At 38.2% G+C, this 144,179-nt stretch overlaps 10 protein-coding genes and 1 long non-coding RNA gene across 33 annotated transcripts; 5 read left to right on the top strand and 6 right to left on the bottom strand.

The window, feature by feature from the left end:
* Positions 1 to 57,078: 57,078 nt before the first annotated feature.
* LOC147485856 (uncharacterized) lies at positions 57,079 to 58,899 on the bottom strand. Of its 2 annotated transcripts, none has more exons than XR_015201821.1 (6): positions 58,712 to 58,899; positions 58,567 to 58,637; positions 58,079 to 58,451; positions 57,791 to 58,001; positions 57,503 to 57,691; positions 57,079 to 57,428 (listed from the first exon to the last, which is right to left on the bottom strand). It is a non-coding gene; the product is annotated as an uncharacterized LOC147485856 (long non-coding RNA). The 2 variants fall into 2 exon arrangements; XR_015201822.1 differs by having other exon boundaries at positions 58,854 to 58,893.
* An 8,094-nt stretch (positions 58,900 to 66,993) lies between these two features.
* LOC147485855 (uncharacterized) lies at positions 66,994 to 67,656 on the bottom strand. Its single transcript, XM_086573598.1, has one exon. The coding sequence runs from the start codon at positions 67,654 to 67,656 to the stop codon at positions 66,994 to 66,996; it is 663 nt and encodes a 220-aa protein (XP_086429724.1).
* A 10,650-nt stretch (positions 67,657 to 78,306) lies between these two features.
* LOC147485854 (uncharacterized) lies at positions 78,307 to 83,967 on the top strand. Its single transcript, XM_086570822.1, has 3 exons — positions 78,307 to 78,502; positions 82,601 to 82,754; positions 82,848 to 83,967. The coding sequence occupies exons 1-3, from the start codon at positions 78,383 to 78,385 to the stop codon at positions 83,636 to 83,638; spliced, it is 1,065 nt and encodes a 354-aa protein (XP_086426948.1). The 5' UTR covers positions 78,307 to 78,382; the 3' UTR covers positions 83,639 to 83,967.
* Positions 83,968 to 84,686: 719 nt separating this feature from the next.
* On the bottom strand, positions 84,687 to 86,563 carry LOC147485853 (uncharacterized). The gene has a single exon (XM_086570821.1). The coding sequence runs from the start codon at positions 86,072 to 86,074 to the stop codon at positions 84,917 to 84,919; it is 1,158 nt and encodes a 385-aa protein (XP_086426947.1). The 5' UTR covers positions 86,075 to 86,563; the 3' UTR covers positions 84,687 to 84,916.
* Positions 86,564 to 87,778: 1,215 nt separating this feature from the next.
* Positions 87,779 to 96,821, bottom strand: LOC147485852 (F-box/LRR-repeat protein At5g02910-like). 22 transcript variants are annotated; one of them, XM_086570920.1, is made up of 12 exons: positions 96,453 to 96,696; positions 95,880 to 96,066; positions 95,685 to 95,741; positions 94,291 to 94,422; positions 93,676 to 94,032; positions 92,672 to 92,902; positions 92,402 to 92,548; positions 91,889 to 92,299; positions 91,390 to 91,501; positions 89,638 to 90,648; positions 89,374 to 89,553; positions 87,779 to 88,915 (listed from the first exon to the last, which is right to left on the bottom strand). In XM_086570920.1, exons 10-12 carry the CDS (start codon positions 90,244 to 90,246, stop codon positions 88,697 to 88,699), a joined length of 1,008 nt encoding a protein of 335 aa, XP_086427046.1. In that variant the 5' UTR covers positions 90,247 to 90,648; positions 91,390 to 91,501; positions 91,889 to 92,299; positions 92,402 to 92,548; positions 92,672 to 92,902; positions 93,676 to 94,032; positions 94,291 to 94,422; positions 95,685 to 95,741; positions 95,880 to 96,066; positions 96,453 to 96,696; the 3' UTR covers positions 87,779 to 88,696. The 22 variants fall into 22 exon arrangements, 12 of the variants coding, with proteins under 12 accessions (XP_086427046.1, XP_086427047.1, XP_086427049.1 ...); XM_086570921.1 differs by lacking the exons at positions 95,685 to 95,741; positions 95,880 to 96,066; positions 96,453 to 96,696 and having other exon boundaries at positions 91,390 to 91,460; positions 94,291 to 94,437; XM_086570923.1 differs by lacking the exons at positions 93,676 to 94,032; positions 94,291 to 94,422; positions 95,685 to 95,741; positions 95,880 to 96,066; positions 96,453 to 96,696 and adding an exon at positions 93,329 to 93,643 and having other exon boundaries at positions 91,390 to 91,460.
* Positions 96,822 to 114,618: 17,797 nt separating this feature from the next.
* LOC147485851 (uncharacterized) lies at positions 114,619 to 115,077 on the top strand. The gene has a single exon (XM_086573597.1). The coding sequence runs from the start codon at positions 114,619 to 114,621 to the stop codon at positions 115,075 to 115,077; it is 459 nt and encodes a 152-aa protein (XP_086429723.1).
* A 179-nt stretch (positions 115,078 to 115,256) lies between these two features.
* On the top strand, positions 115,257 to 116,072 carry LOC147485850 (uncharacterized). Its single transcript, XM_086573596.1, has 2 exons — positions 115,257 to 115,607; positions 115,785 to 116,072. Exons 1-2 carry the CDS (start codon positions 115,257 to 115,259, stop codon positions 116,070 to 116,072), a joined length of 639 nt encoding a protein of 212 aa, XP_086429722.1.
* A 5,765-nt stretch (positions 116,073 to 121,837) lies between these two features.
* LOC147485849 (uncharacterized) lies at positions 121,838 to 124,497 on the bottom strand. Its single transcript, XM_086569910.1, has 4 exons — positions 124,018 to 124,497; positions 123,836 to 123,937; positions 123,606 to 123,766; positions 121,838 to 122,197 (listed from the first exon to the last, which is right to left on the bottom strand). The coding sequence occupies exons 1-4, from the start codon at positions 124,106 to 124,108 to the stop codon at positions 122,081 to 122,083; spliced, it is 471 nt and encodes a 156-aa protein (XP_086426036.1). The 5' UTR covers positions 124,109 to 124,497; the 3' UTR covers positions 121,838 to 122,080.
* A 262-nt stretch (positions 124,498 to 124,759) lies between these two features.
* LOC147485848 (cold-responsive protein kinase 1-like) lies at positions 124,760 to 126,492 on the top strand. Its single transcript, XM_086569909.1, has one exon. It carries the CDS (start codon positions 124,760 to 124,762, stop codon positions 126,191 to 126,193), a length of 1,434 nt encoding a protein of 477 aa, XP_086426035.1. The 3' UTR covers positions 126,194 to 126,492.
* A 2,023-nt stretch (positions 126,493 to 128,515) lies between these two features.
* LOC147485847 (uncharacterized) lies at positions 128,516 to 129,217 on the bottom strand. The gene has a single exon (XM_086573595.1). It carries the CDS (start codon positions 129,215 to 129,217, stop codon positions 128,516 to 128,518), a length of 702 nt encoding a protein of 233 aa, XP_086429721.1.
* A 3,531-nt stretch (positions 129,218 to 132,748) lies between these two features.
* On the top strand, positions 132,749 to 134,653 carry LOC147485846 (PR5-like receptor kinase). The gene has a single exon (XM_086571038.1). The coding sequence runs from the start codon at positions 132,951 to 132,953 to the stop codon at positions 134,406 to 134,408; it is 1,458 nt and encodes a 485-aa protein (XP_086427164.1). The 5' UTR covers positions 132,749 to 132,950; the 3' UTR covers positions 134,409 to 134,653.
* The last annotated feature ends 9,526 nt before the right edge of the window (positions 134,654 to 144,179 follow it).

Raw genomic sequence — 144,179 nt, 5'->3', positions numbered from 1 at the left:
ATACTTTTGCAGGTATTTGCAGTAAACATGGAAATATTGGTTAAACCTGCAATAAAGCACGAGGAACGGCGTATATATGAATTCTCCCAAATCCATGTAGAAGCATCAAACTTCCAAAGCTCCTACCTCTCGAACCGGGACTCGAATCGCGACAAGAGAGCTGCGCTCAGACAATCGTATGCGATGAACTCTACGATAGGCGGGAAGTTGTAAACCGCCAAAATACCGGATCGCCATCGGGCTGCACATGGACCCACTATGTGGGGCCACAAGATTGGATGAGTCATCAATCATGGAGCATTTCAAGACAAAGATAACAAATTATTGGTGCAAAGTTGACACCTTGCATGTAATAAATTAGATTAGGTGTTAATAGTGAAAAAAGGCAAGGTGTCACTTTGTTTTAATGTGGTAGATAAAAATGAATCAATGTGGTTTGATAATTCACGTGGGAGGAAATGAGATTTCTCTCAAATGGAGAAGAAATTAGACAAATGTGGGGACACTCCATTTACTCCCTTGATTTATTTTCCTCACATGACATTATTTTAGTTCCTTAGTGAAAATGAGAAGTTAGTTTTGGTTTTTATTAAAAAAAAGCTTGTAATAGTTTTAATGGAGGAACACTTGTTCTTCTAGAAAATATAGAAGTGAGTTTGGTTGTGGATATTTCTTCTCTCTCTCTCTTTTTCTCTTTGGTGTTTTTATTAGTTCATAAGTCTTTGTCCCAAGGATCATGAGCTAACTTCCCTTTTGGGGAGTTAGTCTAACTCATGTGAGGGTAAAACAATTGTTGGTTTGGTAGGTTTAGGAAGAACAACTAACTCTACATCCTACCCCAAAATGGTAGTTGGTATAGAGTTTAGTTAGAAATCAAGCAATGAGCTTAGAGATAAGTCATTGTTTGGTTTCACTTGCTAGCATGTATGAGCTCTTTAGTGAGCCATGCATGCTAGGGATCAAATCTATTTTTCCGTTAGGGACTTGTCTATGAGTCTAGGAAGAATCAAAACCTATTTCAAATCAACACTAATGATAGTTTCACATGAGGAGGATTAACTCTCCAATTTCTCTTTCAAATTTCCATTTAGTATTATTAAGTGCATGTTTTCATTGTTAATATTTTTATTAATGTTTGTATAGGAAGGAAAAATCTAACATTTATATTATATCCTTACTCCTTAATTTCCCTTTATTGTAACATCTAATTTTTAGTTGTTCTAAGCTTTAGGTTAGTTCGAATCCTTATTCAAACTCTACGAAACGAAGATCGTGAGTAAGGAATCTTGATTGCTTTTACATTAATTTAGAGAGTTCAAAACTCTAAGTAGTGTTCTCCAAGCATATATCATTAAGCTATACTACTGGGATGAGCCCTACCTTTTTAAGTATTGTGCGGATCAGATTATTCGTCGTTGTATTTCCTAGTGGGAAAATAATGAGGTTTTATCCTTCTGTCATGACAAAGAGTGTGGTGGCCATTTTAGTGGTATGAAAACGGCTGCTAAAGTTCTTCAATGTTGTTTTTATTGGCATACCATTTTTAAAGATGCTCAAGTTCAGTGCAAGACGTGTGTTCGTTGCCAACAACTTGGGCGTATTACTAAACGTAATATGATGCCTTTAAATTCCATTTTGGTGGTAGAAATTTTTGATGTCTGGGGCATTGATTTCATGGGTCCTTTTCTTGTTTCCCACGGTTTTGTTTATATTCTTGTTGTCGTGGACTGCGTTTTCAAATGGATAGAGGCCATGGCTTGCCGTTGCAATGACCATAAGACAGTTGTGTATTTTGTTAAGGAATACATTTTCTGTCGTTTTGGCATTCTTAAAGCCATCATCAGTGATGGGGGAACACATTTTTACAACAGAGTTGTTGCTTCTTTAGTTAAAAAGTATAGAGTTACCCATAAGGTGGCAACTCCTTATCATCTACAAACTAGTGGCTAGGTAGAAGTCTTTAATAGGGAAATAAAAAAATATTAGAAACATCAGTAAATCCTGATAGGAAAGATTGGTATAAGCGTCTTACTGATGCCTTATGGGCATATCGGACTGCTTTTAAAACTCCTATAGGTATGTCTCCCTTTAGGCTTGTGTTTGGAAAGCCATGTCACTTGCCCAAAGAATTAGAGCACCGTGCTATGTGGGATATAAAAAGCCTTTAACTTCAAATATAATGAGGTAGGTGTCAGGCGCAAATTGCAATTAAATGAGCTTGAAGAAATCCGTAGCGATTCTTATGATCTCGCGAAAGATTATAAAGCTAACATGAAACGTGTTCATGATAAACAAATTTTGCGTAAGGAGTTTGTGGTTGGTCAAAAGGTCTTGCTTTATAACTCCTGTTTGCACATTTTCCTTGGAAAATTAAAAACCCGTTGGTCTGGTCCTTTTATGGTTACTGAAGTCATCCCTTACGGGTCAATCACCTTGTTAAATCCCAAGGACAACAGTACCTTTCAAGTTAATGGCCAACGACTAAAACATTTTCCCGAGTTAATGTCCCCAGATGTGGAGGATGTCCTTTTACAGGACCCTGTATATGAGGACTGACCTTTGTTGTTGGTGTACTTCCTTTCATTTCCATATATTGGTGAGTGCACCATTCAGGTAATCGGTCCCTCCCTTTAGAGTGTGTGGCTGTAAGTACCGGATCCTAAGTCCACGGTTAACATAATTCACGTTTTCCACTCTTGCATGTTTTCTCGGTTTTTTAGTCATGTTTCTCTATGGTGTGAATTCTGTCTTTGTTGCTTTATTGTTTTCCTTTATATTAAAATTTATTCATAAAAAAATAGAAAATATTAAAACCATAAAAATTCTAATCTAGCAAGTCTAGGGAATCTGACTTTAAAAGACCCACGTGTTTAAACAAATTTTCTAAACCCTGTTTTCAAAATTTGTTTGGGGGTGGGATGTTGGTCTTTCCATTCTTGTTCGCTCAACTTCCTATTCTTGTTGTTTATGCCGTTTAGTCATATTTTGATTCAGGTTGACACTATCTATGAATTTAGATTCTTTTTGCTCACATAACTTATGTCATGCATGTACTACGAGGTGTTTTCCATTTTCTTACATGTCAACCATGGTTAGATTCGAGTTTTTTTTATATAGATTATTGGATTGTACTCTCTTTGATGATTCTTTTCATAGCTCATTCGCAAAAATTGGACCGTTAGCAAATCAAGAATTTTAGTTTTAATTTCACGCGGCATAGGACAGAATGGGTATTTTGAAATTTGTTTTGGGCTTGGGCCCAATAGGTTAAACCCCACGTTCTTCATCTTCTCCCCACCTCCAAGAACAGCATTAAACCAAAAAAAAAAAAATCTAAAAAACCACCGCGACCCACTCCAATTTTTTTCAATAGAGTTTCAATTAGAACTTTTCCCCACCTTGCATTCCACTCATATTCGAATTCCAAACCCTAATGACTACTCAAAACCGAAAAATTCTTCCAGAACAACCTTTTGCTTCTAAACAATTTTCACCCTTTTATGATACTGAGATGATTAGTAGGAGGTGGAAAGGGTTGTGGTATTTGGCGAATGATTTTTATCACACCGATTTGATGTTGAGTTTTTATAAGAAGAGGGAGATTGAGGGTTGGAAGATTTTTGTGAAAGTGAATGGTAAGAGAAGGGAATTGTGTATAGATGTGTTATCTAATATTCTTGGCATTGAGGTAGGACGCCTCACACTGACATTGCAAGAATCTCAGTTCGGAGGAATCGAGGCTTTGATCGCGAGATCAGATTGAAAGTGGGCGCATACAATCTTAAATTGTATTGTGTTTGACAATCGTCTCTGAGAACCAACCAGCTGGCTGTAGCTCAGTGGATTGGACGGAATGTCATTTGCACTACGAAAGTCAGTGACATTAATGCGAACAGTCTGCACGTTCTCTGGGTTTTGCAGGAGAAAATGTATGATTTTTGCATCCTCGACTTTTTGTTAGCTGAGATTCGATGCGTTGGTAGTAATAATGCACTCTTCCCTACTTTGATTACAAAGATTATGATGCAATAGGGTTGTGTTTCGAAGACTAATAGGATTATATTGAAGTTGCATGCAAATCCACAGATTTATAAAGAATGTATTCAGAGAAAGTGGATGTTGCCTGAGGATAGGGGTGTTGAGACGAAATCGAGTGAGGAGGATGAGGATGAGACGTCGTGTTTTGATGCCGGAGTTTGGGAAAAGGCTACTACGGATGAAGCCCGTGCCTCCTTACTACATCGTGGCATGCGTTCTCTGAATACCATCTGTGAGGATCTTCGAACTAGGCAGGTTACAATTCATGAGAATTTTGAGAAGATCAGCAATAGTCAACGGGATATTTGGGCTAACATGGAGACTCTCGTCCAGCGTGAGGATGAGCGTTGGGGAACCATGAATGCATTTATGGAACAACAATGCCGATTATAAGTAGAAGTTCTATGTCGCTTGCCACCTCCTTCTTCTGATGAATCTGTGAGGCATGAGCGTCGTCAACGCAAGACAGATGACTCTGGCCTATCATCATCGCGTGGCTAGTTTATTTTGTATTCTTGTTGTGTTAAGACTTGTTTTCTTGTTTTTCGTAGATTTTGTTTCCGAATTGTTAGTTAAATAGTTAATATTTGGATTCTGTAATTTTTTTTTTTTTTTTTTTTTTTTTTTTTAATTTAATTTGAAGTTATTTTAGTTTCCGGCATATGCTATGTTTTGTATCGTAAATCCCACCCTTTCAACGTGTTTGGGGGTGGAATTATTTATTTAGAAATGCCTCTAATTATATCAACGTATTTTTGTCGAATTATTATTGTCTGCTTAATAATGATTGAATTATGTGAGAATGTTGCTAAATTGGTGTCGCTAGAATTAGCAAGTGTTGTTTGGTGTAACCTCAAGGAGTCATAATTAAATGATTGCTATTTTAATTCAAGCCAAAAAGCTATTGGTTTGGTTTTGGAGAATGCCTCTTGTCTAGTTCTATTTTGGTTTTAGAAATGTCTTTTTCCATCATGTTGCCTTAACTAGTTGGGAAGTTTATGGAACTTAGAAACTAGTTCTCTATAAATCCTAGGTGCACTCTCAACTTCACATCCCATCTCTCACTTTGAATCTCTCACTTTGCCTTTGAATTTCACTTCATAGCACTCATCATACATGGAGCACGCCCACCCTCAAATCACTGGACATCGAGTCAGGCAAGAGCGCGCCCGCGCCCTCCCACAGGCAAAGTTGAGCGCGCCCGCGCCCTTCACCTCCACAGCCACTTCTAGTTCTAATTTTTTTGTAGGTTCTTTCGTGGTTATTTCCAACAGTTCTAGAGTATGTTGTGTGATATGAAGTCTCCTCAGGTCATACCGAGTAGTCCTTCGAAGATTTGCTTGGGGAGCGAGACCTATGGAGGATGGTTCCGCGAAAGGATTGTGCAGTCAAGATGGCATAATCTACTGGTAAGCCCTGATGACTCGTATTCACCTAAACTTACTGAATATTTCTATAATATTTCTAAGTTATTTTATCAACCAGATGGAGAACAAGTATTCTCTGTCATAGTTAGTGATACGACAATGGATTTCAGCAAGTTTTTGGCTGCCTTTGCTGTGAGAATGCCTATGCCTATTCTTAAAAATTCATGGGGCTATCTGACTAATAATGTATACCTTTATAACTATGAGTATTTTCACGAGACTTATGGGGCAGGAATTTTTCGTGTAGAAGACCAAGGGTAATATAACATAGCCCTTGGTAGCCTGTCCCTGAACGTAGGCACTACCATGTTCTTTATCATGATGAATATCTTACGGGAGTGGCGGTTTTCTTCTGTGAATAATGCCGCTGGTGACATTTTCCTTGCTTAGTTGAGGGACGTTTCTTATATGACATTCCCCAGGTTTTAGTGGCTAGTTTAGCAAGAGCTCATAGTATGAGGCATAAGTACCTTCTTATGCCTATTTTAGTTTGATGCATCATGCGTTTCTTTTTCCCTGATTTTTGTGCCCGTTTCACGGATTGGGTTGGGGTTGAAATGATGAGACCCACCAATTGTGTTGTTCGTTCGTTTCGTATTATGACTTGGCCGGGATGGAGGGTACACCCTCATTGGGTAGCTCCTTACACCCCATCAAACCGAGTAACGCTTTACAGATTAGCACGGGTTGATGATACAAGGAGAAAGGCTTGGCAAGTTATCATGGCGTGGCAGGACGCAAAAAAACCTCGCTTCTATATAGAAAAGGAGGATAACAAGCAAATGCGGGATATGAGGTAATAATTTTTAATTTTTTTTGTTATGTCCCAAGCAATTTAGTTCTTGTTATCCCTATAACGGGTGGAACTCATATAGAGTTGCGTCTGTTTTTATTTATCTATATTAGTATGTTTTAAATTTGTTTTGCAGGTGTTCTTCAATTTTCACGTGTTTCTATGGTATTTTCTACTCTTATTATTTTAATACTTTGAGGACAAAGCATGTTCTTGTTTGGGGGTGACATAGAAACATGCGTAATTTAAGGCACCTATTTGGATAATACATGTATAATATGCACTTGTTTTATAGTAAAAAATTTTAAAAAAAAAATCATAAATATAAATAAATAGTTTATGCTATACACTTAGGAATATTGATATTGTTTCTTTCTCTATCATGATAATAGTCTTAATATTTCACATTAGCTTTTTTTTTTTAAATTAGAATAGTTTTTAGAAATTTAGGTTAATATGTAGGTAATAATCATTGCATCTTTCTATAAATATATTGCATGAGTATCTATGATTGTTTGGCAGTAAGTTTCTGAAATCTAAGCTAGAGTACTTATTCTACAAATCTTGTGAGAATATAGCCTAAAGCCTTATATGAGTTAAATATTTGAGAAATGGCACAAGGGAGAAGTAAATTCTGAATAGAGCAAGAAATTACACGCCCACTTGCTTGATCACTATACCATATCCTAAGCAAGAATTTAGTCCCTATTTGGATCGATATAGCTAGAAATTCAAATATATATGAAATTATTTCCACTAGTCGCCCCTCTGAGCCTTTCTTTAGCCTTTCATAAACCGCAAATCCTTTACCCTTTTACAAAACAAAATAAAAATAAAAATCAGCCTACCCATTTTTGAATGAGTCTGAGAATAGAAATGAAATGAAGAATAAATAGAAACACCTGTGAAACCAAGAATTTGTTAGTTGCTTCAAATAAGAAAATAAAATTTAAATCCAAAGAAAAGAAAAGAAAATAATAAATAAAATAAAAAGTTAGAACTCCAAAAACAGAATCAAAGGAGTCAAAAGCCAAAAAAAAAAAAATGGCTAAGGATGGAAACAAAGTGTAGAAGCAAAATAAAGAACAAGGTTTTCTCTAGTTACATAATATGAAGACTCTATTATCTCAGACTGGTTCTTTTTGAATATCCATTTCCTTCATTCTTAAACCATCACCTAATCCCCACAACACCTAATAAAGACATCTAGCTCAATTAGGAATAGGTTAGTGTGATAGTAAGCGGCAGATGTGTTTGATCGACTTCAGCTTCCTTGTGTGTCATTGAGATTGTAAGGTAAAGTGTGCCCATTGCACACTGGAGTGAGCGAAACTTGAGTGGAAAAATAAGCACCCAAAAGTGTATTATGAAACCCCATTGAGACATATAAATTTGGTTAATTATGTGTTTAATAATCATGAAATAAATATGTTTTCATACTTTGCGTGTATTTGCAATAAACATGGAAATATTGGTTAAACTGAAATAAAGCACGAGGAACGGCAGATATCTAATTCTCCCAAATCCACATAAGAAGCATCAAACTTCCAAAGCTCCTACCTCTCGAACCGGGACTCGAATGCGACCACGAGAGATGCTCGGACAATCGTATGTGATGAACTCTACGCGATAGGCGGAAATTGTAACACTCGCCCAAAAATACGGACCGCCATCGACTGCACATGGACCCACTATCACGGGCCACAAGATTGGATGAGTCATAAATCATGGAGCATGTCAAGACAAAGATAACAAATTATTGGTGCAAAGTTGACACCTTGCATGTAATAAATTAGATTAGGTGTTAATAGTGAAAAAAAGGCAAGGTGTCACTTTGTTTTAATGTGGTGGATAAAAATTCATTAATGTGGTTTGATAATTCATGTGGGAGGAAATGAGATTTTCTCAAATGGAGAAAAATTAGACAAGGGTGGGGACACTCCATTTACTCCCTTGACTTATTTTCCTCACATGACATTATTTTAGTTCCTTAGTGAAAGAAATGTAAAGTTAGTTTTAGTTTTTATTAAAAAGCTTGTAATAGTTTTAATGGAGGAACACTTGTTTCTTCTAGAAAAGAAATAGAAGTAAGTTTGATTGTTTCTCTCTCTCTCTCTTTGTCTTTTTTCTTAGTTTATAAATCCTTGTCCCAAGGATCATGAGCTAAATTCCCCTTTGGGGAGTTAATCCAACTCATGTGAGGGTAAACCAATTGTTGTTGGTTTGGTAGGTTTAGGAAGAACAACTAACTCTACATCCTATCCCAAAATGGTAGTTGATGTAGAGTTTAGTTAGGAATCAAGCAATGAGCTTAGAGATAAGTCATTGTTTGGTTTTCACTTGCTAGCATGTATGAGCTCTTTAGTGAGCCATGCATGCTAGGGATCAAATATATTTTTCCGTTAGGGACTTGTCTATGAGTCTAGGAAGAATCAAAACCTTTTTCAAATCAACACTAATGATAATTTCACATGAGGAGGATTAACTCTCCACCTTCTCTTTCAAATCTCTATTTCGGTATTAAGTGAATGTTTTCAACGTTAATGTTTTCTTAATGTTTATGTAGGAAGGAAAAATCTAGCATTTATATTATGACCTTACTCCTTAGTTTCCCTTAATTGTAAATTCCAATTTATAGTTGTTCTAAGCTTTAGTTTAGTTGAATCTTTATTCCAACTCTACTAAACGAAGATCGTGAGTAAGGAACCTTGAGTGCTTTTTGCATCAATTCTTAGAGATCAAAACTCTAAGTAGTAGTAAAGAGCAAATATCAAAATGCCGCTCTTTGTTCTAAAGCAATAGAACTTGTGCTAAAGATCGGAAGTTGCATCAAGGGGAACCCCATTCTCTTCCTTCCTTTCCTTTTTCGTTCGCTTACGTTTTTTGTTGTTTTTCAGTATTTTTGCCTCGCGCGATAGACACTGTAATAATAAAAAAAATTTCGTTCCACTTTTCAGGTACCAAAAGTTAGGATTGGGAAAGATAAATATAGGCGATTATAAGACGGAGAAAATTTGAAAGTATTCTCAATTATGGACACGCGTCTTGTGTATGGTGTGTAGTCGGCCCAGTGAGTGTGACCAGCGTCCTGAATGATTTTTCTTTTTGCTGCCCTGCTCAACCACCAAAGATCTCCGGATCTACCTTGATCCATTTCCGTGCCTAAATATCTGGTCCCAGACTGAAAAATTCGATAATCCTTTGGGATTAATTAATCGTCGACATTTAATTGAAACGCTTTGTTTCAAGGGCTTAAAAAACGAGGAAGCTTCTGAGTGTTCCAATTTTCAGATTATTGTAATTTTTTTTTATTATGTTTTTTTGCATGTATGCCATGTATATAGTATTAGGAAATATTTATGGATTATTATTTAAGTTTTAGCCTCGAATTATGTATGAATCAAGTTAGATATACGGTAAATATTTATATACGATTACACGGACATGAATTGCATATGAATGTATATTTACATATTAATGGTAATCTTGTATTGCATGGGTATATGTCTTTCACGATAAATGTTTCTTGTTACATGTTTGATATTTTCACGATATCGCATTAACGGTCTTGTCTAATAAGTCGATTTTGTCAAGAAAGAGGAGAACATTCCAACGAGGGTTAAAATCTGAGTTGGGTAAGTTGTTTCTAAACCCCTACGGGGTAAAGTCGCTCTCTATGGGACATTCGCAATCTCAATGAGTATTGTCGAAATCGATTTATTATGCAATACAAGAAGTCGATTTTAGTTTTAGGTATAATACTTTGCATGTTTAGTTTTGTCGTCTATTCTGCGTATGTATACTGTATTCGTATGCTAATGTATGTAGATACGTATGAGTGATTCAAATTCGCCTGTTACTGTTGATATACGTTTACGTAATATCAATTTACAAATTAGCGTACATATATGTATTACTGATGTATATTTGCCTGTACGTATGGAAATATTTATCGATGACACAAGCTTGCCTATTCGTATAGTTATACGTATGAGTAGAGTATCTTCACATGCTACTGCACTTAGTATTGTATGAGTAGATCGTATTTGCATGTTTGTATTTTAACCCTTGCATAAATCTTTAAAAAAAAATAAATAAATAAATAAATTAATTAAATTAAATTAAATTAAATTAAATTAAAATTAATACCACCTTTGCATAAATTTTAATTCCATAAATCTTAAATCATATTCCAATGGTGTCTAGGAAACTTGAAAGATTGAGGTTACTTAATTAGAACCGTGCTTGCACGGAAAGCCTCCCTCATATCTCTCTTGTGACCTGGCTGTTGGTTTATGCACACATATTCCTAGCTTCCCTGCTACGTTAGCAGCAGCTTAGGCATATGTTGTTCAACCCTAATGCTTAAGATAATAATAAAATTCGAGTCCTCATAATTCCTTCTGTAAGTAAGATCTACTTTTATGTTTGCATGAGATATAGGTCTGGTTCCACTAAAGAAATTGAACATACCTATCGTCGAAAAAAATACGATAAGCAATTGCGTAAGTTCTCACATAAAAATTGTTCTTCTTCGCTAATTACCTTCATCACAATCCTTCGTCGCCATCAACTTCTGTCATTATGGCCGACGATCCTCCACCAGCAGAGAAGCCCCTCTCGGACTTCTATACTGCATTACAGGAAGGACCTTCTTCCTGCATCAAACTTGAGGACATTGTCGGTGATTTTCGTATCCCACCAAACGTTTTCAGTTTGTTACCAATATATCATGGTTTGGAGCACGAAAAACCGTACAATCATCTTCGTAGGCTTCAACAAGTGGCAACAACATTTCATCATCCAGCAGTCTCTAAGGAACAACTCTTGCTTCGACTGTTTCCATTCACTTTAGCGGAAAAAGCGTCAATCTGGCTAGCAGGACAACAATCACAATCCATAGACACATGGAATAAACTAGTTCAGGCTTTCATGCTTCAGTTTTACACTCAGAAAAAAACAACTGAAATGCTTCAGAAAATTCAATTCTTTCGTCAAAATCCTCATGAATCCTTTACAGAAGCATGGAGTCGTTTTACTGATCTTCTGTTAGAATGTCCTCATCACCAACTGGAAAAAGCTGTCCTTGTTCGTTCATTCTTTAATGGTCTTTCTGATCATCAAAAAGAAACTCTTGATATAATGAACGGCGGTTGCTTCATGGACAAAGGAGCTACTGAAGCTTATACTTTTCTTTGAAAACAAGCGAAAAAAGGGTACACACCGGGGTAACACCGAGTCATCTAGGTCATCAAAGGACAATGTTACAAAGGCCACATCTATTTTTGAGGTAAAACCCGATCCCGAAATAAAAATTTGATAGAATCCCTAACTAAAAAGTAGATGCCCTTGCAGTTCAAGTAAACGATCAACTACCAAAACCAGTCATGAACGTTGACACTGCCCTTGTGTCCTTTGTCTTAGTCCTGACCATCCTGATGCATATTGTCCCTTGTTATATGCTTCCCCTACTCAACAATCGGAGGAGGCATGTGCATTCAACATTCCCTAATGCACCGTGGAGACAACATCCGAATTTCGCTTGGCGCCAAAATAACCAACAAATGGGGGCTCCTCCAGGTTTCGCTAATCCACCTATTCGCCCTACCAACAATTTTATTCCATACCGCCAAGGAAATAATCAACAATACCAACAAGGTCAATTTCCAAATAATTCCAATGCTAATTATCAAACCAACCGCAGCCTTGTTCCAACTAATCCAGATCCCAACTATAATCAACAACTTCTAAGCAATAATCGAGAACTACTACTGTTGGCACAACCTGCGCCAACCATTACGGATAGGACAAATGAGACTTTCTTGGCTTACATGAACCAACAGCCTCTCAAATTTTAACGCCTATCCAACAATCACTTCAAAGAATTGGCTAGCAAGAAAAGAGTCGAAGGCGTGTTTTCGACAAGCAGTTCCAAACCCTAAACCAGCAAACACTGACCTTTGAACCGATTAATGCCCTCGGTACAAGCACCCCAACCAAGGTGAGGTGCATGCAATCACTACTCTACGATCCGAAAAGCGTAGACAATCGACACGATGCCGGATGATCAACCAAAAGAAAAGAGGGTTCCAAGGAATCTATTTCTAATAATGAACCTACGGAAGATTCCCCAGATTCAACAGAGTCAACACCTCCGAATGTAGGAAACAAGCAAGTAGACCCTTTTGCCAAATTCGCCCTAAGGCACCATTTCCTACACGCTTTGGCGTAAAGAATAAACCCCGATGAGAATTTTTTTGAAATTCGAGAGACTTTTCAAAATTTAACAATCAACTTACCTTTTCTCGATGCCTTAAAATTATTACCAAAACATGCAAAATTTCGAAAGATATGTGCACCACAAAAGGAGAACTAATGTTCCTCAACAAGCGTTCTTTCAATAGTTTCCTCCATCACTTAGAACACAATGGTATAGTAAAATACAAGGACCTCGATAGACCAACGGTTCCATGCACCTTAGGTGACAAATACACTCTTATCGCGACTACTAGACCTAGGAGCTAGTGTGAACTTACTTCCATATTATTTATTTAAACAACTAGGTCTTCATGAGCTCAAACCTACCACCATGACTCTACAGTTAGCCGATCGTTCCATAAAGTATCCAAAATGAATTGTGGAAAACGTCCTTGTAAAAGTCCAAGATTTCTTCTATCCCGTAGACTTTGTTATTTTGGATCTGAAGTTGCATGTGATTCCATTTCGATCATCTTAGGGCGTCCGTTCCTCGCCACTCGCTAATGCTCTTATTAACCGGTCGAGATGGTTCCATGACCATGTCCTTCGGAAATCTTTCGGTCGAGGTGAATGTGTTCAAGTTGATGAAACAACTTCGAGCGACATTGATGGTGAGGCCAACAGATTGATTGACAAAGATTCCGCAAGAGTATTTCACAAACTCTTTTCCGAAGATGAAATGTACCAATTTCTTTCCTTTAGCTTAATCTGAATTTGAGGGACGATGATTACACACAAGAAGTAAATGAGTTATTAGAGTCGGCATTACCATTATTTGACCCTACAACAGCGGTGATGTCAAGTAACTTGGATGATCATCAATCTGTTTACTACATGGATGATGACCTTCCTCAAGAATCTTTAATACCCACTCCACCCCCTGAATTAAAACCACTTCCTTCGAATTAAAATACGTCTTGACTTGATCGCGATGGTCGTCATCCAGTTATTATTTCTTCACAATTAACTGACGATCAGGAAGCTCGTTTAATTAATGTCATTCAACAACATCGTTCTGCTATTGGATGGTCCCTCGATGACATTAAAGGCATTGAACCTAATGTGTGCACCCATCGCATACACCTGGAAGAATATGCTAAGACATCGCGTGAACCACAGCGTCGCCTAAACCCTACCATGAAAGGTGTGGTCAGGGAGGAATTGTTAAAATTACTAGATGCGGGTATTATTTACCCTATCTCGATAGTGTTTGGGTGAGTCCTCGCATTACGCGGTTCCAAAGAAATCGGCATTACTGGCCAGCGAAAATGATAAAGATGAATGCATTTCCGCCGTATCCCAAGAAATGGTGAATATGCATTGACTATCGCGAACTTAATGCCGCCACCGTAAGGATCACTTTCCACTTCCATTCATCGATCGGATGCTTTCGAACGCGTTTAGCCGGTCATGCCTATTATCGCTTTCTTGATGGTTATTCAGGTTATTTTCAGATAGTCATCGACCCCGGCCGATCAAGAAAAGACAACGCTTCACTGTCCATTTGGTACATTTTTGAGAATGCCTTTTGGCCTTTGCAATGCACCCGGTACTTTTCAACGCCGCATGCTTCATATTTTCAAAGTGATATGGTTGAACGGTTTATGGAAGTATTCATGGACGACTTCTCAATTTATGGAGATTCTTTTCGATAGTGTCTATCAAATCTTGAAAAGGTCTTTACACGTTGTGAAAAGAAAAACCTTGTTCTTAATTGGGAAAAATGTCATTTCATGGTTACTGAAGGAATAGTTTTAGGATATATCGTTTCAAAGGACGGAATCGAAGTCGACAAAGCTAAGATAGAAAAAATTGCTTCACTTCCTATACCAAAAACAGTTCGAGACATTCGCGCATTCTTAGGACATGCAAGTTTCTATAGGAGATTTATTCAAGATTTCTCAAAGGTTGCTAGACCTTTAACCAATCTCCTGCTTAAAGATGTCGCTTTTGATTTCAGTTTCAGTTGCAAACAAGCCTTTGAGGTATTAAAAACCGCATTAACTACCGCTCCTATAATTCAACCACCTGATTGGTCTAAACCTTTTGAATTAATGTGTGACGTGAGCGACTATGCTATTGAGTCGCATACTAGGCAACGCCGAGAAGATAAGCCGGTTGTCATTTACTATGCGAAGTAAAACCCTTAATGAAGCTCAACGTAACTATACAACCACCGAGAAAGAGTTTTCGCCGTTGTATATCGTTAGATAAGTTTCGTCCGTACCTAGTGGGTTCTCCAACTATTGTCTACACACGACCGCGCACTTCGCCGTTATCCGTTAGCGAAAAAAAGATGCAAAACAAAGGTTGATCCGATGGATTCTCCTTTTGCAAAGAGTTTACTCGAAATTAGAGATAAAAAGGTAGCGAAAATGTGGTTGCAAACCATTTATCAAGACTTGTCGATGATGTTGATATCGATAACGAACCTATCCGTGATTCCTTTCCGGATGAACACTTGTACTCTATTTTTTGTCCCCTTGGTACGCAGACATAGTAAATTACTTAGTTACCGAGGAAGTTCCTTTATCTTGGTCTCAGAATGACGGGAAAAGTTTTTATCCATCGTGAAATTCTATTTCGGGATGATCCCTACCTTTTCAAGTATTATTCGGACCAACTAATCCGTTGCATTCATTCCCGACCGGGAACACAACGATGTGTTATCCTTCCGCCATGAACAATCTTGTGGTGGTCATTTTAGTGGTAAGAAAACTGCGCCAAGGTTCTACAATGTGGTTTTATTGGCCAACACTATTTAGAGATGCACATGAGCATTGCAAAGCATGCAATCGCCGCCGCCAGTTAGGTCGCGATTACTCAACGCAATATGATGCCCTTAAATCCCATTCTAATTGTGGAAATCTTTGATGTATGGGGCATCGACTTCATGGGTCCATTTCCAAATTCTCATGGCTTCCTATACATACTTGTAGCAGTTGACTATGTGTCAAAATGGATTGAGGCATTGGCATGTCGTGGTTAACGATCATAAAACGGTCGCTTTGTTTGTAAAAGAAAATATTTTTCTCGATTTGGTGTTCTAAAAGCTATAATTAGTGACGGGGAAAACATTTCGCAATAAAATTTTTGAACCATTAGTAAGAAATATGGAGTCACGCACAAAGTGGCAACTCCGTATCATCCTCAAACCGGTGGTCAAGTAGAAGTCTCTAATCGAGAAATAAAATCCATTTTGGAAAAACTGTCAATCCATCTAGGAAAGATCGGTCTCTACGATTATCGATGCCTTGTGGGCATACGAGCGACTTTTAAGACACCTATAGGGATGTCTCCGTATCCCTCGCTTTTGGAAAACCTTGTCATCTGCCGGTTGAACTTGAGCACCGTGCTCTATGGGCCATCAAAAGCCTCAATTATAACACTAACGCGTGGCGCTTAAAAGAGAAAATTATAGTTAAATGAGCTTGAGGAAATTCGGAGTGATGCCTATGATCTCTCGAAATCTTATAAAGCCAACATGAAAAGAGTGCATGACAAGCACATATTGCGAAAAGAGTTCAAGGTCGGTCAAAAAGTTTTGATGTACAACTCAAGATTACACATTTTTCCGGGAAAATTAAAACTTCGATGGTCCGGTCGGTCCTTTCATTTGTCTCTGCTTTCGTCACCCCTTATGGGGCTATCTCGCGGAAAACGTAAATGATGGTAGCGAATTTCAAGTAAATGGCCTTTTAAACATTATCATGAGTTCGCTCTCCGGATGTCGAAGAGACTCTTCTAAATGATCCAGTCTACCTGAGGACTAATAGATTCGGCCGATGTACTTCTTTCCATGTATTTAAACAGGAAAAGTATGCCATTAAGGCCCTCTTCTATTTTCTTTTCTAAAAAATCCCTAGAGTGTGTGGTTGCAAGCCTTGAAACCCTAGGTTTTCATAGAATTTTTTTTCTAAAAAATTTTCCCTTGGCATCATCGGCATTTTCTACCAAGAGCATTGCCAACTGGCATTTTCGTTTTTTAAGTGGTGAAAAATAAATTAATATTTTTTTGAATTAATAAATATATAAAAAGAATAAATTAATAATAAAATAATAATAATAAAATAATTATATAAAAATAAAGAAATATATAAATAATATATTATATTATTTATTATATATTTGAAAATTATCAAAAACTATAAATAATAATAATAAAAATATATTATTTTATTTATTATATAATTTGAAAATTATAAAAAACTATAAATAATAAAAAAAAATATAATAATAAAAAAAATATATATATATATATACATAATAAAAAATATATTATTTATATATTTCTTTATTTATATATATTTTTTATATTATAATTTTTTTTTATAATTTATTTTTTTTATAATTTTTAAATATATATAATAAATAAAATAATATATTTTATATATTTTCTTTATTTATATATTTTTATATTAAATGTATTTATAGTTTTTGATAATCAAATATATATAATAAATAAAAATAATATTTTATTTATAAATTAATAAAACGCGTTTTTTAGTTGAAAACAATGGGTACCAAAAATTTCAAATAATTCTTTTTCTTTCCTTTTTTTTAATTATTTTATTTTATATAATTATTAATTTATTCTATTTTATATATTTATTAACTCATCATTTTGGTCCATTTCTCACCCATAAAAATGAAAAATTGGTAATCACTTAAGTACTTTTGCTCGATAATGCCAAGTGGAAAATACAAATAAAACAAAATGGGGTGGTGTATGAGAATAACAATCGCTATTCCTTTCTCGTCGGTGTCTTGATCTTCTATTAGAGATGAGCGTGCATATTTTCGTATTTATACCAAACTCTATTTAAGGTATAAATTCGATAATCGACAAACGTGCCTCCGGAAAACAATGGGTACCAAAAATAACTCCTTCTTTCTCCTCCCTTTTCCGTGAACTCCAACTCATCATTTGGTCCAAATCTCACCCATCTCGAATTGGTAATGGGAATCTTTTGCTCCTCGGCGAAAAGGATGGGGTGGTGTATGAACCGTCAAACTCCAATCGGTCTTGATCTTCTAGGATGAGCGGTATAAGGTATATTATTGTCGACACCCATTTCGGCGGGATAAACTTCGTCGTCGTCGCGGGTTGGGAAGGAGGATCGGACGTTAAAAGACTCACAATCGTCTTGAGGGATCGGACGTTAAAAGACTCACAATCGTCTTGAGGATCTGACGTTAAAAGACTCACATTCGTCTTGAGGATCTGACGTTAAAAGACTCACATTCGTCTTGAGGATCTGACGTAAAAAGACTCAACATGTATATACTGCTTTTTTTTTAGCACCCGAATGGTGCCCAAAGAGAGTGATATGCACCATCGAATTTCCTAGTTCAGATATGGCAATGGATTCCACCGTGCCAACCCCGATCGGTTTTCTATGCGGATATTTTTGGGCGGGTTTGAGGCTATACCATATGTACTAAGGGTAATATTATTATTAGACCATTGCACATTGGTCAAGGATGGTACCCGATCCCGAACCCTAGGCCCCCAAAACATAAAGGATAAGCCACGGATCCGGGCTGGATTGGGTTAAGCCTGAGCCGACATGAAAGTTGCCCGAAGTTAAGTTTGTTATGATGTGTTGTTTTATTTGGATTTCCGGTGTTGTTGACACGTTCTTCTCGATTTGTACATTTGTATATAAAAGTGTAAATAAATAAAAACCAAAGATTGTTAAAATAAAAAAAAAAAAAAAAAAAAAAAAAACAAACAACAACAACAACAACAACAAAAAAAAAAAAAAAAAATGTTTGAATGTGAATTTTTTTCATATTCTAGTGGATGACATTTTTAATGCTGATCGTTTTGATATCTCATCCGTTCAATTTGGAGTTGAAACGAATCAAATTTCCACGTTTGAAATTTCGAAACATTTCGGGACATAAGGGGAATTTCTGAAATTCATTTGTACTTGGGCCAAAATTTTGACCCGACCCAAAAATAAAAAACCCGGGTACAAAGCCCACGCGCGGGGAACCCACGCGTCCACCCCTCTCATTTCTTCTTCCACAAAAATCGGATCTTGGTCCCCCATAATCCACTCGCTGGCTACTACCACTGTGAATTGACCCACAAGACGCGGCCAAACTCCACCAACCTCAACCCCCTTCCTCCAAAGACCACCACCTCCTCCACCTCCTCTTGCTATTTGCACCATCAAAAGTTAATCTACAACGCTATGGCAAGACGAAGGAGAATCACGGTTGAGAGAAATTTCACAAATCTCTACAATTAGGGATGTTTCACCCATTTTTCGATGAGGAAATTGCTAGTAGAGTGGGAATATCTATTGCATCGAATTCCAGCTCAATATTCAAGAATTGGTGTTGAAATTTTACAACAATGGAGGTTTCCGGGTGACTAATTTTGGATTACGGCGGATGGGTTGAACGCGTGAACTCACGGTTGGAGTTGATTTCGAATACCGCGCAGATTCGATTAACTCGATAGCCCGACCGCGTTATTGTCGAGTATCCGACCACGAGGGATTTGATGTTTGACACGCTTCGGAGGGGAGTACAACATCGCTCGAATCTGCGTGTACCAAAGCATTCGCTCGGACGTAACCAATTAGCCGCCACTCAATGGTCGGGCGTGCATAACGCCATTGGAACTTCAAAGACGCCCCGACGTGAACAAGACTTTCTTGCACCTGCTGTGTGGATCCTACGGGGAGAGGAAGCACACTTTCTGTATGGTCCATTTCTTGGGCCATATTCTTACGACAGCGTCAAGCGGTCAGCTCCTCTTCTTTGTACTTGTTACTTCGGCTTATGCTTAACTTAGGGTTCGGTCGCTACTCCTTTCATTGAAACAAGGTCTTTCGAGAATTTTGGAATTTTTGAGACTTGTGTTTTAGACCATTGGGACCCGGTAGCTAGAGATGACATTGAGCATGATAACGCACCTCCTCCTCCTCCTCCTTCACCACCGCATCGCTTTTTAATGAAGATACCATCGCCCGAATCAATACTCCTATGGATGCCTTGAGGAACATGAATTCTAGTATGCGCAGGATGTTTCTTCGCCAGAAGAGATGATTACTTCCCGCAATGACTTCCAAAGAAGAAATGAGAAATCGCCAAGGCCAATTCCAGAGAATGATGATGGCAAATCAGACAATTCAAGATTAGTTGCTACGATCTATAGGCCACATTCCGCACCGGTCATTCATTTCGGCTGAAGTTCGTCATGGGTCAAGACGTAGAAACCGGGTTCATCTTACGCTAACCCGGAGGATTCACGAGAGGCTGTTTATTTCCTTTGGTTTAGAAATGACTATGTCATTTATTTCCCTTATGCATTGCATTTTTATTTTTAGTGATAAATTATTATATATCGGTTGATTTCTCATAATTTTGTATCTCCAGACGGTTTGAATGAGAAATTATTTATGTTATATGAATATAGTACTTTCAAAAATATGAGTTTGCTCCTTGATTCATTGGGCCTACTCTCAAAGCCCAACGGTCGAAACCAACGGATCGATCCAAACGGTCGATGCCCAACGGTCAGAAATCAAGTTATAAATACAACTCTCCTTTCCACTTTCACTCATTCCCTTCTCTCACTCTTCACACGTTCTTCTTCACAAATTTTCAATTTTTGAACATAATGAATAAAATAGAGCGATGGGAAAAGGTGCAACGCGAATGGGCTATCACATTAATTGTGATAATAGTGTTTATCATTATTCTCTTGTCACTCATGCACAACATGATCCAGAACATCTAGATCTATGTAACCGTTTTTTTTTTTTTTTTTCTGATTTTCATTTTGTATATTAGTATGGTGTGTTAAATAATTCTCACACATTTGTACGGGTTACGTATTAAATGGAGAAGTTCCGTATTAAATATTTGTGTATATTAGTTGTCTTTTCCTCTCTAAATATATATATATATATAATAAATAATAATAATAATAATAAGTAAATAAATAAACAAACCATAACAAAGAAAGGCCATCCAAAACTCACCAAAATAATTAATGGATACACATAGTGTTCAGAGAAAATCGCGCACGCTACAAGGTACACATAACACTTGTCACACATGCAACTCGATTATTCTATCCATATTCTATTACTGAGTTATGATCATCATTTCTGAAATTACGTGTAAGTTTAACTACCCTGTGAAACTTTCCTCCGTATTTTCTAAACATTAAACCATCTCATTAGTTGTATTTGGATATCGACATGACAAAGACTTTTGTGTGGATCCCCTATGATGTTGTTCATAATCACATGGGTCATTAAATACACTTGGACTCAGATTGGTATAGCCTCATAGATTGCCTATAAATCTCTTCTTTTTAAGCCATTCTTATTCATACAATTTTCACTATCCTTCCCTCAAGAATGGCTCAACCAAGAAAAATAACGGAAGAGAAAGACTACCTAAAAACTTTTTCAAGAGGGCGGGTTTTCTCCTTATTTTGACACCGAAATCATCGTCGTGGATGGACCTCTTTATATCATTCAGCAGCCTAGTTATTCCCGAGAATTGGTTTTGATGTTCTACCAATTTAGCGGATATGAAGATGGAAAATTCTACTTCAATGCCTATGGACAACGATTGGAATTGAATAAGGAAATGATCTCCGACATACTTCAAATCCCAATAAAACCCAGAGTCCCTTGTTCAAGAGTCATCATTCGATTCGCGAAAAACTTTATCATGAGCTACCAGATCTCATGGCGACGCCGAAAAACATACACATCACATGGTTCTTCAACGCTCTTTTAAAACAGAATCAACGTGTTGTGCTCCACCGGGTTGGGACATAATGTGGTAGGTACATCACACCAATCTGAAGTCACAAAGCCTCAACTTCACCTACTTTGGATTTTGCAAACTCAAAGAGATGACTTTTGTCTGATCCAACACCTCTCGAACGTAATCACCAAGAAAACAAGAAGGTCAGCAGCTCTACCCACTTTGGTTACGCAGATTATGATGCATTGGGGTTATCCAATAATTTCTCCAGAGACACCCCTTCAAAGAGCATATATAAAGGTACTTCAAACAGACTACTCCGTTGGTTTTTGGACCCCGATACTCGATAGATGAGCGTAACACCCCAAGCTCAAATTCGACCATTTATTTGATGAAAATGTCATGTCAATATTATTAATCCCATGGAAGGCATTAAACTTCTTCATAAGGGTTTGAGGGAACTACATTTCGTCGAATATCATCATCACAACTCTTCAGATTTCCAAGATCGTCAAGCAACGATGATGTTGAACAGGAGGAGATCTTGGAAAATCATTCTCAATTCTTGCAAAATCACGCTAAAATCAAAATCAAACTCACTCTGCGACCCAAGGGGACATTCAGATGCAGCTCGCCAACAAATAGAAGACCTAAACAGGTTTGGTACAAAATATGCATCTCCAAGAGCAATATAAGAATCCATGATATTACTAAGTCAATAAGTATATAATCATCTATGTTATTACGTTTTTTTTCGTCTTACTATGTATTTTGTCTTATCTTTTTGTCTTCTTTTGTATGCAATGCTTAATAGGATTGTCATCATTTCCATTATGACTAATATAATTTTAACATGTGTCTTCTGAGGGTCTATTTTCTTACATACTCATTTTTCCATCCGGTTTGCTCCAGATCGTTACCCATTTCTTTACTTCATCCACCATGGCATCTTCATCAAACATTGCATCTTCATCATCCATGGGACCTCCCAAACTCATTCCCGAAAGCAATCCTTTCAGCCTATGATGGATTCCAATGCCTATGGCCATCTCTTCCATGATTACATCACAAACATGGGTGGTCTTCCCTAATTCTTCAACCCGACCAAACTTATTCTCCGAAGTTTGGCTGCATACTTTTATGCTAATATGGATGACACACCAAAGATTCAACCATGCGCATGGTTTCTACTTAGACGGGTTCACAATCCGAAGTTGGTGACACACCTCATATCTTTTTCGAACAACAACTTGCCCTATCTTTGGACCTTCCATACCATGAACCCGCCATTTGATCTTGGCAAGACATCTATCATAATTCTTACCATTCCTTTCATTGGCAAGCGTTTCAGCGACTCTTATGGTGATGGTCTTGAGATCAAACGAAGGAGATGGCCATGTGCCATGGCTAACATCACCATTCCATTAGCAAGCATGACCATGAACATGGGGACTGCAATGTTATTTGTACTCCTAAACATTATGGGAGATTGGCATTTTTCTACCGCCAATGAGGTCGCGTTGTATTGATGCACTAGCTTCGAGGGTCATGCATTATTTTACATTTTAGGTTGTGTTATCTCCAACCTGAAACGAGCTCGCGACTTTTCAGATCGGTATATACTTTTACCAACCACCACCGCCATCGGATCATGAAGACACATTTCCCACAGTTTGTACCACTTTTCATGATCGGGTCAAGGTAGATTCCATGTGCCCGAAAAAACAGAATCATTCGCTCATTGAGGTTTCGTCAATGGAAGCGTCCTGCTCGATACCTGAGGCATGTTCGATGTTACCCAAAGGACGAAAAGATGAAGACCAATTTGAGGGAATCGGAGACAAAGAATGGGTAGAAATTTGGCGGACTATTATCTATCAAGGCGATGCTAAGGAAATACATTTCCTTAAAGAGGACACCAGACCTTCACGTCCTGCTGGATGGTAAACTTGAGTTTGCCATTGTACATATATCTAGCTAAACCTTCTGTTTGGTGTGCTATTGTTTTTCATGTTTCGTATGCTATGGTTCATTATTTCGTGTGCTATGTATCGTGTGCTATGTTTAGTGTGCTATTGAACATTTACTTGTTCTTTCTGAATAATATATTATGATCTCCAACCTCTCTGTTCCAGTAATCTAGCCCTAATTTTGCTCACGGTTCTCAGGTACTTTCTCTCTTTAATTATTGATCCTTCGAGGACTAAGCATCATTATGTTTGGGGTGCTTTAAACCTCAGAGCAAAAATTAGGCATCTTGTAGCCTATATATAGTTTTTATTTTCATATTAATAATTGTACTTAGTGACAAAGTCTTGTTTCCTTTTCAATGATGAAAATTGTCTAGAAATCTCACATTAGTATCCGAATTAGGATTTGTTTTTAAGAAACTTTAGATAATACATATGCAATAGTTTATACATCTTTTCATGAATATTCATGTACTGAGTATCATTGATTGTACATAGCAGTAAGTTTTTGGAACCAACGGTTAGTTACTTAAACTATAAATCCTGTGAGAATATAACCAAAAGCCTTGATATGAGTGATTTGTGTGTGATGACACAGAGGAGTAGTTTTTCCAATTAGAGGAAATTACGCATCTACTTACTTGATCACCACCAACCCCTAAAGCGAATTTAGGCCTTCTTTGGATCGACATAGCTAAAAATTCTTACCTGTTACAAATTTTACCGCTAGTCACTCCACTGAACCGTTCATCAAACCTTTCACTTTCACCAAAAATTCCTTACCCATTTATTAAACCAAATAAAAGAACCTACCTAAGGATGAGTATGAGAAATAGGATGAAATGTGGAAAGAATAAGAGAAAGACTTGTCCCAAATAAAAGAAAAATAGAATCATGTTTTTAATTTCTTCGGGGAAATAAAAATAGAATCATATATTTTAAGCCATCTATAAAAAAAAAAAAAAAATAATAATAATAAATCCATTAGAGGCTTAAGAACAAGGTTATAAAGCTCAGTTAGAAGAAGGAAAGAAAACAAGGATTTCTCTAGTGTAAATATATGAAGACCCTATTCTCTCATACTCGTAAATTTTGATTGTCCATTTCCATTTTCTTGTACACTATCACCTAAGCCCCACAATACCTAATAAAGACCTCTAGCTCAATTAGGAGTAGGGTGGTGTGATAATAAGTAGTAGACGTGATTGATCGACATCGGCTCCTCCTCGATTGTCATGATAAGGAAACGTGTGCCCACCGCGACACCGGAGTTAACAAAAACCTGAGTGGTAAAATTTTGAGTGGAATTGTGTTTCGACACATACCTGTGAGAACCCATTTAGGTACGCTCTCCAAGGGATCCAGAAACAACCCTGCTAGTATATTTCAATGAAAAGTTCACTGCATGAATAATCATATGTAGATGTTTTAATTATTGAATACATATTAACTCGAGTTTCAAAGAAATCAATCCTCGTTCCCTAATAAGGAGATGTATGGATATCCGAGATTAATTTAGGAAATGAGTTTACGTCACCGAGTAGTTATAATATAAATGAAGTTTGTGAGTATCTTTTTCGAAAACTCTCACGAGGCTATAACTCGTCCACTAGGGAATTCCTAGTGGTTTAAGGCCTTGTTGCATATGGTCAATGCAACCGCACTGCTAAAACGAGAATTAGTTTAGACTACACATTTTTGGCCACTTATCTATTTTAGTGTCTCTTCTTTTGCTTGAGGACAAGCAAAAAGTCTTTGTTTGGGGGTAATGTGATAAGCACCCAAAAGTGTATTATGAAACCCCATTGAGACATATAAATTTGGTTAATTATGTGTTTAATAATTATGAAATAAATATGTTTTCATACTTTTGCGTGTATTTCGCGGTAAACATGGAAATATTGGTTAAACTGAAATAAAGCACGAGGAACGGCGATATATCTAATTCTCCCAAATCCATTTGAAGCATCAAACTTCCAAAGCTCCTACCTCTCGAACGGGGACTCGAATGCGACACGAGAGATCTTTCTCGGACAATCGTATGATGAACTCTACGCGATAGGCGGAAATTGTAACACCGCCCAAATTACCGGACCGCCATCGATCGCACATGGACCCTACTATGGGGCCACAAGATTGGATGAGTCATCAATCATGGAGCATGTCAAGACAAAGATAACAAATTATTGGTGCAAAGTTGACACCTTGCATGTAATAAATTAGATTAGGTATTAATAGTGAAAAAAGGCAAGGTGTCACTTTGTTTTAATGTGGTGGATAAAAATTCATTAATGTGGTTTGATAATTCGTGGGAGGAAATGAGATTTCTCTCAAATGGAGAAGAAATTAGACAAGGGTGGGGACACTCCATTTACTCCCTTGACTTATTTTCCTCACATGGCATTATTTTAGTTCCTTAGTGAAAGAAATGTAAAATTAGTTTTAGTTTTTATTAAAAAGCTTGTAATAGTTTTAATGGAGGAACACTTGTTTGTTTCTTCGAAAAGAAATAGAAGTGAGTTTGATTGTTCATCTTTCTCCTCTCTCTCTCTTTCTCTCTTTTTGTATTTTTCTTAGTTTATAAATCCTTGTCCCAAGGATCATGAGCTAACTTCCCTTTTGGGGAGTTAATCCAACTCATGTGAGGGTAAAACCAATTGTTGTTGGTTTGGTAGGTTTAGGAAGAACAACTAACTCTACATCCTATCCAAAAAATGGTAGTTGGTGTAGAGTTTAGTTAGGAATCAAGCAATGAGCTTAGAGATAAGTCATTGTTTGGTTTCACTTTGCTAGCATGTATGAGCTCTTTTAGTGAGCCATGCATGCTAGGGATCAAATCTATTTTTTCTGTTAGGGACTTGTCTATGAGTCTAGGAAGAATCAAAACCTTTTCAAATCAACACTAATGATAATTTTACATGAGGAGGATTAACTCTCCACCTTCTCTTTCAAATCTCTATTTCGGTATTAAGTGAATGTTTTCAACGTTAATGTTTTCTTAATGTTTATGTAGGAAGGAAAAATCTAGCATTTATATTATGACCTTACTCCTTAGTTTCCCTTAATTGTAAATTCCAATTTGTAGTTGTTCTAAGCTTTAGTTTAGTTCGAATATTTATTCCAACTCTACGAAACGAAGATCGTGAGTAAGAAACCTTGAGTGTTTTTGCATCAATTCTTAGAGATCAAAACTCTAAGTAGTAGTAAAGAGCAAATATCAACCTACTTAAGGACGCTATTCCAAAGTTTCAGAAACGGACATGTTATTGCATTTCATAGCATAGTTCATTATATATATGTTTATTCAGTAGATGATCGATTATTATGCATGTATTAGCTTAGATTTTGACTTGATTATTCTGTATTCATTGCTAGTGAGATGTATAGATATCTGAGAATAAAATAGGAAACAATAGTTTTATTTTTTAGTCATTGTAGGATAGATGAAGTTTGTGAGTACCTTCGTGATAAGTGCTCAAAAAGTGCTATTTAACCCTCAATTATGCCTCTTGTTTAGCCATCTTAGTGGACTAATAGTATTTATAAGTTGTGTTTTAAGATTCTATAGGTGAAAAAGAGAGTTTTGTAGAATATTAGAGAAAATGGGGTAAAACGAAGCAATTCGGAGCATTATGGATCACATGGGAGGCCCGTGGACAATCATGGAGAAGGCCAAGGAATTGGAGCTGTTAAAGATGCGACTTGGACCTATTTTAAAGTCTATTTGGAAGCCCAAGGCCAAAGGATTCGTTGTTTGGACCAAAGCCCGAAAAAGAGGATAGAAGGATAGAGCATAAGAGAGAAAATTGGCTTATGCGTCTGGGACGCATGTATCGAGCGTCCAGACGCATTGAGTGCGTCTGGGACGCATGGATAATGAGTCCAGACGCATGAATCGACACTGTAGCCAATTCCTTCTCAGTTTTGGAGACGAAGTTGGACTCTGAAAAAAGTCTATTTGTATTAGGAAACAAATGACGGTTTGGAATGCTTCTAGAGCTCATTGTAACCCCTATAAATAGAGGACCTAAGTGCCTCATGTAATTTGCCAATTCACTTATATTCTTGTCTCTTTTAACTGAGGGAGAGAGATTAATAATAAAAGATCTATTTTAACTAGTCGAGTCTTAATAAATTAGTCTTTTCTAGTCTTATGTTCTTCGACTCTTCTTCTTCTCGTTCTTCGTGTTCTTCCTTCTATATGGAAGGCTAATCTTCTCCTTCAAGGGAGGAGATGAAGCGGCTTAAAGTTTAATGATTCTTCGGGTTTATGGTGTTCTTCAATCGGGTTAGTTCTTTATGGTTTTAGTTATTAGTTCCATTGCCCACACCATGGGATGGAAGTATAGATTAAGGTTTTATTTATTACAATTGAATATCATGCTAGTTTAGGGTTTTATTTATTGCAATTGAATATTTGCTAGTAGCATGCTTTTATTTATTGCAATTGAATATAATGCTAGAATAGAGTTTTATTTATTGTAATTGAATATTATATTATTATTCTCTACTTTTCTTCTAATTGTGTAGTGTTTTAGAGTAAGGGAAGTATTCCTTGTGTTTGCCTTAGATGGTGATTCATTGAATAGCTGCCCAAGCTCACATAAAAGGAAAGAAGATACTAGTAATATGAACATAGGAACAACCTTAAGTAGAGTTAATTGTTAACGATGTTTCATCCAGAGGGCATCGGCAATCGCTTGATCGCCCGGACAGTAGTCTACTTGGAGAACAACATGAAGCAAAAGGTCATTGAATCAAAAGCATTGGTGGATTTGAATCTCTTGAATCTATCTCTCATATTCTCTCCCTATTTCCAATTCTTAGTTTTAGTATAAGTTTAGTTAGTTAGTTTAGTTTAACATTAGAATCTACAATATCTATAATAATAGTTTTAATCCCTCAAACCCCTTTCCAATCCTTGTCCTTCATATAAACATACACTTAAAAGTGGAACGATACCCTACTCATCCTTTACTTATTGAGGGATAATTAGGTTTTGATACGCTTCTTTTTGTTCAACGACCATCATCTATCTACATCATCCATATACCACATCTACACACACAAAAAGAGGCAGTGTCAATGGCGCCGCTGCCGTTTTAAGTTGTTTATGTTTAACGTTTTCTTTCAAGATTAGAACTTTGGATCTTGAGGCAATTTTAGTCGCATCATCCAACCTTTTGAGAAAGAGAGAAGCTTGAAGGACATCTCGAAGACAAGATCTACCATCCAGGTTAGTCGAATCTTCATTCTTTTGATTGCTTTCTTAGTATAGTTGCATCATAGTTTAGTTTATTGCTTTCTAGTATAATTGCATTTAGGATCTTTTCAACAATTGAAGTTGTAAGCCAACACAGCGAAATATCAAACTCTAGTGTTTCTTGTCTGAATCTTGACAAACGGACTATCGTCGTGGGACGGTACTTAAGCAATCCAAGTGATTCACCATAACCCTAGAAGAGACGACTTTTAGACAACGGGAGATACTAGCTGCAAAGCCCAACCAAGTTGAAGGAAAGTAGTTTTGCATATTAGTATAATTTAGAATAGTTGCAGTATTAGTTTAATTGCATTCAAGCATAATAGGATAGTTTTCATCATCTTTTGATAGCAAGAATACTAGACATGATTGATATAATGGTCTGCGACGCGAATGATGGAGGTGTTTTGGACACCAATAATCCCGGGCTATCCCACCCATGCAAGCGCAGCAGAGGAAGAAGTTGAGCGATTTCTATTCGCCAATCATTGGAGACCCACCCAAAGAAGATTATTTTTTCCGTAAACGAAGCTAACCAGTTTGAGCTTAGAGCATCAATAATCTCTATGCTTCCAAAGTTCAACGGTTCGCATAATGTTCAAAATTTTATGTTCACATGAACAAATTTCTATCGATCCTCTAACTTTTAAGAACCAAAATATCAGGGATGAGAGTATTAAAATCATTCTGGTTCCCACTCTCACTCGAAGGTAAAGCATCTGAATGGTTAACTGCACAGCCGATCAATTCAATAGACAATGGGAGAAGTTGAGAACAAAGTTTATGAACAAGTTCTACCCACCCCGTAAGATGTCATGTCATCGCAAAGAAGCCATCAACAATTTCAAAGGGAAGGTGACTAAAGAATATCATCAAAGCTGGGAGAAATTCAATAATCTGCTAGTCTCATGTCCACATCATGGATACGATAAGAGCACACTTGCTCATTTTTTCTATCGAGGACTCTCGATGATGAACAAGCAGATGATACAAATAATGCACAAAGGCAAGTTTACATCGATGGATGGAGAGGAAGATTACAACTTTCTCGAGAATTTAGCTGAAGAAACACAACAGTGGACTACTAGCAATGAGGATGTCACTAGCATGGAGGGGGAGCCAAAGCAATTTGGCTACAAAGCACATGAACAATCGGATCAAGAACTCGAAGTCTACATTGGCCGGTCGCCACCAAAGATTGAAACTCGAGTAAGAAATTTAATCAGTTCTCTATGAATCCCTCCAAGTTCAACAAGTCTCAAGCTAAATCTCCCGGTCATGCAAGCTAGCCAATATCGCGAAGTCCGTTCGGACACTTCTCATGCAACTCTAGAATGTCCTAGTTACTATCAACATGCATCGGTTGGAGAGTACAATATAAACTCATTTCGAGAGGCCCAACCAAGGTGGTAATAACTTTCAAGGTAATTATTGGAGATGAATCTTTGGACCCCTAGGTTCTCAAGATCAAAGTTATATTCCACAGACAAGTCAAGTTTCACAGTTGGTCCCTCAACAACAATTATACTCTCAACAAAATTCCAATACAAGTGGAGAGTTATTGCCCGATCCAAGGAGAAATTATGCCGCGACCCGCCAACTGGAGAATGCAATTACTTTGCTATCACGAAAAAAATCAGAAGTTTGAAAGTGTTCTAGAGCTTATTGTCTCATTTCCAATCTCCAACAATCTCGGGCAAGTCAATGTTCTAGAATGGAGTCTCTAGAGGCTAAGGTCGACTAACTCACTCTTCGCTTTGTCGTAAAGACACAAGCCACTCAACCTAGCTTATTGGAACCAATATCGAAGAGTGAAGATGTATGCCATATTGGGACAACTTCTAGTACTGATCACCTCCATGATCATGTCAGCTAAGTTACTACTCTCAGATCAGGAATAGACAACAAGGTTGACTTACCTTCTCATGATGACATTGCTACAGAGCAATCGGTCAAGATTTCAAATGAATTTCAAAAGGAAGTGGGGGAAATCCTTTCCACTCCCATTTGTCAAGATGACCAATACAAGATATGCAAGAATGGCAAAGAGAAAGAAGAGCAAACACATGCTGATGTGTTTGTACCAAAGGCTCCTTTCCCTATTTTTTTTGCTCAAAGCAAAAAGGACAAGCAATTTTTAGAGATGAAGGAGGCATTTGAGAAAGATAACATCAATATCCCCTTTTCAAAGTGATCAAGCAGTTGCCATCATATGCCAAAATTCTTGAAGGATGCATGCAACATAAAGAGAAGTACTCATGTTCCAAAGCGGCGTTTCTATTTGGACAAACAACATCTATTATCCATCGCAAAGAAGCTCCAAGCTCAAAGATCCGTGAAGTCCTACAATATCATGCAGGATAGGAGAGAAAATTCACGGGTAATGCTATTTTAGACCTTGGTGGTGGTGTTAATCTCTTGCCATATCATGTGTACCAAAGCGTTGGGCCGGAGAACCTAAAGCCTACAAAAAGTCAAATTAAAGTTAGCTGACCGTTCTACCAAGATTCCCAGAGGCATAGTTGAGGATGTTCTTGTTCAAGTAGCCAATTTCTACTATCTAGTGGATTTCATTGTGATAGACACCCAGGAAGCCTTTGATTAAATTTCAATTATTCTAGGCTGACCTTTCCTCGCTACCGCAAAAGCTTTGATAAATTGTTACAACGGTGAAATGAAGATCAACTTTGGTAAGATGTCCATGGACATAAATATCTTTCACCTGTTGTATAAGGATTGTGATGAAGCCGAAGGTGGAGAGGTGTACTTCCTTGATAGTATGATACAAGAATTCGTCCCATTCGAAGATACAATTGAAAGTGCTCAATCTACGTAAAACCGTGATGAACCCGAGAACCCCACCACAGAGGGCGTTGCTAGCCATGTTCTTGGAATCTCTGCTAGCAGAGAAAATTCAGAATTTAAGTGAGCGTAATGGAAAATTGACATAGAGAGTATCATATCTTGAGAAGATGAACTCTACATTTCGGGATGAACAACGACTTTACCGCCTTTCAAAAAAATCGGTTACTAGAAAATCATCTTAAAGAAATTTTGGAAAAACAACGTAATCTAGAAACTGAAATGAGTCTTCTAAAGCGAGAAAGTGAACCATATTGATAAGGAGAATTGCAATGTTGAAGCTTCTTCTACACCATCATTGTCCGAACAAGAGAAGTATATAAACCGGTCACCGCCCACCTTGAGCTGTAGATTAGCCGGACATCCATTATCATTCTTGTGGTGGTAAAGGACACATCATCGATACTATTATCCTATTAGAAAGAAAGATTTTCATCAATCTTCTACACGGAGGGAACCACAAGGCCTATCACACAATCGCCGACCTAAAAATAATTCAAGGTAGAGAAGCAACTTCACCAACAATCTTTCCAAAGATATCAATGAGTATTTTTGATGACCCACAAGGTGAGACCTCCTCGATCCTCCAAACATTCGGCCGATTTGGGTGAGAAAATCTGATCTCTTCCTCCAAATTGATAATGCATGATATAAAGTCTTGAGAATCTGACTTTAAAAGACTCACATTACGCCTTGGGGATCCGATTTAAAAAAAGACCTAAAAATTTGTTTCTTGAACTAATTTCGATATTCGCATCAATGGTAATATCCTACCTTTTTCTCATCCATTTCATTTACTTCTTTATACATTGAGGTCAATGCATGCATAAGTAGGGGAGGGTGTACTTGAGAAATGAATTTCAAAATTAGTTTTCAAAACAAAAATATTTTTGTTTCTATATCGAAGTGATGAAAAATGAATTTTAATGATGAGTCCGGGATATATATTCTATAATCGCTTAGTGTTGAGTTTGATAGATAGTTGATATTATTGATTTCATTACCGCTTAGACTATTTATTATGCTCTCGGACATAGTTCTTATTGATAGAATTCTTTATCAAGGCACCACCATAATACTTGATCGGGTTTTTGTGTACTTTTGCTAGAAAGAGAGATTTAAACCCCTAGTAAACCTGGAAGTAGATTTTTTAGACTTAGCCCGAGAGACTTGAGCTTTATACCCATTCTTTGGACAGTTCTTACAAAAAATCCGAAGTCTTAGTGACTCAACATCTTTCAGTTCTTTATATCGTTGTAATATAGTCTCATTATTCGTTGATTTGGTTAATCAATGGTGACATCAACTGGGGAGATAGCCATTAGGTCTTGTAGTCTATTCAAAACAGTATCATCATCGATAAGTCAAGTAGTAAACCCATTCAGCCTTTATCCCACCTAGTAGGACCATCATGTTAAACCCTTTCGCTTTACAATAAGCCATTTTCTTTCATAAAACCCCTACCCTTTACCCAACTCCGCACAAGGAGTATAGCCAAAATCTTTATCACCATACCCATATGTTTCGAGAATACGAGGGACACAAAGAGGAAAGAAAGAGCACAAAAGGAAGATTACAAGGAAATACCAGAGATACAATAAAGACCATCATTCCGTTTCTAAGTGAAAGAAGCTAGTGGAAAACAAGCATATCCAAGATTACTAATCAAGGATATACCACTGAGTAAAAAAAAAAAAAAAAAAAAAAATGTTGAACAGAATGGATGGAAAAGCTAAGACAAAGGAAGAATTTTCTCTGCAATACAGAATTTGAATAAATCTTCAAAAAAAAAAAAAGCAAAACCCTTAGTGTTTTTAGAAACAACCTTAGAATCCTTTTTACCTTTCCTTCATAAACCAATACCCAAGCCAAGTTACAACCCATGACTTATCACTACAAGATGGTGCTAAGTCTAGAATAGGTGAGAGGATGCTAAGTGAAGGACCCGACACTTCATATGTGATTGACATTCTTTCCATGAGACTACTTTTATTCAAGTCATTTTTTCAAGGTAGTATGTGGGATGTTCAGATGCATTATTCTTTTCCCCACATACATGAGGTAAAATAGTAGACCATCTTCCGAGAGATTCTTTTATGAAAGTATGACCGGTGAGAATTGAAAGTCGAGATTATCTACCCATAGTAAATTAGGGATTCTCGTTTCTTGGATAGGAGAGTATAGGAGATTGACTAAGTACACACATAAGCCTTGATTGAGAATTTTTGTCAATTTTACTATCTCTCATCATAATCTATGAGTCTTTGCTAAAAAGAATGTAATTAGCAATGGAGATTGTCTATTGGAGTAAGCACTAAGTGGGTAAGGAATTTCTCTCTCTGAAAAATACTATCATTCTTGAACATGCTATTGATTGATTTTGTGGGTATATCACCGAAAACCCTCACGAGACTATATAACTCGCCCTTTTGAGGAACATAAAGGTTTAAAGCCTTGTTGCATATGGTAAATGCAATCGCGATGCCCTCGCTAAAAATGAGTTAGGATTTTATTTTTGTTATTAGGATGTGATTTTGATCACTTATCTATTTTTTTTATCTTATTTGCTAAGAGACTAGCAAAAGGCTAGTTGGGAGTTGTGATAAGTGCTCAAAAAGTGCTATTTAACCCTCGATTATGCCTCTTGTTTAGCCATCTTAGTGGACTAATAGTGTTTATAAGTTATGTTTTAAGATTCTACAGGTGAAAAAGAGAGTTTTGTAGAATATTAGAGAAAATGGGTAAAAACGAAGCAATTGGAGCATTAAGGATCACATGGGAGGCCCGTGGACAATCATGGAGAAGGCCAAGGAATTGGAGCTGTTAAAGATGCGACTTGGACCTATTTTAAAGTCTATTTGGAAGCCCAAGGCCAAAGGATTCGTTGTTTGGACCAAAGCCCGCAAAAGAGGATAGAAGGATAGAAGTAAGAGAGAAAATCGGGCTTACGTGTGCACTGGGGACGATGTATCGAAGCGGCCCAGACGATTGAGTGTCCCGGGACGATGGATAATGAGTCCGACGCATGAATGAATTACATCCAGCCAATTCCTTCTCAGTTTTGGAGACGAAGTTGGACTCTGAAAAAAGTCTATTTGTATTAGGAAACAAATGACGGTTTGGAATGCTTCTAGAGCTCATTGTAACCCATATAAATAGAGGACCTAAGTGCCTCATGTAATTTGCCAATTCACTTATATTCTTGTCTCCAAAACTTGAGGTAGAGAGAGATTAATAATAAAAGATCGGTTTTAACTAGCTGAGTCTTAATAAATTAGTCTTTCTAGTCTTATGTTCTTCGACTCTTCTTCTTCTCATTCTCCGTGTTCTTCCTTCTATATGGAAGGCTAATCTTCTCCTTCAAGGGAGGAGATGAAGCCGGTGCTTAAGGTTTAATGATTCTTCTGGTTTATGGTGTTATTCAATCAGGTTAGTTCTTTATGTTTTTAGTTATTAGTTCCATTGCCCACACCAGGGGATGGAAGTATAGATTAAGGTTTTATTTATTACAATTGAATATCATGCTAGTTTAGGGTTTTATTTATTGCAATTGAATATTTGCTAGAAACATGCTTTTATTTATCAGAATTGAATATAATGCTAGAATAGAGTTTTATTTATTGTAATTGAATATTATACTATTATTCTCTACTTTTCTTCTAATTGTGTAGTGTTTTAAAGTAAGGGAAGTATTCCTTGTGTTTGCCTTAGATGGTGATTCATTGAATAGCTGCCCAAGCTCACATAAAAGGAAAGAAGATACTAGTAATATGAACATAGGAACAACCTTAAGTAGAGTTAATTGTTAACGATGTTTTATCCAAGAGGGCATCGGCACTCGCTTGATTGCCCGATTGTAGTCTACTTGGAGAACAACATGAAGCAAAAGGTCATTGAATCAAAAGCATTGGTGGATTTGAATCTCTTGAATCTATCTCTCTCATATTCTCTCCCTATTTCCAATTCTTAGTTTTAGTATAAGTTTAGTTAGTTAGTTTAGTTTAGTTTAGTTTAACATTAGAATCTACAATATTTATAATAATAGTTTTAATCCCTCAAACCCCATTTCCAATCCTGTCCTTCATATAAACATACACTTAAAAGTGGAACAATACCCTACTCATCCTTCACTTATTGAGGGATAATTAGGTTTGATACGCTTCTTTTTGTTCAACGACCATCATCTATCTACATCATCCATATACCACATCTACACACACAAAAAGAGGCAGTGTCATTTCGCTGGAAAACTCTTATGAGGCTATAACTCGTCCACTAGGGAATTCCTAGTGGTTAAAGGCCATGTTGTATATGGTTAATGCAATCGCACTCAGCAAAAAGAGATTAGTTAGAACTCTATTTTTGGTCACTTATATTAATTTCTCATATTTGCTTGATGACAAGCAAAATGTTGTTTGGGAGTGGTTTGATAAGAGCCCAAAACTGTAGTTTTAACCCCTTAATATCATTACATTTAGACCAATTATGTGTATAATAAATATGAATTAGTACTGTCTACGTGCGTTTATGTATTTCAGGCATTAGAGTCAAATATATGAAGAAACATGTCACTTTTGCGAGATAAAGGAGCAAAGATTGGTTGCTAAGAAGCTCTATGATGAAAGGTCAAGATTCAAGGAGAAAAAGCCCTTTTAAAGCCCGGTCAAAGCTGAAAAGTCAAAGTCAACGGGGGTAGAAATAGAGCAGAAAAGTCAATAAAACTTCCGCGGGTCATATCTTTGGACTCAGACCTCGGAATTGGGCCTATTATATGTCAAAACGACCAGCTCAAAAAGTGCTTTCTAATGGTCTTAGATTTGACCCAATTAGAGAGATAGAAGTAGACGAAAAGGCTATTGTAGTAATTTCTAGCAGAGAAACCCTTTTTGGACATTTATAATTAGGTTTTGGGCTTGATTTAAGAGCCCAAAACATGAATCAAAAGCCCATGCACGAAATTGTAAACCTAGACCTTTCTTATATAAAGAGGACTAAAGCATAACTCTCAATATACTTAGACTAAGATAAATATAATTAATTAGATATAGATAGTTAGAACTTAATTAAACTTAGTTATTAGTTTAAACTTAAGTTAGTTATTGTTTTTCATCATTCAATTAGATTAATAAAATCCAAGTTTGTTCTTCATAATGTCTTCTTCTTATTTATATGTTTATGATTTAGACTTCTAGCTAAACCTCCATTAAAGGGGTTTGATGAAGCTTGATGAAGACTTCATGTGTTAGTTATGATTATTGCCTTTTAAGAGTTTCACTCTAGTAGGTTACTTGATTCGCCATGAGAATGGGTTGGACTTCCTCACATGCTAATTATTAGTTGGCAGAGATTGCCATGAGTAATTAGGGATTGAACACTTAATCTTATTTGATTAGGATTGCAATCATCTACATTAGCATATTAGGAGTACATCAAGTGGATTCAAATCCCTCTAATCCCTTCTCCATATTCACATTTTAATATTCAATTATCACAGTATAAGTTAATTAAACATCTTATCTAAGTTCAATTGCCATATTAGTATAATTTCAATTAATTACTCTCATTCGTTTTGCTAAGATCGATTAAACTAGTGGAAACTTACGTTTAAACAACTATGAGTGGAACAAATTATCTACTCCACATATTTCCCAATAACCGAGAGTAGATAATTTTGATATATAGTTCTTTGATTAACAATTTAGTTTTACTTATTCATAACATAAATAGTTAATAGCAGGTAAAACTATTATTTTACCATTTATCAATGGGTATTCCTTGAATGTGGCGGGAATGACCCAAGGTATTCATTAAATGTGCCATGAATGACCTGAGATATTGAAAGCCTAGAAATGGTTGTGACTCATAAGTTACGAGTTTGCAAGATGTAAATATGTTTCTAGAGGCAATATCCCCGCTTGGGACATATGTCTTGTAATGGTACTCAGTGTGAGAGAGGCACATGGGTATGTGTGTAATTTGGCAAATGTGTAAAATGCAAATCGTGGAGTAGGAACTAAAGGTAAGGTCAGTAAATAAGTGATTAATAAACCAGATATATTGTGGAATTGAATGAACTAAAAGTATGTGAATTTGTGTGATGTTATGGATGTGAAGTGTGACTGTGAATAATATTAGTGAATGTTTGTGATCTTTTATGTGATTATGAAATGACTATAACTTGATATGTTATTACTAAAATATTAATGACTTGTGATAGTCTGAGATCTATGGTTATGCATGTAGAAACTTTATGACGTAATGATGTCATGTGAATGACTACCCTTGATATAGGTATTATGATAAGTGGTATTCCTCGAATATGCGGGACGAACTAGGTTGTATCAATTAGACTTAAATGTATTAAATGAGGTTTGATTATGAATGGAAATTTGACTGGCTGAGATAAATCATTTTATTAAAATGTCTAACTTTGTTTTGTAGGAGGGTAGTATCTATTAATCTTTTATGCATGGACGTAAATATCCTACCCTAAGACAACGTGTTGGCTTAAAAGTAAGGTGTATCAAACTTATATTTAATTATGTTATCATATGTGCATTTAATAAGTGGAATGTAAGTGATATTTATGTTGTGAGTTATTTTGGAAAGTGAGAATGATGAATACTGTTATATAAGATTCTTGGAATTGTATATTGGGGGTAAAATCTAACTTAGGAAGAAACTACATGCCGTTTTGAGAAAACAAAACTAACTTGTCTTCTAAGTTGAAATGATTGTAATAGTATATTCCTTTATTTGAAATATTAAACATATTGTTTTTATATTTTTAGTCTTACTCATACCAGCAAATTCAATTTGCTGACCCATGTTTGCTTTGTTTTGCAACGTGGGTGTGTTCTTGGAAACATAGATGGTAAAGTGTAGTGGATGAGGACACGTGATTTGGATTTGCTCTTGGAGTTTTCTGGTTTAAGTTTTTTTTTTAAAGTGTACGGTTTTGTTTTGAGACAGATGTAATAGAGTTGGTTAGTTTCTTTATAGTTTAATAATGTGATTGAAGGATTGTTCCTTTTGGTTTTAAATTTGATCTCAGATTTTAATATCGTGGTTGATAATATGTTATTAGGGTTTCGTTTCATCCTGGGTTTTCAGATGATTGAATAGGGTGACTATTGAGATAATTATATCTTGGATAATTCCCTATTTTAAATTTTTTGGAAATTTGGGGTGTGACAAACCTGACCCCCTGCTGAGGACGAGACAAATCTGAAGGAAAAAGACCCGGAGTAGAGCAACGTGGATCTAGTGATGGCCAAAATATCTCAGTTTTAGCCACATTAAGAACCAGCCCGTAAAAAGGACCTTCTTCTTTAATCATACCCAAAACTATCGCCACCTGTTATGTATATCCGATCAGAGTCCCATCATCTAGGTACCAAGCCTGTAGCAATAATTAACAACTGGAATAAATCCGTAGAATCAGGGAGATGCAATACTAGTGCAAAGAGAAGGGGAACCAAAGGGTCGCCTTACTGGACCCCAGTACCATACCATATGTAGCCATCCCCTAAATAATGTTAAAGTGGGGTTTTTTTAGGATGTTTTTTCTATTAGAAATTCATGTGGATATGAAAAACCGACCGATCCGAACCAAAAATTTGGATCGGGTTATTGTACATATTGGTTCGGGTTCGGTTGGCTATTGAGTAAAAAATCGAGGAGATCGGTTCAGTGATCGATTTCTGGTCAAAACCGACCCGACCCGAACTGTGCACACCCCTACTCTTACTCTAGGACATATTTCAAATAAGTGATATGCCTTTTTAATTTCAGGATTTTCTAAAACTAAAATTAAACATTGGCTATTGAAGAAATATCACTTGGACAAAGCTACCTTCCTCCTACCGGTCTCATAATTCACACGTGATTGGGCTTTGTCAATGTTAAATTGGGCTTTGTCAACTAAATTGGTCTCATAATTCACAAGTGATAACTCGTAATAATGTTAAATTGGGTTTTGTCAACTAAATGACTTATAAATAAAATTGTCCATGATTTTTTACACATGTTAAGGGGGCCACTAACCACATGTCAATAATGTCTCCCCTACATCACCCAAAGTTCAAGTCCAAAATCTGCCTATACATGGGCATGAGGTTTTCACTCAAAAGGCCTTGATATCCAGGATCCAAACATAATATATCAAGGATCCTAGCTATGAGTCATTGATCCTCCAAGTTTTAATGTCGAGGCCTTTTGAGTGAAAACCCCATACCCATGTATGGGTAGACTTTGGACTTGGGCATTTGGATGACGTAAATGGGGACAATATTGAAATGTAATTCGGCAGAGAAGAAAAAAGGAAAAGAGAGATGTAGCATGCAAGAATTCCTCAACCCCCCTTTTTAGGATTTACTAGAGTCCCAACAAATTAAAATAGTTTTTCAACCGGACAAGGCATTCTCAACAAGCTCCACCCTCAAACCTCTATCCCTCCCCCCTCCCCCTCCAAACAAAAAAAAAAAAAACGAACGTTGGGGAATTCGTGCCCATACCCCCTTATTGGTCTTCTAGTCGAGAAGCCAATGAATGTTTCAAAGAGCATCGAAAACAAAAAAATTCACGAAAACCTTTTATAAAATCTTTGGAAAAAAATTGTAAAAGCAAACAAAAGTATTACCAAAATATTCATTCATATAGATATTTGATTCAGTGACCAACAAAATTTAGTTCCTTGTTTCATTAATGTCAATATGTCATTAATCAAACTAGTATAAGTGCTCGTGCTACGCACGTTTGTCATGTGCAACTATAATTATTGGCTGCGCTCTTCAAAATAGTTGGTTGTATGTACTAACGACATTCAAATTGTCAATAAATAGCCAGATTAAACAAAGGTTTATATAATGAAAGAATAATCAATTGCAGTTTTAGTTTTGCCTCGCTTTCACAACTGTTTAAAAAGTTTCTTCAATGCCTACTGCAGAAAATAATGAGCCATGTATAACAATTGCAAAGAAAGATAGTGACCATGTTGCTGCCACAATGTCAGAAGCCAACACTACATAACATTTTGTGCTAATTGAGCATTCCTAGCTAGAGTTTGTGAGAAATGTGAGGTATATGTTTTGATTATTGGTGGGTTGTGGTGTAGAATTAGAATGTGGCTTAAGTAAGAAGTTGAGAACAAATTAATATGGCTCAACTAAGAAGTGGAGAACAGATCATGGTTGGTATATGTTAAAGGAGTTAGATCTTATGGGGGACATTAATGATTTAAATAGACTGATAAACAGTTCATAATATTAAACATTATATTGCCAAATTTACATAAGTACATACATACGTGAAATAGGGGAAAAAAACAAACCATACACATGATAGGACACACTTTAGACACCAAAGCAGGTAAACACACTATATAAATAGTACATATGTTCAGGGGGACCTAGGGAGGGCTAACACCCCCACACACACACACACACACACAAAATTACTATATTTATAGTTCTATACTATGAAAATACAGATTTCTATCCATATTAATCTGTGGGCATGTACAAACCCAATAAAACATCCTTGATCTAGTCATATAGGCCCACTCTAGATATATATACCTACCTTCATCTAGGCCCACACCCTTCATAAAAAAAATTCTACATTTCAACTTCATAATAGCCCCCCCACCCCCCCTTGAGTAAAATCCTGGTTCCGCCCCTGCATATGTTTGTTTTTTCTAACTGTAGTCACCGACGTTCTATTTGCTTGATGAAGCTCTGGTCAAAGGAAATATTTTCGTCATAGTTAAAAAGCTATTTTTGTGTTGCATGTTGAACTCATCTATTTTTATATGAAAGATAGATTTATATCCAATCAAATCTTGAAAGAGCTCCAGTAGTATTTCGGTACCATTGTCCTGTACGTGATTATTGTTAGTACAAATTTGTTGTAAATGAAAATAGGTTGAAATTTGGAGAAACAATTATAAATTTGTACCTGAGATTCGATTATATGTAGTTCTTTTTCAGTTTTATGTAGTAGTGTTACAGCTTCACGGAATGCCACCACGCGTGCTTTTCAAGTTTCGTCTATAATTTCCATTCTCAAACGGTACCTAAGCATTTGAAAATGTTTAGTGTGTATAACTTTTAAAATATTTCGTGTTTAGTGTGTATAGTTATATTATTTTTTTTTCTGTATCAGTAGCTCCGTGTGTGGGGCATTCGTAAATGTCATCAATCTTAGTAATTGATTTTGGGCAACAGACACATCCAATATAGAACCATCCATCATCGTGAAGTATAGTAGATATGGTTGCTTCACATTTGAATTGCGTCACCTGAATAGAATATCGTTAGAGATGTGGAAAATTGTAATAGAGAGAAAGTATACATTTATTACATGTAATGGAACATCATTTAGTGAGTTGAGAATATCGGATATCGTACTCATTTCCTGCGACGATGTGGCTTCAGTAGATTGTGATAGTAATTGAGGAGGATCTACTTCCAACGGTTGAGGTTGTTTTTGAATTGGACTATATAACAAAAGACAGTTCTAATTAAAATATTCAGTGGTAAACATTTGTCTAATTTAAATATAATGTTTTCTTACCAATGGTACCTATTTTTAATATTCGCAAGTTCTGGAAGATCTAAGTTGAGATACAATTTTGTTGCTGAGATACAGTTGTTTTTGTATCAAATATTATATATTTTTTTAGGTTATACAAAATAGATTATGTTATTGAAAGTATTTACAAAAACAATTAATAATTTTATCATATATGAGAATACCATTATCATATTTAAGAGTTATAGAAGCGATAGTGAGAATCGATTTATTGGAATTTTTCCAAATTTTGTGGTGGTCTAGTTGTTTGGCTGCACTTTCCCACAGAGTAACTTTTATCAAATAGCCCCTATGCATAGACACTTTGTTAGTGTATGAATTTAAAAGAATTAAGTTTAAATTTTTTGTTAGTATTATTATTAGTAAAATTACTCTTCATTCAGGAGTTCAATTTCTTTGATGACGGTATCACGGCAGTTACTTTTCTTAATCGGTCTTGCTTGGTTCCATGTGTATATTCGTCAAACTATATCTGCAAAAAACACAAAACAAAACAAAAGTTGTTAGATTATATTTTTATGTATAAAAAAGTTTCTGAACATGTTTTAAATGTATTATATATTTAAGTACCTATAAGATGTCTGCCATTGAGTTTGTTTAGTAGCTCAGAGAAATTGACGAATGAGAAAGCATGTTCTGGAAATGGAATGTTTTCTGCATTTTGAGGTTTAATTTTTGTGGTCCATTTGAAGTAAATAATCCACTATCCAGCTATTAGATTACGTGAATTAATTGCTTGATACATAGTGAATTTTCCTCTAGTTGATGTCTGAATTTTGCTTCAACGGTTAATGGAATTTTTGCACGTATTCTATGGCCGGGAGTGGTAAGAAAATAGCAAATGAATTAGAATTAGATATTGTCATTAATAATAAGTAAGTTATTTTAATGAGTCTAATATAAATACATAAACATAAAAATTATACGTACATGTTCATTAAATAATAGCATGTCTAAACTTAGAGACATTTTGTTAGATATGAGCAATAGTTAAAATCGGGAAAATCTGGGACGAAGAAGTAAGTTTGTTTTGATTTAGAGGGAGGTGTAGTGTTCTGTGCATGTGAAGTTTTTGGTTTCGTTGGTATATAATACACTCCCGTATATATATAGTTTTAAAATGTTAAATGTAGATTTTTTGACCCATGTGATAGTGCTTGCAGGGAATAAATTTCATAATGCTTTTGCATGTGATTTTTTTTTTTTTTTTGTATAGAGCCTGGATGCATGTGATGAGGAGTAGGGGTACTTATTTTGAGCAGGTGTTACATATAAACGTTAATTTTGTATAATATTAAGGTTAAGTACTGTAGTGGTGGGGTCCGTGACATCAAGGGTCAAAGGTCAAGGGGACCGCTGAAAGCCACAGTAGTATGAACCGGGGAGTAGCAGATATCTTTGAGGGGAGGGCCCGGAGCAAGATAATCAGAGTACATGGGAGTAGAATAGCATACCACGGGATATGGAGGTACAACGATAACCCTACAAGTGGGAAGCAGAGAGGCAATGGATGGGAGGACAGGTGGACAGCTGTGATGTGAGAAAGGGAGTATAAAAAGAACAGTGAGAGAGAGAGAAAGGGACTTTTGGCTAAGTGGAGAGAGGCGAGACTTAGAGAAATAGAGAAAGAGAGAGTGAGGTTATATGTAACAATGTTTGAGACACAACATTTGGCACCGTCTGTAGGGGACCGAGATCTGAGTAGTAGTAGATATGGCAACATGAGTAAAGAGAGGGGTAGGAAGACCAAGGAAAGTGGCGGCCGTAGAGGAGGAGGTGGAATCGGTGGGGAATGATGGGGGAGAACGAGAAGGAGAAGAGTCGGTCGCGTCAATTTCAAAGGAAACGAGACAGTTAAAGGAGGAAGTAGCAAGATTGAGGGAAGAGAATGATGGACTGCGGAGGGAGAGGGAGACTATAGAGGAATCAGAGAGAGAAGCATCGGAGTCGGAGAGAGAGGAGGAGGGGAGGCCCAACTTGGGAGAAAATGTGGTGCCGGGACTCACGAGGGAGCAGGTGAAGGAGATGATCGCCAGTGATTTGAAAGCAAACTTGGAACAAGCGAAGGGCTTAAGTGGAATGGCAAACCAAGTGGTGGCGGGGTTGAACAGCAACCCATTGGTAGATGCAATTTAGAGGACGGAGGTCCCAAAATGGTTCAACGAGCCCAGATTTGAGAGATATGATGGGACAGGAGACTTGGCAGACCACATCCACCACTTCCGAGCTGCAGATGCCGCTGTGGTAGGAACCCAGATACGACGGACTGCGGTGCATGATGTTCCCCACAAGCTTGAAGGGGGGAGCCTCATATTGGTATTATCGGTTGCCTTCGAAGAGTATAAACAACTTCCAAGAGTTAGAGCAAGCTTTCGTGGACCATTTCATACACCAGAAAAGGCACATAGTGGATATCGCGGCTTTGTTCAACGTAAGGCAAAGGACTGTAGAGTCAGTTAGAGAATTCTTATGCAGATTCAAGGTGGAGACACTTAAGGTAGAAAATTTGGACGCAAGGACTGCAATGATTGCATTTGAGAGGGGGTTACGCCTGGGAACTAGGGTACATGAGTCCGTGGCCAAGAATGAGATCGCGACATTACAATATTTATATCCAAGGGTGGAAAAATACATAAGGTATGAGGATACCATGCAGAAATAGACGAGGAGGCCGGGGAAGGCCGTGTTGGCTTTGGAGCGAAGCGATGACCGTGGACGATATGAGGCATCAGATAGGGGAAGCAGTGGGCACGGGAGTTATTCTTCGCGGTCGGAAAGAGGGAGAAATGAAGTCCGTAGGGAAAATAGAGAATGGAAGCCTTATCAAGAAATGGAGCCGACGCCAGTAGACCGACCGTTGAGTGAACTCTTGCTGGTGATTCAGAATTTGCAGGATTATGAAGGTCCGTGAAGCAAACCCGACGAGATACTGGGTAAGCCGTATTGTGTGTATCATCAGATACAGAACCATGAGACGAACGAATGCTACTCCCTTAAATGGCTAATACAAAGAATGATATGGAAGGGGTTACTGAAGGAGTTTACCAAAAAGAAGGGGAAATAGGAGCTGACGCCAAACCAGGGGAGAATACTGGGTACCATAAATGTTATATTCAGTGGGGAGATTTTGAGCCACAATGCTCATAGAGATAGGATAAGGTGAACGGCTAGCATACAGCAGGTTAACGAAGAGTCAGGTTACTCGTGGCCCGCACCATGGTCCGTGACTAGAAAAGGAAGCATAGTGTTTACTGACGCGGACTTGAAGACGGTCGACTCCTTCTATGAGGATGCATTGGTAATCACAGTGGCAATGGGGAATTACATGGTGAAAAGGGTGTTAATCGATTACGGCAGCGCAGTGGACTTGTTCTTCATAGGGACGATGGAAGAGATGAAGATAGACCAGAGACAGGTGAGGCCGTCGCAGACAAATTTGTATGGGTTCAATAGAAGCATGACCGAGCCTTTAGGGGAGCTCCTGCTGCCAGTGACCACGGGACCAGTGACAGTGTTCTCTCGATTCAAGGTGGTGGACGCAAATTCATAGTACAATGCCATCCTTGGGAGGCGGTGGATTTACGAGATGAAGGCGGTACCATCTACGTATTACCAGGTGATCAGGTTTCCCACCCGATAGGTATGCATGAAGTTCGCGGTGATCAAGTGACAATGAGGAACAGTCATCAGGGGACTGTGAAGAGGTTGATCAGAGGGGATGAATGGGAGGCCTCGAAACCTAGGAAGAGGTAGGCATAGCAATTACAGTGTGCCTCCGCGGAAGTGGAGGCAGAGACGTCGGTGATACCAAAAATGCTAGACGAGATCGAGATAGTAAATGTGGGGATAGGGGAGGAGGAGAAGTTTACCTCAGTAGGATCCAACTTGTCAGAAGAGTGGAATAACAAATTAATACAATTCCTCTCAGAGAATAAGGATGTCTTTGCTTGGACAATTGAGGAGATCACGGGGTTGGATCCAGAGTTCGCTTGTCACCGGTTGCACATGAGGGAAGATACTAAACCAGTGAGAGACAGAAAAATGCGCGGCGTCAGACCGAAGTATGCAGAGGGAATCCAAGAGGAGGTCGCAAGGTTAAAAGGAGCGGGCATAATACGGGAAGTAGAGTTCACGGACTAGTTGTCCAACATAGTCGCGATACCTAAAAAGAATGGAAAGGTGTGTATGTGCGTCAACTTTACAAATGTCAACTCTGAGTGCCCTAAAGACACTTATCCAATGTCGCGGGTGGACGAGTTAGTGGATCGAACGGCGGGATTCAAGATTTTCTATTTCATGGATGCATCGATGGGATATAACCAGGTCGCAATGTATGGACCGGATCAGGAAAAGATGTCTTTCATAGTGGAGGGTGGTACCTATTGTTACACAAGAATGCCATTCGGTTTGAAGAATGCTGGGGCCACGTTCCAACGATTGGGGGAGAAAATGTTTGAGAGCAAAATCCAAAAGGGAATTGAGATATATATTGACGATATGGTGGAAAAGAGCATGTCAGAAGAGGAGCACTTGGAGGGACTGAGGGAAATGTTCAACATTGCGGGCTCACAATTTGAAGTTGAACCCAGAGAAATGCACATTCGGGGTGACCACGGGAAAGTTTCTGGGGTACATCGTGACTCATCAAGGAATATAGGCTAATCCCGAGCAGATAAGAGCACTAGTAGAGATGCCATCTCCTCAGAATGTTAAAGAAGTACAGAGGCTAGCAGGTAGGGTCGTGGCATTAAACCATTTCATATCTAAGTCATCTGACAAGTGTAGACCGTTGTATCGGCTATTGAGGAGGACGACGGAATGCGAAGAAGCGTTTCAAGAACTAAAGAGCTATTTGGGCAAGGCACCTTTGCTATCATGACCTGAACAGGGGGAGAGATTGTACTTATATTTGGGAGTTACAGAGTACGCGGTAAGTTCGGTTCTCGTCCGAGTGGTGGACAAGGTTGAAAAACCGGTGTATTTCCAGAGCAAAACCTTATTGGACGCGGAGACCCGATACAGTAAGGTGGAAAAATATGCCCTGGTACTAATATTCTCGGCATTGAAGTTGAAACCTTACTTTGAGGCACATTTAGTAGTGGTAGTGACAAACCTACCCCTCAAGCAAGCACTGAAGACGGAGAAGTCTGGGAGAATGCTCAAATGGGTGGTGATGCTAAGTTCCTATGAAGTGCAATATCAGATAAGAACCGCGGAAAAGGCACAGGCAGTAACGGAGTTTTTGGTAGAGTTCCCAGCGGACATGGGGCGAGGAGATGGTCATGGAGCCTGAGTGTGAGGGGGAGCCGGACCAGTTGGATCCCTGGGATAAAAGGAATGGGTGGAGAATGTTCATGGATGGGTCAACAACAGATGCATGCAGTGGAGTAGGCGTCGTGGTGGTTACGCCAGATAATGACCGGATTAAGTTATCCATGAAGCTCGGGTTCGCGGCCACCAATAATGAGACAGAGAATGAGGCTGTGATAGAGGGATTGGGAATGGCATAGGATTTGGGGGTGGATGAGTTAACGGTGTATTCAGATTCCAACTTAGTGGTATGCCAGGCAAACGGAGGATTTGTTGCCAGATGTGCTCGAATGGCCAAATACTTGGAGATTGTGCACTGCAAAGCAGCCAAGTTCAAAAAAGTCAAATTCATACATTTGGTCCGCGGGGAGAACCGACATGCGGATGCTCTAGTGTACATCGCTAGCCGCAATACTAGGATCAGAGGAAAGAACCATAAAAGTAGGGAGGTTGGAGAAATCGAGCATTGAGAGGGGGGACGAAGTGTGGCAGGTTGCAGAAGGGAGGATGGATGGACCCTATTAAACACTTCCTGTTAGGAGGGGAGGTGATGGACTAGAAAGAAAAAAGGAGGTTAGAGCAAACTTCACAAAGATACATTCTGGTAGAAGGAGAGATGTACCGTAAGAACTTTGACGGACCGCTGTTGAGGTGCCTGGGGCCAAGCCTAGCACAAGAAGTATTATCAGAGTTGCACGCATGGGACTGTGGAAGCCATTCGGCAAGAAGAACAACCGCACACCGACTGTTGACGCAAGGGTATTTCTGGCCACACATGAAAAGGGATGCGGTGGAGTTTGCCAAGAGGTGTGGGAAATGCCAGAGGTTTCGGCAGCTAATATTTGCACCAACAGAGCCGCTGCACAGTGTATCCAGTCCGTGGCCGTTTGCTATGTGGGCCATGGACATCGTGGGTCCGCTGCCAATGGCCAGTGGTAAGAGAAGATTCATGTTGGCCGCTACTGATTATTTTACCAAGTGGATAGAGGTCGTGGCTCTGCAACAAGTAAAGGAAGAACAGGTGATTAAGTTTTTGTGGGAAAATATTATCTGCAGGTTTGGATTACCGCACTCCATCATCGTGGACAATGGAACACAATTCACAGGGTCGAAAGTGAGAGAGTTCTTGTAGGCCTATAACGTGAAACAGAGATTTTTGGCTCCATACAACCCCAAGGGTAATGGGCAGGCCGAATCGTCCAACAAAACTATCATGAACAATCTAAAGAGAAAACTAGAGGATCGGAAAGGAGCATGGGCCGATGAGCTGAGCCACGTGTTATGGGCTTACCGCACTACATCGCGGACCTCCACTAAAGAGACTCCTTTTTCATTGGCATACGGTATAGAGGCAGTGATCCTTTCAGAGATGGTGGCGTCCACGACGCGCATGAAGGCGGTCGAGGGAGGTTTGAACTGGGGCATACTGGCTAGAGATTTGAATTTGGCCACCGCGCGTATCAGGCTAGAGGAATATCACAGACGCTTGCAAAGGCAATACAACAAGCGGTTGAAGCTGCGGTAGTTCCAAGTGGGGGATTTCGTGCTCCGAAGAGTGACTCCTAGCACCAAGAAAGTATAGGATGGAAAGTTGGGGCCAAATTGGGAAGGGCCCTACCAGGTGGAGGAAGTTGGAGGGGCTGGCACATACAAATTGCGGACCATGGAAGGGAAACTGATAGATAGACCTTGGAATGTAAGGATGTTGAAAAAGTTTTATGTTTGAATGTACTACCAGTCCGAGACAAGGGACTTGGCCTGTTTGCACATACATAATACAATGACACTTTTGGGAAATGAGCATATTGAATTAACATAAACAGACCTGACTTAGGGGCAAGGGGTTGCCGATGGCAGGCTCGCGGCCTCACAGAGACAGCGGGGGGGATGAGCCCTTCGCGGACAGTATGTCTAAATCAAACTCGGGGGCAAAGAGACTTGCCCCTAGCAGGCTCATCAGCCTCAGAGAGACAATTTGGGGGATGAGCCCTTTACGGACCTCATGTCCAAATCAAACTTAGGGGCAAAGAGATTTGCTTCTACGAGCTCGTCAGCCTCAAAGAGACAGCAGGGGGGATGATCCCTTCGTGGACAGTATGTCCGAATCAAACTCAGGGGCAAAGAGACTTGCCCCTAGTAGGCTCATCAGCCTCAAAGAGACAGCGGGGGGGGGAGCTCTTCGCGAACCTCATGTCCGAATCAAACTCAGGGGCAAAAAGATTTGCCCCCAGCATATGCTGGGTTCAAGAGGTTTGACTTATAAGATATTCGGGGCCAGGAAAGACTAAGGGGGAAGCAAGAGAGAAAGGCAAAGGAAAACATCATCCACAGTTGGTTAGAGAGAGCAAGAGCAGAGAGGATACAAGACATAACTTAAGTATAAAGGGAGAAGAAAAACATCCATAGTATCAAGTTCACTTACAAAGAGCACATATAAAACACATCAAAAACTTCTTTCATGAAGATTAAGGCCAGAGTTCAAACAACATAAAGAGACAAATCATTTCGAGGTGGAAGGCCAAACACATTCAAAGGATGTCAGAGGGCGTTGCTAGAGAAGGGTCATCAACAGTAGGGGTGTACGCGGTTGTGGGTATGGCTTCAGTGTTAGTTGCTGCCGCAGCCTCTTCAAGATGCTCCTCCATTTCAGCCAGCCCCTTGGTTCCCGAAGCATCTTCAGCTTGATCCGTAGTCTGAGTGGGTGGGTTTTCAGGAAGGAGGCGTCCTTCCTTGAGAAGTCGAGCGTGCTCCTCTTGTATCTTCTGGCCACCCACTTATCTGCAAGGGCCTTGTAATGGGGCTTGAAGGGCGGTCATATTTGCCGCATGTTGAGATGCGATGGCGGTGGAGCTTTCCTGGTGTTGTTAGAGGAGTGCGACACGCTGTTGATTTAAGCGGTCGTTGACAGTATCCATATATTTCTCATGGTTGGCTTCTGCAGTCCTCAGCTCATCTTGGGCCTGGAGTTTGGTTGTATTTGCGGCCTCGAGCTCCAATTGAAGGCGGGCGCAAGTGGCTTTTAGGCCATTAGGGCCGTGGCATTCTTTCTCCAGGGCCTCCACCTTGGTCCGGGAACCGAAGAGACCGCGAATCATATACGAGATATCAAGACTCACCTGAAAGGAAAGGAGACAGCGAATCAGAAGGGAAATGCGGGAGAAAGGGAATATGGGGCATAGTAAAGTACCTTCTCCCAGTTCGTATAAAAAGAGGTTCGGTGCTGCTCAAAGGTCCCTCCTTCTACATAGGCCATGTCTTTTAGCAGGTGGGAGCCATAGAAGATAGATGACGCTACCGCGGGATTCACAAGAGCGGAGTCCGCAATAGTGACTTTGCGACTGCGCAGATTAAAGGTCGGGGCGAACACTGCAAGGGAGACATCGCGGTCAGAGGGGAGGGTCTTCTCCTTGCTTGGCCGACGGGTAGACTCAGCAGGAGCCTTTTGTTTAGCGGCTCGGACAACAAGGGCCGGTTCATCAGATACAGTGGTTCTTGGCCGCCCATCAGTTGGGGCAGCCACCACAGATGGAGAGACCTCCATTACTTCATCTTCATCATCACTTTCAAAAAGCTTCATCTTGGAGAGATCCATGTCCGCGGAGGGAGAGAGTGGAGGGGTATACTGATCTTCCCAGGTGGCAATGGATTTGTAAGAAGGGAGGGGTTCACAATCGGTTGGAGGTAGAGGGTCTCTATGTTCAAGGGCAGTAGAGGGGGTAGAGGAGTCTCGGGCAGGGCGGTAATGAGAAGGGGGTGGACGGGAACGCTTCTTGGGAGGAGGCGATGCCCTAGGTTTCCGCTCTTTAGGAGGGGGTAGACGGTAAAAGGGCGCAACAAAACTGGAGATATTGTCAAGCCGCGGACACTCCAGTAGAGGGGTGCTAGTAGTAAGGTGAATGTTCAGACGGTCAGCTTGTGCAGGACCAAGATCGCGGAGCCTATCGAAAACATGACAGATAGTGTCGGCGTATATCCTCGATTTAGAATCGGGTCACCAACCTGCAAGGAAATACAACCAGGGGAATGCTAGTTTGCGGAGTCAAGACCGAAAGGGACAGAGTTAGCAACGGAACTCACCACTATATTGGAAAGTAAGATGATTAAGGGTCATCCCAGTGGGGAGGTCCGCGGGCAAGAAATTCCCAGAAACATACAGCAGATAGTGGTGCCACTGTTTATCAGACGAGGTGATGTGGAGTAAGAAGGATTTCTTTTGGGAACGGACACAAAAGGATTGGTACCCCATGCCAACATCCTTGGTACTTTTCTTTATGAAATATTGGGAGACAATGTCGCGACTTGTTAGTTTGGGATCACCAGTTCTGTTGTAGTAGTTCGCGGCATACATTACTCTCCAAAATTGTCGATGCCTTGACAGGAAGGGATATTGAAGTGGTTACACACCTCCATATCTAGTAAAGTGAGGGGGAGCCGCAGTTCGGTGACAATCTGCCCTACTGACACTACTAAGGACCCGGACCGCGGTGGAACTAAGTGAAGGTAATGGGTGACCGAGGGAATGTGCTCTATCAGAATATCAGTTGGAATTCCGTAAGTAGCCCTAATTGCACTCAAATTAGGTCTACGATACCTGGATGGCAGCGGTAGCGGGTGGATGAATCGGCCAAAGGTGGAGGGGGCTGCCGTAGTGGCCACGGGAGGTGGAGAGGCCACCTCAATAGAACGAGAGGAGGACGAGTCGGCGGAATGAGAGGAGGAAGGGTTCTCGGAGGCCTTCACCGACATCGAGGGAAAGATGAACAGATTTGAAGAAGGAAGAAGACACTAACATGAGCAATGTAAAGAAAGGGAAGAAGAGAATGCAAACAATAAGATAAGGAGAGCAAGTACAAAGAGAAACGAACCTGAATCAGAGCCCAACGGTGATGAAATCAGACCGGAGCAAACGCCAAGGGGCAGATGATTTTAGTGAGTGAAGAGGGAAAAGGCTTTGGAGAGGAAAAGAGGAATAAGGGAAGAGGAACTGAATGAAGAAAATGAGGGAGAAGAGAGGAGCAGAAGTTTAAATAGTATGGGGGCAAAACCGTAATTACCCAGGTGCAAAAACCAAAGGGACGGTAGAGGAACCGACAGGAGATCGACACGTGGAGGTTCAGAACTTAAGGGGTGCGGAAACGGTGCGCGTAATGAGTGGCCTGCAGCGCACACAAATACCGATGAAGGATCGAAAGATATATCCAGATAAAAGAGGAAAGTCGGTTCTCGACCCCGAGCCTGTTAGTAAAGGCCGTGGAATCGAGAAGGGGCATCAGAAGGGTGGGTACATCAAGGGTCAAAGGAAAAAGATAGAGGGGAGTAGCAGATATCTTTGAGGGGAGGGCTCAGAGTGAGATAATCAGAAGACATGGGAGTAGATGGAATAGCATACCGCGGGACGTGGAGGTACAACGATAACCCTACACGTGGGAAGCAGAGAGGCGATGGATGGGAAGACAGGTGGACGGCTGTGATGTGAGAAAAGGAGTATAAAAAGAACAGTGAGAGAGAGAGAAAGGGACTTTTGGCCGAGTGGAGAGAGGCGAGACTTAAAGAAATAGAGAAAGAGAGAGTGAGGAAACGTCAAATATAATAGGAAAAGACAAATTAAGCCGTCATTGAAATTGTGAAAAGAGGAAAAAATTGACCGCCAATTAAGGACGATAGGAAATTGGAATCGAGGGACAATTGCCAGCAGTGTGGATTGTCTTTTGACACATGTTGCATTTACGCACTTGATCTTGTTAATGGTCTCCGCATGTTAATTATTGAGGTGTGTCACAACTTGATGTAAATTAAAATGTAATTTTGAATGGACCATCGTCGGGTTCATCTAGATGCTCTTTGGGAAAAGAGTCCTTGTTTAATCCTTTTCTATATGATGTGATTACTTAATTAGTTGACTTTGCTTCATGCAATTGTTGTTTATTGGAACGTTTTGTTGAGTTGGGATGGGGATTTGGTGGTGAAGAGAACGCAGGGTCTGATCATATGTACCTACTCCTTGTACTTTGTTTTGCCTTAGGCTAAGTCCAATGGTGCTGCAAATCATCAAATTTAACGTAAAATGTGATCTAATGGTACGTTAAAACGTTATACCGCCAACGCTATCTTCATAAACTTTTTGCAAATCAATTTTAACGTTATACAGAGACCTTTCACCATCCAATGGCGGCATCAAAAAAAAATCATTATTAGAGAAATTGAAAGAGAATGTAAATTAATTCACCTAATAAGTTACACGCCACTCACAATGGCGTACAGAATTCAATTATTAATTCAAATTGAGACACGCAAGTACCGATTTTTTTTTAATAACTTAATTTGTGCAATTACCATTCTATCCTACCTTTTAAAATTTTTTGATTTATTTGTATCTCTTTGTTATAATTTCAATTTTAAGATTAAATTTATTCCAACAATTAATTATTTAAGATTAAAAAAAGGTGTTTTACAATGACTAAACCTACAAATGGTCAAAATTAATGATTTGCATAAAATCTTTACTGTTTTTGTTTTAAGGACGCTTATAGGGGAACTAATGTATTTTTCGTAAGATCCAACATAATCGAAGATGCTAAGGATTATACATGGTGTCTTTTACTAGAACTAAAGCCAAAGAGATGGCAATTTCATATTTTGCAGATTATTGGTTACAAAGTAGCAGGATCAACTTTACTGATATTCTGATAGAGGTCAGGTGCTTTCTGCTCGAGTCAAAACTGATACTAATGTTAATGATGAAGCATGAATAGCTTTTTTCCTACAACATTTACAAAACTGAAGTAACCATCCATGATAACATCAGCATAGTACCGGAAAAAATTCCCTTGAACAAACACACACGACACATTTAAGTATCACAAATTCCCTTAACATCAGCATAGCTTTTTTTTTTTGATTTTTACACGCCACTGGTGATGGAGTACAAGGTTTGACTGGTTGGCGTATAAAAAACTTGGTTTTTGGTTTTATTTTTTATTTTTTTTATTTTGGAATGGGTTTTTTTTAAAGGGTTGAAGATAAATTGGGATGGGTGATGATGGCATACAAAAAAATTTGGTTTTTTTTTTAAGAGAATTTAATAGGGTCTGATGGCTTTTTTAAAATATAAACCATTGGATTTGATTTCCCTATCTCACTTGTACTTTGTTTTGCACCAAACCCTTAGAAAGAACATGCAACAAAAACCAATGGAAGGAAGGAGGCTAGCATGACATTATTTTTGAAGTTAATTATTTTTATAATAGTTATAACTGTAGTGGGGAAGTAAATGGTGCAATGATCACGCATGTCAAAAGCGGATGTTGGGAAAGAGACAAAGTAAAGTGGGGGTCACGTGGGAGGATGGAGGAAAAGAGGAGACAAAAACATTGGGTTCTCACGTGAACCAACATGTGTTGCATGACATGTGGAGATTTTAGGAAGAAGGGAAGTGATATGTGCTGCCAGAAGTGAAGGTGAGTGTGCATGTGCAACAACAATGGTGTTGGCAGGCTGAAAAAAAAATTATAAATGGTTTGTAAAAAAAGCAGATGTTGCTGTTTCCAGATTAATATGTTTGTTTTGTAGCTCTTAATAGATTGCAGAATTTTGTTTTTAACTAAGGAAGGGTTCAGCTGTGTTTGTAAAGTTTTCGATTTATAGTAAGTGTAGAATCTTGATGAGTGTTTTGTATGGACCATTTAATATTAAATTAACCAACAGTTTAAGTTTTTGTATAAATAACCTTGCCACAATAGTCTGCAATCAATTTTGTTGTGTTTTTCTTGTTCATTCCACAGTCAATGTGGAAGATTGAGGAACTATAAGATATCGTTCGAAAAAATTGATACAAACATGCTAATTTTTTTGCATTTTTTTCCCTTAGTTTAATATTAGCTTTTTCTAACATAAAAATAGCAATATAAAATTTAACACTACTTCTCACCACTATTTTCCAGTATGTTTTTATTTTCTTTTTCGAAGGTTAGTTTTTTGTTATAATGATTTATCCCCTCATATAATTTGTATATTAATGTTGTTATTGGCTTTTGGGGAATTTAAGCCAGGGCATCAGTTTTAAATGTAACGAAACAGGTGGTTTGTATCTCACCAAAGTCAACTTCATTGAACTGTCAAAGTGCTTAAGTTTAGAGCATATTTGTTGTTATAAGTCTCTTAATTTGTTTGAAATGTCTGGAGAATAGGGGGCAGGTACTGGCAGATGAGGTTTGTATTTGTCTCTTATGTCTGCATGCCAATGTTTAATGTTCATTGCAGTTATTCTATATGAAGTGTGCTCATTATGTTTTTTTCTTGTGATTTTACATATATATGAGTAGAAATAGCGGTTGATTTTTTAACGTGAAAAAGAGATGGAAGTGATTCGACAGAAGGACAGTGTGATGAAGTGGAATTTATAGAGAGGAAGAATGCCCTTGAGACAAATTACATTATAGTGCACATGAATTGGGTTCTAGTTGAGGCATTTAGGTTCAAATGTGATAATAGGATGGTTGTGGCCCCTAGACTGACTCAAGGTATATGATGTTAGAGCACCCCTTTAGTTTGAAAGAAGGGATAATAGTGAAGTTAGGGTGTTTTTGAATGGCAAACATAGAATCTGGAGATGACCAGGGTAAGGAAATTGTTGTTTGGACACATAGGATGGTTGGTTGCATTTTCATTTTGTGAAGGGAAGCCGATATTTGTTTTGGGTGAAAAGGTATTTGTTTTAAATATTTTATTATTAAAATGGTCTGGGTCAGTTAAAAACTTGTCGGTGGTCATGTATTAAGTTTGAATTAATTATTAAAGGTCTGTAGTTGTTGATTTAACTTTGTAGTTTATCTTTGTACTTGGTGTTTGTATAATATCATAGTTGGTATTAAAAACAATTAAATATGATACCTTAGATAGTTCAAATATGCATGTTATAGATATTGACCATGTGCGCATCAACAACTAACTAAAATATCTAAGACAATCCAACATATCTTGGAAGATTGAAATTTGGAACTAAAGAGTGGGCATGACCTTAGCCATTTAAGCCAAAGAAGGGAAACTCTAACATGATCTTATTATTGACCATTTGCATTGATCTTATTATGCAGTTAGCACTCTGCATGAAAATAAAGCTCGGGGTCCAACAAAAAGTTAAAGTTTTTTCAATTTGAGGACTTTGTTAAAACCCTGGCAGAATATGTGCCCAACTTAGAGTTCTTCTAGTGAAGTTAGAAGAGTCTGATTCAAGTTCACTTACTAATATATTTACCGACTGAATAGGCACAATTTTTTTTCTTTACATAATATTTTCTTGCTGTGGTCAAGTAGTCGAGTTGCAGCCACCCAAGTTATCTTAAGGGGGGAGGGGCGGGGAGCTGAACCAACCCGTGAACAATTTCAGTAAAGTGAGTTAGAGGACTCAGACGGTTATAGTTTAAAAAATGTAGAGGTCATATACACTCGAACTAATTATACAAAGTTGATATAGTAATTCGGCAGGCAATTCTTGAAGAGAATCCAAAGAAATTAAGCTAATGATCCAAACAAAATAGACGGCCACGACTGACTTGGTTTACTTGAGTATAACTGTGTTAAATTTTTCTCACCTTTATAGTAAATCGTTCAAGTGACATTTGTCGTTCAAAGGATCAGTCGATCCAACCTTGCTCAAAGACTAATCAAGTTCTTACACTGTGGACCCACATTTGCACAATTATAGAGATCAGGGCATCATGTCCACAACCGAATGAACTAATACACTGACTTTTAAGTTCCCATCAAGTCTTCTTGAAAGTACTTTAAGAAGGGTGGATTAACAAAAACCTAGAGGCTCCAGAAGCAAAATCATCCTAGTAATAGAGAAAATTTGTGTATAAAATTAGACACACAATACTGGCATGGTACTTCTATTCTATTGTCCACCATAAGTTCATCTCCGAAGAAGTTGAATACATTCTGTGAAGATACAGGCAGACATATGAAAGTTTGCATCACTAAGAACCACACACTATTGGGTTGCCCAGGATCTGTGTTCTTGTTAACTGTGACTCGGACCTCGACGTAATTCAACCCAGCAAGGTTAGACCATCTGTGGCCATTTGAAGCACTTATGCCCGCATAGAAACTGTTAATCATCCTTTGGAAGAGCTTTATCATGCTTCGTCTATCATCGGGAAAGGGAATAACTAAACAACATTTGAAATAATGTTAGAACAGACTAAGGCAACCAACAAAGCGCATGATAAGGTGGTAAAAGTACCAAAGGTCCAAGAGCCCGCGTAGTAGCCGTAGTGACCATCAGAGAAGCAAATAGCTCGCACATTGTTTGCAATGTAGACATCTCTCTGATCCGAATGCCATCCCACTATTAACAACTTCCCTGTAAAGATGATGTAAGAGGTCGACTTGGTGGTTTCTCTGACATCTCCACATGTTCTGCCCAAGTGACCTATCAAAGTATTCCTCCAGAAATGAGATAATGAGAAGTGGACTTATTTAGGAAGAAGAAATCAAATGAAAATTAGGTGCATGTTATTGATTCAATAACCTTAATTAGAGTATCCATTGGGCATGTCTTGAATCAAGCAACCAGATGGAAGCCTGCGAGAGTGAGGTGATGAAAATTGATTTTGTCGAGATATATCAAAGAAGACATCTGATATCGCTCATAATCATTGGTCTAGTTGTTGGTAGAACTGAATGAAGTAGAATTCTCGAGTTGATATCAAAGGTCAAAGCACCTGTAATTCTTCGTACATCTGTCCATAGAGACTTCTATTTAGAACAATGTTGTCAAACTACGATTCACATGTTGAATGAAGATATAGATGATTACCAGTTGCAAGAATCCACTACGATTGCCCAGCATGCCAGATGGTAGAACTTCAATTATCTTAGTCTTCAACACTCCAAACAGTAAGAAAACATATACTAATAACCAAAGATAAATAAAGAAAAAGAACAATGCTCACAGGATCCATAAACATGTAAATCAATGCCAATCCGTTCATAATAACCACACCAGTCTCTTGATGCTTCTATTCGAACATCTGGATTTTTCAATGGATTCGTGATGCGAAAGACTCCTACAATTTTGAAGATTAAGAACACCTCTCTCATCAACTGGAGACCTCATCCACAAAAATTCGGGACTCAACAGTCGCATTTACTATATTGACTCCTCTATAATGCTATTCAACTAACAATGCCTGCAATAGCACATGAAAGTCGAGCAATTGGAGTAAACAAAACTCTACATCTTATGCTACTATTAATGTAATCAACAGATGATTTCTACATAAAGATGAAAGAAGAATTAGTGACCTTAAGATGTTTCAATCTTAGACCGTTTTACTTGTCATGCTGAAGCTACTTTACCGCGGGGGTGACATGGCCTATAAAAAAAGAAAAATATTAAACAACCATAAATATCATAATAAGATAAAAACAGATATTCAATTTTACCAACCGAATTCATCAAGTGGTTGAGGAGCCTCAATTTGTAAAAGTTTTTAAAATATTTGATTGTTTATTTCTTCATGACCAAATTCAGAGTTAAGAAGAAGGAAAGAATGTTCTCTAAAAAGTTAAAAGTTATGTTGCCCAAGTACCTGCAAAATACAGTTGGTAAAATACCAGGTTCAAATTTTGTAACCCGAAATTTTATTTTAATAGCATATCTAGCACATTAAGGTGGTTTTATGCAAAGAAACTTGTAGATATTGTCGATAGATTTATTTACAATTAAAAAAATAATAATAAAAAAAACAATTTTAGAGAACTGATTAGATATAATAGAATGATGAAACAGTCGTGGACAACATCAATATTATATTAAATAAAATTTTGGTCTAACAAATAAAATTAAACATTGATAACATATTAAAAGACAATATGTAAAGCCCAAATTATTTCCATCTCAGAAATTAATACCAAGAAGTTGAGGCAGCTAATATTGATAGTCAGGATGGAATTATATCTTCACATTAGTACTCGTAACATAGTGAAAGATAATAAATATGTAAGCATTGAATACTAAAATGCTTAGCTTAAGATAATTTAAAATAAATAAAAAATAAATAAACAAAAAGTAACAAAAATGGCAAGTACCTAGTTCAACACAAATGTGGTTACAAGCATCAAGTAACAGAATGGAGTAAGTCAGCATATACGACATTTCTTGTGTGAGCTCCAGTTAAAGCAGGCAACAACCCTTTTTTAACCAAAATTTTGGTTGTATTTCTTGAGACTCCTCTAGACATAGCAACATATAACTGGCCATAGTTGAAAACATGATTCGGCAAATATATACACCGACATTGGGTATTGTTTGTCCTTGCGACTTTGCTTTCTTGTTAAAACAAAAGGTCTTCTGATGTCAGCTAAAGATTTTAATGGAATTCGAGGTTGAAAAGCTAGTTTACCACGGGAACTACCGATCATTATTTCTGCATATACCATATTTCCAAAAAAACCTCGACACAACAATCGAGTTCCATTACATAATCCATTCTTCAGATTAAGATTTCACAATAGTATAATAGGACAACCAAGTTTAAGAATGAGCTTATGAGGAGGCAACCCACCTGGAGATATAGAATTAAGGAATTCCTCTGTATATAATTGTTGAACATCACTTTCAACTGAATCAAAAGAATGACTTGTAAAACTATGTGCTGAAAATAGTTTGATAACTTCGTCATTAACCTTGTCGACATGCTCATTTGTAGGAGTAATCACTACTCGTTCCATCATATATACATCATCCAGTACATGAGATTGCAAATTTGGAAAGACAAAATATATTAACTGAAATAAAGACCGATCATCTTGCCATGGAATGACCATGTCATCTGGACGCTTGATCATGTCTTTGGTAACATATGGTTCGGAGCCATTGCCAATTCGCATAAGAATATTTGAAAATGATGGATCATTTTTTGCTCACATGTTCTCTATTAGGCGAATAATTTCAACACTTTAATTTCCTAGATTGAAGATCTTGGTAAGCAGGCATCTAGTGTCTGAGATTTGCTTCCATATGGCACAACAGGTGACGTTTGACGAAAGTCTCTACCTAATACAAATACTTTTCCACCAAACGGCATTTCAACTCCAGTAATATCTCTTAAAGTCCGATTCACGGCTTCAAGTGTATATCGATGTGTCATTATAGCCTCATCCCAAATGAATAGAGAAGAACGGCAAAGTAGTTTAGCCAGTGGTGAATGTTTCGTTATTGTACAGGTAGACGTTGCATAAGTCGGTATAGGAATTTTAAACCTTAAGTGAGCTGTTCGTCCACCTGGCATCATTATTGCTGCAATTCCTAATGAAGTTGTTTCAATTGCAATGTGTCCTAGGTTTCTCAGATGAGCTAATATAGAACGATAAAGATAAGTTTTACCTGTTCCTCCAGGACCATCAATTAAGTATACTTTACTATCATTTCTCATAACTGAGTTTGTTATTTTGTCTAAAGCATATCTCTATTTTTCATTCAAGCTGGTAATAGAAGAGAGATCCTCAGGAGGCACTGATACTGACTGCTCTTCTGATATCAAGTCATTAGTTGTTGAATCTTCATCCGTGTGATTAGAAAAGGAAGGCAAATTGTAGTCTGACAACTTCCTGCATATTGAGAGAGATCAAAACTGATGTCTTTAATAAGACAGTTCATAGCTTCATTTGGGGAGGACGATAAAGAATAATCTTCCATCATATATGTATGAAACTTATTCCATAAATCACGAACATGAGGTGGATTGCAGTGCAGCAACATGACGACAAATAACTTTCGTAATGCATAAGGCATATGTATAGCTATTGTTTCTTCAAGAGTTTTGTGAATGTCGTTGCCGCCTTCAACTAAGCCCAATTTTTTTTTGCAGCCTCTTTAAACGTTGAGCATACATGAGAACCAATTGTGTGAAGGCTTTCATATGATGTTGGTCCACGAACATGATTTAATAATATTATGAAGTAATATCTTTCACTATTAGAAGGAGAAACAGTATACAATCTACCAATCAGCCGATTATACCTCTTCTCAGCTGCCAAAACTTACCTGCCTTTATCCATGTATAATGTTCAGCAATCTCCCAATATAAATACTACCTTGCATTCTCATCAACAACATTAAGCTTGAAAATTATAGTTAACATGGTACGTGATGTGTTGTCATCATTTACCAACTCAGGTAAGCGTTCACCTTCACAAAATGTTACGTGCTGCATATCTTCGAGATGAACTTGCAAAGTATAGACTGAAGGATACATACGGTTCAAAGGAAATTTAAATATTCTCCATACTGCTTCTTGAGGATAGATCTAGCGCGCATCTACAAACTTCTTGATATCATTTTGAGTAATAGATTGAGAAGACTCAGAAGATGAAAGTTGTAAAGAAACTCGGTCAACACCCTTGTATACATACTCATACAAATACTTGACCGACTATATAGTAGAGCAAATTTCTACATTGAGATGACAGTCATACTTCTTGAGAAGCCATGGATTATAAGGGACAACCCATTGATTACCAACATGAAAATCACCACCATGAGCATGAATCAAATATTGACCTAAGTTTCTTCTCATGTAAATTGGAAAAGAATCATCACCTTGAAGTGTCGAGGTGGAGAATTCCTTGGGGAAATTCTTCTTACACTTGTCCTTTTTCATGCAAACACAACTTGAATTTAAGAGTCCACAGGGTCCATGTATCATATGACGTAAGACAATTGCATGCAGTTTAGGCTCTATGAGGGGATCTGGGATCTCTGCTCGAACAACCTAATCATAATCTTCTGGACCTCTGAGCTTATTAGTTTGATCTAGAATTAAAAGAAAATGAGCATGTGGTAAACCCCGTTTATGGAACTCAATAACATGACATGAGCAATAACTTTTCCCAAAACACCTCTTTTAAATAAGTTTTTTTTTAACTCCTGGCACTTCGAATGAAAAATTATTGTAGTAAGGTCAGGTCTATCACTTGCAACTTGTCCACTGAATAGCTCTCTTCTAATTTTGGGCCAGTTTGGGTTACATGTCATAGTTATAAATAAATCTGGTTTACCAATTTTTTTAACAATAGCCATTGCATCATGATATCTCTCATGCATATCACGAGGACTACCAATGTACAAAGCAGGTAGAACAATTCTTCTTCCAGTTGTATCTATATTGATGAATAAGAAATAAATGTAACAATAAAAGTATAAATTACATAAAAGAAGAAACGTTGATAGTAGAGTAGCAGAGAAGTAATAAAAATATTTAATTGTAGTTATACTTGAATATAACTGTCCTATAGCAAAAGCATCCTTTAAACCTTGATACAAATAAGCTCTCAACTCTTCTTGGTGATCTCTTATGTATCGTAATTGTTGCGTAGAGATTTTAACATAGTTATCAACAACATATTGTTGCAATAAACCCCCACCACGAACCAACAATGACTCACATGCGTCTCGAATCTATAAAACTTACATATTACAATGAATAAAAAAAAATGACCTATCATTTATTATTTGGGAAGGCAACACAGGATAATTTTAAAAAAAAAATTGATAATATAATGCTACAAATAATTCATACAAATATAATAGCAGTTCACATAAATAAGGACAAAACTTGTACATATTATTCATACCGAGGCAATAAAAAATATAGCAACTAAAATCCTAAAGCCTACCGGTAAGATATTATCCTAGCAGAAAATTACTTACTGTTTCTTACGTTTATGTATAACTGTATCTTTTATGGAACCAATCACTGAAAATAAAATCTAGCTATGCCCATATCGGTAATATTTCATAAATAAGCAATAAATAATAATAGATTTGTACATGTGTTCTCTAAAAAAAATAATAATAATATCAATTTATATAAATGATCCTAATATATAAAGTAATAAAAAAAATATAAACATGTTATTTAACAAAATAATATAAGTAATTACCTGAAGCTTATAATAGTAGAATGCTCGACAACTAACCCGTTTCAAATTTGAAGTGAAAATGGTTAAGTCCCAACCAAATGTTCCATAAGGAAATAATAAAGGATATTGTAAAGGGTCATAGAACCCAGCAGTGTTCGGAAGATGAAATAGATGTCCATGTGCTGTCTCAATGATGATATCTCTGTCATTCCTATCAAAAGGGTCTTCCCCTCCATCCAATATTGTTGCAACATGTGATGTTGTCGGCAGACTATATTGTGGCAAATCATCTGGATGGTCCTTTATATGCAACCTAACATTGTGGTAGTCATCTCGTTGAGCTATTTGTCGCAGAATACCAACAAAAGGATTGCATGAATCTAACGTTCTTTTTAAAATTGCCAAAACTTCTCGATCTAGTGAATTATTTTCAACCAAACGGTTATCAATTTCATGATCAGTACCATAAACATACATTTGAAGATATTTTGGTCGCTGCCCATCTTGTGGTAAGAGATCTCCAATTCTGTGATATATAGATCATTTAGCACGATATGGATAGATACCATTTTGACCATTTGCCAAGTTTTCATCTACATGAACACCAATAGAAGTAAAGGCATGCACATGATTATATGATTGAATCTTCTGTCTAAAATCAACTACTTGTTGGCAATTTTTTTTTGAACAAATCCAATAACTCATCCGGAATAGGGGGTGAAGGTAAAGAGGCTTGACCATTTAAGCAACAAAGTTCTGATGTTTCATGAGCAAACAGTTTTGCAGAACAGTGAGGACATAGTATTGAAGGTGGCAATTGAAAAGGCTGCATAGCAGAGCAATCTACATAATTCCTTGCACAATTATGATATCCATGATGTCGATAACTTGATGGAGGTGAACAATATGATCTCTGATATGCATATATATATAAATATTATGAAATTGAAAAATAGTATTACATAAAAAACACGATTACTATATAAAAATATGTATAAACTCTAGATACAAACCTGGTAGAATAGACACAGTCTCATGAGATTGATCACTTGATAACTGAAGATGCCCATCTAAATTCATACGTGGTAACATAGCGATACCTATAAATGAGGAATATGTATCTATTAAACAAAAAATATAAAATCATAAATACAAATATTATACATGCATATATATAAACATAAAAATGGAGATGTTAATAAAAAGTTAAGCATTATATACCTTGTGAAGCCTGATTAAATATTGACGTATCAACATGATGATAACTTACTTTAAAATTTGAATTAATATCTAAAATAATGTCAAATTCCGTATTAAGAAACAGAGTAAAAAAAAGACAAATAAATTAAATAACTTATATCATTATTAAATTTAGTAAAATTAATGAAAATTATACTGAAAGTATTGAATAACACAAATAGAGAATATAGATATGTATACCTTCCTGAGTAGGATGCAATATTGATGAAGAATGAATCATATCATCAATAAATTCACAGTCACCTTCATCCACACTGTTAAGCTCTTCATTAAAAGCATCTATGTTAAGATGTGGATCAACATCTAAATCCATGTGAGATTCCAAATTCAGTTATGAAGTGGACGTTCCTTAGAAGAAATGATATAGAAAGTGCGTCAATAAAGATACTGCATCAAATTTGATTATAAATTAAATAAAAATAATACCTGCACATCCAAGACAAACTTGTATAACGTTGTTATCAATATTTAGTAACAGACCAAGTGGAAGTTGCAGTTAAATTTGATACTTCTGATTGCAAATGTTGTTGCATAATTGGAAGAAATTGGTCTACACTTGTCGTATCCTTTGCCATACGCATTCTTTGTCGATTCTCTCTACTTCTCAGACATTCACGCTCCCTTTCTTGAGAACGTTGTTCCTCTAACATACACTGACGACGATTTCTTTTCCGAATACGGTCACGTGCTCGCTGAGCGTCTCCTTGTTCAGCAGACATATCTCGAACATGATGAGTAGAGTGATATCGATATTGTTCTGGCACCTTGGAATTTGTAGGCTAATTATTGGCAGAAGACATTGGACTTTCCAATTACAAAGGAAAAAACAAGTAAAAACGCACATATTAACACACTATTTAGAACAATAAATAGTAAATTTAGAAAACAATAAATATAGAATAATCGACTGTGATATGAACTCAGTGAAGTAGCTGCTTTGTCTAGGCCAAAGCACAAAGTTATGCATGTTTTTTTATTTGTTCGAGTGAGTATGGTTGGACATCATCTTGCTAAGATGACCAACGTTAAATATCCTCTTATCAATGTTTTAATTTTAAAATATGTTTGAAGCTTATTCATTGAGGCTAGCATCTATGCATGTTCTGTTTAGTTTAAAAGCCATATAGTTTTGAGAAGATGAGAAGATCTCCCTTAACGACTTTTTTAATTTTCATTTTGAAAATTATGCTGTGACTCAGAACTGAACATTTGTTGATATCTTGAGGTTAGGTTTAACCCGTATAGAGTGATTTGAAGTTCAAGTGTATGGAAAAACAAAAATGAGCGAACCACTTGAATTCCTGTTTTTTTAATTCAAAACCCAATTTTAGAAAATACATGTTGTAAACAATAGACAAATCCCAATTTCAAAAACTAACAAAGTTAATGCTTGTTTAAAAACAATTAATCAAGATTTGAAGTTTGACCTTATCTAAAGAAGACCTAGACAGAGGGAGAGAGCAAAACTCCACCTAGCTAAACCATGAGCTTCAATTTCGATAGCCAGAGAGCGGGAGATCGACTTAAGATATCACGTAATCTTTATCTATTCCTGGATTGATAGTACAAACTATTAATTACTAGTGAATGCCCATGCCAGTCGGCACTCTAGACACATTGCTTTTGAACAACACCCCAAGAGACCATCTCTATGGTAGCATTGGATCGATGATATAACCATTTCCAACAGTTTTATACTTTATAATCATTTCATACTACGCATACTCAAGTGAGCTTAATTATTGCAATTCTATGCATTTCATTTCTCACAAACCAACTCATTACACATACCCTTACACATTCATTAATTCAACACATATCAGAATGAGAATGAGGAAAAGAAGGGGAGAGAGTCTTCAATTAAGAACATCATCATTTTTTTTTTAAATAAAAAATCCAGCAGAGTCTCCTTTGTATTTTCAACATTTCAAAAACTTAAATCCTGTCATAACCTGAAAATCAAACAATACAATTCTCATAGATAAACCAAACCAAAATATATAACTTCATATTTATACATAACACAAATTACTTCTAAAACTAAAAGACAACTCATTAAACATTAAAGAAGACTTTGCATAATTTTTTAGCTGGGGCTAATTCTAGTAACGAAAGGGAAAAATAAAATAAAATAAATACTCCATGCCCAATAATCGAGTTCCTCATTTATCTCATTCTCCCCTCTATATATACTGTTCACACCATTATGCTACCATATGGATAAATGCACCATGGAGCAATGACTGCAATCATGTCGCTGAAATTTTTTGGCAATTTAACTTAGTACCTGCAAGCAAACCACATACACATGATTTTTTTAGACTTGATACATTTAGCATATTGTTTACAAAATAGATGGTTCTCAAAATGAAATAATCTTTATTCTTACTTTTAAGTATCCACGCTATCATAAAAAAAAAAAAAAAAAACTATCATAAAAACTTACATAGCATGTATATGGATACAACATATTCTTTAATCTCTAAACCAATAAAAGTAGCATTATTTAATTTCTTACTCGCCTTTTTCTCATTGGTATCGATGTCCTTAGAGAAGAACTTCTGGGTATACGACATTTATGGTACAATTTCTTGCATTAGGTGGAAGAAAAATGGATATTCTTTTTGAAGAAGTACATCTGGACATGGCCACATAGAGTTGTCCATGACTGAAAACTGGTGTCCTCAAATCAGTGCCAACATATTTCACTGACTGGCCTTGCGACTTATTAATTGTCATGGCATAAGCTAGTCGAACAGGGAATTGTCGCCTTGATAGTTTGAAAGGCAACTCCGAATTTGAAGGAGCCAGAGATATTCTTGGGATAAGTACCGGATTTCCAGCTTTCTCTCCAATCAAAATTTTGGCTTGAAGGACTTTACTCGTACATTGAAGCACCATAAGTCGTGTCCCATTACAAAGGCCATCTTTAGGTGCTATGTTCTTGAGCAACATTATAGGGCATCTAGGTTTTAACTTGAGATTGAAAGGTTGTAAGCTAGAAGGGTCGAGGGAGTTCAGAAACTCTGTGGGATAGTGAGCCCCACTTGGATTATCAATATCATCTTCGATGATTTTATCTGCAGCCAAATACTCGAGCGCTTCACCAGGGAACAAATTCAGTGCAACCTCATTAATTGCACTCACATCATCATTACAGGCAGCAAGAATAGTACGATCAATTAAGAAATTTGGAGACGATGTGTCCATAACATCTAATTGGGGATAGACAGAGAATATGAGTTCTTGGATATTGGTATACTTGTGCATTCCATTCGGCAATTGTACGCATTCTTTGGGATTCGAACCAATCTAAATGAATCAAAGCAAAAAATGAATTAATTAGTTTCTAAAATAGTTCGTTTATATATGGAACTAATGGAGAAAAAACATTCTAATTAGAAGGCATTAATAGCACACCTCCAACAAAAAATCGACGAATTAGACATTCTCGGACTCCGCCATTTCAAGCCGCATGTTCTGTACCAAGTGCAAAACTTCTAAATAACTCCAAAGGAAAGAGCACTGTGGTGATGCACCAACAAATTGCTTTCTCTGGCCTAACGGTATAACAGGTAGTGTTTGTCAAAAATCACCACCAAGAACTGTAGTGATATCACCAAATATCTTCTTGTTTCCGCAAATATCTTGAAGTGTTCTATCCACAGTCTCAACACATTATCTATGTTGCATGGGCACCTCATCCCAAACAATTAGTTTTGTTTCTTTAAATAGGTCAGCAAGGTCGAAATGTTTAGCGAAACCGCAAAAAGTGGTATCCATCACATCAATTGGAATTTTAAATGTAGAATGAGCAGTGTGTCTACCAAACAATAACAAAGAAACAATTCCCGACGATGCCACCATGATGACAATAAGACCCATGCTGCGGTAGGTCCTCTTTGCAATTGTATTATACAAAAAAGTTTTCCCTGTACCAGCTGCTCCATTAAAAAAGAAAAGTTTGCCCTTGCCACCAAATATTGAATCAGTCACAGCAGTGTAAGCATGAAGTTGTTCGTCATTAAGACGACTCACATCAACTGCAGCCTCTTCTCCTATGCCTTCATGCTGAAGTTGGCGTTGCTCCTAAATGAGCCTATTGCCAACAATTTTGCTCCAATCCTCTTTTGGCTTTGGCATGGGCAGGAAATTTTCCAATGTCTTCCTAGATTCTAAAAGGATTTGTTCCACCAGATATAAATCATAATCTGTTATTTGCTCATCAGTTGGATCTAGGGGTGGGCAATGGGCCGGGTCGGGCTAGCCCGACCCTAAACATTTAAAGCCTTTCAGTTATTAGGGCCGGGCTGGCCCGGCCCTAAAGTCCCCATAGGGCCGGGTCATAAGTCTAAATTTCAAGCCCTGACCCTACCCTAAGCCCTCTTTACTATGTTTTAGGGCCGGGCCTATATATTTTATTCTTTTTCTTTGCATCGGTTTTAAAACTCATTTATATTACAAAAAATTTCAAAGATTTGCAAACTCAAAGTCCCACCACTTTGAAATTTGAATAACAACCAATCTAGTAATAATTCTTGATAAGTCCAACAATTTAAAATGCATATCCACAATCTAATAAACTGAAGTACATAGAGACTCATATTTATATTTCAAAATTACGGTTAAAATGCACAAGACACATTTTGGAATGAGCTTTCACTGACATAAATCCGTTATTTCTTGTACTCAAATCTCACCAAAATTACATTTAACATTGAAGAACACAAAGACAAATAAGAGTATGGAATGAGTTTTTAGTGACGCCAACCTATTTTTCATTAGGCTAGTGCCCAGTGCTCATTATTGTTCTTGGCGACTAGGTTAGACGGGGAGTTGTGAGGTGTACGTGAGTTATGAGATAGAAACAATTAGGTTTACAAGTTTTTATGATATAAGACAAGTTATTAGAAGTACCCATACGGTAAGTGATAAATTACAAAGGATAGTGTTATTTTAATTGAAAATATGTAACAAGGAGTTGGATAGTTTTAGTTGTGTATTTTATATTGAAATTATAACTAGGGCTTAGTTAGGGTCGGGCCTATGTTTCAGAACCTTAGCCCTGACCCTGCCTTAGAAGGCATTAGGGCCGGGTCGGCCCTGCCCTAAACTCTGTGAGGGCTTTAGTTGTAAGGGCTTTATAGGGCTTAGGGTCGGGTCGGTCAGGGCCGGGTTAGGGTCGTTAGGGCCAAATTCCCACCCCCAGTTGGATCTGGGATGCCGTGCTTTGTTCGAAGCCAGTGTCCAAGATCATCACATATACTCGATGCAAATTTGCTCCAAAGTAGATCTGGTCGTAACGGTTGACACTCTAAAAGAATTACACAAAACAACCTCCGCAGTTGATATCCAGTTTTCATTATCGCTGCCTCTTCTAGGCATTGTATCTACTCATCATCAGCTTCCAATAGCCCACGGGCAATACATGCTTCTTTGTATGTGTTGTACACGGTATCACCGACTTTATAAAGATATGCAAAGGAGGTAGGCCCTTTTACAACAGTAAGTAGCAAGCATAGATAAAACCACTCCCCGGCATTAGGGCTTGCAAAATACATCCTACCAATGGAAGGTCCCTGAGTCCTAGGAGTCCACTTTTGAGAGTCTTTGTGGAAAACATAGTGTTGTGGAAATTCTTGATAGGTATATGCTCGTGCATCTAGATCTTCAGCATAACGCTCAAAAAAAGTTGTCAGTGTTGAAGTTTGGTCTCTAGCTCGGGAAAGAATTGCATCCATGGGCTCTTTGCTATTGTAAACAACCCTATGCATACTTTCCAAATGAAGCGCCAATCGTTGGACACTTGGAAACTCTTTATGCATTAGATTCTGAAATAGATGTCATGTAGCTTCTGTTGGTCCAATGTACCTTGCATCAATATATTGCTGAATCTCATCATTTGTTTCTGCCACCACCACTGTTGCTTTGTCATAGTCTTTGTAGATGTACTTGTTAATATATTTAACAGCTTGACACGATGCACAAACTTCAACATTGATATGGCAGTCAAACATTTCAGACAGATATACATTGTAGGGAACAACATCTCCATTATCAACTTTAACCATTTTATTCTTCCTCTTCACAAAATATTTCTTGCCAGTGTCGCGCCTTCAGTAAATGGAGTACCCTTTTTTATCCATAATTGTTTCCTCCACAAACTCTTTTGGATAGCCTTTGGTGCATCGACCATTTTCCATACATGAAGCACTCGGATCTCGATCACCACAGGGGCCATGAACCATGCACTTCTTCACTGTTTCAAACAATGCAGGGTAGGTGTCGGGGTTTGGGAATTCAGCACATACAAATTTATCCACTTGCTCACTGTTTTGGATCTTGTCATCATGCGCGAGAAATAAAAGGCAATGCATGTGTGGAAGACCGCGCTTATGAAATTCAATGGTATAGACATATGCAACCACCCGACCGAAGATATCATTCTTCAAGATTTCTTTCATAATTGATTTTCATTTCAGCTTGAATACCCATGCAACTATTTCAGGTCGAAGTGTCGAAGTTTGGTGTTCCTTGAGCGCATCTTTAATTTCCTGCCAATTAGGGTTTGCAGTCACCGTAAGAAAAATATCTGGGTTCTTATAGTGCCGGGTGATAGCCATTGAATCCTAAAAAATCTCGTACATGTGCCTTGGACTTCCAACATGCAAGGAAGGCAAAATAAACTGTTGGCCAATTTGATCAGGACTTAATCCCTCAAGTGCAATATCTGTCAAGCACTTGTACACATCCGAACGGATGGTATCTTGATTTAGTCTAATGTATCGCAGCTAGTTCTGTTCATATGTAGCCCAAACATCAACCAAAAATTCATGCAACAATTTACACCCCAGCAAGATGGATGAGTACTCTGTTGGTCGTTCAAACAAACGGTAGGTGTAATACAATAATTGGGTGAGTCTTGCATTGCTTGGAGCATTTCTCTTGACGTCCCACAACTTCAAATAAGGTGACCAACCCAAATCCCCATAAGAAAATAGAAGAACATAATGCAAAGGTAAATAAGCGGGATGACATTCACTTATCCGTTCCAACTCATGCCCTCCTCTCAAGCGAAGTATAATATCACATATGGCATCAACCTTACTCCCATCTCCAGGCAATATCACTGCGATCTCATCAGTTGTTAGAAGATTGTACCTTCATCTATCCAAACACGGATCATAGTGTAGATGGACCGGAACATTGTTATTCTCATAAGCATTTTTAGTTAAAACCTCAAATGCTTGCTTATAGATATCACAAAACTTGTGGGTCTGCAGAAGAGTTTCTTGTACAGTTTTCAACACTTCCCTTGACAAATTCGGGTTGCGATTGTGGCGGTGATCCAAAGCAGCTAGGGGATCATAAATATAAAGTTGTGAAAACTTAGGTTCCATCCCCGGATCAGGCAACAATGAACCAATTTGGTGCCGCTATGCCGCTACTCCCCATGAACAGTGAATGAGATAGGACCACGTCCATGTAACACACGATCGTTAAATTTGCAACCAAGACTGGTAAAGGCATTACACACGTTGTATTGCCGAATCTGTTCACGGAATAATCTTGCACGTTTATTAGATCATTCGAATAAAGATTTAAGTGCCGGAGGCAGTGGAGAAAGAAGCGGTAGCTTAACTTTCCTTGTAAACAGCAAGTTCCAAATAAAGGTCGGTTGTGCCTTGATTTCGATAACTGTTCATCTTTCCAATGAAGGGCCGAACAAAATGGACAAAGAACATCCATCTTTCCCAGAAAGTGATGGCGATTTGGAACTGGAAGCACATAGCCTCTATGAGGATTAAGAATTTCTTCTTCACTTTCGTCAAATCCAGTCATATCATGATCACTGCAAAAATAGACCTATGATATGTCACGCTTTATGATATGTTGAAATCTAACATAAGAGTGAGAATTTAATCACTTGACTTACATAGTGTTATCCTCACAACTTTGCATTGTTACATCTTTTGTGACTGGAGTCTGGTTTTCTCTATGAGAGATATCATACATTGATGAAGATAACCCAACTTCGTACGTTGACCTCGTCTTCTTAAAGGAATCTGCTATGTAATCAGACATAACATCTTTTTCTCTCTATCTCCGATTTTGTTGTGCTATAGTCATTTGATCGTGATCTAGAGGCACTTGCATTTCCCTTTCTCTTCGAAGACATTGTGCAACAAATCTCCGATTAGGAGGTGCAATAGATCTTTGACAAGGAGGCACAACAAATAACATATTGGGAACCACAATAGAACTTCGATTAGGAGGCACAACAGATAACCTAGTGGGAACTGCAATGGATCTTCGATTAGGAGGCACAACAAATAGCCTATTCGAGCTACAGTAAATTTTCGATTATGAGGCACAACAGATAGCCTATTGGGAGTTGCATTAGATCTTCGATTAGGAGGCACAACAGATGGAGAAGGAGTAGATCTTCGATTATGAGGCACAACAGATGGAGAAGGAGTAGATATTCGATTATGAAGCAAATCAGATGGAGAAGTAGTAGATCTTCGATTAAGAGGCACATATACCATATTTGGGGGCGTAGCATATATATCTTTGATGGGGAGGCACATATATTAGATTGGGAGGCGTAATAGGATGTCGTGCTATGGAATTGACTGTGTGAATTAACGACTCCTTTTCCCTCTCTTTCATTTCTCTAGTTTGTGGTAATGAAGTCACAACCTAAGATACGCCCGTTAATATGTTGATATAGTTGTACTCGTAAATAACAAACAATCAATATAATGATAGATATGTAACTGGACAAATATATATGTGTGTGGGTGTGTGTAAATCTATGTTAAAAAAAAACAATTTCGTTACTCGGGACTATGTTCAAGTAATATTTAAAAGTGGTTATGACACAAAGTGAAATCACATAATAGTATTTCATACTGTTGCAATTCACTCTTTCACAGCCTGAATTCGCTCTTTCACCATGATTGCCTAGGAAGGAAATTATGCATAAAGTTAAATGGTATCATAACTGAAATGATGGTATTAATAAGGGGAGTTCTAAGAACAAAAGCGGGTGAAATATTATACGGAATATTGGTTTAGGGGAGCTCTAACCAACTTCTGTGAAACTCGAGAAGCTCATGAATATCCTCCTGAATAAAAAATGGGTTTTTAATTTCATCAGATGAGTGATTGTCAACAAAACCACACCAATATAGTCCTTATTGTAAGCTATTGACTCCAATCCTCTCACTTGGAAGTAAAAAATAAAATTCAAATACTGCCTAAAAAAATGGTGTTGACTAATAACATGAAGTAAAACAGTTTGCCAAATCTATGTTTTTCTTTTTTCTATTCAGGTTTGATAAATTCTAACGAAAGCAGCACCAATATAAAACAGTCCAAAGCAAAACACAAAATAGTATCGTAGTACAACATATACATAATATCAATACATTGACGCATAATGACAAATACTCTAAGAAACTTATAATATGTCACAAACGATAGGCAAACACAAAGCATCATCACATTGACAACATCTCTAACCACCATCCCCTCAAAAAGCTCTCGAGCAACCTCCATATCGCTGACTCCAACATACCACGCAATCATCAAATTTCAGCTCTAAATATCTCTTTTAGGCATCACATCAAAACACTCCCTTGCAATACCAACTTCCCCATTCTTCACATACCCAGGAAACACATATCAAATTCCACGACACCAAATCCAACTCACACCTCTCATCAAACACCTTCCTCGCATCCCAAATTCTCCTAATCGAAGAATACATATAAATTAGAGAATTCCGCCCAAACAAATCTACTGGAAACCCTCTCTTCACAATCCTAGCATGGCGTTTCTCCCTTCGCAAACCAACCCAAGTTCCGCACAAACCTTAACTAAAAAAGGAAAAAGTATACACTGAACATAGCTTTACATTTTCTGTGGTATACTATAGGCTAGACTACTTACCAAAGCTTGTGAAAATGGACTTTCAAGTTAATAGAAAAACATGACTAAATTCAGCACGCAGCTGACTCTGTCAAACATATTTATAATCATATTTAGTCGAATCAAGGGCCTATATTATGTTATAAACTGATTTGGGGTAGCAGTTATACACTCAACATAATTAATCAATTGCACTTGATAACAAAATGTACATGATAACACAATGTTTACACTTGAGAAATTCGTCTACTATTTGCTAAATTTCAAATCCAATAGTAAACTTACAATTAACAACTATTTACAACAATTCCCGCGTTTATATTTATCAAATCCAACAGTAAACTTACAACAAAAATCAAAATAACTAAATGAGTGAATATAAGAAAGTAAGCTAAACAACTAATTATTATAAGAATGTTCAAGAAAAAAAACATGAGATTACACAAACTATCATTAGTTCAGGAAACCTTTTTTCTATGATTCACATAAAGGTTAACATGTATGAGGTTGGATCCGGTTCAGGGTTTACCGGACATGGAGGCAGATCAGGATTTAGGAATAGTGACTGGTAACTAAGCGCATCGGGAGCTTCCTTCTCTTGAAGAAAGACGACCTTTTATCAGAGAGAGTAGATCGGGCTCGAGCTTCTTTGGAGAGAAAGACTCAATATTGGTTGACTGAGTGAAGGTAAATAGATATTAGTGTTTTAGTGAAGGATGAGAAGAAAAGTGAGGATGAAGAACGGAGTGAGGAAAGTTGGGAGTTTGAGTGCTCGACCAATGAGTTTTGAACAAAATAATTGATCTGCACTCAACAGCCGTTTGATCTTGCTCAAACAGATCTGAGCCGTCCTTTGTGTGTTATTTTGCCTCTTAGTGGGGAAAAAAAATAGTATCGTAGTACAACATACACATAATATAAATACATTGACACATAATGACAAATACTCTAAGAAACTTGTAATATGTCACAAACGATAGGTAAACACAAAGCATTAGCACATTGACAACATCTTTAACCACCACCCCCTCAAAAAGCTCTCGAGCAGCCTCCATATCACCGACTCCAACATACCACGCAATCATCGAATTCCAGCTCTAAATATCTCTTTCAAGCATCACATCAAAAAACTCCCTTACAATACCAACTTCCCCATTCTTCATATACCCAGCAATCATATATTAAATTCCACGACACCAAATCTAACTCACACCTCTCATCAAACACCTTCCTCACATCCCAAATTCTCCTAATCGAAGAATACATATAAATTAGAGAATTCCGCCCAAACAAATCTACTACAAACCCTCTCTTCACAATCCTAGCATGGCGTTTCTCCCTTCGTAAACCAACCCAAGTTCCGCACAAACCTTAACTAAAAAAGGAAAAAGTATACACTAAACATAGCTTTAAATTTTTTGTGGTATACATACTATAGGCTAGACTACTTACCAAACCTTGTGAAAATGCACTTTCAAGTTAATAGAAAAACATGACTAAATTCAGCACGCAGTCAACTCTGTCAAACATATTTATAGTCATATTTAGTCGAATCAGGGGCCTATATTATGTTATAAACTGATTTTGGGTAAAAGTTATAAACTCAGCATAATTAATCAATTGCACTTGATAACACAATGTACATGATAACACAATGTTTACACTTGAGAAATTCATCTACTATTTGCTAAACTTCAAATCCAACAATAAACTTACAATTTACAACTATTTACAACAATTCTCGCGTTTATATTTATCAAATCCAACAGTAAACTTACAACAAAAATCAAAATAACTAAATGAGTGCATATAAGAAAGTAAGCTAAACAACTAATTATTATAAGAATGTTCAAGAAAAAAACATGAGATTACACAAACTATCATTAGTTCAGGAAACTTTTTTTCTATATTTCACATAAAGGTTAACATGTATGAGGTTGGATCCGGTTCAGGGCTCACCGGACATGGAGGCAAATCGGGATTTCCTTATCTTCATTTAGGAATAGTGCGTGACTGGTAACTAAGCGCATGGGGAGCTTCCTTCTCTTGAAGAAAGACGACTTTTTATCAGAGAGAGTAGATTGGGCTCGAGCTTCTTTGGAGAGAAAGATTCAATATTGGTTGACTGAGTGAAGGTAAATAGATATTAGTGTTTTAGTGAAGGATGAGAAGAAAAGTGAGGATGAAGAACGGAGTGAGGAGAGTTGGGAGTTCGAGTGCTCGACCAATGAGTTTTGAACAAAATAATTGATCCACACTCAACAGCCGTTTGATCTTGCTCAAACAGATTTGAGCCGTCCTTTGTGTGTTATTTTGTCTCTTAGTGGGGGAAAAAAACCCTATCTTATTAGATAGATGAGAGGAGGGTTTGAATTATGAGAGGAGGGAATTTCCAAAAGCCAAACAATTGCTAAAAGGGTCTGGGGTTGTCTGTAGGGATAAGAACGTACAGGATAATTAAAATTGGAAGGATAAAGATGGAAGGAAAACTGGCATGGAGGCTCGAGGCACTCAGAAGCAGTGCTCTGATTTAGGGGTGTAATACGGGGTGGGTCGGGTCAACCACGGGTCAAATAGCGATGGGGCGGGGCAGGGCGGGTCTAGGGGATACAAATCCATTGGTCTCCGACGGGGCGGGTTGAAGTGTCATGTCTTAGTACCATCATCCGGCTGTTAGAATTGTCACCTTTACGGGTGGTTTTTTTTAGGTCATTCATTCGGTCGGTGGAAATTATTATTTTATCCCAATTTCACCTAAAAAAACTTTCTAATTCTGCAAGTAATATATTTTCAATTCACAATATAGAGAAAAAAAATGGAATCAATCAATAAAAAATAAACAAAAAAAAAAAAACTTGAACTTGAACCCAAAACTATATCTGCAAATTTGAAACTTCTTTCTCGTGATTTATTTGTAAATTGATTATTTTCCATAACATGATAAAATGAAGATGAGAGCGAGGATCTATGGTACAAAACAATAAAATATAAACTAAAAGAATTTGAAATTAATACAAGGATGAATGATTCATCTTCTCCAAAATTTGAAAGTTGAATTTGAACTTTTGATATTTGCCAAATGTTCAAAATTGAATATTTGAAATTGATATTGAACTCATAAGTTTGTGTTCATATCTCCCAAATTTCTACAAAAGTTAAAAGAAAATATAAACAAAATACAAAAATATTAGAGTTAGAATTTTGAAATTATGCGGGTCAACGGGGTTGGGTAAACGGCTTTTGACACGGTGTGGGTCGGGTGGCTTGATGGGTCGGGTTTGAGCATAGAACCTACACCCATAGCTCGACCGCGTAAAAACGGTGGCGGGGCGGGTTTGTTTTTGGGTCGGTGCGGGTTTGGGTGGCAGGTGAAGACCGGGTATCCTACCGGATGATGGGTCAACGGTTTTTTTTTACACTCCTTACTCTGATTGGATGAAAAGCCCGTACAGCCTAGAGGCTTAGATGGCTAAAATGGACAGCTGTTAAAATCTGCTTAGCTAATTGAGCGGTGGAAGGCTAGCCTCTATGTGGTGGCGGCTAAGCGTGGGCTTAATAGCTTGGGCAGGCCGCTTTAAAGGTGTTTAGATAATATTCCATCTTGTTAGTTGGTACACGTGTAATGTGCTGTTTTAGCCTAATCCACCTACCAGCCTTAAGGGTCTCAACAGTTTCAGCTCCATTGGTCCAACCGGCATCCATATATATATGGCAAAGTTTTTCCCAAAATGAGGTAATAAATATTGAAAGAGTACTATCCCAAAATGATATAACAAAGATCATAAGGATTTTAAAATTAGAACAAATCAGATTTTCTTAACCCGTATATGGCGTGTCACACGTGTCGTGTGTGAAGAGAGATAAAAAAGAATATTCTATTGTTTTTTTCAGTTACTATAAATAACAACAAACAAAATCCTCATTTCCTCATTTTCACATTTACTTAATTTATTTTTTTGGAGAGCAGAGCGGGAAGGAGCGAAAAAAACTTGAAAATAAAATGGCGGAGAAGCAAGAAACGTTGAACAAGGTTGAAGAAGCAGAAGCAGATAATAACAAGCAAACTCATGGTGAACAAATCTCTGTTGAACTTCCTGCACCTCATGGCTGGAAAAAGAAGGTTTTGCAATTTATTTCTCGTTTTGTGTAAAGTTGTTGTGGTTTATTTTTTATATTTTTTTTCTTTGATTTGAGCGTTTTATGTAGCTTTTAAAACTCTGTTGTTCTTGCCTTTGAGAATTATTTTATGACTATTTTCTTGTTTCTTGTTCTTGAATGTTTGTTAGGGTTTTGTGACTAATTTGAATCATTCGATGTTATTTGATATGATTTTGAGACGAATGGTTTTATGCACAATTCCAGCTTACAAGTATGTAGTTTTATGTAGAATAGAATAGTTCTTGGTTCTTGTGTGTTTTAGGTTGAATGACAGAATACCTAATGCTTGAGAAAGGTTTAATTTGTTAAGTTTTGGTTGAATCTGTTTGTAATTTGTCTTCTTGGCTGCAATTTATGTCCAATTAGTAATATTTAGTTGGTTTCTTGAGTAGAAGATGTTAGTTTTAGCTTAATAATGTCATGTTTCGTAACGTACATTTGGCCATTCACATGTATCAGAAAGGTTTCTGTGAGACTGTGAACCTTCTAAAATAGTAACAGTTATGAAACTCATTGTAATCTGGACTTCGAACTGTATGGTTTTAGGAAAGGTTGTTTAGTTGAGCTTTTACTACTGTTATAGTTATTATTTTGGCTGACTGATGTGTGACGAAACTTTAATGTATTTATGGGACACAATGTATAATTTTCTAGGTCAAATTGTTGACTTGCCGTCTTTTCCTAATACCGTCTTTTAGTTTCTCTTTTTATCTATGTAGATTGAAATGTGGATTTCTTTGGTGCACTTTCATTAATAAGCTTCGTTGACAACATAAAAACTCTCTTTTTATCTATATCTATATGACTATATGTAGATTGAAACACGGCTTTCTTTGGTGCACTTTCATTAATAAGCTTCGTGACAACATAAGAACCCAATCGAATGAAATGATATCATTACAAATAAAAAGCATGCCGCTTAATTCTAGTTTGTTTTTAGTAATGACAGTAATGAGTCCTAGGAGCCATTAAAAATTTACAACATTAAACATGGGCTATTGATTGGCTGGAAATACGTAGTTGCTTGATCTTCTTTATTTGGAATAGAGTTATTTCAAGCGTCAACTTGCGGAGGGGTATTTAATGGTTTAGAAAAAATTAGTAACTCAAGTTGTTACGAATGAGATGGAATAGATAGGTTAAACGCTTGGGGTCATGACATGGAGGTCCATCTAGTACACTTACATAAGGACAAATTGGAATGGTAAAGGTGAAAAGTTTACACAGTTTCTTGTCGCTGTTGAATTGAGGGGGCATACAAGAAAAAGAGATTCTACTTTCTCTGAGTTTGATCCAAGTCTTTGTGCTTTTCCTTAATCCTTTTATTCTCATGGTCGTTGTTGGTGTAGTAATCTCTTCCATTACAAGATGGTTTGGTCTTGTAACTTGTTTGCAAGTCTACTGAAGATTGTAGTGGCAAGGTTGAAAAGATTTTGGATTTTTTACAGGGTGGATATATCCTAAGAATGTATAGTTAATAATTGTTGTTTGGTAGTTTTATTACGCTTGCGGTTGTATTAAATAATTCTGTTGGTTATTACGTAAAACTCAAATAGCACAATCTAACATCATAGACTATAGTTCTTTGTTAGCCAGTCATTAAAGAATGTGTTTTTTCCATAATTTGTTCAGCTTTTAGCATGTAAACTGGGCTGTTATCTGTCACCTTGTTTAGTTATAAAATCTATGTGATGCGCCAAGTAATTAACACACATACAACTAGACACAAACCCTTGAAGCTGCTAGCTATTCTTATTTCTTTGTATAGTTTGCTTTTCCTAGTACGAGTAAAAAACTGGTAGGCTGCACCGTAATATGTCGTGCCATAAAAGGAATGAAAGAAACATAACACTAGGAAAACAAATGGATTAGCTGGGAAATTAGTGAAGATGTATGATCCCGCCTCATCCTTGGAGATGACAGGTAGGATGGTTTGAAAAACAGGTATAAAACTAAAAAGCTGATGCTAAAGCCATCAAATTTTTCCGCACCAAAATAACATTTTTAAACTCCTGAACTTTTTTGTTGTTTACAATTAGTTCTTTTCTCGTTATAGTATAATCTATCCTGTTCCAATCAAAGTAAATGGCATGTTGTTGTGACTCTATTTTCTTATCCAAAGACTATATCACTAAGGGAACTATGTCTTATTATCTAAAGTGACTTTTAAATAATATGTATGTCCTTATTGGACTAAATCTGGTGTATCATATATATTTTTATTAAATATGAATTAGATCTTTCTGTTTTGTATTGTCTTATATGTATAACATTACCCCATGACCCTTCCCTTATATCATAGTTATCACTGGTATGGAGGCTAAAATTAAACTTGTTTGAATAATCACTGTTTAGTAACACCTTTTCTTTTCTTCCACCCTCAGGGGAATGTGATCAATGAGTTGACAGTTAACCAAGACTTTACTGGTATTTTCATTGCTTTCGAGAAAAAGTTTGTATTTCCTGTTTTGGTCTTTGTAAGTTGTCCATTTTGTCCGGTCTTCTCATCATAAAGAGTTTTGTTTTACTGAAGGGCTTGATGTTCTTTTTTGAAATTATTTGTAGTTTAGTATTTGACTTTGTTGTGATGCTTGGGTGAAGTGTGTGTAAGGGGTGATGTTCTATCTACGGTTCATGAAAACTACCATCTTTCTGCTCTCAAAGCCTGATATTCTTAAATTGTATGCTTTTGTGTATGTCCTCAAGTAGGATAGTTCTACCTAAGGTGGTGCTGTGCTCACTCATATCCCCATGTATTGTAGAAAAACTGTAGGCTGGGAAATACTAGATCTACATAGTAGATTAAAACACTTGAAACTTATATCCTTCCAAGAAAAAATGGAGACACTGGAAGATAATTAAAAAAAAAAATTGACATTTTGTTCATCGGTTTTGTTTCATTGTCTTTTACCCAGACACTGGAAGAGCAGCAATTTTATTTTTTCATATTATGATTTTTGAATGGCAACCCTAGCATGGGATTAATATCACATACAGTCTGAGTTGTCTTGGATAGAAATTCATACATTGAACTGAAATGAAACTCTCATCCAAAGGTTTGTCGTGTGACTATTATTTGTGTATCTCATGTTGTTTAAATGATGGTGACGTTTATCTTATTCCACTTTTTTTTGCATGCAAAATTTTATGTTATAAGTTTGCTTTAAAGGAGTAGGTGAGAATTTCCTTCCTTTTTGGCCTTTTATTATTATTATTATTTTTTGCATAATCTTTTGAAGTTAGGTCTCACTTTAAATAGGAAACTCACAAAATTCTTTCCAATGAAGTTGGAAATAAAATTTGAAAACCATTATAATAAAAACAAACAACAAGACAGCGAATTGACATTAACTGCCTAATAGACCTTGTTGTACTGGTTCGGATGAGGAGACATGCTAGTCTGCAACTCATTCAGGATATATGCAGATGCTTCTTGGAAAGGTGGGCCTTTGGGTGTCTGGTTATTTGCATTGGTAGACAGTGATCATGTCGTCTTTTGAGCATTTTTGAACTTTTTCGAGTTCACTTCATTGGAATTTGGGTTTTACTTAATTGGATGATTGGAGGGGACTCCTGCTTGTTAAATTCCAACTCTGCCAGTCCTACAAATTTGAGTTAAATTATAAAGTAGAAACACGTAATTTATTATGTGGTTAATATTTTGTACAAAAGGAAATGTATATATCATATGATCGGATTTCGGATTTCACCACTTTTGCAACCCTCAAATATATGAACTACCTTCACTTTAGTACTTTACAGTCTCACTGCATCTAATATGATATGTATGATGTTCTAGACTTGCATTTTTGCATAATTTTCCAGTATTTTTACTGTCCAAACTGGTAAATTGGTTTTCAAGGAAAATATTGGGCAGTTGGTTTGGGTGATTACCATTAAATTATGAAGTAAAGCAAAAAACTTGTCTGCTTTATTAATGTTGGCGCATAACTGTTTTATTTGCAGTTTTGTGGATATAATTGTTCCTTAGTTTTCCCAAGTCGTTAGCCAATACTGCCAATTTCTCTCTGTTCAGTTACATTAATGTGCTCCCTTGCAGTTCATACTACCTAAGAAAGGAGGGACGTCACGAAGGAATGAAATCGTATTCATCTCACCCACTAGTGAGGAGATAAAAAACAAGCGACAGTTGGAGCAGTTCTTGAGAACTCATCCTGGAGGCCCAACATTAGCTGAGTTTGATTGGGGAACTGGTACTCTTTCTCTCCCCCCTCTTTCTGTCCCGTCCCTTGAATTTGCACATAAAGTACAGCAAAGTAACCTGTACAATTGACTGACTCATACAGGTGATACGCCAAGGCGTTCCAGTAGAATAAGTGAAAAGTCAAAGGCCACTGAAACCCCAGAGAAAGAACCACCAAAGAAGCGTGAGAGGAAATCGAGCTCGAAGAAGGGAGCAAAGGAGGAAAAGGAGAGTAATACTGCAGAGGGTGAAGCTCCCAAAGAGGAAGAAGCTCCTGCCACAGCTGCTGAAGATGCCAAAGCATCCGTTGATGTGGAAATGAAAGATGTGGAGGACAGTGCCAAGAATGCAGAGGAAGATGACAAGAATGCAGAGGGCAAGGACAAGAATGCAGAGGAAGAGGACAAGAATGCAGAGGTAGAGGACAAGAAGGCAGAGGGCAAGGACAAGAATGCAGAAGAGGATGTTAAGGAAGAAGTCCTGAGTGGTGGGACCATGGAGCAAGATCCTGTGGAGAAAAAGGAGGAAAAGATTGTGGAGGATAAGTCTGTACCTGCAGTTGAGGAAAGCAGAGTGTCTGAAGAACCTGCAGAGAAAGAGCCAAAGGAGGTAGAAGAGGAGGTATCTGCTGAAGCGCCCAAGGTCGGAGAAGAGGCTTCTGTAAAAGAAGATTTAAAAGTTGGTGAAAGTCTACCAGATGACAGCCAGGCCGATTCCAAGGGTGGGGTCAAAGTGGACGAAAGTGTACCAGATAACAATCAGCCGTCCTCAAAAGAGGAAGTCAAAGTGGTAGAAAGTGTGCCAGAGGACAGCAGCCACAAGGATAGCAAAGAAGAGGCAGAACCCAAGGATAATGAGGGAGAGCGTCAGCCTAAATCTCCAGTTAACTGTTGAACATAAATACTCTTAGGCTTATTTTCCTGTATTCCCTTCATTTTTTTAGTCTTTTTAGTTAGGATTTCTAGCTGGTGATACTGTGGTCTAAGTGCTGTTAGATATCTGGTAGATGTGCACTGTGCTTATCTGCACAATTAGCTTTAGCAGTCATGACCATGTATAATTCACATATGGTCCTACTTGTTGTCGTACAATTTTTTTCTTCTGATGATACTCTTGAAATCGTTTCGCTTAAAATGACTTGCTGTGACCAACTCTGATTACTTGTACAGGGGAAAGTCCAGTATGACAGAATAATAACAATTTAAGTGCTTCATTTCAGAACTCTTAAAAGTTTTCCTGGATGGTATACATGCATACAGGGAACATATGCTTAGACGATCTGGTATGCATTCCCTTAATACTTAGATGATGGTTGTTTCGTCTGGTGAGGTTTGGACTGTGATTTAGGACGATCTAGCTTGTTGGAGGTTTATTTCTTTGTTGCATTAAGTTACATCATTTAACCATGGTCCAGCCTTTGATAGCCCAAAACATCATTGCCAATGTAAAATCAGTTTTTCCAGTGCAAATTAACATGTAGTCAGCTGATCCCCCATTCGATGATTGTGGTTGTTTTTGTTTATGTAGTGGCTGTTGGAGTTTACTTTAGATGCTCATCCATTTGCCGCATTCTCAAGGAATTTTCACTGCTTGTCGACTTGTCGTAGCGCTTGCTGGAAAGGTTAAAAAAAAGAGTAAAGAAGAGTTCAGCATCTTTGCAAGTTGTTTGCGTGAGACCTAAAGAAGTGTAGAACACTTCGCACAAGCAATTTAGCTTTGGTCTGGTGATAGATTTTTATCCTTTTAGAAGCCAGAGTTGGGAAGATTTGAGAAAACATACATAGTGGGGAAGTACAAAAGAAAAAGAACAATACGTTGAATAACAACAAAACCATATGTAATTGAAATGATGCTTGAAAGAGACTCCTAAAGTCATCCACTCAGAGTTTATCTTGATAGCTGAAAGGTGTCACGAATTAATCATTGGCATATAGTTACAAAATGCAGTAATAGCTTCTCATTTATCAATTACTTCAGAATGTACTTCTCATAACAAAGCTTCTCAAAGCTGTTATTAAATGTTTAAGCAACAAATGGATTCTAATCTCTGTATTTACTAGCCAATGCTTTGAACATCAGTTTTATCCTAAATTCCAATATGATACAATACAAAAAAATCTGTTACGGAAAAACGAATTAAGAACCCATGAGGCCATGATCAAGAGGCAACCCTCAGCAGCACATTGGGCATACAAGCAACCCATTCTCATTGCACTGTGGGCACTGAACTGACAAGCCATCATCACTCCCATCTGGACTAATTTTACGACTTCCATTGCAATTATAACATAATATGAAGTGCATCCCTCCACACCCGTCACACGGACTGGTGGACTGATCCCTCGGCAATCCTTCTAATAACTGCAACAACTTCCCTTGCTCATGCAATGTCACAACAGTGTCTGCACCACCAATATATCTCCCCTTAATGAAAAGCCTTGGAGGTACTACTCTACTATCAAGGATTCTCCACATTTCTTCCCTGTACTCCAAATGCATCGATACATCTCTTTCGTGGAACAAAATCTTAAAACTATCCAACAGAAACCGAATACTCTGACAATCCTCAAACGTTTTCCTAATGCCTCGAAGACTAGTGGTGTAAAGTATCACCAACTCACTTCCTCCTGGTGGACATTTCTCTTCAAATTCCAATAAAGGGTCTTCATCTAATCGACGGGCTTTCAAAGGAGGTCCCTCTTCCTCAACTTCTTCCACTTTCTTTTCCTCAATTCTAGCTTCCCTCAAAGCTTCAAGTAGTATAATATGCTCCATTCTCGCCTTATCAAACGCAGCTAACAAATTCGGATCAAACAAACTTCCTGCACTCAAATCCGGCCTCCGAAAAGACGACACATCAACTCCCACTATCTCTGAGTTATCCTTCAAAGATGTTGAATCAACTCGGTGAAAAGACGATGGGGCACACGAAAGATCGTTTTCAGATTCTGATAAGGTTGGGTTCTTGAACTTTTCCTTATCATCAGGTACTAAAAAGGGGTCCTTCAACTTTTTCAATAAGGGCCCAATGTTTTCTTTATTCTCTCCTTCCCCAAACTCCATTTCTTCATCTTCAAGATCTTTAATCAGTTCCGCAATGTCGACATCGAGATTCTTAACTTGAACACTTCTATGATCTTCTTGGTTTCTGTAATTTGATGAATCCTGTAAAATTACACTATTGGTATTCAAAGGTGAAGAAGAAGAAGAAGAAGAAGGATCTAGAAAGCCATTAAATGCATTGATGTGAAGAACTCTGGCTTGCTTTAAAACACCTACTGGTTTGATTGATTTCAGTTTCTTGAGAAATTTTCCTTTCACTCCTTTCATTTCTTAGCTTTACAGCTATTGATAATGATCTTTTAAAGAACCCAGTTGAAGGAATGAGGTGATGGCAATTGGGTTGTGTTCAGGTAACAGTGATTTGTGTGTGTATCAGAAAGAGAGAGAGGTTGGTTTGTGTTGCAAAAGGTGTGTGTGTGTGTGTTGAGGTTTCAACGGCTAGAAAGCTGTATCGCATTTTTTAAATTTAAAAAACAAATGATTTTCCAGCTTCCGCAAAAGTGATGGGGGGGGGAAAAAGTCGTTTTGAGGTCCAGCCCAATAACTGACTTGAAAACACACATACGGATTCCTTGTACTAGAGTAACTTGGCTATGCTCCTTGTTTCTTTTCACATTTTTCTGTATTTTGGGTTTTATTGTTTTTTAGTTTAGGACTACAGAGTACAGACCAGTGAAAATTTCAACTCTGATATGTGCAGAAGTTTCTGAAATCTTGGTAATAGATCAGGCCATTGAAATATGAGAGTCCTAAACTTAATCATCCAGTACAATCAGAATGTATGAGTAAGTGGGGGTAAGCATAATGCATTGTCTGCCTTTGGAGTGGGCCTATTGTTGATCTTGTCCTGTTTTTGTTTGTTGTTTCCTCTCAAAATTATTGAGAGTAGGGTCGGAGGCTTGGAGCTAAGATGCCCATTCATGTGTAGTCTGCTACTAATATGGTGCAATGTGGGATTTCTGCCCCCTGATTTTGACTATATAGTTTGTGTGCCATGTGATGATGACCTTAAAATCTTATCTAATTCATGCAAATTCAACTATCCAAGCGATTCAATAGTGCACACTTATTCTCTAACTTCTGTTAGATATTCACTCTATCGGCCTAGAGCCACCACAACTTTTGGACTGGTCCCTTTTCAGCAGCCACTTCATACCTGTCCCAGAGGCTAACATCACTCACCAACTCTTAAGGGTAAACTTATTATCATGGAGTCATCACCGGTTCTTGAGAAACTAGGCCTGAAAGTTATTGTCACTCAAACATGATTAATATTGCTGCCTAATGGTTGTGGAGAAATATTTTGCCCATAGGTATGAGCCCTATAGACCCCCCCTATAGTGCTCAAAGGCACGACACCTGTACAAAAACGTCAGCAAAACATTACAATACCAAATGAGTTTCCCTCCTCTTTTTACCCACGTTCCCTCCATGAACTACTCTAGGTGTACACAAGGCAGAAAAATGTTTTATGTGTTAGAAGAAAAATAAGAAAAAAAAAAGGGGTAATGGTTCTTCCTTTCCTCATTATCTCGGTCTCATTCACCTCACCTGCCCGGCCAATCCATAAATCAATTCATCAGCCCCTTCAAGACGCCGGACTCAAAGGCAGGCCAACGGGACAAAGACAAACATACAACGATTAGGCTAAATTATACCCAGAAGAAATATACGAAACAAAGGGATAATGATTAATCACATTTAGCTCAACTAGTGTTCAACGAAGTTTGACAGTACTTATATTGATCGCATGGCATTGATTCAATAATAAGGATATTCTTTTGATGATACTGAAATCATGCGAAATTGCAAAAGCCATATCTGTTCTTGTTTTGGTATCATTCTATTGTAGAAAAACACTTTTCTTTAAACGAATGTAACACCCATTACAAGGAATCTAACTACAATATCCAAACAAATAAAATTATTCTATTGTCAGTCCTTTCCCTTGTCACTTTATCAGCAAGCAAATGAAAATCCAAATAATATATGATATATCTTCATTTATGCAATACGTGCAACAGAGATGTAAAAGTTAACATAACCTACAGTCCTACACACAATGCGCCATATTTGAGGTCTACATTTGAAATCAGAGCACAGGCCGGAGAAATTCAAACTTTCTTCCTCCATAATCTCCTGAAACTTAAGCTCAATGAAAGAGCCAACAGGTGACTTAACACACTATAACAATCATTTCTAGTGGGCCCTTAGTCCTGACCACATCATACGTAACTCAAACATGTGTTTCATTGAGCTGATAATCCATGCTGAATTTCCACTCCGACTATCTTCACTGCCGAATGTGATTGCAGTCCACAAACTGAACGAGTAGAAAACATTCCTCATCACTTACTATTCGGATGTGCTCGACAATGAATTAAGGTCGAATAACATATTCCACTCTACAAACTCACCAACTTCACAAATTCTACTTGACAAAAGCCGAAATGCGGACTCAGTTCTGTCTCTTCGAGATAGTGCTAGGTTAGCCAAACAATGAAACTTGCCCAAGTATTTCTCTGTGATTATGTTAGAGATAAGAAGATAGGTCGACAAATCCATTATCTGGTGCCTGCTAACACTTTTCAAGCGACAATCTCTCCATTTGGAAAAAGTTAAGAATTTCAATATACACGCATACAAAATACATATGTACTTCCAGATAACCTGCAAAAATAATTTCACCGGAAATGCCGATGAGTAACCACTTAGATGATGTTATATAACACAGGAAAAAGAAATGGAAAAAAAGAAAACACTGAGATGATGTGAATTTCAGCTTCAGGGCAGGCTCTAGGGAGAGCAGTCAGCTTTGCAGAATAGTAACTCGTAGTGGTTGCCGAACATAGGCATAATATTCGTACTGGTTCTAATAATTATCTTCTCCTAAGCCTTTGAGTTCCTCAGCATAAACCTCACGAGCTCAATAAGATTCTCTAGTTTTTTAAGGTCATTATCAACATCACTATATGGATGATAATTTGAGAGTAATTCATATATCTTAACAGTCTTGAGGTTCTGCAACAGGGAAGAGAACTCAAGCTCCTTTGATCTCCAATAATCCCTTTTATCAAAATCATACTTGCACTTAAAATCATCGTCAAGCTGCAATTAAAAAGAAAACCAGTTCACTTACATACAGATTTAATTGGAACAAAAGTAATATTACCAGAGGCAACAAAATACAATGCAAAACACATCATCTTATTCCCCAACGTTTAGAAACATTTGAAGACTGTTGTTATCCATGCCATTTAGTTCCATATAAAGAAAAGAATGATAACAAAAGACACACAAATGATGATTGACAGGCAAAATAAAGTTCGGATTAATGAGCTTCCACTTTGCCCCTTTCAAATGAATGTCATCCTCAATGAAGGTGCAGACTCCAAGCTTAATACAACACCCTCTACACAGTAAACATGCAGTTGAAATAGGATAGAGCCTAAAGGCAAGATGCCAAGTGATACTGTACATAATCTATGTTCTACTGCTTAATACTTCTAAAACATGGCATTGCCTGACCTCAACTTATTTCAAAAGAAAAATGAAAAAGACCTTACCACTGATAATTCCTTCCTATCTGGAAGAAGTTCTATGTTAAGAGTCTCAAGCTTGGAAGGATTCTTCAGCAAGTATGCAATCCCTGGGAGTTCCCACTTTGTTATTTTAGCCTCTAGTGCAAGACATTTAGCATTTATAGGCCATGGTGCAAGCATCTGGACCTCCCTCATTGACAAAAGCTGAGAACAGTGGCAGAATAAGTTGACTCAAGAGATAGATAAATTCTGATACTTAAGCTCAGGAAAGCATTCTGGATTGCTTACCTGAATAAAAGCACTATAGATTTTAAGTTCTTGAACATGACAGAGATCACCAAGAATCTTCACTGAGTCTGCTGACTCATCTTGCTCACAGTAATCATAACCGCTTACATCAGTTGGATCAACAAAGCCAGCATACTTGATAGATGACAAGTTTTTAATACAATAAGATGACCTCGTCAAGAAATAACCCAATTCAAGTGAAATCACATTTGGAGCATAAACTCTCATCTCAGTACCATTCAGATCCTCTCGTCCACATTCATATATCTTCAAGGACTTAAGGTGCTCGTTTTCAACGTATATATCTAGATCACTAGACTGATTGCAGCCTAAAAGAGACAATTCTTCAAGCAATGGACAATTAGAAATGAGATGCCTAAATGTGTCTGGAGATAAGGCAACCCATTCCAGTAAAAGTGTTTTGAGTGAGGTCAGATGCACCATAGCAGGAAACTTGATATCACAATAACGCAGTGACAAGTTGGTACTTGACCTACACTTACAAATTGAATGAGGCAACTCATAGAGAGAAGATGCACTTAAGATCAAGATCCTCCACATTACGTCTAACTCCAAAAGAGATCCATGACTCAAGTGAATCACCATCATCGGTAACGTCCCAAATATAAAGAGTTTTTAACTGTGGACCTCGTAAGGGAATATTGAACTATTGACAAAGGGAGGCAATCCATTGTCGTCACCAATATAGAAATCTAAACATGAAATTGACGTCCACAAATATCTCCATCGCGTTGACAGTGTACTTGTCCTAATTACATCTGGCATCTTCAAGAAAGAGAAGATATACAGAAGCAAGCAATCGGGCAAAGAACTAATCCGATCACAAGTAATAGAGGATTTTTTGTACCGGTTCATATTCCATAGTGGGTAGTCATAAGTCTCGTCTTCTTCCTACCCTAGGAGTAAACAAGCCAGAGAAATGTACCGGTTAGCTGTCAGTCGACGAAGAGAGCAGCAGTAAGAAAATCAGAGCTAGCAGACAATAAGCAGCTGCAAAGAAAGCATAGGGGAAGCCGGGAAGGAAAGCAGCGATTAGAAAAGAAGAGCCAGTTGACTAAGTTACAGTTCCTTAAGCACTAGAGACCAAAGATTGTTATCCATATCCAGTAGATACGATGGTGACAGTACGAGTACCAACAGTAGCATATCAAAGTATAGATACTATATAAGTTTTACGTGTTAGAAGAATAAGACGGGAAAAAAAAAATACATAATGGTTACTACGCTCATCACATTTAGATCAAGTGACCTCATTTCTATAGATCAAGTGGTACTGGTTCAAATTTCGATCTTTTGATTACACTGAAATCATGGCGCGCAAGATATAAGCCATTTCAAAATTTTGAAGCCAATTAAATTTGACTCATTGCCATCACAAAATTTTAACCACGGTGTCCAAACAAACACAACATTGTTGTATTTTTTTTATCAAATGAAATCGTAATCAGTTATCCAACACAAGAGTAAAACAAAACCCACGAACGAGGAAAGTGTAATGACAAGTGGTCTAACCAAGTCTACGGAAGTGGAAGTAAGGGACATGGCTGGCCCCTCGGTTTGAAGGTCTAAATCTTAAATCAAAGAAAATGGACTCTGAAACTCGAAAGCAATCAAACAGTCCATATTATGCCATTCAACTACACAATTAGTCGGTCGGGACAACTCTTCAGAGTTGATATATACTGGGATAAGGAAAATTAAAGTTAAGCTAAACAGAAGAGAAACTCGTACCACTGAATGTCTTATTAGCACCATTAATAACATTCCATAAAGCAGACAGCCAAACTGCCACATTTCAGCATCTGCATATTGGCCAAGAATCACACAACACAATATACCTCTCCTATTTCACGAAACATGAAGTTTTCATGTTAACTTTGATAAGAAAAAACAGTGAGAATTTATTATTTTTTCTAGAAGACTTGTTTCAAAACCATTTGAAAAAACATGTTCATTGAAATCACTGCACTGTTTTTCGGTGAGAGAGACTTGAAAAAGTTAAAAAAATGGGCGGAGCCCCTTCACCGGTGAGGGGTCGTGTTTCCCCTGCCACGTCACCCACCGCCCCATTGGGGAGTGGGGTTTCCACTCGAGTGACCCGAGACCTCGGCATCTGTTTCTGGTATCAAACTTATTAAATACGTAATAAACACTGTATAAAAAGACGATGTGGGACTAAAACATGTTTTTTTTTATAACTGGCAAAATATAATTCCAATCTCTAATTCACCTTTCTTCAACATTGTCGATTCACTATTGAATAATCACGCTTTGCGAAATCTCCATTCTCGAATTTGAGGATCAACAAATCTCCATCCTCAATTTGGGTGGAATCGCCAGAGAGAGTGAGAGTGGAGGTCTCTTTTTTTTTCTTTTTTTTTTCTGTTTTTGAGAAATGGGGACGAGGGTGGAGGAAATCTGGTTTTGGGCTTTTCTTATTTCCTTTGGGCTTTTCTTATTTGGTTGTGGACTTTTTTTTTGTTTTAACGCAAAAATTGTTTTCAAACGAGGCGACTTTTGTGATTGAAAATGGCGCGAACACGCGTCTTTTATGGTGTCTTAGATTAGATCCGAAGATTAACTAATGTAGATAAGCCTTCCATTTTGGAAATACCATTATGGCTCCCAATGCAACGCAATCCTAAAAGGGAAGCATGCAAACTAAATTAGTCACGCAAACTATGACGAACATTATTCTCTGTTCTTGTTTATCAATAAAGAAAAGGCTATCAAGGTAGCATACTTGAAATCCTGTCATATTAGTCAAACGATTGCGCTGTAAACTAATCTTCCTGATGCATTTCAGCCCGCACAAGTTAACTGTTCGTATACGATTCCGTCCAAGCCACAGCTCTTGTAAATTTGTTAAATTGTGCAAGTTCTCCATTACCTGGGAAAGGATAGAATTCAACATGGAGCTGTAAGGGTAAATTCAAATCTTTCTGTTCCAAACTAGATGAATTAAAATCTTGAGAGTCTCAACAAACAAATTAAAATCAAAAGTAATGTTTACCCTTAATCTGTTGGAACCAAGTTCAAGAATATGCAGATTGTACAAGTGATCAAGCTCCTCCATCTTTGTCACTTCATTCTTAGAAACATAGAGTTCTTTGAGGGTGCTTGAGACCTTTGAGACACCATTTAAGGACGATATCTCGTTGTAAGATACACCAAACACCAGGAGACTTTTGAAAATGCTGACATCAGGCATTTTCATTAGTTTGTTATCCCTGAACACTAGTTCCTGCAGAAAAAGCAGTCTCAATTAGAAATGCAACTACTACAGAAGAATGAAGCCATTCACTTTGCATACTAGTGGTGAAACGAGCCAAAATGTAACATCATATACGAATCACAATGTTTATTTTCAGAATAAAATAGCAATTCCTAGTCAATTAACACTCGTAAATAGTAAGTTTGTCCTAAAAGTTTTACATGCTTTGCTGTGTATATATCGACCAGCCTGATGAGTGAGATAATGAAACCTATTCCCACATTAAATAACTTCATAAATGTATTATATAGGTATACAACAGAAAGCGCCATAAACATAAACTGAGAACACGCTCGAAAGTGTCAAAGAGACAATATCAGCCCTTCTAATTCATTTTCACCAAATTGCAACACCACACATGTGAACTCATTTTCACAATGCATCAACATTATTTACCTTTTAAAAGAATGCACACTACCAGATATGCATTCAATGAAGAGCTCCACTTTCTAAGGACCTCTTGTTTACCCATCTTGAAAGACAGAACAGGATCATCGTGAGTGAATCCCTAGAACAAACTGTTGGACACTCTAATACAATGCCACATTCACAGGGATACATTTACTAGCTGTAATCGGAGAGCCTTGCTACAAACTTGCTCTTATTATGATTCATAATCGTTAATAGAGATAAAAACAAAAATCAAACAAAACACAAACAAATGAACAAAGTTCACGAGGCTAAGTCACAGTACTAATTTATAAAATTCTTGGTGAAAATACAGTATATTAGAAAGGACAAACCTGTACAAGCCTCATAAGTGTATCACGAACTTTATCTCTTGTAATGCCTAGTCCATTAATTGGAGTAGTTGGCGTGGAAGAAGATGTTGATGGTATCATATATGTAGACAAAGGAGGTTGCATATGAAATACTGACGGCTTTACAAGATTAGTGACACGGTTGCTAATGATGCTTGTCTCAGAAAAATTGGGGAAGGGCAATGATGGTCCAGACCTAGGCGAAGGTGCATATGGTAATTCCAGGGCTGGTACAGTGGTGGGTACATTTGGTGAACGGAATGACGGAGGGATTACTGCAGGAGGTTGGTATTGTCCAGGGTTTGCTGCATTCGAAGCGTTTGTTATACTGGTAGCTGTCTGCAAAAACATGACCACAAGAAAAGTCAGGGAGCCATAGAGGTCACAGAGTAAAACAGAGAAATTACCAATGACAGGCAGCTATACACAATATGGTTGACAATAACGATGACGATCATAAAGTTTTCAAGCAAACCTCAAGGTAAAATGACACAGCAATTTGTTTCTAACACCGTCTCATAAAACAAAAAATATATATATAATATATATATATATAAAGAAAAGAAGAAGATGGGGATAGGTATTAAGATCATTTACATTAAAAAAATTTAAGAAAAGAAGAATCCTCCAGAGAGTTTCGCTATGTTAGGTTCAGTTGAATTTGAAGATGGTGATTCCAGCAGGACCTCCATCACATTTTTCCCGACTGTTTCCGATTCCTCAAAATCGCTGCCAAGAAATATTAGTATGTAAAAGCAGATGAGATTCGTTAAATATTTGGTCCACGTATCAAAAAGAGTTGAATTAAGAAAACTAATACACAAGTCTCCACCTTAGCAACCTAAAGCGTGGGACAAGGATGCCGCTTTTGAGCACTCAAGTCAGCTGTCCCGCTTTTTAATTCAAAACGTGTACAAAGCGCATTACCAAAATTTATGAGCTCTCCCATTTTACAAAACGTTTTGCTGTTCTCATGCTCTTAGGTGTCATCACATGTCTTAATTTAGCAGACTATTAATACCAGACCACATGGTTTATTGGTTTTGATGCAAAAGTCATTACTTTTTGAGAATGTCAAGCAACAAAATGTTTGATCAACACGGCAAGCACTCAACTAACAATGAATTTACGATTTAAAAGTTGAGTTTGACTAATGAGTATACTACAACTAGGGCCATCTACAACACTAGAATTTTCACTTAAATCATTACATTTCTTATTAAAAAAATAAAAGAAAAATACAACAAGTAAAACCTCTTTAAGTATTCCTTTTGATTTTTCTCCAAATAATGTGTTGTATATATACACTTTTATATACACACATGCATGCTCTAAGAGCGCTCTGAATAAAGGTAAAATTTTATGTAAAAGCTTTTTAGCCACGCTTTCGTGCGCTTACGCATTGCATTTTGGTTGAGAAGGTCTCCACCCATATTAACTACATACAACTGTTCAAACAGTAGGATAACATAGACCAAAACAGGATATCCACATTAGTAGATGCTAAGAATATGGACTTAAACCCAACATTAGTAGATGCTAAGAACTGGCTTAGTTGAATATAAGCACCTTATATCTTGAATATGATGACTAAAATCTTGAAATATTACTAAAATGCATAACACCATCTCTAATCACCTTACATGAGCCACTCAACTTATGGAGAACCAGCTTACCACCTTTTGATAGGTACTTGCCTTTTCAAGATGCTAACTTCCACTTACATCTCTCCATCACCAGTTCCAAATAGATTTAGATCTCTACCCACCACCCAAGGTTAACTCAACAAGCTTTCCTCGTTAAGGAGGAGAAACCATTTATACTGACTGATGATATGTTCTTTTATTCTTTTGAGAACATAAACTATATCATGTATTCCAATAGAAAGGTTCAAACAACAAAAACTAAAAAGACCAGCTAAGAACATGAGTCGTATACGAATACTACAAATTAGTTGATGAGCATGTTGAAGTGGCAGAATCTAATATTACCTCTTAGTTGATTTTACTTCCAGCTTTGGAGGGACCTTTAAGTAGGCACTGAGTATCCTGAAAGAAGAAACATACGACTTAAAGACTTGGTTAAAAGAGGAATCACTGGGTGGATTCCATATCATTCAACATTTTCACCATCAGATGAATTGTAAAACCATATCCCATTAACACTTGGCCGGGCAGCATTCTAACATGACCGGCTGTGATCAATATCTCTTCAATTGATGGGTCGATTCCAATATATTCTTTGAGACTTCACCTCGACACCGTCACAAGGACCTGCAAGTGTGCACTTTTGGAATGCCAGAATATGCGTCCCATACCAGAAGCAAGCAATTTCCCATCAAACTTATTAAACTGGTAATGGAGTTTGAATGACCTGCATAAAACAAATGGAGGTTTACAAAAAAAAACCAGTTGCCACCAATGTTTCGATTGTAGGACAGGATTGGATCTGTGCCCATACAAACAGAAAGCAAAAAACCAGAGACTTGAAAAAGTAAAAAAAATGGGTGGAGCCCCTTCACCGAGAAGGGGGTGGTAGTGCCTCGATGACAGGGGGGGTTCAGCCTCAGTGAGGGGTCGTGTTTCCCCTGCCATGTCCTCAGCAGGAAGTGGGGTGGTGGGTGGAAGGTGCCTCGTGGGCATCTGTTTCTGGTATCAAACTTATTAAATACGTAATAAACACTGTATAAAAAGACGATGTGGGACTAAAACATGTTTTTTTTTATAACTGCCAAAATATAATTCCAATCTCTAATTCACCTTTCTTCTCCATTGTCGATTCACTATTGAATAATCACGCTTTGCGAAATCTCCATTCTCGAATTTGAGGATCAACAAATCTCCATCCTCAATTTGGGTGGAATCGCCAGAGAGAGTGAGAGTGGAGGTCTCTTTTTTTTTTTTTTTTTTTTTTTTTTGAGAAATGGGGACGAGGGCGGAGGAAATCTGGTTTTGGGCTTTTCTTATTTCCTTTGGGCTTTTCTTATTTGGTTGTGGGCGTTTCTTTGTTTTAACGCAAAAATTGTTTTCAAACGAGGCGACTTTTGTGATTGAAAATGGCGCGAACACGAGTCTTTTATGGTGTCTTAGATTATCCATTTTACACCTCCACTAGGCTGCACTTTTGGATTTTACATCCCACTCCACTCTAGTATACGGTATGAATAATTATTACATACTTGAATGTCTCCAATGGAGAAAATATACAAATTTCGATATTAGAAACTCGTACGTCATTCAAAATAACATCTTAGCTAAATAAGGGGGCACTCTCCATTTGGATTTCCGTCCCATAAAATTTCCACCAAATAATTATGCAGATTGATCTCATTTCTTTTTCTTGAGAAACAAGAGTACCAACTTAATCTAGTCACTAGCTTGATGATTAGAAGTTCAATATGAAATCACGAAAAAATTATCTTACTACTATAAAGAGAATGGCACGATGAATAGTGCCGGTTTCGTTTTACGCCCAACTATTTTCTCTTTTAACAATCATATATTGAAAGGGTCACATGTAAATAATCTATCCTACGAAGGGTAAAAAAGTAATTTTGCTGAATTTGGATTCTTAACATTTCATACACTTCCACTTTTTATTCCTATTTTGCCCTTCATATTTTCATTAAATGACATTATTAGAAAAGCAAAATTAAAGTAAATTAAATTTTAAACAAGGGTATATGTGTCTTTTAAAAGGGTATATATGTCTTTTAGAAAAAAAAATCATTTTTGCCATTAACACACGGGTCCCACGTGTTGGCCATCATTTAATTAATGCAAAATCTAGTATTTAATTAAACTAGATTGATGCACGCACCTTGTGCGTTTTACTTAAAGCATAGAAGGGTAATATCATCAATCTACTAAAAAAAATAAGGGTAAAATAGTAGATACAGTCATATTTTAGATGTTCGTAATCTTATTAGCGAGTCTATCAATCTATGTCGTCTTTTTTATTTACACAGCACTTCACTTCTATGAAATGGTTTCATTTGGTTTGATGGTTATTAGATTCATTATCTGATGATGCTGAATGGACAAATGTTTTTTGCACCTTGCTGTAAATGTACATGTGCCATAGTTTATTTGATTCAATCCAGACCCTTGGTATTAAATCTTGATCACCATTACTTTCTTTGATTCTACGGGATCGTGATTTTTGTAACAGAGGAATGGTTTCTTCTCTTTTTCCATCCATTGGTTTGCGTTTTATTTTATTTAATTTTTTTGTTTAACTTTTTGCTGATTTTTTGAAGAGGAGTTGGTAATTAGTGATTTTGTAAAGATGGTTGTTTGACTATTTGTTAATCTAACACAATTCAACTTTTCCTAGCTTGGCATTTCAATTAAAAAGCTATGATAGCCATCATGGAACAACAAACGGATGTAGAAAATGATCGTGCTAAAGTACGGAAACAAGTTCAAACTCAAATTGTGATTGAAGCCTCAAGTATGCAAAGTTGGTTTTCTTTTGTTCCCGAAAGTTTGGTAATCATGTGCAGATTTCTTACTACATTTTCAATCTCTGATTTCCATGATATGCATTCTAGAGTGTCACAGGTTTATGCAAATACCCTTTGTAGCTTTAAACTTTGTGCATGATAAACCACCATATCCATGATCTTTTTCTGTTTAGCTATCTAGGAGTATTTACTAACCTTTAGCTTTTTACATGTTGCGACCAAGCTTAAATGTAGTCAAAACATACTAAGATCCAAAAAAATTAGTTAATTTTCCGTCAATACACCCTAGAATCTAAATCTCGCGCAATTGATTAATAGTCATGTCATGGATGATCTTCATATGCAGATTAACAACTTCGGGCCAGCCAAGAAATGAGTTCTTGGCTAATACTTCAGTGTCATCGCTCAGATACTTGACGTCACGAATTGAACCTCCCTACTCATCATATCTCTCGCTCTCATCTAACGGTTTATTGCTAATAGAATATGTTGTAATGGGATTCCATCTTATTCATGTACTTTGATTTTTCCTTTTTGTGGGTTCTCGGATCCTTAGACTTGGTATATTACCCTGAAAGTTATAGTATATTACCCTAAAAGTTATAAACACCAATTTAAGAGTCTGTGCAATACGGTAAAGGGATCCGTATGGCCGATTTGTGAGTCTTGCAATTGCCACTGTTTTAAGTATTTGAGGGTATATAGGAACTGCCTCCGTGAGCCTTGACTATTTGTGATTATCTTACCTTTATTTGGACATTTTATAGTTGAACGGTCAGTAATAAGTACCTTTCTTAGTGGATTTTTAGTATAACAGACATTCTTAGTGTAGCTTTAACGAAATTATAATTTTTTAAAAATCCCATGTGTCAATGAATTTCTTTTGTGTATTGCCCTAGGTATTTCCTTCTTTTCAATTCCTTCATTATATTGCTTTATTGGCTTTTAATCAGCATCATGAGACTAATAAGTTATAATGTACAAGAGATTCCTGCTGTGGCTAAAACTTGAAATTCTTCATAATAACAAGCCTGCTTAGCTGGAGTTATTCACCTCATGGTTGTTTTTGTTTGCTCAAGTTCTTCACCCCATGGTGCACAATACATTTGGAAAGTCAGTTTTTGAAAACAGTTTTTGTTCAAGCTAAGCTTGGAGTGACAGTAATAAATGGATATGTGAATCATAGGTCAGCTTATGAAAGGAGATTTGCAGGGCTCAGCAGCGGAGCATGAATCTTTGAATGGTTTTAGTATGATAGGTGGAATGGGATGGATCAAAGAACAATGGAGCTTTCCCGGTGTCTGCCTAAACAAATTGAAATCAAAGTTCTAGATAACCCAGGTCAGGGAGGTGCTGGGATAGTCTACAGAGATCATGTTGCTAACTTAATTGGTATCATGGCAAGGCAAGGGGACTAGCTATAATAACTAATTTTGAAGTAGAATGGCACACAATCACATTAGCAATGGTGGTTGCAGCTAGCAAGAATTGGAACATAAAATGGTTAGAAAGTTACTCCAATTCAGTGATACTTGCTTCTAACAAGGGGCCAATGCATCCAGTATGGGCCTATGGAGTATGAGCCTAGTCCTCCTGCTTTAGCATATACAGAATTTGCGGCAGAAATGGCTGTGGGTCTTGGCACTGGTGTCCCTTGGATTCTATGTAAGCAAGACAATGCTCCTGACCTGATAGTAAATTGCACCTGAATTATCTTAAGTTGCCAATCTTCTCTTTTATCCTGCATGTTTTTGTTTCCTATAAGTCTATAATCCTCCTGGTGCTTTCATGTGATCTATCCCCGAAATTGTTAGCAAGCTTTCACACTTCCTCTACGGAAATTCTGGTGTTTCCTTTGGTCAAGTGGTGTACACTTAATGTTTGGTTTTTCAGCCTTAATTGATTGTAATGGTATCACACGTTTTGGTAGGGTAGACATGTCACTGTTAAAACCACTTTGGACTATGATTACCATCACAAACCACTTGAGACGTTTGCCTTTGAGCAACTGTTTAGAACAACAACTAGCCAATTTACATTATAGAGGCGCTAAATTTTAATAGATAAGTCCAGTGGTGAGGAGGGAAGTGTTCAGGAAAGTGGGGTCTTGAAATCAGAGGGATATGATAGATAAAAGATGGGTTGGGTTTTCGTACTAAAGTCCTCTCGTACGGAAAAATAAAGGAGAAAGGTTGGTTTTAATAGTATCTAAGAATTGGAGCTCTGAACTGAGCAAAAAAAAAGTAAAGATTTGGTTCCCTGTACAACATCGGAGTCTGCATATCCTGACAGATCTCAATTATTTATAATGTTACTATCGGATCTCAGTCTTTTTTTACAAACAGTTAAATTAGGAAGGTATGGTTTAGGGTTAGGTTTTTTTAAGGTGGATTAACATCTGCTCTGGAACATATGTTTCACGGAAGAAGTCACATAACCCAAATGTTTCTGCATCTTTGAGAATGATATTTGTTTTCGCACTTTCTATTTTCTAACCTATGAAGAATTAGTTCGCTCTGAGCCCGTATGCCTTTTTGTTTGAGTATGTGGGCATATAGATATAGACTTGCATTTATGTGCTATTTGTTTCATCGAAAAAGAAATAAGTTATTGTGCTATTCGAATTCTAGCATTTTTAATCTGCACAAAGTAAATCTACAACAGTACAAAAGATGTTTGCTTAATGGAGTTGGGACCTAACAGTACCTCACCAGATACAATTCATACACCACAGTAATGATCATTTTTGCAACTGGCCTCCAAATTCATTGATTCCTAAGATAACTTCTGTTCACCGTTCTTTATTATAAATTGAATATGTTATATAATCACTGCAGGCTATATGATACGATCTCTTCTCATCACGATGAATGAAGGAAAAAGGCTTTTTCCCTCTTACTTATCTTCCCACCAGCTAAGACCTTTGCAATATGCCCAAACGTCACGCAAGTAAAAAATGCGGTCATAATATAATAATGGGGAAAAAATGCATTAGTATGTGATTATTCAATTCTGATATCATATGATTTGGCTTATAAACATATTGTCTATCATGTTCACAAACACTCTCTGCTCTAGGCTCTCCAATTTGATTCTTAACCATCTCAACGCTTGGAGAAGTAGGAGCAATGTCATACATCTCATCATCACTCATTGTACTCCCATCACTTTGAACATATTGAGATGCAATATAGAGTGTATTACCACCACCTCTTACTCTCAATATCAGTAACACCACTCCCATTCTGAATATTGCAATCGGCCAAAGTTTGACCATCTTCTAAATGTTTTCCAGCAAACACCAACTTCTGTTGATCTGGTGGGATCCCTTCCTTATCCTGGATCTTGGTATTCAAATTGGACCTCAATTGTAATTGCTTTCCCAGTTAAAGTTTTGACAAAGATCTCCATATTACGAAATGATATAGAGCATTCACCTATCAAATTCCATATTACGACTAAAACCCACCTATCTAATTTATTTACAACAATTTGAAAAGTTTCAAGAACGAGAAGTGAAATTTGGACTCACCTTAAACTTAGTTAAATTATGATGAAATTAAATATTAAGGGAAGGGGTTTTTCACTTTTTTGTCATAGATGGGCTTACTGATCAATGAAAGTCAATGACTCTGCACCTATCAGAAATCAGAATAGATGTGCTATTCAAACTTATAGCATTTTTAATCTGGACAAGTAATTGCACAAAACATGTTTTGCAGGGAAGATAGGGAGAAAAGCAACGGTATCCATTGTTCAAATAAACTTATATTTATTGTTCAATATAATTATTTAAATAATATTTTTTATCAATAAATTTATTGTATGAGTTTCGATATATAATATTTTTGATACATAATAATAAAATTTATAAAAACGGTCCTCGTTCGTTGAACGGGTCAAGAAAATGATGTAGTGAATATAATAATTAGGTTAACACAGAAAGAGGAAGTACATATTGCTCTAATGGAGTTATGGAAATGGATAACTGAAGGTTTAGATCCGCCTTATGCACACATAGTACCGGCCAAAGAGGGAGACCGCACAGATGAAAGTGATGAATCCACATGGTAGTCAATTGGTGTGGGGACTTAACAACTCTAAGGTGTTAAAAAGGTAGCACTAGCAGGCAACACCAGGTATGGGGACTCAACTTAACAATTTTAAGTTGTTATAAAAAGTTGCCTGAACAGGCAATACCAGGGAGGCTAAAATGGAATGATTCAAAGTTGTGTAGGGTGCGTTGACTGCGTTCCAACAGTTTGCCAATTAACATTGTTGAAAGAGCTCATAAGGCACTTATTTGTGTCTTTGCATGGGAGGTTGGGTAGAGGAGAGTTAAAAGATGAAGAGAAGAGGCTCAGAGTGGTTCAATGGAGAGACCATTGAGAATTTGAGAATATAGATAAAATCGTAGTACCCACACCTGTTACTTAAAGGAAATGCAATCTTAATTCTTTGAACCTTTTTCTTTGATTTAGTGATGGTAGACATATATATACACCAGACGAATAGTGTATTCCGTATGGGAATCCTACTAAAACGGCAAATTGAACCAAACTCAAAGAAGCTAAACACAATACTTGTTCAAAATCATAGATAAACTCGCCCACGTGATCAATAAGATACCGAAGTGTAGAAGGACGAGAATTCACTTTGGAGAACATGATATGAGAATCACGCTGCAAAACTAAGAATACCACGTTCCAAAACTCTCAAGGTATACACAAATGAGATTATAGATTCATGGCTAAGAGTACAAGAAAAGAAACCATTTATTTATTATGTAGAAAAATTATCAACTACAGTAAAGGTGTGAGAGCTTTACAAGTCGTTGAATATTGTAGTGCAAAACGAGCTTCTGCTTTCAAATACTTTGCATACCCTGTTGTCCACGTTGTATCAGAACTTTATAGGGTTTAGTTATTATCTTTATGATATCTTTTCAATTTCCTGAATATTTATCTGAAAAAAGTTTATGTAATCCAGGAATCTGTTGCATAACAAAAATTAGGATATGGGCCGTGTCCAATTTGGATTTATACCTATTGATCATGATGCAATGAAATGGGTTTATAGTTTTCATGTGAAATGGCTTTGACAGTTTTGTAAAATCGAGATTGAATACTTTATAGTCATGATGATTGTTGAATAGACACGTCTTAATCTGCTAGATGACAAAATGTATTCAAATGATATTAGTAGTACCAACTATTTGGCTACTGCCTAAAGTTTGAACGTCTCCTTACAATTGTATTTTGAGGTAAAAAATATTGTAGTTTCATGGCATTAATTATTTATATTTGGGTGTTTCATTGCATTATGAGTGGGTTTACACACACCAAGCATAGTAGCACTTATACAAGTATGCATTGGTAAGTATACAGTATGCATTATCACCATTCATAAACTAGCTCATGTTCAACAATATAGGTGCATAAGAATGCATTAGTAACTTTATTGTAGTTATGGTAACTGTAATAATGACCGATAAAATATTCCAAAATACCGTTGACCAAACAAATCTCCAATTCCATTCCATCTTGGCATCTTGCTCTAATGCCTCTGTAAGGTTTCCACATAACTATAGTGCAAGTCTGGGGAAACCTTCCCACAGGAATAATTGATTCGAGTGTTTCACACTTGATTGAGCAATTAGACTTAATGCTTTGAGTTTCACAATTAGTAATGGGAAAAGGGATTCCTGCTCCACTCTTCTTTTTAGGGGAATTTTGACTTAACCCCCCACAGATGGGTAGCGGTTTGACTAAACCCCCCATTTTTAAAATCATTTGAGTTTGCCCCCACTTCCGTCAATTTTGTGTGTATATGACGTTAGTATTTTAGCTATTGACCATTTTACCCTTATGAAATAGATGTTGCATTACCCCCACATTAACCGTTAAACCTAACTTTGCGAAAACCCCCCAAACGTTGCCATTATTTAATTCTTGCACTCTCTCTCTTGTATTTTACCTATTGACCATTTTGCCCTTTCGACAAATTAAGATTAAGGTTTTTTTTTTTTTTTTTTTTTTTTTTTCCTTTAGTTAAAACAAATTAAGAGGTTTACTATTAGTTAGTGTAAACCCCCCAAACGTCAATATGATATTTGCATAAACCCCCCAATTTTTTAGTTAACAGTAAACAAGAAGAAGAAACCCCCAATTTTTTTAGTTAACAAAAAAAGAAGAAGAAGAAATCTCACGATTGGGACATAGTTGTTAAGTTTCCAAAGTTCTCACAATTGGAAGGGTACCGAGCTCTCATAAACATGATGAAGAAATATTTTCATGGCTTCATCGTGGACTTCAAATATGGCGGTGCGAAAGATACAAAAAGGGCAAGCCCCGCTCAACGACCCGTTCGAGGGTTCGTCTTTGTGGAAATTTATGTTCAACCACGCGAAATATCTCCGAGGATCAAGGTAGCGATCGTCATCACAGACAATAATTAAGTTGGATGTTCTAGTTGCCCTTCTTTTGTTAATGTTCTATTTTGCACTTTTGAGAATTCAACGCGTTTTCCGGTGCTTCACTTTATCCAAAGAATTGTTGTATCGTGATTCGACGATCCTTCAAGAGAAACAAACAAGGATAAAATTCTGGTGAATAAACAACAACTGAATCAAAAACATGGAAGAGAACAATATTAATTGAGCAATTACATTTACCTAGGAAAGTTTATGCAACAAGATCTTTTGCCATTCATCGGCCAAAAGTATATAAAATAAGCTAGCTATTTGTGCACTTCATACTTGGGTTGCATTTGTATCTTTCCCCTTAAGCATCTTAAATCAGATGCTATTTATAGCTTATATATGTGTAAATTTGCAGAAATCCTACTATTATAGAGACTTCACATTGTGGCATTAGCAATGTAGTCATCAGAAAAAGCATCTTAAGAATTAAGGGATGCAAAACGGTTGGATGAATTAAACCAAGAAGTTGATCGTACTAGTTTCTTACCTTCAACTTCCTCCCCGAGATTCTCCTCGCCGTCATCACGTCGCTTCCTCTCTTCTGAAAATATATCAATCAAAGCTTCCTGTTCTTTGTTCATCTCTTCAATCTTGTTTTCAAAATCTTTGAGCCGGTAAAGTGGGAAGCGAGAAATCAATATCGGGATTTCAACAAATATAATTATACACATATAACCAAACAAGTAAGAGGACATGGACGGGATTGCTCACAAAGAAGAGGATAGACATGAGAGACAATCTTAACATTTCTAGGTGGAAGAGACAATCTTAACATTCCAAAGTTCTCACAAAGTTCTCACAAGAGTGTTATTTCATGCTCCCGCACCGCCATATCTTTGGTCCACGATGAAGCCATGAAAATATTTCTTCATCATGTTCATGAGAGCTCAGTACCCTTCCAATTGTGAGAACTTTGGAAACTTAACAACTATGTCCCAATCGTGAGATTTCTTCTTCTTGTTTACTGTTAACTAAAAAATTGGGGGGTTTCTTCTTCTTGTTTACTGTTAACTAAAAAATTGGGGGGTTTATGCAAATATCATATTGACGTTTGGGGGGTTTACACTAACTAATAGTAAACCTCTTAATTTGTTTTAACTAAAGGAAGGAAAAAAAAAAAAAAAAAAAAACCTTAATCTTAATTTGTCAGAAAGGGCAAAATGGTCAATAGGTAAAATACAAGAGAGAGAGTGCAAGAATTAAATAATGGCAACGTTTGGGGGGTTTTCGCAAAGTTAGGTTTAACGTGTTAATGTGGGGGGTAATGCAACATCTATTTCATAAGGGTAAAATGGTCTATAACTAAAATACTAACGTCTGTTACACACAAAATTGACGGAGTGGGGGGCAAACTCAAATGATTTTAAAAATGGGGGGTTTAGTCAAACCGCTACCCATCTGTGGGGGGTTAAGTCAAAATTCCCCTAATTTTTATGGTTCTCTGACTTTCTCAAGCTCTGCTTTACTCACTATGGGCGAAAAGGTTTGCAGAACCTCGCAGGTTCATCTTTGCATCCATGGAAATTCAATCTAATCAAAGGTATGACTCTCTATCTTCTTCTTAATAGCATTCATCTGCATTAACTATTAATAATATGTTCTTTATCTGTTCTAATTTAAATACCTCATTTTTTATTATTTTTATTATGTATCTTTTTTATCCTTTGTTTTCTCAGACTTTTCAGTGTTTTGATTCACTTTTATTCATTGTAGTAGCCAATTAGCCACTACCTTCTTTAATTGCAATTAATATTTCTATGTATAAAGCCTCCTCCAAAAAGAGCAGTTTTCCTCTTTAAGTCTAATAATGAGAAAGCTTTTGGAAACCCTATCGAAAGGAGGTGATCAATGCAATAATGAGTGCATATGATGCTTTTGTTTCGATTCCAACTAGAGGTGAAAATCACCTTACTACTAGGTAACACCAATGGTTTAGAATGTATTTATAGAACTTTTACTCCGTAATATGGTTTATCAGGGGATCAATGCAACAATGCAACATGGTATAATGTGCACATGTACTATTCTTTGTAATTATCCCATCAAGTAGGTGGTTGATTTCTCTAATTAGTGGTGTTGTTTCTGAAGGAGCTTTGGGTTCCTTTAACAACAGTCAGCTCTTTTTAAACTCTTATATGAATTCCTGGGATAAAGACTGTTATATACCTAAGTTACATTGACACAGACACGTGTGTCCATATCCGACACGGATTTGAAGTGTCTGACACGGCAAAATATAAAAAAACTGAGGTATATTACATACAAAATGTGTCTGTGTGTGTCCGACATGGATTATTTGTGAAATATATATGGTGTGTCCATGTAACATAGCTATATACATACCAGATATTCGCAAATATCGTTGAAATGAACTAATTAAGTTATGATGGACCTGACGTAGTTAAGGAAGACATTTGGGGGTTGAACTGAACTCTTAATTGAAGCTTACTGATAAGCTAGATATGGTTATGGGTTGGTCAATTGGTTACTGACGTTAACATATTTTTTTTTTTATCAAAATGCTTATAGGATGTCACGTGATACATCAGGCTTTGTGGAGAATTAACACATACATGCACAGTAAAAACTATCATATATAGATGTTTCACTATAGCTAGCATCTTAGTTAAATGGCCATCCAAACATTGTTTGGTATATAGATATTTAACTATAGCTAGCATCTCAGTTAAATGGCCATCCAAACATTGTTTGGTATATAGATGTTTCACTATAGCTAGCATCTCAGTTAAATGGCCATCCAAACATTGTCTGGTATATAGATGTTTCACTATAGTTAGCATCTCAGTTAAATGGCCATCCAAACATTGTTTGGGTAAGGTACATAAAAATGGTTTTAGTATTCTTTCCTTATCTTTTTCTTTTTGGTTCAGGCCATATTCCGTATATTTGCTTTTGACGGACTTCAAATATAAGTCATGAGAGGAGTTCCTGAATTCTTTGGGAAAATGGATCTTGGAACAATCTTGATTTAATAAGGTACTATTCATATATAATGTTATTATGTTCTTTAAATTTTTTATATGAAGTAACTAATCATGTTTTAGTATCACTTGCATCATCACTATTAACCCTCTTCTCAATGTTCTCACGGCTTGCCATGTCCGTTCTGGACCTATTGTGAATCAAAGCATACCATTCACCGATTAAATTCTTTGGTGATGCAGGAAGATTCAATTCACTTTAGGGGGGAACAATGAGAAGTGTGGAGCAAGGTTGTGTGTCGGTGTTGATTTTGAGAGCAATGAATTCAATAGCCATAGCTGAAGAGTGATATATAGGGCTGTCTTTAGATATTTCTTTTTATACTATGTTGGCACTTAGTATGTTTGTTTTTCTTTATGAACTACAGTAACTACTATCACAATGCAGCTCATTGCACAAAACTATGTGCACCTTTCAGTTGAAGCGTTGTAGTGCAACGTTCGACAAGTGTTATTTTCCTTATGGCTCCATCCTTATGGATCTATAACTTTCCAACAGCTCATTTTTATACCCAAAAATTTGGTTATCTGCAAAGTTCAAACATAAAAAAAGAGTCAGTCTTTATATATACTTGAGGTCTTTTAGGCCTTCGGGCGAAGAATTTCTTTCGATATATATATATCCATGGATACCCAACTTAATTTAAAGGGCAATTCAACCTCCCGCTCTTCCATTCTCTTCGTTATTGGCCTAAAGTTTAAGCTTTTTACTTTTTGGCTTTCTATCCAAATGCCCCCTAAGCACAACAATAAACTTGAGTGCATCATATCAAACATGGTGAGGCTTTGTGAGACACAAATCATCGTGTTTTAATATTTTCTCAAGTTTGTTTGAAATCAACATGTGTTTGAGAACTAATGTAAATAATACCATTGTCGACACACTTAAGTTGCAAAATCTTCGAGCAATCTTACTGTCATTTTGATTTTTTCCAACATGATATTTCTTCTTACATTTTTCTTTCACACATTCATTTCATTCATTATTATGTTTATTTTAATTGTGAATATATATTGCAGTTTGATTATAAAAGGGATAAAAGAAATGCTAGCAAGTTTCATTGTATATGAGTGTGTGCAACAATGGCAACCAAATAGTTTGAAATGAATACTGATATTATGCCACTTGAGAAGCATAGATCATTGGAGTTGTTGTCAGGAAAGAGTGGTTGGGCATGATGTTCAAGGAATTTTAAAAAAAATGAAGACTAATCCATCTTAATCCTTGCTTGAATGGTTTAAAAGGAATTGTTGGTCTATGAATCCTCTCTCTCTGAGTGAGAAAACCTCTTCGTTTTGATCAAAACTTGAATCATTAAAATATTTTGGAGTTAAATTTTTTTAATACATAATAATTAAAAATTATATTAAAAAAAATTATATGGATTGTTTCTTTTTATTCATCTCATTGATAGAACTTAAAATCTAATATGCTACTTTAGTATATAGATAGTAGACCGTCCCTATATTAAGGTGGACAATTTCTTTCCTATGTGGCAATTTCCCAGTACTTGGTTTTGCCACGTGGATCACTTAAATTTCAATTTGAGTGCAAGTGCAATTTTGAGACCGTAGGCTATTGGTTGTTTCCTATTAAAAGTACAACTCTCTCATCTATTTCACTTATTCTAAAACTTCTATAATCTTTACATGCGAGTAATATAGTAGAATCAATTAGTAATATTTTTGTTTGTTGTATAGTAGAATGAACTCGAATATATTGAAGCAGAAAGAGTCTCCAATGGAATATGGAATTAGAGAAGAAGGCTCTAATAGAAAAGTCTTGGACGGTGATCGCAAAAGAGATTAGGATCACCTGTTTATTCTATTTTCAATTTATAGGGATATGACAAAGTTTAAGGTGTGTGATTTTGTTGTGGGGTTTCCACATTGTTAAACACGGTGTTTAGAGTGCTTCGAGATAGAAAGACTCTTCTCTACTGTTAACTAGACCACTATAATATATGAAACAAAGAGAACTGTTATCACACCTGACACATAAAGTACGTCCTTTTGAACGACAAAAGTGGAGAAGATGAAATATAGCTAATCAAATATTTGCCCGAGGGATTAAGAAGGGACATCAACGATAGCTATATATGCTTGGATTTAATCAAGAAGGTAACACGAATTACTATGTTTTGATGTACTCAGTGTTTTCATTATAGAATTGTAGAGTATTGGTTTACTTCCGAGTTATATGTAGGTTGAATCAGTAATTATTTGTAATTTTAACTAATGTAATCGTTATGATTATGTGTATTTTTCATCAACCCATGACCTTAAACTCTATCACGTGGGACACAACTAGCTAACAAGCTTTTTTTTTTTTGGTAATCTAGCTAGCAAGCTTATAATTATGGCAGTCATGATCTTTTGATGTCTAAAACAAGTAGTGTTTTATCACGTGTATGTCATTGAACCTTAAGGCGGTGTGCTAACATCATGCTTAATTTGAATTGAATGATATATTTTTTTCAGGAATTTCATAATTCTATTTATCGGGATTGAATTGGAATTGAATGAAAGAGGACCCCGACCCCAAAACAAGACTTCATATGTACATTTGTTTTGAAGTGTGAGTGAGAGGTTTTTGGATAAGATGCTAACTTCTTTGGTGTGTATTGTGTCAACCCATTTTATTACCAGTAAGGTGGCAGCTGATCTGGCCCGGAGTAAAGTAAGGAAATAGGATCGCGATGCAGGGTATCACAGCCGCGAAACCCTAAAGTGATGTCAGCGTGATAACGTCAGGAGGATCGCCTAGTGAGAACAGAGACAAGATAAGGAAAGTGAGGAGGGAAGCACGGGAGTAAGGTCGCGGTAACCCTAAAGAGACATGTGTGAAGAGTGTGGTTGGAGGATGAGAGAGGAGATGAATGGACAGGAAGAGGAGAGAAGAGGATATAAAAAGAACAGTAGAAGTGGAAAAAAATGGAGGATGAGGAGTGTCTGAGAAGAGATCTTTAGGAGAGAATACATTTGGAGTGAATAGGAGTTTCTTGTAAGAGATATTCTAGGTTAATACATTTGGTGCCGTCTGTGGGGACGAGTAAGTCCACGACCCAATGAGTAAAAGGAAAGGCTAGAACATGGCTCCTGTAGCTAAGAGGGGAAGAGGAAGAGGAAGAAGAAGAGGAAGAGGAAGGGGGAGACCTAGAGGAGTGAGGGCGAAGGTCAGAGAGGAAGAAACGAGGAATATTGAGAATGAGGAAATGCCAAAAGAGGAGGTGGAGGATACGGAGGCAGAAGCGACTAGATTGCTCCAAGACAAGATAGGAAGGCTGAGGGAGGAGAATGATGAGCTGAGAAGAGAAAGGGAAACCACCCAAGGGGGAGCGAATGCAGTAGAACCCGAGGGTAGTGAGGTGCAAGGATAAGGCGTGGAACCCCCACACGAGACCGGAGTGAACAGCACTGGAGGCATTACCATGGAAATGGTGCAGGCGATGATCAAAAGGGACAGAGAAGCTAGCCGCACGGTGGAAAAGGAGAAACATGGCACGACAGAGAAGGTGGTGGCCAGTTTGAATCAGAACCCGCTGGCCGACTCAGTCTGGAACTCCGAGGTACCCAAGAGGTTCACACCCGCTTTGAGAGATACGACAGGAAAGGAGACTCTGCTGACTATTTACACCACTTCAAGCAACAGATGCCTCTATGGCAAGAAGAGATGTACTATGGACTCCACTGTATGATGTTCCCAGCCAGTTTGAAAGGGGGCCTCGGATTGGTATTCGGCTGGGGGTCGCGGAGTATCCGAAGGTTTGAGGAACTGGAGCAGGCTTTCGTAAATCATTTCATACACCAAAGGAAGAGGGTAGTAGATGTCGCAGATCTCTTTAACATCAAGCAGAAATTCAACGAGACGTTGGGGGATTTTCTGTGCCGATTCAAGGAAGAGACACTACGAGTGGAAAACCTGGATGAGCGCACCACAGTCATTGCGTTCCAGCATGGTTTAAAACAGGGAACCAGGGTCCATGAGTCGGTGTACATAAGGTACGAGGATATTTTGCAGAGGACTAGTAAGGAACACAAGAAACCTGAGAAGTCAGTACATGCCGTGGGGGTGGAGGATTGGAGAGACAGAGAAAGGGCCACGGCACGAGAGGGGGGAAACTACAGAGGGGAAACACATAAAGCATAAACAGGTAGGGAGCAAACCAGAAGAGAGTATAAGGAAATAAAACCTTATTACGAGACAAATCTGACTCCGTTGAATAAACCGTTTGAAGAGATCTTGCCATTAATCAATGGACATCAGTACTATGAAGCACCGCGGAGCACACCCAGGGAAATAGAGGGAAAGTCGTTTTGTGCATATCACTAGGTACGGAATCACGCCACCAATGAATGCTTTGCATTACAGTGGATGGTAGAGAGAATGATTGGGAGAGGAAAGTTAAAGGAGTTCATCAAGGAGGTGCAGCCAGTTGAGAGAGTGTCGACTGTGGCCAGGATCGTGGGTATAAGTAATGTTATCTTCAGCGGAGAGACGGTGGGGAGAAATGCTCACCGAGATAAGGTGCGAAGGACCGCTAGTCTGCAACAAGTAAATGAGGTGCATAGTGGTCCAAGGCCTGTTCCTGGCACCGGCAAGGGGAATGACAGGATAAAGTTCACACTAAGAGATTTGGAGTCAGTGGCTTCGCCTCACGAAGATGCACTGGTGATCACCATCGCGATGGGTAACTATATGGTGAAAAGAGTCCTGATAGACTGCGGAAGCTCAGTGGATCTGTTATTCAAAGGCGTGATGGAGGAGATGGGCATTGAAAGCAAGCAGATGAAGCCCCCCAGACCAACTTGTTCAGTTTCAACGGTAGCATGACAGAGCCGTTAGGGGAATTTATACTACCAGTGACTGCAGTGCCAGTGACAGTGTTGACCCGGTTTATGATAGTAGACACCAACTCTCAGTACAACGCAATCTTGGGCAGAAAATGGATTCACGAGATAAGGGCCATCCCATCCATGTATTATCAGATGATCCGCTTCCCAACTAATGGAGACACATATGAGATAAGAGGTGATCAGGTCACGGCTCAAAACATTCAGCAGGTGACCATGAAAGGGCTAATCTGCACACCAGAGAAAGAGGTATCTGATAGGGATGACAAGTCTGCATAGCAATTACAGACTGCGGCCGGCGAGAAGGAACCGCTCGTCAGGACCAAGACAATGGATGAGATTGAAGTGGTGAATGTCAGGGTCATGGAGGAAGAAAAGTTTGTGAATGTGGGGACAAGTTTGTCAGAAAGTTGGAAAATAAAGTTGATTGCCTTATTGACTAAGAACAGCGATGTGTTTGCATGGACAATCGAGGATTTGGCGAGATTAGACCTAGAGTTCGCATGCCATAGATTGCATATGAGGGAAGGTGCACAGCCAGTATAACAGAAGATGAGGGGCGTGAAACCGCAGCACGCGCAAGGAATTTGAGATGAGGTAAAAAAGATGAAAGACGCTGGCATCATCCGCGAATGCAAGTTTACTAAGTGGCTGTCTAACATAGTGGCAGTCCCCAAAAAGAATGGGAAGGTAAGAATGTGTGTGGATTTTACGAATGTCAACAAGAAGTGTCCAAAGGACTGCTATCCTATGCCACAAATAGATGAGTTGGCGGACCGAACCGCAGAGTTCAAAATTTTCTCATTCATGGATGCATCGATGGGTTACAATCAGGTGATGATGTCTGGTCCCGACCAAGAGAAGACCGCATTCATAGTGGAAGGGGGAACATATTGTTACACCATAATGCCTTTTGGGCTAAAGAATGCGGGGGCAACCTTTCAGAGAGTAGGGGAGAAGATGTTCGGAAGCAAGATCAGAAAGGGAATGGAAATTTATATAGATGACATGGTAGAGAAGAGCATGACCAAGGATGAGCATCTGGCGGGGCTAAGTGAAACGTTCTCTATACTGCGACGACACAGGCTGATGTTGAACCCAGAAAAGTGCACATTCGGGGTGACATCCGGGAAGTTTTTGGGATACATTGTCACCTATCGCGGAATAGAAGAGAACCCGGACCAGATAAGGGCTTTGTTGGAAATGCCATCCCCGCAAAATGTGAAAGAGGTGCAGAGATTGGTTGGAAAGGTCGCGGCTCTCAACAGGTTCATATCAAAGTCCTCGGACAAATGCCGACCTCTGTACCTACTCTTGAGAAAGACTACCGACTTTCAGTGGACCGCGACATGCGAAAGGGCATTCCAGGAGTTGAAAGAATATTTGGGGAAGGCACCAATTTTGTCGTGCCCAGGGTAGGGGGAGAAGCTGTATTTGTACTTAGGGGTATCAGAACATGCAATCAGTTCAGTGCTAATCAGGGTAGTAGACAAGACAGAAAGGTCAGTGTACTTCCAGACCAAGACCATGTTGGACGCTGAAACGAGATACAACAGAATTGAGAAGTTTGTCTTGCATTTGATCTTTTCGGCATTGAAGTTGAAACCTTATTTTGATGCTCACTCGGTAGTGATGGTGACCAACCTGCCGCTGAAGCAGGCCCTAAAGGCGGACAAATCAGGTAGAATGTTGAAATGGGCAGTAATGCTGAGTTCGTACGACATTGAGTATCAAGTCAGGACCGCTGAAAAGGCGCAAGCCATGGCTGAGTTTCTAGCCAAGGATCCTACTTGGGGGGAAGAGATGATTATGGAACAGGAGGTAGACCAAGACCGCGACCATCTGGATCCTTGGGACATGCCAAATGGATGGAGAGTCTTTGCAGATGGGTCCGCTACCGACATAGGGAATGGAATGGGGTGGTGTTGGTCACACCTGAGAATACACGCCTGGAGTTATCAATGAAACTGGGTTTTGCTGCGTCAAACAATAAGTCTGAATATGAGGCAGTAATAACAGGTTTGGACTTAGCCAAGGATCTAGGGGTGAAAGAGCTGACAGTGTATTCAGATTCGAACTTGGTAATATGTTAGGTCAATGGAGTCGCGGCCCAATGTCCAAGGATGGCGAAGTACTTGGATGTATTACGAAAAAGGGCAGACAAATTTGATAGGATCAGTTTTGCCCATCTAGGCAAGGGAGAGAACAGACACGCCGATGCATTGGCGTATGTGGCCGAGGTACTTCCCGAAACTGAGGACATATCCATCGAAGTCAGGGTGCTGAGTAAACCAAGCACCGCAGAGGAAGAAGGGGTATGGTTAACTACTGAGCACGAGCCGGGATGGATGGATCCCATTAAGAGTTTTCTTTCGGAGATAGAGATAGAGGATAAACGAGAAAGGAGGAGAATGGAACAGGTGTCGCAGAGGTACACTTTATTAGATGAAGACTTATATCGGCATAGTGTCAGTGGACCATGGCTGAAATGTTTGGGACCACAAAAGGTGCAAGAGGTGTTGGGGAAAATTCATGATGGGGATTGTGGGAGTCATTCGGCTGGGAGAACTACGGCGCATTGACTATTAGCGCAAGAGTATTTTTGGCCTCACATGAAGAGAGATGCCACAGAATATGCCAAGAGGTGCAAGAAATGCCAGAGTTTTGCACCACTGATACACGCCCCAGCTGAGCCCTTGCACCAGGTCTATAGTCCATAACCATTTGCTATGTGGGCATTGGACATCGTCGGACCCTGCCCATGACAAATGGCAAAAGAAGGTTTATGCTGGCCGCGATATATTACTTTACAAAATGGGTCGAGGGCGTGGCTCTACAACAGGTGAAGGAGGAACAGGTGAGAAAGTTCCTATGGGAAAACATCATATGTAGGTTCGAACTCCCACACACCATCATCGCGGATAACGGGACCCAGTTTACAGGAGGAAAAGTGAAAGCTTTCCTCCAAGCGTTCAGGGTAAAGCAAGGATTCTTGGGCCCCTACAATCCAAAGGGGAATGGGCAGGCAGAGTCCTTAAACAAAGTTATATTGGATAACCTAAAGAAAAAGTTGGAGGAGCGCAAAGGGTCGTGGGATGAGGAGTTGCACAGGGTACTATAGGCATACCGCATGACTCTGCTGACGTCCACAGGGGAATCACCGTTCGCTATGGCTTATGGAGTGGAGGTCGTGGTTCCATTGAAAATGATGGCCGCAACAACCAGGACCAAAGCTGTTGAGATGGGAGTTAATTGTACAGTACTTGCTGGGGAACTGAATCTCACATAGGAAAGGAGGGACACCGCACGCCTCAAACTGGTAGAGTACCACAGGAGACTGCAGAGACAGTATAACAAGCGGGTGAAGCTGTGGAAATTTAGTGTTGGTGACCGAGTGCTTCGGCGGGTGACCCCAGCCACCAAGAAAGAGACATATGGAAAGTTGGGCCCTAATTGGGAGGGACCGTATGTGGTGGTAGAGGCTGGAGCGACCGGAACCTACAAGTTGCAGACACCCCTGGGAGAGAGCATCAAGCGACCGTGGAATATGAGGATATTGAAAAAATTCCATGAGTAATTATGTATGCAGTCTTTGGTGTTATAAAATGGAAGTTCAGTTGCTTCGAAATATGAGAGCATCAAGCTTTGTAATGATATTTTGAGTCCTTTAGAATGTCAATGAAAATGCTAACTATTTTCCTCTATATGATCCGTGTTTATTCGTTTGTATGTGGAGTAGGCTGAATTCCGCGGACCACGAGGCCCGAATTCAACTTGGGGGCTAAACTGACCTGCCCCCAACATCTCCATGTTCAACTTGGGGGCAGCCCGGGTCGCCCCTAACATCTCCAGGGTAGTGGAGAGAGTGAACCCTCCGTGGACCACAAGGCCCGAATTCAACTTGGGGGCTAAACTGACTTGCCCCCAATATCTCCATGTTCAACTTGGGGGCAACCCGGGTCGCCCCCAACATCTCCAGGGCAGCGGAGAGAGTGAACCCTCCGCAGACCATGAGGTCCGAATTCAACTTGGGGGTTAAACTGACATGCCCCCAACATCTCCATGTTCAACTTGGGGGCAACCCGGGTCGCCCCAACATCTCCAGGGTAGCGGAGAGAGTGAACCCTTCGCGGACCACAAGGTCCGAATTCAACTTGGGGGCTAAACTGACCTGGCCCCAACATCTCCATGTTCAACTTGGGGGCAACCCGGGTCGCCCGTAACATCACTAGGGCAGCGGAGAGAGTGAACCCTTCCGTAGACCACGAGGCCCGAATTCAACTTGGGGGCTAAACTGACCTACCCCCAACATCTCCATGTTTAGCTTGGGGGCAACCCGGGTTGCCCAACATGTCCAGGGCAGCGGTGAGAGTGAACCCTCTGCGGACCACAAGGCCCAAATTCAACTTGGGGGCTAAACTGACTTGCCCCCAACATCTCCATGTTCAACTTGGGGGCAACCCGGGTCGCCCCCAACGTCTATAGGGCAGCGGAGGGAGGGAACCCTCTGCAGATCACAAGACCTGAATTTAAGTTGGGGGCTAAACTGTCCTGCCCCAACATCTCCATAGTCCAGGTGGGAATGAAGTATTTGCGGACTACGCGGTTCGAACCTAACTGGGGAAATTGAGCTGCCCCTAAACAACGTTAGCAACAGTTAGAGAAGCGGTATGGGAGGAGAAACATGGATGATAAACAAGTACTGGCCCGGTACCCCGGTTGCAATAATGAGTCGAGGGCAATGCATTAAGCAAAAAAAGAAAATTTTGATATGCAAATCAGAAAACATATCTGAAGCCAGTGTTTGACAGGAAATCAAGTCTATTGTGCCCTGCTGGGAGTACCCAGAAATACAAGGCCTATAGTGAAAGTACAAAACATAAAAAAGATGGTCACTTGGGATATTCAGTTACATCCGCGGAAAGCTGCCCCCCATCCTCACCCATAACGGTGGCATCAACATCAATAGGGGAGGTTGCTACCCCAGGATGGATAGCAGCCTCTAGCACGACTGTCGGGGAAGGGGTTGCGGAGTCTGGAATGGCCGAGGCGGGAGTCTGAGCTGGGAGGAGGCAACCGGCGGCTGTCAGGGCCTCCAGTTGTTGCTTCAGCTCCCTGGCAATCTTCTTGGAGGCTAAGGCCTCGAAGTGTTCAGCGACCTCTGTCAGCGACTTTTCTAAGAGGGCTTGAGCCGCGGTTCAATTAGCCTCCCTCTGGCTCTCCAGCTGTGAGGAGATGCCAGCCACATAGTCCTGATAGGCTTGCTCGGCGCGCTTGCAGTCCTTTTGATAGTTGAGCACTGAGAGGCGGGCGTCTTCTCTTTCCTTCTCCAGTTGGGTGCACTTCGCCTTCCACCCCTCAGGACCATGGATCTCATTTTTCACAGATTCCAGGGTGTCTAGGGTGTTGGTGAGGCCGCGGATGACATAGCCGACATCGAGGCTCAAGGACAAGGTTAGAGAAACGCAAACGATAATGGAGGAAAACTAAAATGTGAAGGACATACCCTTTCCCAGCCAGTGTAGATCGCAGCCCTGTGGGAGGCGAAGGAGCCAGAATCCCCATAAGATTGATCCCTAGCGAGATGGGAGCTGAAGAACAGGGACGCAACCACCGCCGGGTTGTCTAGCGCAGAGTCGCAGGTGGTGACGTCCCGATCCCTAGCCTTGAACTGGGGATGCCAGATTTCTACTGGCCCCGGGGGCAGGGGACCAATGGGGACAGCCTCCTTCCCAGAGCGGCATAGTGAAGCCACGGGCCGCGGTGATCCCTGTCGTGCTTCACTGGCGGAAGAGGTGAAGGCGGAGATCTTAGCCTTTTTGGCGGGAGGGCCCTTGGCAGCAGCATCAGTAGGGGCATCGCCGTAGGAATCGATGTCCCAAAGTTTGAGCTTAGACACGTCCATGGCAGCGGTAGGGACAATTGGGTTAGAAAATTTGTCCTCCCAGTCAGCGATGGAGGAGTATGATCGGGGAATGTTGCTAGGCGTAATGGCGGCTGCTTTCTGGGCGAGTGCTTTGGATCGGGAAATCTTGGTGGTATAATCGAAAGATCTATGAACAGGGGGCTTCGCCTTACGGGCTTTGGGCGGAGAAGGTTTAGGTTTTCGTTCCTTTGGTGGCGGCAATCTGTAAAGAGGACCCGGTACTTGCCAATGTCTCGAAGAGAAGGATCAAGAAGGAGTGCATTGCCTTTGTCCGAATCGATGCCAAGAACGCTGCACTGGCCGCTCCCTAGGTCGCAGAGTTGGAGAAAATATCAGAAGAGACACCGACGTATATCCGAGACAGCAAATTAGGAATCTAACCTGAGACACATTAAAGAGGATACGCATTAGTACAGTGGGGTTCTTAGGAGACCAAGCAGAACAACTAACCACACTCACCGCATCAAAGAAAATGAAATTGCCTCAAGGTTACTTCAGGGGGAAGGTCCGCAGAAAGGAAGCTCCCCGAAACATACAGGGGGTAGTGGTGCTAGACCTTATCAGAAGTGGTCACACGGAGGACAAAAGATTTCTTCCGCGGACGAACACAGAAGGATTGGTATCCTATGCTCCCAAACTTGGTACTTTTTCTTGAGGAAGTAGTGGGCGGTGATGTCATGGAGGCGAATCTGCAAAGTGTGCGACTTGTTGTAGTAGTTGGCAACATACATGATCCGCCATAAATTACCAATGCCCTGGCAGGGCGGGATGTTGAAGTGGTTGCAAACCTTGACATCTAGTAAGGATATGGGGAAGCGTAACCCGGCGGCTATCGGCCCCACGGTGACTACTAGATAGCATGGCCGCGATGGGACTAGATGAGGGAAGTGGGTGACACCAGGCACGTGTTCCAGGATCACATCATCAGAAATGCCGTAAGCCACCTGGACCGCAGCCATATTAGGTTTAGGATGGCGGGGAAGGAAGCACAAATTGTCTCCCAGAGGTGGAAGGGGCAGCGGACGGATGAGTGGGTGCGGGAGAAGGGGATTCCAAGTGATCGGCGGCGGGGCTAGAAGACCCCGATATGGGGGAAGAGTCAGCAGATCTAGGGGTGAAGACACAGATGGAGGGGTCGAGGACGCAGATCTGGTAGCGGACAAGCCACCAGAATCAGAGTCTGACATGGTAAGAACCAACAGTTAGAGGATAAGAGAAGCAAGACAGGGATATGGCCCTCGATGAGGAAAAAGGGGAACGCAACAAAAAAAAAAAAAAAAAACAAGATCAACTAATGTGTACCAAAATTGAAGCGAGAAGGAAAGACACAAACCTGATTGGGGTAAAGTTGTAGCCAGGCAAGGGATGACGGAGGCGCGGAAGCAAGGTGTGGAGATGATTTCACTAGTAGGAGTATGGAGAAAGGTTGGAAAAGTTGAGAAGGTGGGAGAAGAAGGTAAGGGAAAATGAAAAGGTTGTGCGTGAAAAGAAAAATGAAGAGTTTGGGAAATGAAGGGTGCATGAAAAGATGTTTGTTCGGGATTTGATGAGACAAGGGTATAATGGGCATGGGAAAACACGTCAGCAGAGGCACGGACCACCCAAATGGGGATGCGTGTCTTCGCAAGAATCGAAGAGGCAGGTACAGTTAGGCATGCCATAGGACACATGCCTAAGGACACGTGGAAGGGGTTCAAGGATCCAAACCAGAGGTAGCACATGGCTGTCAGAAAAAATAATGATGCATATTTGAACAGAGAGTCACAGACAAGACAACTCTACGACTAGCCAGCTGTTAGGTCTCGCCCCGCGGACCTATATCTATCCTAGGGTCGAGATGGGGCATTTGTGTCAACCCATTTTATGACCAGTAAGGTGGCAGCCGATCTCTTGGAGCTGTGTGAATCATGCGAATGTGATGAGGAATAATAATAAGAGAAGTTGGGAAGCTCGATAGTTGAGAGTGTAACTTGATGTATGAGGCTGGGTGAAAGGGACTATGGGCTGTTTCAACCATTTAAATGATCCAAGTTTTTACGTGACATGAGCAAATGGGAACATGCTTCTTGCCTACTTGCAGATGGTTGGCAGACAAAGTGGTTTCGATGTAAACCAAGGCCCAAAATTTCGATATCGGTTAATATATCGGTGTACCCAAAAACCGAGATATATCGGATATATCGGTTTTTTTTGTGACCAGTCCAAAGTTTTTAAAATATCGGATATCTCACCGATATATATCGGATATCTCGCCGATATATCTCGAATATATCGAAAATTTCGGAAATTTCAATATTAAGTTATTAACAATTGGTCAAAAAGTCAACTGATATATATCGATTATCTCGGAAATATCGATTATATTGGTGATATAAACTTTCATATCGGAAATTCCGATATATCTCGGAAAAAAGGGGTTCAATATTCGGTGGATATATATCAGAAATATCGATATTGGTGTACCAATTTACCGAGATATATCGGCGAGATATCAGATATCTCGGCGATATTTTGGGCCATGATGTAAACCACCAACATTTTGAATGGCATGTGCCTCTTTCCCCAATATTTTCCTAGGCTACTTGATCCACACCTATCATTTTCTTTGAATTCAAGCTTCTCACCAATTTAATGGTTCAGTGCTATGGACGTGAATCGAAAAAGTTGCAAACATTGGCGTCCAAATACCGAAGTACATCAGCGCGCAGCATAAATTTGTTTATTCCTTTCAGAGTGCTCATCCTTGTTTTTATTTATAATGTCAGCCCCTAAAACAGAGTAAAGTGAGAAGGGTTTTCTTGCGAGAAATTCCAGCCCACATACATCACAAAGATCACAAAGGACAAGTATAAAACACACCAAACTCACAAACGCGATGTGTAAACCAATCGAAGGCACTGGGGATGAGTAAATTATTCACCATTTCCATTGGATGGAGCACGAAATTCTTGACATTCTTTCTATTTGGGAATCACAACCTTCAATTCATATACAGCACATCCTTCCAAGGTCTTTCGTTATTGTTCTTTTGATTCGCTTAGCGTCTCTTTTCCTTTTTCAACTCAGACGAAGAAGAAAAGGAATGTCCCGGGTTTTCAATTGGAGTTGGAAAAACCTCATGACCATATCCAAAATTTTGGCCTTCCTATTTTGTTAAGCTACATTGTTTATATCCACCACGGACAAGAAGAGTATGAGACGGCTGAAATGAGACACATATCCGCCACGGATTATTTTTGAAATATAAAAAATATGGTGTGTCCTTGTTATATAGCTATTTTGGGGGTCACTTCACCTTGGTCACAACATACAAAAAATTGTGGCACCAATAAATAAAAAATCAGAACCAGTATACTTTGATGATTTTGATCCTCCGAATACACCTTACCCTAGCATTTCCATGAAACAGTAACATGTGATTTCAAGGAAACAGTTTTTATAACAAGACACTGAGTACCTAACATGAGATTCCAGACTTCATATTATAAAACCATAACCACCTGGTACATCACTATAACACTGCTTTGGTATTTCGGCAGTCACATAAGTCAGAGATAGAAATATACATAAGGTGGGGGTCCAAGCAGGGTGTTATAAGTTGAGCAGACTCGAGATAGAAACCAAAGAAATTTACACATCAGACTAGGCAGTATGAGCATTCAACTATCTGCCACAGCCTCATCCTCCGCATACCACCCAATGCTGAAGTCAAAGTTAATGCACGTCAGCTCACCACCATTTCCTCCGAGAATCTTCATTGTCAGTGTGTATGATCCCTGTATATGCCATGGATTGTCAGAGACATTAAACACTAAATAGCTTATATGTGTAGAAGACTAGAACAACTGTTAAAAGTGCCAATACCAATAGACATACAAATGTAAAAGGTCATAACAATTATAACCGGTTGACAGTAGTTGAAGGTGATTTAATTGGGCACTCATCAAATTGCATTGGACAGCCTCTGGCCCAAGCCCGACAACTAAGTCCAACAACAATAGCCCAATACACCCTCCTCCCCCCCCCGCACACCTCAACGCATACCGGCTACCATTTTTTTCAAACCTTTTTAGCCGGTATCATCTCTCTCGCGAGACTGAACCCAAAAAAAAAAAAAAAAAAACTTCGAGTTTTCTGTCGTGTTCATACTCAAGTGTTGAGTTGTGAATCAACAATGGGAATTGAAGTTGGCGATTTCACCCAATTCGAATCGTGTCCCGTTTGAGTATATACTCAAACTTGGTTGAGTTGATTAAACTTGATTAGGTTGATTAAATTTGATTTGGTAGAAGATTGGGTTGATTAAACTTGATTAGGGTGGAAGATTGGGTTGATTAAACTTGATATTTTTTTGAAGTTTGGGTGAAAGATTGGGTTAATTAAATTTGAGTTTGAGTTTGTCCAAGCATAATGAAATCGTTTCGAGTTTGAGTTCGAGTTTGGATTGATTAAGTGGAAGTTGATTTTTAAAATGAACATTGTGACAAACAAAACGAATTTTTTAAATCCAAACGACCCAGCCATATCACCCAAGAGAGTCCCTAAACGACCCCACCATGTTGTCCTCGCCATGTTGTCTTAGAGACTGCCCAAACGACCCCAACATATCGTCTAGCTAAAAATCAAAAGTTTTGTCTCAAACAACACGCACAGACCACTTGAGTGTACACTCAAACTATATGGTGATGAGGTTGTTTGAGTGTACGCTCAAACTACATGGTGAGATTGTTTGAGTGCACATTCAAACTACATGGCGAGATCGTTTGAGTGTACACTCAAATAATATGGATAAACTGTTTGAGTATATACTCAAACAACATGGCGAGACCGTTTGAGTGTACACTCAAACGACCCGAGGGTTTCGTTATGGCGAGACCGGTTGGATTAGTTGTTGGGCCTGGGTTTTGATGACAAACTTGTAATATATATATATATATATATATATATATATATATATATATATATATATATATAGGGGTTGCCCAATCCAATTTGATGAGTGCCCAATACACAGGACCCTAGTTGAAAGGGGCTGAGATGCAAGATTCATTTTCTTTTTTACTCAAAAATGTAAAATTCTCAACTAAGAATCTAATATCTAAGTTCAACACTGAGCAAACAGTGAAATGCAACTATATGGGTAGTGGACAAGTATGGAATATCTAAGTAGGATGGATGACTTACTGGAGGGGTGATTCCAGGCAAAACTTGGGAGTGAGAGAGCACAAAGTCGCCAGGTGCAACAGGGCAGGGAGTTTCCTCGCATAGATCATGGTTCTCAGAATGCACATGCCAGCCGAAGTACTTGACATCTATCTCCACTTTCCCTCCAGTGAGGTTGTCATCTGATTAAAACAAAACATAATAATAAGATTTGTGACACCATAAATTAAAAGGAAAATAATATATGTCACCTGTAGAAGCAGAGATATTGAAAGTAGCTGGTTTGCCCCTTGTAATTGGATTCGGTGATATCTCAACTCCTGATACCTTAACCGGATAGCTAATTTTCTTACCTGCAATTTATTATTATTATTCACAAAATATTAAACCGCAAATCTACAATAATTATTAGATAATGAAAAAAGATACTCACAGTATTTGACATTCGTGGCATGGATCGATGGTATGATTAAAACAAAAGCTGCCAAAAGTAAGATGAGTTTGTTCAAGTGAAGTGACTCCATTGAGAGAAAGAAAACTGTTTGGATTTTTATTTAGATTTTGCAGAAATTTTAGGGATTTTGAAGTTTCCAGGGGCTGGGTTTTATATATAGCCGTAGATGAGTAGATCTTTTCATATTGATGTACGTCGTCCTAGGTTCTACACCGTTAGATTTTCCTAAGGATTTTGATATTGATATTGATGTACGTCGTCCTGGGTTTTAGTATCTTGTTTACGTTTAAGTCAACTAATAAATTGTTGTCTTGTCTCCCAGTGGTGGTGCGTTACTCGAGGAATATAATACCCCCCCTGATTTTAACACCAACACCCAGTTGAATAATTTCGATGCTGATCATAGAAATTTCATGCATATTGCGGAAGTTCTAAACTATCCTGAAATTACACCCAAATACATATATATCACGGGAAGGGATAAGGTGGAGTGGTGGACTAATCTTATTTTCCTTTTCTTTCCGCAATATATTTCCATGATGGCGAGAAGTCAAGGAAAGACAAATTTGCAATAAACTGACCCAAGTCGAAGAAAAGCTCCATCTAATCCTCATCCTCTTTCTCACATTTTCACAAACTATAAGCTGCTCTCAAAGTTTAGTTTAAACTGTCAACAAATATCAGGGCCTTTAATTACAAATTTACAAGGCTTAGCTTCTTAATGGATTTTCGGAACAGGGCGGTCGCAGTTGGAAAACTTCGAAAAAACTGGAGTGCCTTGACTGCTAAGATGGAGGAACTGAAGGAGTTAAGCGAAAGAGTGGAGATAAAGGTTAAATATAATGGATCGAAGCGCACAGATGAAGTGCTTTATTGGTTGAAGGTGGTGGGAATCAAACGTGATGAGATGGTTATACTATCACAAGAGTATGATCAACATATTGATAGGAGTATTTTCAAACGATGCTATAACTATGAAGAGACTATGAATCTCAGCTGCAAAGTGTCCACGTTTCTAAAACATGTGATAGAACTACGCAATAGGCTACATACCCGTGTCGTCGAGCACTTTCGGAAGGCCAACAGAGATCCTATGGAGATTTTTTTCAGTGAAATGGAAAGAAAGAACTCAATTCGATTTTCGCATACTCAACTAAAGAGATTTACCTCAAATTTCTTTTTACGTTTAGGATCTGGGGGTTTCGGAGAAGTCTTCCAAGGGCAACTTCCAGATAGCGAACTGATTGCTGTTAAGGTACTAAACTACAATTTTAATGAAGCGCAGTTCATTGCTGAAGTGGGCACAATATGTACAACACACCACAGAAACTTAGTTAAACTGTATGGGTTCTGTGTTGATACTAATGTGAAAGCCGTTGTATATGAATACATGGGAAATGGATCGCTGGACAAAATATTGTTTGACAAAAAACATATAATGGATTGGGAGAGGTTGCAGAGTATCGCAATCGGAACGGCAAAGGGACTTGCTTATTTGCACGATGACTGTGATCAAACGATAATTCATTATGATATAAAGCCTGGTAACATTCTTCTGGATTCAAATTTTTGTCCTAAGATTGCTGATTTTGGGTTAGCTAAGCTTTATGATAGGGGCAGATCAAATGTCTCTGTGAATGAATTTAGAGGGACACCTGGTTATGCTGCCCCAGAGTTATGGGGTCAAAGTTCAGTTGTTACTTGTAAATGTGATGTTTATAGCTACGGTATGATGTTGTTTGAACTTGTGGGAAGGAGGAGGAACCTGGACGCCACATCGAGTGAGAGCCAAGAATGGTTGCCGAGACTAGTCTGGGAAAAGTTTGAGAAAGGGGAACTAGACGAATTTTTGGCACAGTATGGCCTTCTGGAAAGGGATGGGGAGGAGGCAAAGAAGATGTGTAAGCTTGCACTATGCTGTATTCAACACGTTCCTACAGACAGACCATCCATGAGCGAAGTGGTGAAGATTCTTGAGGGAGACAGAGACGCTATGGAACCTCCTAATCCATTTCCACATTTGTTCTCCCCAGTTGTAAACATAAATTTCATCCTTAGCAGCATAGAAGGTTCAACAACAAATAATGGAGGAAGTAAACAGGCCAATAGCCAGCATTTCACCCCATATGAGATGGTATGGGACAGAATCCAGTAGCTCATCCTGTCATCCTGAGGAGTGAGAAGTGAGAACTATACTCTGTTGCCTGGTGGGGTGTACATACTACTCAAATATGGTTTCAGTTTATCATCTGCTTTTTCAAAACAAATTGTCATGAATGCATCTGTTTCTTGGCGGAGAATTGAGGAAATTAGTCAATAACCCTTGCCTCATATCATATCTCAAGTTTAATTTGGTGTCTAATTTTGATTTCATGTCATAGTTTTTCGATTATCATATCTTAAGTACTTAAATCATTTAGTCATGACAATAAAGAGGCACCAGTAATTGACTAACTGTGTTATGTTTCAATAATTCTACACTAACACTGGAAATTGGCACATTCATTCAACATAGTGATGTGGCAGATGATACACATTTAGTGTAGCAGCACTGGTTAGGTTGTGTGTCACTCCACATGACGATCGACAATAGTTCAGAACTATTGTGCTATTGTGTTAGCTCATATAATAGTTCTAAAGTTCTCATTATGTGGTCCTTCAGTACATAAAACAATCTATCTCATAAAATCACCAATACATATGTCTTTAAGACCAAAATTTATCTGATGTTTTAGAATTTTAACTCTCTTTTTACAAGACTAGACACATCCAATTGAGCTAATTTTTTGTGGAGATACTATGGTAGGGAGGTAATATCTACAAAAAATCAGCCCTTAGAATAATGTGCAAGTCTGCTTTTGGATTACATATGTCAATTCTGGATATCATTTTTATATGTCGATGTAGCCAGCCTGATATATATACTTGAATATGTGCAAAAGTTTCTTCTTCAATTCGCAAGTACTTCTGTATTTCCTCCAAAGAGAAGTCTTCTGCCTTGTGCAGAAGTCTATTCCTTACATCATTCCACCCTCGAGGCAATTTTGCGATAATAGCCCCAACCTGGACGGATTCAGGAAGAACTATTTTAAGTTCTCGGAGCTTTGTGACAAGGATTTGCAACTCGTGAACTTGGTCAAGAACAGACAAGTTATCGGTCATAGAAAATTCGAAATACTTGAATATAAGAAATTTATCTGTACCCGATTTTTCTATCTTGTACTTGTATTCCAAAGCCTTGGATATTTCCACTGGAGGTTGCATAGAAGCGTATCGATCATATAAACAATATGAAAGTGTATTCAAAATGTGTCCTCGGCAAACTAGTTCATCTTCCTCACGTTTCTTTTGGTCTGCAGTAATTTTCACGATATCTGCTTCGCTTGGTTCTGGAAATGGCTTCAATTTCAGATCCAGCACATAGGAAATATTCAGGACAGTAAGCAAGAACATAATCTTGTCCTTCCAACGGTTGAAGTTAGTTCCGTCGAATTTGTCCAACTTAACAAAGTCTTGGTTCATAACTTTGAAAGCAGTCATGTTTGATTTATTCCCCATTGGAATAACACCTTAAGAGTAATGAGAATATCAACAGAGAATGATATGGGAACAGGGAGAATGATCATAAATTTGACAACGGTTTGAGGCATGCAGATAACACTATCCTTAAGGTGTTATTTGCCCCCACTACAAGTGTTTGTTATCGGGTCTAGGCAAATTACCTCGAAGATACAACAAACCATAGAATTATGCAGTTAGCAATACTGAAGAATTCTCAAAGCACTCTAATGAAACCTACATTCGAAACGAAACACTGGAGGGAAAGGGAGAGAGATAATGAGACCACGACTTATTTCCTTGTTACAGAGGTTCTCTTTATAGAGTTTCAATATTGAATGAACATAGGCACCACTTCAATGTATAACATGTGTTTGTTCCTCACATTCATTTGAAAGAACATAGCAATTCATTATATATAATTGTTTGAGATTCAGTTATATTAACTAGTATTGCTCGGCTCATACATGGATGTGATCTTTTTTTTTTTTGCTAAGTGAGCTAAGAATTATATTAAGTATGGGAAAAAGGGGAGGAGGAATTACAATAAGAAAAGTGTAAAAGGAAAAAAAAAATGAAAAACTGGGTAATGTACTTTAATGAGGTGTTGTTGCAACCCTACTAGGTAGGCCTCCAAGCGCATCTCATCAAGCACATATCCCTCTTAATCAAACCTAAAGTAGGTACTAGACACAGCCTCCCATTTATATAACCATGATGGCTTGCCGTGATACACATACAGGACTTCAGAAGTCATCGTTGTAGCCTTTTTTGCCGCCTGATCTGCCGAAAAGTTTGCCTCTCTCCAAGTTGAGGATATCATGAACTGATGCATTTCAGAAATACATTTGCTCCACCTAGTCTTGAGTTGCCATGGAAGCTTGCCTGACCCAAAAGCAGAAACCGCTGCCACTGAATTTTATTCAACCCACACATTCTTCCAGTTTCTTTGTACTGCAATCTCCACACTCTCAACTATGGCTAAACACTCGGCTAGATAATTAGTATTAACTCCTATTTTCTTCCACATAACCAAAAGAAACTCACATGAATCATCTCTAAATGTTGACCCAATCCCAGCTGGTCCGGGATTCCCAACAGTCGATCCATCACAGTTGACCTTAATTGTGCTTTCTGCCGGCGGTGTCCACCAACATGGCCTAATACGAGGAGCTTTTGGTAGAAATACCAGCATATTCCAAGCTCTCATTATATTCATATCTGCCATTTTCTGAAATGAGTGACCAGTGATCAACATAGACGCGGCCCTAATCATTTTTCTTATCTTCCCAGAACACAGGCTGAAGTTTACGGTCTTATCCTCATGATAAATCCTATTACGATGATGCCAAAGTGTCACCATAGTGGTAGAAACCGCGATATCCCAGAGTTGTTTAATCATAGGACTCCACGACTTAGTAGCATCAATAGTTTCAACAAAAGAGGCGCATTGAACTCGAAACCCAAAAGTATCAATCATCCATTTCCAAATTCTTTGAGCATGCTCACAATGCCACAATAAATGACCAAGGCTTTCTTCATTCTTCTGACATACATAGCATCTGGATGCTAAGTGGACTCCTTTTTTCTGGACATTAACATCAACTGAAGCAACATTCATGATCAATTTCCAAGCAGTGGTAGCCGTCTTTACTGGAACATGAGAATTCTAGACATAAGAATGCCAACTTTTGTTGTTACTCTTAACTCGAATTTCTTCAAAGGCCGACTTCACTGAGAATTCACCCCCTAGATCAGGAATCCATACCAAATGGTCCTCTTCATTTTCATTAGGACTGGCTAGGGAAGCAACACTGAAACCAGCAAGCTCAATCACCTCTTGTATGATTTATGGGATCTCCCAATTTCCATTTACAATGAGGTCTGAAACTTTGGCTCTACAACCTTTTAATTCCATAACAGAGATATTTAGAGCTTGCTTCAATGATACACTGTTTAACCACCCATCTCTCTAAATATCCACCTTATTACCATTGCCCACAATCCACTGGCATTTAGGAAGCAACTCCTTCATAGCTCATTTAATACCAGACCATATAGAGGACTTGACATAGTAAGTAATCATCTCACCATCTCTAGTGAAATATTTACTTCTCATATGCTTTGCAAAGTCGTCATCAGCTGTGAGAATGTGCCATGCAGTTTTCATAAGCAAAGACATGTTGATTTCTTTTAGTCTTCTTATCCCCAGTCCTCCTTCTTCAAAAGGTTTACACACTCTTTCCCAAGAAATAGTGACAGCCCTGCTCGTTGATAGATTTCCAATCCATAGGAAGTTTCTCATTATAGTCTCAGCTTGTTTGATGATATTCGGTGGCCATTTGTAAATGCTCATGTTGTAGATTGGGATACTCGAGAGGACAGATTTAATCAGAGTTGCTCTTTCATGAAAGGACAAAAGTTTCCCTCTCCAAGCAATAATTCTGCTCTTGATTTTATCAACCAGTCCACTAATCACCCCTGCTTTTACCTTTCCTTGCACTAGAGGGATGCCCAAGGTATTTCTCGGGGAGAGCACCTTCTTGTATATCCAGCTGATAAAATATCTCATTTCTTTGATTGACATGCATACCACCAAAGAAAAGCTTACTCTTCTGTTTGTTAATGATCTGGCCAGGTGCTTGTTGGTATGCATCGAGAAGATTTGACACACACACAATATCATTAATGTCACCTGTAGGATTCTATCGATATCTCATGCATGATTCCTACGATATATACAATTACGTTATACCACATGCATAAAATAGCGTAGCGGAAACAGAAGATCGTACCTTGGTCACAGCTTTCAATTTGAAGTTCCAAGCTTTGATCTACAGGAGAAGATATTCTTGGCACACTCAAGATCTTCTTCTTCTTAACTTTCTTTGGAGTCAAGTTCCAACCACTTAACGGAAGCAACCTTTTTCACGAACCAAGAACCAAGAACCGACAATGGCTAGGGAGGATACCACCTATGGAATCTCCACAAATTACCGGGCTTCTACTTTAGAAAATGTTGGAGGTCGCCATTAAAGGAAAGAGAGCTTTTCTTGTTGTTTGGATGATTAATATGTGAGAGGTGGGGGGTCTATTTATAGAGGTTCCCACCTCCTCAATATTGGATAGGATAGAGTCCTATACTCATCTAATATCGATAGGATAGAGTCATATACTCATCTAATATCGATAGGATGAGTCCTATACTCATCTAATATCGATAGGATAGAGTCATATACTCATCTAATATCTGATAGGATAGAGTCCTATACTCATCTAATATCAGATAGGATAGAGTCCTATACTCAGTGGTTTATCCTTATCTTGGTGGGCATCTATCCAACCTTATTTCCAACATCACCATTCATGAAGAGAAAAATATCATCGGCAAAAAGTAAATGAGAAAGGCTATGGGTCCCATTAGCATTACACAAAGGCTTAGGGGCTATTTGTTTTTTTGGGTTAAGTTATAAGAGGGTCTTATAAGACCATGTGTTATAAGATGGTCTTATAAAGTGGTTTGTTTTTAATTTTAAGTTCCTCTTACAAGCAATTGTAAAAATAGAAAAAACAAATACATGACATCTTATAGATGGTTATTTGACAAATATAACCCTACTTTACATCACATTTAATTTGAATATATTAATTTGAAATAAACGTATAGTTTGATTTTCGGTTTCAAATCAATTTTGATAATTAGAATATCAATTTTAGGAAACTACCTTAATTGGCGGTGGTAGTGGTAGTGGAGGTGATGATATTGGTTTTAATAGCATGGTGATGGTGGTGGTAGTAGAAGTGGTGGATGTCTTAATAGCACGGTGGTGGTGGTGGTGATAGTTTTAATAGTACGGTGGTGGTGATAGTAGAGGTAATGATATTGGTCTTAATAGTACGGTGGTAGTGGTGGTGGTGGTCGTTTTAATAGCACAGTGGTGGTGGTGATAGTCTTAATAGTTCGATGGTAGTGGTGGTGGTGATAGTGGTGGTGGCAGTGGCGGTAGTGGTGGTGGTGGTTAGGGTAATGGAGTTATTTGGAAAATAAGATAATGAAAATGGAAGAAGAGATAAATGAGACTAGGGGTATATGGGCCGGGGGTGTTTGAGTCATTTTTTAAGTTATAAGACTTATAGAATTGAAGTAGATCTAATTGTGGTACTTATAGAATTGAAGCCTCTTTTTAACATTTTATAGAATGCCTCTTATAAGAGGCAAAAAAAAAAAAAAAAAAAAATGTCCAAAAATCAGGCCATCTTATCTTATAAGAGGTATAAGACCTCGAGGTCTTTTAAGACATTTTAATCAATAGCTCTCTATATTTAAAAAGTAGTGTTAAAATAAAAAAAGTGATAAAGTTCTTATTTTAAAAAAAAAAGAAAAAAAGGAGTAAATAGTCCACATCTTATAAGAGGACTTTTATACTTTATCGACTTTAACACTATTTTAAAGGTCTTATACTTCAAAAGCCTAACAAGAAAAAAACAAATGGCCCCTTAATCATCCTCATGTCCCTTAAGTACCTTAAGTAGTTGATGCTCCTACTTAAAGGGGACAATGGGTCTCCTTGCCTGAGGCCCCTACCAATACCCCCCTACCCACACCCATGAAACCACAAAGACCTCCATTCACTAGCACTGATTTTGGCAGTCTTGAGTAGCACGTGCACCCATGATATCCACCTACCATCAAAACCAAATGGGGCAAGCACCTCGTACAAGAACTCCCAGCTGAGAGTATCATAGGCCTGAGATATGTCCACCTTAATACCCAGACTCCAGAAAACCTCCATTTTTTTTTTGTGCATTGCATTTTTATTCTTGTGGATTGCGTTGCATTTATTAATCTTGTGGATGTGATCAGGTGCTCTAAAAGATACATTTAGACAAGATCCAATGCATCCAATCTTTGGCCTTCAGCAAAAACAAAATCGAGTGCAGAGAAACAAATCGAGATACATTTATTCTTTGGTCAGTACTTGGAGTCTTGGGTCAACCACTTAACGATCAACTGAATTAAACAAATCGAGTGCAGAGAAACAATTCTTGTTGTACGGGTTCGTTTAAGGCGGCCATCGTCCAACTAACACCAGTTAAATCCAAACAACAAACTAAATTAGTCAATAATAAACAGAATTCACAAAGGAAAAAACGTGCACAGTACCACACGGATTAATAATTTTGATGTCGACCACCATACTATCCTAAAATTACACGGATCAATAATGCAAAAAGTCAAGAAAGAGATATTTTTTTAGCGGTTGCTCACAAACTTTAGCATCTCGATCTACCGGTTTAGTTTCGGTTGTCACCAAATATCAGGGGGCCTTTAATTATAAGCATTTAGCTTCTTAATGGGTTTTCGGGACGGGGTGATCGCAGTTTCAAATCTTCGAAAAAACTGGAATGCGTTGACTACTAAGATGGATGAAATGACGGCTTTAAGCAGTGATTTGATGATAGACGATGCATGTATGAAATCGAAGTCGAAGCAGGCAAAAACAGTGGTTCGGTGGTATTATGCGGTGGCAAAAAAACGTGATGAGATGGTTATACTATCACAAGAGTATAATCGACATATTGATAGAAGTATTTTCAAACGATGCTATAACTTAGAAGAGACTATGAATCTCAGCTGCAAAGTGTCCACGTTTCTAAAACATGTTATGGAACTAGATGCTTTACATTCGGATGCCGCCGAGGACTTTCAAAAGTTCAACAGAAATTCTATGGAGACGTTTTTCAATGAAATGGAAAGAAGGAACCCAATTCGATTTACGCATGCTCAGTTAAAGAGTTTTACCTCAAACTTCTCTTCAAGGTTAGGATCTGGGGGTTTCGGAGAAGTCTTCAAAGGAAAACTACCAACAAACAGCAAAATGATTGCTGTTAAGGTACTAAAAATATTCAATTCTAACAACGAGGTGAAAGCCCAGTTCATGGCTGAAGTGGGCACAATATATACAACGCACCACAGAAACTTAGTTCAACTGTATGGGTACTGTTTTGATACGAACATGAAAGCCGTTGTATATGAATACATGGAAAATGGTTCGCTGGACAAAATTTTGTTTGGCAAAAACCAGATAATGGATTGGGAGAGGTTGCATGGTATCGCAATCGGAACGGCTAAGGGACTCTCTTATTTGCACGATGAATGCCATGAAACGATAATCCATTATGATATAAAGCCTGGTAACATTCTTCTCGATTCAAATTTTTGTCCTAAGATTGCTGATTTTGGGTTAGCTAAGCTTTATGATAGGGGCAGATCAAATGTCCCTGTGAATAGATTTAGAGGGACACCTGGTTATGCTGCCCCAGAGTTATGGGATCGAAGTTCGGTTGTTACTTGTAAATGTGATGTTTATAGCTACGGTATGATGTTGTTCGAAATTGTGGGGAGCAGGAGGAACTTGGATCCCAGCTTGAATGAGGACCAAGAATGGTTGCCGAGACTAGTTTGGGAGAAGTTTGAGAAAGGGGAGCTAGACGAATTTTTGGCACAATGTGGCTTTCTGGGAAAGGATAGGGAGCAGGCAAAGAAGCTGTATAAGCTTGCACTATGCTGTGTTCAACGCGTTCATACAGACAGACCGTCCATGAGCGAAGTGGTGCAGATTCTTGAGGGAGACAGAGACGCTATGGAACCTTCTAATCCATTTTCACATTTGTTCTCCCCAGATGTAAACATAAATTTCATCCTAAGCAGCATAGAAGGTTCAACAACAAATACAGAAAGTACTGAGACCAATAGCAACATTTCATCGCATATGAGATGGTATGGGACAGAATCCAGTAGCTCATCCTGAGCAGTGAGAACTATGCTCTGGTGCCCGGTGGGGTGTACTATTCAAATATGATTTCAGTTTATCATCTGCTTTTTCAAAACCAAATGTCAGGAATGCATCTGTTTCTTGGAGGAGAATTGATGAGAAAATTAGTCGATAACCCTTTCTCATATCATATCTCAAGTGTAATCTGGTGTCTAATTTTGATTCATGTCATAGTTTTTCGAATATCTAAAGTACTTAAATAAATCATTTAGTCATGATAATGAAGAGGCGCCAGTAACTGACTAACTGTATTAGGTTGTGTGTCACTCCACACGAAGACAATTCAGAACTACTGTGTTAGCCCATATAATAGTTCTGAACTTCTGATTCTGAACAAGTTCCAAGTGACCCCATTCAAGAAGAAAATGTAGAACACGTTCAAAATGAAGAAAATAGAAGAATTGATGATGATGCATTTAATAAGAATAAGGTAAATATAAATTAAACGTAATTATGTATGTAGTAATTATGCATGTAGTAATTATCCATGTAGTAATTATGCATGTGTACAGTGATATATAGGACTGAAAGAGAAAATTCGAACACCGAGGGTTTAAACGACACGGCTAGGTCGTCAGATAATACACCAAACGGTCTGGTCACACCGTCTGGACTAAGTCCAAAACGATGTGGCCATGTCGTTTGGGATTTGGACTTACAAAAAAAAACTTACCGGTGTGGTCACACCATTTGGACTAAGTCCCAAATGACTTGGCCACACCGTTTGGGACTTAGTCCTAACGGTGTAGCCATGTCATTTGGGATTTGAACTTTGAAAAAATATGAAATTCTGTTTTTTGGCCTCTTGACCGGTGTCAATTCAAGTCGTTTGGGATTTGAACTTGGAAAAACAGAATTATGTTTTTTGGCCTCTTTACCGGTGTGTCCACATCATTTGGGACTTATTCCAAACGGTGTGGCCATGTCGTTTTAGGATTTGAACATAGAAAAACACAAACAGTGGTAAACGGTGTGTTTGTGGCATTTGGTACTTAAGCCAAATAGTGTGGCTATGTCTTTACGGGGTCCATAATACATCAATTAACAACTATTCTTCATTTAGGATCCTTCGGTGTGTTTCGAGAACTCTGGAAACTCGAATGACGTGGATGATGTTCAACCGCTTTCAATGGATACAACAGAAATATTTACTACGAAAGATGTACATAGTAGGCATTGTTTTCACTTGTTTTTATTTTCTAAATAAAATTATATTAGTTTATTGATTGTTGTTTTCTTTCATATCTTTAGGTATTTCATACACGTAATGACGTAATTGGTTGGGCAACGCTTTCGGGGAAAACAATGTAATGTGGTTGTGGTAATGGGGAAGTCGAGAATGCTAACCGGAACCGAAAGTACCAAATTTGGATTTAGCTTGGCGAGAGTTTAGCGTGTATTGTTCACATAAAAAGGTAGAGAAGGCTAATAAGAGAAATACGGGAACCAAGAAACGTTGATGTCCATTTAAGTTAAGATGTATTTTCCAACGCGGCACTGTCGATAGTTGGAAAATTGTCGTTTTTAATGGTGTTCACAACCATCCATTGGCGAAGACCCTTGAAGGACATGCATTTGCTACTCGACTTACCGTTCCACAATTCGAGTTCTTGTTAGAGATGACTCAAAATGGAGTTAAGCCTAAAGAAATTTTGAAGTCCATCAGACATAGGTTTCCTAATAACCTATCTAGCATATGTCAAGTCTACAATGCCAGGCACAAGGTGAGGACATTAGATATGAACGATCGCTCGCAAATGCAGAGATTGCATGAGTTGTTAGCAGAAAACCATTATTTCGAGGAGGTGAGAGAGGATACGAATACGGATGAGATAACGGGATTGTTATGGGCCCATCCGGGACGGTGTTAAAATGGCTCGAACTTTTCCAAAAGTTTTCATCATAGACGCCACCTACAAAACCAATAAGTATCGGTGGCCTTTTGTACAGTTTGTGGGGGTGACTTCAACCTGGAAGTCTTTCACAGTCGGTTAAGTGTTGCTTCAGTCCGAAACAGCGATAGACTATGAGTGGGTTTTGCGTCAGTTTAACGGCTTGTTGGGTGAAGAAAGGCCATCTGTGATCGTGTCTGACAGGGACTTGGCCTTGATGAGTGTTGCTGATATTGTGTTTCCTGACGCGCACAAGCATCTCTATAGATGGCATATCTCTATGTGCGTCCTTTAGAAATGCAATGATTTTTTTCCCACCACAGAACTTGTAGATAAAGGCCAGTTCTCGTGGAACACTGTAGTAAAATCGAGGACTGAGGATATCTTCAACCGTAGAATTGCTGCTTTGAAAAAACACTATAGGGCTGAGTACTCCAATTTTGTTAGTTATTTGCGAGAGACTTGGTTGCTTTACAAGGATCGATTTGTATGTTGTTGGACAGATCAACACATTCACTTTGGGAGTACAACGACCAATAGAGTCGAAGGGTCTCATGCTCAGGTTAAACGTGTTCTAGGAAACACAAACAGACATGATTTTTGATAAAATGATAAAATTGAATATAACTCTACTTACGAATAAACGATGAAGTCTCAAAACGCAAGTAAAACTATAACTTTATACGAATACTATTTATCAAAGATTACTACTCTCGATACTATTGAAGTAGAGTTGGAATAGAATATTCGTTCCACTCCTAGTTCTTTAGCATTCAACGTTTTCTACGACTATCAATCTTACCAAAGTCAATGAGAGTTTTACGAGGGGATTATACTACGATGTGAATTCTAAGAACAAGATACTAATTATAATGATTCAACTACGAAATGCTATGGAATACTAAGGTTTGAATCTAAAATAAGAATTAGGGGGGAATTGAATCCAACTTAATAAACTAGCATAGATTGTTGTAATCCAATTCTTACATTCTTACAGTAAGAATTGGTCGTTCTAATCCCTAATTATACATGGCATCTCTACCAATTCATAACTAGCATGTGAAGAAGTCCAACCCATTCTCATGGCGAATCAACGACCTTCTATAGTGGAATAGACTCTTACAACGATTCTACACTACACAATCAAGTTTTCATCAATGTTTCATCAAACCTATAATGGAGGTTTAGCCTTGATTCATCAAACTATCATTTCCAATTGAATTAAAACTACACATCATATAAAGATTCTAACTTTACTAATTTAACTAATCAATAGATTCAAATCTAAATTAACAACTAAGAAATGAAATTGATAACTAAATAATTAAAACTAGATTATGATTAACTAATTAGCAATTGAAGACAACTAATTTATGAATTTAACAATACTAAAACTAAACAAGAATTGAATCAATAACCTCAATCGGAATTAAAGATGAATACTTTATTATAAAACTAAATGTGATTCTAAATTAATCATTTACTTGTTCTAACTAATATATTGTAAAGTAAAAACTAGATGTAAAACAATAATTGAAAACTAATTAATTGAATAAATCTCAAAACTAGATCTAGAATTATCTCTAATGGCTACTTTTTATCCTAACATTATTGATACTTAAGAGCTAAGTCTTGTGTGTGGAAATGGAGGAGACCAGATCCACATTTTCGTGCATGGGCTGAGGGACCATGTTTTGGGCTGGAAAATCGAGCCCAAAGCCTAATTTCTTCAGTCCACAGGGCCCTTTTCATCTGGCTTTGATTTCAATAGGCTTTTTGTTCACTTCTGCTCTTCTGATTGGGTCAAGGTTTGGACCATTGGAAATCTCTTTCCTAGCCGGTCGTTTTGACATAAGGTATGCCTAATTCCGAGGCCTGAGTCCAAAGATACGGTCTTCAGAAGTTCTGCTGACTTTTGTGTGTTGTTTCTGCCCGCGTTGACTCTGACTTTTTAGCTTCTGGCTGGGCTTTACAAAGGCTTTTTCTCCTTGAATCTTGGCCTTTAATCACAGAACATCTTAGCAACCAACCCTTGCTCCTTTATATCGCCAAAGTGGCACATTTCTGCACATAATTGACTTCAATGCCTGAAATACATAAAAGCACGTAATTAGCATTAACTCTTATTTATTACTCGCATAATTGGTCTAAAAGTATTATTGTTAAGGGGTTAAAACTACAGTTTTGGGCTCTTATCAAACCACCCCCAAATAGCATTTTGCTTGTCCTCAAGCAAATATGAGAAATTAGCATAAGTGACTAAAAATGGAGTTCTAACTAATCTCGTTTCGCCGAGTGCGATTGCATTGACTATATGCAATAAGGCCTTAAACCACGAGGAATTCCCTAGTGGACGAGTTATAGCCTCGTGAAAGTTTTCCAGTGAAGATACTCACAAACTTCATCTATACTACAACGACTCAGAAATAAAACTATTGTTTCCTTATCTATGTCTCAATTATCTATATATCACACTAGCAATGAATACAAAATAATCAAGTCGAAACCTAAGCTAATATATACATAATAATCAATCATCTACGAATAAACATATATACAGTGAGTAATACTATGAGCTGAACTAGCACGTCCGTTTCTGAAAACTCGGAATAGCATCCTTAAGTAGGTCCTCACATAAATGTCAAGACAAAACCACTCGATTTTTTCTCAAGTTCAAGTTTTACTCCGATGTAATGCGGTGGGCACACTTTACCTTACAAACTCAATGACACACAAGGAAGCCGGAGTCGATCAAACACATCTGCCACTTACTATCACACTAACATATTCCTAATTGAGCTAGAGGTCTTTATTAGGTGTTGCGGGGATTAGGAGATGGTTTAAGAAGGAAGAAAATTGATATTCAAAAAGGACAAGTCTGAGATAATAGAGGCTTCATATTATGCAACTAGAGAAACTCTTGTTCTTTACTTTTGCTTCTACACTTTGTTTCTATCCTTAGCCATTTTGTTTTTCTTTTTCTTTGGCTTTTGACTCCTTGATTCTATTTTTAGAGTTCTAACTTTTTCTTTTTTTTTTTCTTTTTTTTTATTTGGATAGAAACTTACTTTTCTCATCTGAAGCGACTAACAAATTCTTGATTTCAAATGTTCTTCTCTTTTCTATTCTTTATCTCTATTCTCAGACTTATTCAAAGAATTGGGTAGGTTAATTTTTTTTATTTTGTTTTGTTTTGTAATAGGGTAAAGGATTTGTGGTATATGAAAGACTAAAGAAAAGCTCAGAGGGGCGACTAGCGGAAAATAATTCATAGGTTTAAATTTCTAGCTATATCGATCCAAAGAGGACCTAAATTCTCGCTTAGGATATGGTATAGTAATCAAGCAAGTGGACGTGTGATTTCTCTATCCATATTTTACTTCTCCCTTGTGTCATTTCTCAAATGTTCACTCATATAAGGCTTTAGGCTATATTCTCACAGGATTTATAGAATAAGTACTCTAGCCTAGATTTCAGAAACTTACTGCCAACAATCATAGATACTCATGTAACATATTTATAGATAGATGCAAGGATTATTACCTATATATTAGCCTAAGTTTCTAAAAACTATTCTAATGCAAAAGCTACGTGAGATTTCTAGATTATCAAGGGCCTAGAAAAGGAAAACAACACCAATATTCCTAAGTGTACAGCATAAACCTTTTATTAATATTTTTTAAAAAAATTGATTTTTTTAACTAGAAAACAAGTGCATATTGTACATATCTATATCCTAACAGATGCCTTAATTACGTGTTTCTATGTTTCCACTACAATATACTTGCTATAAAAAATCGATTTTTAACTAGAAAAAAGTGCATAGGACCTTAAAATTGCTATATCGATCCAAAGAGGACCTAAATTCTCGCTTAGGATATGGTATAGTAATCAAGCAAGTGGACGTGTGATTTCTCTATCCATATTTTACTTCTCCCTTGTGTCATTTCTCAAATGTTCACTCATATAAGGCTTTAGGTTATATTCTCACAGGATTTGTAGAATAAGTACTCTAGCATAGATTTCAGAAACTTACTGCCAACAATCATAGATACTCATGTAACATATTTATAGATAGATGCAATGATTATTACCTATATATTAGCCTAAGTTTCTAAAAACTATTCTAATGCAAAAACTACGTGAGATTTCTAGATTATCAAGGGCCTAGAAAAGGAAAACAATACCAATATTCCTAAGTGTACAGCATAAACCTTTTATTAATATTTTTAAAAAAAATTGATTTTTTTAACTAGAAAACAAGTGCATATTGTACATATATATATCCTAACAGATGCCTTAATTACACGTGTTTCTATGCCCCCCCCCCTATAATTAAGGCATCTGTTAGGATATAGATATGTACAATATGCACTTGTTTTCTAGTTAAAAAAATTGATTTTTTTAACTAGAAAACAAGTGCATATTGTACATATCTATATCCTAACAGATGCCTTAATTACACGCGGTTTCTATATGCCCCCAAACAAGAAGCATGTTTTGTCCTCAAAGTATTTAAATAAATAAGGTAGAGAAATACCATGGAAACGCGTGAAATTCTGGAACATCTGCAAAACAAGGTTAAACATACTAATATAGAAAATAAAAACTTACGTAACTCTATATGAGTTCCACCCGTTATGGGGTTAATGAGAAATAAATTGCTTGGGACATAAGCAGACACTAACTGAAACTAAAAACTAGCCTAACTCCCGTTTAATCCTCATCCTCATTTTCCTCTCCAAAGAGAGGAGGTTCTTTCACATCCTGCCATGCCATGATAACTTGCCAATCCTGCCGCCGTGTGTCGTCAACTTGTGCTAACCTGTCTAGTGTTACTATGTCTGATGGGGTGTAAGGAGCAACCAAATGAGGTTGCACTTGCCATCCCGACCAAGTCATTACTCGAAATGAGCGAACCACCCAATTGGTGGGTCTCATAACTTCAACCCTTTTCCAATCCGTGAACTGGGTACAAAATTCAGGTAGACAACTGAGCATGATGTGGCAAACTAAAACAGGCATAAGAAGATACTTATGCCGCATGCTTTGGGCTCTCTTAAGACTAGCCACTAATACTTGGGGAATGTCATATCGGCGATCTCCCTCAGCTAAAGTAAGGAAAACGTCACTAACGGTACTATTTGCAGAGGTAAACTGCCAATCCCCTAAAATATTCATCAGGATGAATAACATAGTGGTGCCTACATTTAGGGACAGGCTACCAAGGGCTATATGTTGTAACGCCTTGGTCCATTATCTGAAATACCCTCCCTCATAATACTCATGGAAATATGTATAGTCATAGAGGTATGCATTATCGGTCATATATCCCCACGTGTGAATAGGATCGGTATTGGTATTCCAAAAAACTAATGCTACCACATACTTATTGAATTCTAGTGGTGTGTTATCAACCGTGACGGAGAATTCTTGTTCTCCATCCCGGGTTACAATAGAACTTAACATTATTGTAAAAATTCAGTAAGCTTAGGTGAATACGAAGTCGCCTTCACTTACCGGAAGATGCCTCAATCCAACCGCATGATCCTTTCGCGGAACCAATGTCCATAAGTCTCGCTCCCCAACAAGTGTTCGAAAGACTGCTCCGGTATTACTATAGGAGAAGTCATCACAAAACTACTCTCTAGAACAGCTACAACGATCCTGGAACAACCCACAAAAAATTGGAATTTTTCTTGCCCACGGGGTTCTGGGCGCGGGGTGCGCTCAACCTATGCCTGGGTAGGGCACGGGGTGCGCCTTGGTGATTTTCAAGTTCTAGGCACTTGGACGCAGGGCGCACTCACTTTTTGCCTGGGATAGGCGCGGGTCGCGCTCAGGATGAAAACTGGAATTCGGTGTTGTGTGGAGCAGTCGCAGCTTTAGCTGGCTTGGTAGGCTGGGTTAGCTCGATGAAATTATGGGCCGATTGCCTAGAGTTTGGCGAGTAGCGCTCAGCGCGGGTGTGAAGGCTCGAAGCAACCGAAGTTACTAAAATGGAAAAGAAAAATGGGAAACGTGGGAGTGAAAGGTGAGAGATGGAAGTGAGGTGTAGTGTGGGTTGTGAGTGTAGAATGAATGAAGTTTTTATAGGTTTTAAGTTGCTAAAACAAATCGGGAAGTTGCTAAAAAGCTTTAAGGCAATTGCCGGAAACAAAAAAAATTTCAAAACCGAAAACGAAAACAACTCATATTCTTGATTCTAAAACAACCCTAATATCTTTTAGATTGAATTTAGGACAGAAACTGCCTAACTTATCGAGATTTCATCCTACCACAATATCTATTCATAGCCATGCCCATATCGGCAATATTCTCAACCCTCACTCCAACACAAATTCTAACTGGAGGATCATATCACAAATCATGCTAGAGTAAATAATACCACCCCCAAACAATTCAGGAAGTGGGATTAACGATAAAAACAATACACAATTTGAAAAGAACCATATTATATTAAAATTGAAATTCAAACAACATTTAACAACCAATTTCAAATTTAACTACGGAATTCATAAATTAACATCCAAACTAAATAAAAAGCAAATACAAAACAATATCAACTCATAATATTCCTAAACCACTCGCTACTGGTAGTGGAAGGCACATGGGAAGGTGATGGCTCCTGAGCTCCTGATGGGCCAGAGCCATCCATCCTGCAGCGACGACGCTCATGCCTCACAGACTGCTCCTCAGAAGAAGCACCCCCTGGGGTGGAAAGCATGCAAGCATATTGTCTTAGAACTTGCACTGAGCTTCCATCTCGGCCCTCGTTTATTCCCACCACTCATCCTTGCGCTGGGCACGAGACTCGAAGTTATGATGCATGGTAGCCTGCCGAGTCCGGAGGTCTTCGCAAATAGTATTGAGAGAATGCATGCCACGATGAATCACAGTCATGCGTTCTGCATCTGACCTACACCTCTCCAAGGCATCGGCATCAAAACATGTCGTGTCCTCCTCATCCTCCGAGTCATCCTCTTCAACTACCCTCTCTTCAGGCAACCTCCAAACTTTTTGGATACACTCCGTATAAATATGAGGATTTCGGTGCTCTTTCAGGCAAATCCTATCAGACGTCGGAGTCGCTCTCAAGGTCATCATGATCTTCGTTATCAAAACAGGGAGAGGTGCAATACTCTTCCCAACTCCCCTAATCATGTTACTCAAAAACTACAAAATACATAATTTATACTTCTGCTCCTGGAGTATCCATAAAACGTGAAGGCAGTTCAGACCGATGTCGCTGACTTTCTCCTTCCCTATGACATTCCTACTAATCCACTGAGCTACAGCCAGCTGGTTGGTTCTAAGAGACGACTGGCGAACACAATGCGAGCTCGCATTGTAGTTCCCTTCCGAAACAGTCACGTTCATCAAAGGCTCGACCCCAGTAAATTGGGAATCCTGTAATGTGGCATCGAGATACTTCTCTCCTCCTCCCAGCCACCTTAACAAAAATTCTATTCCAATCCAACTCCCTCGTCCTATAAAACTGTCAAACCAAATCTTCGTGGTAAAAATCGTCTGTCGAGTACCACAAGCCACTCCAATCTCTCCTAACCATCTCATCACTGTAAAACGGCGCGAAGTGGTCGGCAGTAAATGCGTGCTCCGGCAAAATCCGACGTCTTTGAGCCATTGATATTTTAGAACGATTTGGGGGTTTAAATGGAATGTGGGGATAGAGTTTGAGACTCCGTCATTAACAAAACAATGGTGGTGGTGCGGTGGTGGCGCGGCAGTTCCAAATTCTTTGAGTTTTGGGTAGTTTTCGGTTGTGGAAATTGTTGGGATTGGTGGAGGAATGTTTTGGAGAAGATTTGAAGTTGGAATTGTATTGTGGGCATGG

Source organism: Coptis chinensis, chromosome 7, assembly GCF_015680905.1.
Source record: "Coptis chinensis isolate HL-2020 chromosome 7, ASM1568090v1, whole genome shotgun sequence".
NCBI classification, from domain to species: domain Eukaryota; kingdom Viridiplantae; phylum Streptophyta; class Magnoliopsida; order Ranunculales; family Ranunculaceae; genus Coptis; species Coptis chinensis.
Note: the sequence above shows the minus strand (reverse complement) of the source record. Positions and strands in the feature narration are given on the sequence as shown.

Bases quoted from the DNA above. Each gene is read 5' to 3' on its own strand.
- LOC147485855 (XM_086573598.1), bottom strand. From the start codon at position 67,656: ATGGACACATCGTCTCCAAATTTCTTAATTGATCGTACTATTCTTGCT.
- LOC147485854 (XM_086570822.1), top strand. From the start codon at position 78,383: ATGGCGGAGAAGCAAGAAACGTTGAACAAGGTTGAAGAAGCAGAAGCA. The intron at 78,503-82,600 runs GTTTTGCAATTT...GCTCCCTTGCAG, and splicing joins CTCATGGCTGGAAAAAGAAG to TTCATACTACCTAAGAAAGG. The intron at 82,755-82,847 runs GTACTCTTTCTC...TGACTCATACAG, and splicing joins TGAGTTTGATTGGGGAACTG to GTGATACGCCAAGGCGTTCC.
- LOC147485853 (XM_086570821.1), bottom strand. From the start codon at position 86,074: ATGAAAGGAGTGAAAGGAAAATTTCTCAAGAAACTGAAATCAATCAAA.
- LOC147485852 (XM_086570919.1), bottom strand. From the start codon at position 96,791: ATGGATAATCTAAGACACCATAAAAGACTCGTGTTCGCGCCATTTTCA. The intron at 92,549-92,671 runs GTAAACATTACT...ATCCTTTCCCAG, and splicing joins TTGGTTCCAACAGATTAAGG to GTAATGGAGAACTTGCACAA. The intron at 92,300-92,401 runs GTATGCTACCTT...CTTCCCTTTTAG, and splicing joins CTAATATGACAGGATTTCAA to GATTGCGTTGCATTGGGAGC.
- LOC147485851 (XM_086573597.1), top strand. From the start codon at position 114,619: ATGGCGAAGTACTTGGATGTATTACGAAAAAGGGCAGACAAATTTGAT.
- LOC147485850 (XM_086573596.1), top strand. From the start codon at position 115,257: ATGACAAATGGCAAAAGAAGGTTTATGCTGGCCGCGATATATTACTTT. The intron at 115,608-115,784 runs GTACTATAGGCA...AATCTCACATAG, and splicing joins GGGATGAGGAGTTGCACAGG to GAAAGGAGGGACACCGCACG.
- LOC147485849 (XM_086569910.1), bottom strand. From the start codon at position 124,108: ATGGAGTCACTTCACTTGAACAAACTCATCTTACTTTTGGCAGCTTTT. The intron at 123,767-123,835 runs GTGACATATATT...TGTTTTAATCAG, and splicing joins CAATATCTCTGCTTCTACAG to ATGACAACCTCACTGGAGGG. The intron at 122,198-123,605 runs GTAAGTCATCCA...TGGCATATACAG, and splicing joins TGCCTGGAATCACCCCTCCA to GGATCATACACACTGACAAT.
- LOC147485848 (XM_086569909.1), top strand. From the start codon at position 124,760: ATGGATTTTCGGAACAGGGCGGTCGCAGTTGGAAAACTTCGAAAAAAC.
- LOC147485847 (XM_086573595.1), bottom strand. From the start codon at position 129,217: ATGAATGTTGCTTCAGTTGATGTTAATGTCCAGAAAAAAGGAGTCCAC.
- LOC147485846 (XM_086571038.1), top strand. From the start codon at position 132,951: ATGGGTTTTCGGGACGGGGTGATCGCAGTTTCAAATCTTCGAAAAAAC.